General features: G+C 40.0%; 4 protein-coding genes across 25 annotated transcripts; 3 read left to right on the top strand and 1 right to left on the bottom strand.

Moving 5' to 3' along the window:
- Positions 1-26,666: 26,666 nt before the first annotated feature.
- On the top strand, positions 26,667-29,280 carry RIPPLY2 (ripply transcriptional repressor 2). 2 transcript variants are annotated; one of them, XM_015859004.3, is made up of 3 exons: positions 26,667-27,173; positions 27,496-27,560; positions 28,991-29,280. In XM_015859004.3, the coding sequence occupies exons 1-3, from the start codon at positions 27,087-27,089 to the stop codon at positions 29,154-29,156; spliced, it is 318 nt and encodes a 105-aa protein (XP_015714490.2). In that variant the 5' UTR covers positions 26,667-27,086; the 3' UTR covers positions 29,157-29,280. The 2 variants fall into 2 exon arrangements, with proteins under 2 accessions (XP_015714490.2, XP_015714489.2); XM_015859003.2 differs by having other exon boundaries at positions 26,670-27,409.
- A 315-nt stretch (positions 29,281-29,595) lies between these two features.
- On the top strand, positions 29,596-81,629 carry CYB5R4 (cytochrome b5 reductase 4). 12 transcript variants are annotated; one of them, XR_014944176.1, is made up of 25 exons: positions 29,596-29,729; positions 30,468-30,621; positions 31,879-31,979; positions 34,794-34,878; positions 37,785-37,826; positions 40,488-40,542; positions 42,066-42,123; positions 42,224-42,317; positions 42,852-42,884; positions 43,886-44,008; positions 46,361-46,501; positions 46,631-46,783; positions 47,248-47,398; positions 51,619-51,705; positions 53,078-53,242; positions 53,982-54,060; positions 54,665-54,818; positions 65,751-66,150; positions 66,435-66,584; positions 67,296-67,401; positions 68,287-68,369; positions 68,765-68,878; positions 73,842-74,939; positions 76,670-76,862; positions 81,032-81,629. XR_014944176.1 is itself a non-coding variant. In XM_085541941.1 (16 exons), the coding sequence occupies exons 1-16, from the start codon at positions 29,655-29,657 to the stop codon at positions 54,034-54,036; spliced, it is 1,572 nt and encodes a 523-aa protein (XP_085398067.1). In that variant the 5' UTR covers positions 29,596-29,654; the 3' UTR covers positions 54,037-54,606. The 12 variants fall into 12 exon arrangements, 3 of the variants coding, with proteins under 3 accessions (XP_085398067.1, XP_085398068.1, XP_085398069.1); XR_014944177.1 differs by lacking the exon at positions 66,435-66,584 and having other exon boundaries at positions 65,751-65,939; XR_014944180.1 differs by lacking the exon at positions 66,435-66,584 and having other exon boundaries at positions 65,751-65,939; positions 68,182-68,369.
- Positions 77,129-109,967, top strand: MRAP2 (melanocortin 2 receptor accessory protein 2). Of its 4 annotated transcripts, none has more exons than XM_085541945.1 (7): positions 77,129-77,230; positions 81,032-81,931; positions 84,194-84,296; positions 85,099-85,248; positions 89,793-89,892; positions 94,378-94,783; positions 102,523-109,967. In XM_085541945.1, the coding sequence occupies exons 4-6, from the start codon at positions 85,122-85,124 to the stop codon at positions 94,769-94,771; spliced, it is 621 nt and encodes a 206-aa protein (XP_085398071.1). In that variant the 5' UTR covers positions 77,129-77,230; positions 81,032-81,931; positions 84,194-84,296; positions 85,099-85,121; the 3' UTR covers positions 94,772-94,783; positions 102,523-109,967. The 4 variants fall into 4 exon arrangements, with proteins under 4 accessions (XP_085398071.1, XP_015714433.2, XP_085398070.1 ...); XM_015858947.3 differs by lacking the exon at positions 102,523-109,967 and having other exon boundaries at positions 81,032-81,135; positions 81,763-81,931; positions 85,115-85,248; positions 94,378-94,946; XM_085541944.1 differs by lacking the exon at positions 102,523-109,967 and having other exon boundaries at positions 81,032-81,135; positions 81,763-81,931; positions 94,378-94,946.
- CEP162 (centrosomal protein 162) lies at positions 97,401-138,078 on the bottom strand. Of its 7 annotated transcripts, XM_015858936.3 has the most exons (29): positions 137,952-138,078; positions 137,571-137,656; positions 136,524-136,627; positions 131,791-131,929; positions 129,102-129,212; positions 123,344-123,490; positions 122,949-123,135; positions 122,159-122,205; positions 121,159-121,226; positions 120,454-120,481; positions 119,967-120,089; positions 119,074-119,268; positions 118,836-118,917; positions 117,688-117,952; positions 116,318-116,585; positions 114,446-114,588; positions 113,430-113,657; positions 112,595-112,732; positions 111,727-111,839; positions 110,713-110,818; positions 109,556-109,682; positions 108,781-108,944; positions 108,157-108,264; positions 106,840-107,064; positions 104,814-105,484; positions 104,507-104,648; positions 103,219-103,317; positions 100,439-100,573; positions 97,401-99,260 (listed from the first exon to the last, which is right to left on the bottom strand). In XM_015858936.3, exons 3-29 carry the CDS (start codon positions 136,581-136,583, stop codon positions 99,042-99,044), a joined length of 4,338 nt encoding a protein of 1,445 aa, XP_015714422.2. In that variant the 5' UTR covers positions 136,584-136,627; positions 137,571-137,656; positions 137,952-138,078; the 3' UTR covers positions 97,401-99,041. The 7 variants fall into 7 exon arrangements, with proteins under 7 accessions (XP_015714422.2, XP_015714424.2, XP_015714423.2 ...); XM_015858938.3 differs by lacking the exon at positions 129,102-129,212; XM_015858937.3 differs by lacking the exon at positions 137,571-137,656.
- Between the last annotated feature and the right edge of the window lie 6,101 nt (positions 138,079-144,179).

Genomic DNA, 144,179 nt, shown 5'->3' with positions numbered 1-144,179 from the left:
TTCAGTGTGCAAAAAGAGTTGTCTTCATAAAAATATCATATTACATGGAAACATTCATTCTAGTGTTTCCTTCTATCTTCTTCAATCTGTCTCCTACTGCATGCTGCCTGAGCCCCCTCTAGTGCATTTATGCCCTATGACCCTGGGATCAACTCCATGCACAATATTGAATATTTCTTAATAAAGTCTGTGATCTTAATTTTTTTCCAAAGTTATGCTCTAGAGAAGAACAGTGTTCTGGTGAGAGCCCAAGGCAAAGAAATAGGAATTTATTTTTCTAGAATTGGTTCTGCCATAGACCTTCTTAGTGACCTCGGGCACTCTCTACCCTTTCTGTCATTCCTTTTCATCATCTCAAGTTTGGGACTAGTACAACATCTGCTTCAGGGCATCTTTGCGGAACTTGACTCATTGAGCTCAGTAGGGCATCAGAACCTCAGGTAGAGTGCGGTATGAAAGTGTGAAGTATTATGCAGTCCTTTGTCTCAGCAAGGGAGGTATGTTCAGGGGAGGAGAAAAGAACTGCAGAAACTAAACATGAAAAACATAACCACACGTGTTATGCTTGGATGGGGCTGTAACAAGTGTGGGGAGAGAAGGCTGAAGGTGAACCCAATGACATGGATATTAAAATACCACTCATAGACCCTTGTAAAGAGTTCTAGATGACATAAGAAAAGGAAAAAATAAAAATAAAAAATAAAGCAGCATTTTAAAGACAGAAATGATAATTTATGGCAAAAGGACAAAAATTGTAGTTGTTTCTTGGGACAGATACTGGAATTTTTAAAAGAAATTTAATTGGAGTGAATCAACATCTTCCTGGAGAAATATGGTAGGTGGGATAAGTCTCTTCAATATGGGAGAAGGGAAAAATTATATGGGGAAGGAAGAATTGTAACTAAAATCGGAGCCTGGAATTTCAAACTGGGCAAGATTAATAGGACAAAATACAGGAATTATTTTTAGTGGGATGGTAACTGATCATGGGAACACATTGCTGCCAAGGATATTGGTGGATTTTGTGTCCCTTTGTATTCACAGCCATCTGGAGGAGAGGCAGTAGTCTAACACAACATCAATGTCAGCGATACACAGGATGATCTAATGATCCCTTTGGGCTTGATACTCAAGAAACTGAAGTTCGGGGGTGTTTTGCCATTGATTTCAATGAAGGCAGGATTTTATTTTCCGCTCCCAAGGCTTTAATAATGGAAAAGGTATTAATTACCTATGCTCGAAGGAATGGAAGCTGAGTGATATGCAATCCATGAGGTAAAGCTGCCAACAGAAAGCAGCAATGAAGTAAATTGAAAACATTTCTCTTTTTAATATGAGTGCTCTCTGCATTTCAGCTGCACAGTCTCTTGAAGCACATCTGCGTGGTCAGTTCTAATAATAGAGCACTTCTGGGATGTAACCTCGGGTACAGCATGAACCAGGGATGCACTGCAGGCTTTGGAAAGCAGCAGATGAGAGGGGAGATCCTAATGATCCACATTTTGCTGAAATAAATGATGCAACTGTGGTAACTGAAGGTGGGTGAAGTTGTCAGAGATGGGGCAAATTAAAGGTCATCTGAGTTCCCAGTGAAGGGAAGCACGATTAGCAGCAGTGGATAATTCTGGGCTTCAGAGATGACTGCATCTCTGTCAATGAGCCAAGTGAAAAGATAGATTCTTCTGCTTCAGCGGGGTTGTCTATTGCTTCAACTTCAGAAACTGGCTTGTTTGTAAAGCTGCATTTAGATGCCTTGCCAGAAGTGAAGCTGCTGGCTGTGTGCTAGCTTCTTTTAATAAAAACATATTCAAATGTACAAATCTGCGAATGTTCCTTTCCTACTGTATGCTCTGCACACAAAAGACTGATCAGTTATTTATCTCATCTGTGGTAAAGATAAGCTAAAACATTTGCTATGATAGTGAATATTCTGGGATTAAAAGTCAAGTGCAGTAAATCCTCCGATTAAACTACAGTTACTGAAAGAATACTTCTAATTTTCCTGTTTTCATTTAAGTCGGCATTATGAGGCACCTGATCATGAAATGTGAGCAGACCAGCCAAGGCATAAAGGTGGTGGGAAAAAAAACAAACTGAAATCAGTGTGCACCCACAGGCAAAACCACAAATGTACAACGGATCAGAAAATCCATGAAGTAAAGCATTCTCCGGTGGTATTTCAACATCAAATATTTCAAATGCTTTTGATAGCAAATGTGTGCAATAATGCCATTAGAATAATAACAACAGCAATTTTATGTTTTGGTTTTATGAAAACACCAAGTCCTCCTGTAAGCATGGAGATAAAAAAAAAATATATGCATGAATGGGGTCCAGATTACTCAGCTCTGTGCAGCATATGCTATTCTTAGACCCCTTATATTCCTTATATATAAATCTCTTCCATCCCCAAAGTGAGTTTTTAACACCCAGATCCCAAAACAAACATGAATACCCCTCTATCTTAACACAGAGATTTGTTCCAATGATCTTTATAGGGAGACAGAAGGCTTTAAGGGATGGTCCACATCATTTAAGTTTGGCTTCTGTTCAGGGGTCTATCTAATGCAGCTGAGCAGAGTGAGAGCTTAAGGAGACAAGACAGATATTTGAAAAGCCTTCTTTCCTCCTGTTGTAACTCTCTTATGTGAAAAAGGCCAAAATAAGTGTAGGCTTAATTAAAAGCAATACTGTGAAAATGCTGAAGTTATACCACTGTACAGCCTACTGAGTTTATACTGGGGGTACAAATCCCAATTGGACATCTTCATTCAAAATAGACACATTTTTAACTCTTTTAGACTTCTTCTGTCATGAATTCTGATCTAAAGGATTCACTTAGTCTCAGTGTCTCTTTATAACCTTATTTAGGACAAAAACAGTTTTCCATCCCATTGAAAGAACTGTACTTTTCAGTGCACACAGTTAGAGTCCTGACATCTGGAGAAGACAAAACCCATCGTCGTTTCAGGATCCAAGTGTATGAGGTTGACTGTGATGTTTACTGCCCTTCAAGTAATTGTGGTTGTGTAGCTTCAAACATTACTCCTTTGAGTATCACTGATTAGCTTGACTTTCTAAAACCAGTGCACTCTTTAACTTTTTTTATAGACCATAACAAAACCCAAGACAATGCCAGTTACATCATACCAACACAAACTCTTTAGGAAAAACATACATGCACTTCTGATGTCTTTTTCTCTTTCTTTTTTTCCCCTCTTCCCCCTCCTTTTTGTATTATTATTTTTATATTCTGTCAGGTAGGAGGAAAATAAGAGTATAATAGAGAGATCTGTCTAATGTCTGTCTAGCCCACCTTTACATCTGCCTCCAGCTTAGACTGGAAAACAAGAGGATACTTCAGTAAAAGCTCTCTTCAGAAATTGCTGTTATTATTGAGGTAATAGGGGATAGTTTTACTTCCACTGACAAAAGTCTGACAGACTTGACAGTGCCATATTCAGCCCTGTTCCCTGTGCTTTCTGTATTACTAACTATACCGAAATTCTGAATTATTGTAGCATTTCATCTACTCACCCTGAGAAGAAAAGTTCCCAGTAGCACAATATTTTTGCCATTTGACACCTTAATCACATTAAACTCTCTTTTTTTGTGATCTTGCCCTCGTTTTTAATATATTCACAGCCAGCTTTAATGTCCTGTTTAATATTCTTTCAAATTTTATATGCCAAGGATACAAATCTCTTTTTTTTTTTTTTTCGTTACTCCTCATCTTCATACATTGCTTTCTATTATTTATGTGTCTTAAATAGCTTAGACAGTTGGCACTGATCTCTTACATTTGATTCCTACAGGTACTGGAATTCTTCGTAGCAGTATATCTTTCTAGATGTTATTCTTATTTTCTAGACTTCAACAAAGTAATTTATGGCCAACTACTTAAGTAAATATCACAAATAATGAATGGATCCTAATTCTGAGCCTTCAAATTTCTATCATTAAAATTCTGACTCTTGTATAGTCTGTGGCAATGCTATTGTCAATATGAGACATCTTATCCTAGTCAGATTATGGGAATGCACTTATGCACAGCTTCATCATTCTAGTATTGCACAAGATTCTACAACTCTAGTATTTGCTCTCTATAACTTCCTGAAGGGAGGTTGTAGTGAACTGGGGGTTGGCCTCTTCTCTCATGTCATTAGTGATAGGACTAGAGGGAATGGTTTCAAGCTACAGCAAATGAGATTCAGGCTGGATATTAGAAAGTATTACTTTTCAGAAAGGGTGGTCAGGCACTGGAATGGACTGACCAGGGAGGTAGTGGAGTCACCAACCCTGGGGGTGTTCAAGGAAAGACTGGATGTTGTGTTGAGGGACATGGTTTAGTGGGAGCTATTGGAAATAGGTGAACGGTTGGACTGGATGATCTTTTAGGTCTTTTCCAACCTTGGTTATTCTATGATTCTAAGAAATCTCACAGCATGAGTAAACACCAGATGTCTGGGACTAAAGATCTCTAGGCAATAAACAATATTTTTATTGTCACTTGACTGTTCAGATATCCACTGAGAATATCTTTAAAATATTCCTTTAAACTTAAAAAACACAACTTAAACTGACTAACTGGCATTGAAGCTGATAATAATGTCAGCAGAAATTATTGGCAGAGTATTATGACTATTTGGAGGAAATTCTGAAGTCTGTTTTACAGAGATCATGCCAGATGGCCTCATGTTGTCAGTAGCTTTGAAAAGATAACAATGCAGTCGGTGGGATTCAGTTCCAGATCAGCACAAGGGAGTGCAAGAGTCTACCACTGGCCATGTGATGGCATATAAGGCCTTTTGAACGTCTATAGTATTCAAATATCTGAAGTGCAGATGTCAAGAGGACAGAGCCAGGTTCTTTTAAGTGTGGCCCAGTGACAGAACAAAGGGCAGCAGGCACAAACTGGAACACAGGATGTACCCTCTAAACACAAGGAATACCTTCTTTACTGTGAGGGTGAAAGGAACAGTTGAACAGGCTGCTCAGAGAGGGTGTGGAGTCTCCTTTGGAAATATCTAAAACCCACGTGAATGCCTACCTGTGTAACTTGATGTTGAAAACCTGTTTTTGTAGGGGGTTGGACTAATTGATCCCCAGAGGTCCTTACAGCTCCTATGATTTTCAGTGACATTCTGTATGTCCTGTCAAGCCTCCAGCTCCTGCTGCAATAAGGTTTGGGTCTCCTGCAAATCCTTTATGTGAGGGTGTGTTGGATACAGGAGGATGTCTCTTAACAGTACAGAGTGCCTACTGGTGGGCTCTGCATCCTGCTTCTGCTGTCTCTCAGTGGATGCTCAAATGTAGACTTAGACATGCAGACACCTACGTGCAGGTGTTTGCATCTTTCCCCATATGTCATCTAGGAGACTTTCATCTCAAGAGGCTCAATATGCTTACCCCAAATTGGTCCTTGACCTGGCGTGCCCTAAGTTTCTTCAGCAATATTTTGTGAAGCCTCAGAGGCAGGGTCTGATGGTGGGACTAAGTTGGAAAGGGGGGGAGAAGAGACATAAAGCTCTACCTCACAGAGCTCTACCTCAGGATCAGAGGTTCTCCAGGCAGAGATGAGTTTGTGTGTTTGCCCATGCCACCTTTTACAGATGAGAATCTATATCATTCATGTAGAAAGCAAATGATGTATTTTCACATGTCATCACCACATTTCCTTTTCTCTGTTAAAGTTCCCTGATTCATACCCCAAATTAATTTACTGTGCTTTGGTTATGAATGCAAATTTGAAAAATATTCAGTAATTTCAGAAAATACTCTTACCCCCTCAGAGCTCACTATAGGTGTCCAACTGCTTGAGTAGTTATAGGTGATTACCACAGATACAGAAATTATGGATAGGTAGATAGACATAGACATAGATAGCGATACAGAGATAAGTGATCACTACAGATATATTTATAAATATATTGAATTACAGTCTAGTTGCTGATTCCCTTAAATCACGCTGCATATTTGCCTTCCTCAAATGATGTGTGAATGAGTTTCAGTGTCTGGCCATAGATGGCACCAAACAACCACGAGCAGAGCTTCCTGCTACTGGAGCTGTCTGCCTGAGGATGCTGACGTGCAGCTTCAACAAACCTGCCAAAAAGTGCTAGAAATGTTACAGACCCTTCCAAGACATGATTCTACACATCCCCAAAAAATCAGTCTTTCTGAGCTTCACAACCATTTTCTAACTCCTCGCAATCAATAATTACTGATTATTTCTATTATTACCACTAATGTAATGATAATGCTAGCAATACTAATAATAATATAGTTATGAAAATAAGAATCATACAGAAGAACAAAGAAAAGCCCTGCTGTAGTCACAAATGTACTATGCTGATACTTTGAAAGAGCACAGGAAGGGATCATTGCTGCTCTGAAGACCTGGTGCTCTAAATAGGCTGTTGCACAGAACTGATTTTGAATATTAGAGTCCTGAAGCCTAATTTTTGCTTTTGCAAGCCATTAAGTAAAGCCATGCCAGTAAACCGAAGAAGCTCCATCTTTTCGTGCTTAGATATTTCAGATCTTGACATCAGTTTCCATTTACTATGCAGTCGTGGCAACACAAATGTAGTCCCAGGCCTTCTCACTAACACTTGCATTTATTTAGCATATGCATAAGTTATATCTAAGATAGATAAACCAATATGCAAGGTTAGATATCACCTTTTCTTCTTTCACCTACACAAAGTAAAAAGTCTGGGCATCACCCTTTGAGTGCATTTGCTACTGTTGAAAATGGTTACAGCAATATGTCCAAATGTCAGCACTTATATACTACTATTTTCTTCCTAAAAGTACATTTCTCCATTACTGTTGGTTACTTTCAATTAACCACAGGAAAACAGAGAGGAGAGGCATGATAAATCATCTGATCTCTACTCTTACCCGCATTTGTTGGAATTAAGTAGCCTTTTAATAGCTACCTGATATTAGGAAGAAATTCTTTATTGTGAGGGTGGAAGCATTCAAAGCCAGGCTGGATGGGGCTTTGAGCAACCTGGTCTAGAGGGAGATGCCCCTGCCTATAGCAGGGGAATTGGCACTACATGATCAGCACAAGGTTGTTCTTGGAATTTATTTTCTACCTTTTCCTTCAGACAAATTAAGCTCAAAGCAGAGAACAGACAAATTCATCTGCCTTCCTGCAGATCTCCGTACATCTAATATCAATCTGACACTTTCTAGATAACACAAATTGTACCAGTTTTCCAATACAGCAACACTGGGGGTGGGCTTATATGACTACATACATAACCAAGTAGAAAATTCCCAAGGTCCCCAGCTGCCTGGGCTCATGGAAGATGAACCCATTCAGTACTGGAGGGATTTGGAGCGTGTGCTGTTGGTGGCATGAAGGGTGTTATATTTTTCCTGACCTTTAAGCCTTCAAGCATGAGATTTGATTATAATCATTGTCCTATTGCAGAGCTGCATAATTTATGAGCATTAAGAACACAGCAGTGAGTTTCCTTTTCTGTATAGGAGGCTCCAGTGTATGTGTAGGGTGAGCCCCAGATTTCAAACATGCACATGCACATATGCATGCACACTGAGATTTTCCTGCTGTTTCCATAGGTGAGATGGAGACATAACTCACATGAACAGCCTCTATTCCTTTCCTGAGTAAAGGATCACCTTCTTCCTCTTGCTTCCCTTTCTCATTTCCTTCTTTTCTTCCTTTCCAGCATTTTTTGGTCACTCTGAAAATGTACAGAAATAACCCTTTCCCCTTCTCAGTAACTGTATGTTTCATTTGCAGGTGGTAGAACCATTCCTTTATTCCAACACTGTGACCATGTATATAACTGACCCAGAGCATACCAATTCCTTATATGTTTTATTGATGCAGTCTTCTGAGATTCAAAATTTTTCTGACAAAGACTCTGTGAATCATTCTGTGAATCATGCACATAAACAGTGAATAGCCTGGGACTAGAAAAGTGTGCTGAAGCAGAAGCAGCCCAACTGGGAAAGCCTACCCAATCGAGCACCCCACTACAGACTTCTGTCCTTATCTACACCAGGAGTCGTTGGTTAGTACTCGCATGTCCCATTCACCTTCTTAATTTTACCGGGTAAAAGGTTTCAGATATCAATAGCACGCATACACATTCTCTGTGGAAACCTTAGTAGATTTCATTGATGCATTTTTTCCATTGCCCAAATCATCACTGAGTCAAAGACAATGAAATGAGACCTTGTAAGACCTTACTTGCACGGAACCAATAGTGCAAAGAAATGTCAAGAGGAGGGTCAGGTTATGATTGAGAAAATCTTCTTCACCAGAGGGCAGTGGGCATGGAACAGGCTTTTCAGATCAATGGGCATGGTCCCAAGCTGCCAGAGTTCAAGAAGTGTCTGGACAACACTCTTAGATAGAGGGTCTCGTTTTCAGGTAGTCATTTTTTTAGCCAGGGGTTGGATTCAATCCTTGTGGGTCCCCACATGGGAGATTCTATGAACTGTGACATTTATCAACTATTTTTTAACCTCTACCTCTTTGCTGTTAAGGTCTTATAGAAACCACTCCAATGTTTTGCCTATTGGGCTACCTTTCATATGTATCATTGAACCATAGAATCACCAAGGATCCAACCAGTCCAACCATCCACCTACTACCACTGTTTCCCACTAAACTATATGCCTTAACACCAAGTCTAAACATTTCTTGAACTCCTCCAGGGCTGGTGATTCCACCACCTCCCTGGGCAGCCCATCCCAGTGCCTGACCACTCTTTCAGAGAAATAATGTTTCCTAATGTCCAACCTGAACTTCCCCTGGTGCAACTTCAGACCATTTCCTGTTGTTCTGTCACTAGTTACACAAGAATTTATGTACATTATATCTATCTATACATTTATAGATATGTATGTATGTAAGTATTCTCCTCTTAACATTAATTTGGATTATTTTAATGTACTGAAGTAGTAATGTAAGTAATTACAAGGTCATTTGGCATATTTCATTTCTACCCTTTATTGTGAAACCTCCAGACTCTCATATTTGACACAGTCTAATTAGATACTACTAAAAGAAAAGAAAAACTAAAATGAAGCTTTATGCCAGATGAAAATTTGTTGTCGTTTGTTTTTACATGTCTTTCATTTTACCTTGTGGAACCTGTGCTTCTATATTTCCTAAGTTTTTTGCTTTGCATCCTGATCAGATGCAATGTGATTCACCTGCCTCCTGACAGATGCAGGTGGTTTTCTAAGCACCAAGAGCTGCAGAGGAAGCAGCTCTGCTATTTTAATGCTGTAGCCGCTGTTTAACAACATGCTGTGCCTTTCTTCCTTCTCTTTTCTGCAGCATTCTGCTCCCCAGTGCTTCATTCTGGTCATCAGGGTGTATTTAAACCCTACAAAATTTAGAAGATTGCAGAATATTTACTGTGTGTCTGAGCAGTAATTACATTACTGGCCTTGCTTTCTCCCACAGCTATTACTTATGATACCTACATCAGGCCATCCCCCAGAGAGCCTAATTGGTATCAGCGATATTAATGGCTGTGGTTGGAAACTGCCTCTTTATTGTGGTGAAGTGTTCTGCTCACAGACTGCACCAAATACTAATAATCATTTTTAATGTATTGAATCTTAAATTGCATAATTGAGAAAGGATTATTTAAATGTTTTGCCTTCAGCATGTAGCAGACCTCTTACAGCTAGCTTCGGTGCATTCAGCACTGGAGTGGATTTGAGGGAGAAATCTCCCATGCCTACATAGCCAGGGTGTTGCCCTGCACTGCTCACTGTTGATGTTCACTTTGGTGAAGGCAGTGTCAGTCCATTCGTAGGTACCATGTGCAGAAACCTCAGCAACAGCTGCTTTAGCTGAAATATTAAATTCTAAGAGCTTTCTGCTGTCAGCTGGTTTTGTAAAACACATCTGATGCTTTAACCAAGCTGACTCCAGAATCTAAGCAGGAAAATAAAATTGTGCTCAGCCAAAAGAAAGTGATACATTTGCAGATATTTAGATACTACGTTATATTATTTTGGATTTAAATTACTTTTTAACTTAACGTGCTTTTGTGTGAGTTTACTTCGTATTTTACTGTGTTACAGTATTCACTTGTAATATTTCCATCCTGCTAAGTGATCTCACATTCTGAAGGAAGTTAGATAATGCTAATAGGAAATACTAAACATGAACCCCTCCCACTTTTATAATAGCAGATGAAGAGCAGTATAATCATGAGCACATAATATGGGTGAATTCTTTTTCCTAAGGCACCATCTCAGCTCTTCAAGGAACTGCCAGAACTAAGAGTAGCTCCTGCTTCTCCCTGCCCAGATCATCAAGATGCCCGGGATGGGGTGTCAGCAACATCTGGAATGGAAAGCTGCTGATTTCTTTGGGCTGATGTGAGCATGGCACGACTGATATATTTTTTAATGTTTTTTTTTTTTTTTTCCCCAGGGGATAACCATGTAGGAATCATAGCTCCAATGTGGTACAGCTAATTTAAAAAGAGAGGGCTTTTACTTAAAAGATATGAGACTATAACTCAGAAGTTACATCTTCTGATGGTTGGTTCTGAATGAATGATTTGGTGGTAGTAATTAAAAAAGAAAAAGAAGAAGAAGAAGAAATAAATCTCTAAGGTATCTAAGATAGTAAAGCAGGAAAAGAGAAGCATTAAGACACAGGGCATGCTAAACTGAAATATTATTCCTGTAAAACTTTTTTAATCAAGTGCCATCTACATGAGAACATGCCGTGGAAGCATTTTGGTGGTTTTCTGCATGACTGAGGAGTTAAAAGGAGGACTCTGATTTGAGATATTACAGAGCCACAGCTCTTGTTTTGTTGGACCCTGAGAGTTATGGCTCTCACCAGTGTTAAATGAGGGAGATTTCACCAAAGCTCTAAGACCTACATTCTTTTCTTTCACCATAGTGTCAGTTAGAGGGTTTTGATTTTTCAGATTCCTTATGTCTCCTTCTTCATATCATAGTATAGATACATAAAGTATCCAGTTGTACAGCCAGCAAAAAAGAACACTGATACTTTAGTGCCTGTGACAAAAAATAAGGTGATTGAACACCTTGGGATAAGTGCCTGTCAGGGACACCCCAAACTGAATTTCTCAGGGTATTGCTTTATTTTGTCCTCTTAGATCTAGTTGAAAGAAAACAGTCTTTGTTTCTTAAGACTTTGTTTCCTTCCACTATTTCTTTCCCCTGCTAAGCCACAGATCGTAATCCTGTTTGTCATCACAAGCTGTGTGGGAATTATGATATGATGCCGTTCTCACTGATGGCCAAAGTCTTTCTGACGTAGGAACACAGGCAACCACATTGTGTAATCTCTTTCCTCAGTTTATATGATATAGAGTTGACCCTAAGATATCAAATGGGAGAGAGTAAAACACTCAGTTCTCAAATACAGAAAAGAAAGAAAACACTGTTCCAGATGTAAGAAATATAATCTTAAATTGGTCTGCTTCTATCAGAGAGTTTCAGAAAGTGTCAGCATCCATTGCTTACTGAAAAACCCTTTATTCACCGGGCTCGGAATGTTTGAATATTTTCTGCAAGGCTCTCCAGACTTGGGGAAAGTCAGAGATTGCAAATCACAATTTGGTCCAGGGATGCTTCCTGCATAAAACCTGTGTACATTGTCCTGTGGAAGGATGTGGTCCAAGGTGGGGTGTGAGATGTCCTGGCACAGCTCATCCCAGCATTGCTCATGGCACTGCAAGGGAACCTGGGAACTCAGTGGGTGCCCAGGAGTAGCCTTCATATAATCTGCTCTCATGTCAAGGTGTAACCCTGGTGTTGATATCCCTTCAGAATCCCTGAAGAATTCTTGATCATATTCAGTCCCAACCACTGTTTCTTTCTACTGCTCTTTTGTCTGATCAGTGTTAGCAAAGGCAGTGAAGTGGCTCCTGAACATTTGTATCTAATCTTGATCCATTAAAGACTTGGAAAGAAAGTGCCATGGTTTTGTGGTCTGTCACCAGTATTCCACAGCATTATATAGCTACCAAATTTTTCTTACAGATACAGAACATCTCTATCATAAAGAAGAGGTTTTAGGGGGAAAAAAAAGTGTACAGGGTGCCATCAGGTGCGGTAAAGTGATCTGCAGATTTCCTGCTATGTTTTTATGCACCTGGAACAAGGGATTTACTTTCAATCTATTTTTATTTTACATTATGGAAATACACAGCCTAAGAATAATGCTATACAAAATCTCCATGTGTTATGAGGGAGCATGAAGCTCATCCTCTAGAAGGCCCTCACCTTAGGGCTCCCCATAGGTGCTGCCTAATAAAAAGGCTGGCAATCACTGTACCAGCAAGTAATCCCACCTGAAAATTTGCTTACTTCCGTGCAGATAAAGGTACAGCCAGCTCTGCTCAGAGAATTGCAGAGGTTATCAAAAACTTTGAGAGATTTATAATGAGGAACAGAAAATGAAAGATTTCATGTTAGTAAGAGATATCTGGGGGAAAGATGTAGGCAGCACTCTCTCAGCTTCTTTTCCATCCTGATCTCTGGAGAAAAGTCAGGTCATCTTGTTATTAGATAAATACCATCAGTCAGAGCTTGAAATTGGAGTTCAGAAATTGGGCAGAAAGAAATAGAATACGTGGAAGGTGAGAGAGCAGGAAAAACAGATAGAATCACTGCTGAGAGTCACCTCATGGCAGGGCCAGCAAGGGAAGTTCTCAAGGAAGAAAAAGGAAAGCATTGGAAATGCTCCTGTAGAAGGAAAGCTTTGAGACAAAAAGAAAAGAGGAACATGTATGAGCTACAAAGTATATTTTAACCAAATTTGTGGATGAAGATCTTGAGAACAGCATGCCTTTCCTCCTCTGAGAACAGTCACACCAGTCGATGTAAATCACACTCACATGTTTGACAACAACCTTCTGACAAGGACAGCAGGCAGAGGTCCTGTGTGGGCAGGCAGCGGATGCCTTGTGACTGTGTCCTCTCCTGCCAGCCCTTCAGCTCTACTCCCTCTCTGGCCACACCTCACCAGGTTTTTCTGCGTGTCCTTTTCCTTACAACCTTTTCCCCACAACCTTTTCCCCATCTGGTGTAGCTGATGCTGTTCAGAGGGTCTGCAGTCCCACCATGTTCTTGTCTACCTCTGCAGACTTGGAAGATGGGGAGATGCTTTTCTTTACCTTACGGTGAGTCTTGGAATGCTTTCCTGGACAGCAGAAGGTATGTTCTTGGTTAGAGACCTTTCTTCTCCTCCTCCCCAGTAGAATGGCCTGATGCTTCCCAATTAGTCTATATTCTGTGGAGACTAATGGAGTAAGTTTCTATTCTTCTAGCCCAAGAGAACAGCCAGATAGATAATTCCTAGGCCAGAGTTCTGCTGAGATCTCCCAGCTGCTTTCCGTGCAGCCCCTTCTAGCTGACAAAAAAAATATGCAGACAAACGGGACAGGTCCCATGGCAGTATGTGGCCCACTGTACAAAATCCCTAAAGTTAGCCCTCCAAACAAAGTGCTTTGTTTTGTGCTCAGCTTAATGCACACAACTCTACAAACATGAGTAGGAAGTTCCTGTGCATATTACATCTGAAGCATTTCAGACTGTAATATAGTTTTGGCTTTTAGAAAGGCTGGTAGGGCATGCAAATGAGAAAGGAACTGAACCTGATTATAGTGATAAGGACAACCAAGTAACAAAGGCATGCTTGGTGTTTAGCTCATGTTCCCTGAGACAACAGCCTGACAATGGAAGGGAACAAAAGAAAAATGATGGATGAGAGTAGATCTCATAAGAGGAAACAAAACATAGCTGCAAACAAAGAAATGAAGCAATGGCAAGCCTATAAAGCATGCAGTGCCTTCCTGAAGTACCTACATGTCATACTGTTCACATAGATCAAGAAGGCTTGTTGGTGTACATAGGCATATTTGTAAATGAGGTGCAGTCTGCAATCAGTGAAAGGGTAAGGACTAAATGAACTTGACTAAAAGAAACATTAATTGGGTCAGCCAATCTCTGAACACACATAGAACTTCAAAGATTTACTTAAACAATATCCCTATGCTTTATTTCAAAGGGTAAATAATTGTGAGTGCAAGCATTTCCCTCTTTTCAGATTTTGCAACACAAAAGATGACTTAATGTTAGGAAAACTACCAACAAGCATGAAAACTCAATGATTGGACCTATCTTTGTTCCTGTTGCATTCAGTTAGAATGAAATAGAAATAGTAAAGAGTATTAGGGCAAGTAGCCAGGTTTAGGCTTCATGTTTTTCAGTGCAAATGAATAAAGATGCTTTTGTTTCCTTTTACCAATGATTTAGAAACCCCTTCAGCTTTCTCTTTCTATACCATAATAAAAGGCTATTAATAAATAAGTAAATATAGTCATAAAACAAATATGTGTGTGTGTGTGTATTATTTTTTATTTCATTATGTTCTTTCTCTGCCAATTTTAACAATGGTTTAATTCAAAAGTGAAATGAGACTAAAATGACAGAACTACTGCTTGCCCCAAAAGCAGATAATCATATAGCACGTCTACACTGTCAGGGACACTTCATGATAGTTCTTCTGTGCTCCCACCTGCCAACATCAAACAACATTCAGCAAAGAAAAACAAACCAAACAAACAATAAAATGATAACAAGAAGTAGAAAATGAATTCTGAGTAGAGTGTTATGTGGCCCCTTGGGTAGGTAGAAAGGTCTATAGGGAGAAAGTAACAAAGAAATTTGCCTGGTACAGAGATGTGCCCTTACAGACAGCTGAAACTTCTGGGAAACACCAGAATGCCACTGTTGGCTCTGTGTTTAAAAGATTATTTCTAAACTATATAGTTCTAAAACCATTCCTAGTTACTTTTTTTTTGGGGGGGGGGGGGGGGGGGAAGAATTCTAACGTGATGATTTAGAGGCTTCCCAGCACGTTTCCTTCCCTTCCTCATACCAAATAAATCACTTCACTTATCCATGCGAAAGACTTCACTGGTAGGATGCAGAAAAGCAGAGGAAAATTACTTTCCCAAGTGAGAAGTGTGATTAACACTTGTTAGAAAACCTTTCAGGACCATTTGCAGAAATAGCTTAGGTTGTGCTGTTTGTGTTAGTGCTCTGAACGGTTCCCAGCCTGAGACCAGATCTTCATGTTTGCTCAAGCGTGAGGGGAAGTGTTAATGTTTACTGAGCCAGAATGCTGTTGCTTAAGGAGCTTAATTAAGTTTATCATTCCTGGCTTATGGTGCCTCAGGACAAGGCACAGAATGCACTGAGCCACCCACCGGAAGAAGGCAGAGCCACGATTTCTGAGTAATGACTGTGAAAAGAGAAAGCATTTGTCAAACAACTTTTGCTGTTGATGTTTTTCTTACCAAATTTTTACTGTATCAGAAGAACATGCAAGTGGAAATAATTGACTTGTGCACTGAAAGGCATACATTGCATCTGAGTTAAAGACAGGGAACTGCTGTTCTTCATGCAATTAAGAATCACTTGTTATTCATGTCTTCCGCTTACAAATCAATGCCCCCAGGATATGATAGCTTAGCTGGAACTGTTCATCCTGAAATTAACACTTGGAATCCAGCTCGATAATCAAAGGTTAGTAACTGATAGGTAGCGCTACAGAAAATCACCGTCCGGTTTTCCTTTCAGCTCCTTGGTGCCTTTGGTCAGAACACAAGGGCAGAGCCAAGCAGGCCAAGGAACTGGACCAGCCCTCTGTGGGCTCAGAGAAGGGCTCCTGGGAGCAGAGAAAGCACCACTCCTCGCTCTGATTTCCCCGGTCAGACGGATCCCCAGATGATCCTTTTTAATACTCTCTGACATATCTGCCTTATCTCTGTCTGATCCTTTCAAACGTCTCTATGCTTTTGGTCTCTGTGGCACCCTGTGGCAGTGGATTTCTCAGTTTAATTATATCTTGTGTGGAAAAGCATCTTCTGTTAATTTCAAACCTGCCTCATGGCAATTTTATATGATGTTCCTAGAGATCAGATTATGAGAAATAGTTGTTTGTTCTCTCTGTATCACTAACAATTTGCAGATACCTAGTAGAATTATAGAATCTAGACGCTGTTTCCATACTCTTAGCATAAACGATGCCTTCCTATGCCTTTTCTAATTACACTGCATCCACTTTCATGACAACGGAACAATCTTCCATACAATGCTCAACACAGTTTCACCATAAGTTCACAAGGCTTTTGTTGAATTTTGATTTCTGCACTTTAATAAGTGGTTGACACCTTAAACAAGCCCCGTACTTTGACAAAGTGTCCCTTCTACCTGTATAAGCCATGCATACTTTCTCAAATCTAAATTATTTGCCTTTACTTCATTCTTTTATGATTCCTGCAATTTGATTTTGATTTGCTTCCTCATCTGTAAGCAGCTTCCTTTTTGAACTCAGATGTGCTCTAGTTATTTTCTGCAAGTGTTTGAGTGTGGTTGTGTGTTGGTGTCTTTTCCATCTTTGCAGACATGCTGGATGTGAATACCATAGGCTCTCCACCTCAGTTTTTCTCCAGAGTCATATGTGGAAAGAGCTCCTGCAAACTGCTCAGGACCACATCTGGAGTGGCTTTGCCTCTTGCTGTAAATCTGACTGGTTTCTGCAAAGAAATAGTCATTTATAGATGCCTGTTCCCTGGAGAAGCTAAAGGCAGGACTGAATGATGCTCCAGGCAGCCTGGGCTGGTTGGGGGCAGCCTTGCCAGCAGCAGGGTGTGGAACTGGGTAGGCTTTAAGGTCCCTTCCAACCTAAGCCATTCTATGATTTGAATCCATTCTCATATGCCCAGTTTTATTTGGAATGTATACACTGATATTTGTTGACTCCTGTCTTGATTTTGTTGTTTTCTCTCACATATGCAGAGCGTTTCTATTGTTATCCTGTAGATGATGAGTCACCCCAGCTTGTGTGCTCTCCAGCACCTGTCATCTTTTCCTCAATCCTTCCTTTAAAACCTCTCCTATGCTCTTTTTTTAACCTCAAGTGCTAGCAGACTCATCCTGCTCTACATTTAAAGTGGGTTTTTTTATCAATTCTGTGTTTATCTTTGTTTGCAGGAATACTGGATTATGGAAACAAAGACTCTTAAGCTCAATACTGGAGATGTTCAGGGAAAATTAATCTTAAGTGATGAATATGAATGTATGCAGTGTCTTCATGGGAAGATCAGTCATAGAAGTCCACCTTGGGAAGAGAACAGAGATGTTCACTGAGTCTGTCCACCTCACAGACACAGTGAGAGTTCAGTCAGGAGGAAGTACGAAAACTTTGTGCATGATTTATGAGAAATAGAGACATGATTTTAAGCAAGCAAACAAAAAAATCAGCTATTTCTCAGGCTATGGGTCTATTGCCAAAAGAAGGAAACATGCATGTGCATGCACAGAAATGAATCTTTTTAAGTAAATAACTTACTGAAAAATCTGTGCCTGGCTCCACTGTTCAGTGGGTTGTGCTATTAAGTGGAGCTAATTTCTTATGTCTGTGCAATGAAGCCATTCTTCTCACCGTCAAAGGGTGTGCATATGCAGCAAAGGATCACAAGGGATGCAGGAGCAAACCATGCATCCTCATCCTCCTGGGCCCTTGTCTAGAAAGCTCACACCACCATTGCTTTCAGTTCTGATAGCCATACAGGTTTACATTGCTACTTGTGAGAATTTCACATCTATATAAAGCTCTTGACAGCAACAAGGCTGGTCCTCCTCTGCTCTTTCTCCATCATCAACCACTATGCATGCACATAGAGAGGAAATGGAGGCTCTAGCCATTTTCTGCACCACAGAATCATAGAATCACATGATGGCTTAGCTTGGGAGGGACCTCAAAGACCACCCAATTCCAACCCCTGTTATGGGCAGGGCGGCACCCCACCAGCTCAGGCTGCCCAAGGCCCCACCCAGCCTGGCCTTGAGTGCCGCCAGGGATGGGGCATCCACAGCTCCCTGAGCAGCTGTGCCAGCACCTCACTGCCCTCTGAGTAAAGAATTTCTTCCTCACACCTAACCTAAACTTCACTTTTTTTTTTTGTTTAAAACCATTCCCTCCTGTCCTATCACAGTCTAATAACTGTAAACAGTTCATCCTCCTTCTTACTTAAAAGCTCCCTTTAAGTAATAAGAACTCAGTGAGGTCTCCCTGGAGTTTTCTCTTCTCCATGCTAGTGCTGAGGTAAATCAGAGCAGCTGTTTTGGCAGAATGTTCCTGGAGTTCTCATTGCACTGCACCACAGGCACCTTGTATGAGAAGGAGGATGAAGGCTGGTCAAGCAAATAGTCCCCAGGATTATTACTTCCCCCAAAATACATTTGGAATTCTCCAGAATATTAAAACTGTTAGTATTCTGATAGTATTTGTGACACACTGAGTGAGAGCAAGGAATCAAAGACTGTGTGGAACTTGCTATACGCGGATCCAGAACTCCCTGGGTATTTTACATATAAATGTTGATTACAATTATACTGCTAGAACATCGTTATCTGCCAAAGTGTCTGCCTTGCACCTGATCTCCTACCATGGGAAGAGAGCAGTGAGTGAGAACAGAGACAGCAGCAGAAAAGCAAAAAGAAATAACAGCCAACACTTCAGAAAATGCTCAATGAGTTTTCTTCAAATAAATTATTTCTTGGCCTCAGTGTAGGGAAAAGCAAGCACGACTCCTCTCTGTTTCTCTCCCCATGGATACAAGCACTGTTGTGAAATGCATCTCAGCTCCTTGGCTCTCTGAAGAAGTTCAGGGGGAGGATGTGACCCCAGAAGCCGATGTCTTCTCTGCACATATTGGGCAGTGCCAACATGATCTCTATCCCTCCTTCTTATGGGAATGCATTTATTGGTGGTGGGGCAGCAGCTGGAAGCTGACATGATTCCTGTGGAGCTCAAAAGTAAAATCACCACAGGGTTTCAGAGGGAGACAAGGCAGGCTTTAATACTGCATTTCCTTTTGAGGTCACAAAATCCCTTATAAATCGGCAGCATGGTGTCAATCAGCATGAGATTTTTTTTTCTGATAATAGCAGAAAAAGCAAAATGAAGTGAATCCACCTACACTGCAGTCATTACATAGCCACAGTTGTCAGTCGCGGCTAATATAGGTTAAAACATCAAAGAAAACAACTGTTTCAGTTGTGAGCTTGACAACATATGTGTAAGAGTTGTATTAACCCAGTCCACTTAATATTTGCGCAAATTAGTGCGGCTCTTCCTATTTGTGTCATCTGAATCCTCTCTTATGAAACCAGTGAATATATAAAACAAATGTCAAATATACTTGCTTACATGTATTTAAACTATGTCAGATAAACAGCTGTTTAATTGGTAGGCATTTCAAACCATATATTATTTCAGAGTATTCACCTGATGCCAATGTCATATACAATATGAGTGATTTCTTTGCCACGTTGAGATAATGAATGCCCAAGGTAATCATTTCAATGAAGAGATTCACATTTTGGCTGGAAAATATTCTGAAAATCTTATGCATTTTATTATATTTTATTTCTTCTGAATAAGAGCATCACTTAAAATATCTACATATATGCTAGTCAGAAACGTAGGTACTCAGATATATCTGGCAAAGTTTGTATTTTTAATGAGTCAGTTTCTAACTAGGTCATATTTATTCAGGTAGAAGTGCACTTAAAATATATTGTATATATATGCATGTATGGGTATGTGTGCATATTTACTGTTTGAGGTTAAGTAGAAGTAACTGGCAAGACTTTACAAAGTCTAGTACAGATGTGAAGTATTTCAACAAGAAAAAATAGAGATATAAGCTGTTATTTGGGGTAAAGTACAAGGCTAAGAAGACAGCAGGTAGACGTAAAGGAAAAAAAAATCAGACATCTTTTTCTTATGCTGCAGTGAGGGTTGGAGGCCAGAGAGACACTTGGCTGACAAACAGAATGATAATTGTTGGGAGTCTTCTGCTTCACAGAGCAAAGCCACCCCAGGAACTTGGCAAGAGGGATCTGCAGAATTCTTACAGGGTACTCATGAAAAACGTCTGAAAGGAGAAAATTTAAAAGGCGAGACAAGAAAATGTGCAATAATGAGATATCACACTGATTTGCAATTCTGTATTTTGTATTATGAATGCTGGAATGTACAAGAATGCAATGTGTGATAACAGACCATGACTACATCTCAGAGAGAAGAGGAGACTGATAAAAACATGGAGCATGCAGCTTTAAAAGTTCTTCCATAATGATCTTCAGGTTTTGTAAAGATGACAAGTTTATACCTACCAGAGAATATTTGCTATCACCTACATTGCAGCAATCAGAATGTATGTGTTCCTATCAACACCAAATGAAGCACTGCACCTCATAGTTTACCACTGGATATCAAGTATATTGAATATTGCGATATATTTTATCTTGAATATGTTAATATCTTGAATATTAAGTCGGGGTCATATAAACACATGTTCGGAAGCATTTAAGAGGAAAAGGAGATCTTACACAAAATCTCCAGATGGGATGAAACACAGACACATGTTCACACTTTCTAGCAATTATGTGCCAAAAAAGCATTTTTAAGACTGACAAAATGCACCAGAAAGTTAGAAAAATACCAGAATCATGGGTGCCTGTACAACTTAATTTCAGTTCACACGTGTAGTGTATATGCATCATGGCAATTTCAATGACATCAACATATTCTGTTCCTCACAAGTCCCCTTCCTCTCAGTGCCCAGAGGAGGTGATGACAGTTTGTTGAATTACTGTTCCATATATCGTTTGCTCTCTGTTCAGTCTGCACACTCAGACATTTTTCTTGCACAGGAAAAGCTTACAGACAGGATTTCAGAATGCTGCTCCGATGAATTTTCCTACGAGTTTTCTGCATGCCAGTAACTGTCATGGCTGTATGAAATAATGAACAGGCCTCCCAGAGCTTTCAGACTGTGCAGTGTATTCCTAGCATTCCCCTTTTTATACACAGGCAACCAAGGACACACAGTGGTGTTAGAAAGGCTCTTTAAGTCTTCCTGGCCAGTTTGAGATAGCTATGATCTCGTTTTTACACAGCTTTGCATAGCACTGCATTTCAGGCATGATTCTTATTCAGTTCAGCAGCAGTCTTGAGCCTCACACCCACTGTGTCCAAGCTATTTAGGACACAAAAATTACAAGAAGGAATTTGCACTTACAAACCCTGGGGGATCTGCACTGAAACATTTCTACAAATAGCAACTCAGACACAGAAATATATCATTAGGATTTATATTACCTAGTCTGAGGCATCTAAAAGATATTTTCAAGCTCATGTAGTCACTTCCAATCTGAACTAATCATTTTTTTAAAAGAATCAGTAGAGAGACAGAAACTGTGCCAGACAGCTCATCAGCTTGCCTGCCCTGTACACTCTAAGCACCCTAGACATCTCCTCTCAGGATGAAATACATTTAACACCAAAGGCAGCCTAAATAAATCATCACCTTAGGCTCAGGTGACCAGCCCTTGAACACTGAACTTAGATGAGACATGATTAAGAAGTGAACCGCTAATAACTTCTTCTCACTGAAAGTTTCAGGATTTTTGAATAATTGACTTTGCATCAGATAATGCTATGCAAGCACCTGGGTTGGAGCACACTGGATGCAAAAAGCGCGTGGTACTCATGTTAGTAACTGTTAGTGGTACCGACCTGTAGCCTACCTAGAAGGTGAGCACATGTTGCCCACAGGATTCACAGGCTTTGCCAGGGTAGGGACCACTCCAGCCCCTTTCCTCCTTTTTTTTTTTTTTCCATTTGTGCCCATCTGGGACTTGGATTCAGCCTCCCCACTCAAACATAATCTATCCCCAAGCTACTCTTTTCAACATCTACTGGAGCTGATTCCTCCAGGTTGCCTTCCCAGGACTTCAGCTGCTTGGTCATCCAACTGCAATGTCCCTCATGAACTCAAGTCTATCAAGCCTATTGCTCCAGGATGTGATTGTCCATCTGCAGGTGGGACTGAGGAGGAGAAGTGAGATGGCCTTAGAGTGAAGCCAGAAGCTCTTTCCAAAACTTGTCTCTGAACTGGTTCTCCTATTCAGTAGTGCTATCATGAGGGAGGCTGTGACGTGAGAAACACTGTAGGAAGAGTCAGACAGTCAGTAGGGCCATCATCACAAGAATGGCTGTGTTCTTCTGTGCAGGGCAGGTCTGCCATAAAACCCACAGGTGTGAGCTGCCATAGCAGGTGTAGAGGGAATGAGCACATCGAGCCTTTAGTGTTAGCACAGATTTCACAGGCTGAAACGTATTCAGCTACATCTGCCCACATTGTGGGCCACCAGTCTGTCCCAGTGATCAGTCCTCCTGCTTCTCCCGTGCCTAGCTGGGGCTGTGATGGTTGGGGCCCAGTCTCTGTGATGGCCTCCAGGCTTCTCTCTCCAGTAGAAATTCAGGCAAAATTCAGAATGCAAGGGCAACCTTCATAATCCAAAGTAACAGCTCTTTAACTAACACCTCCAAAAAAAGGCAGTAAATGTTTTTAATGTTGGAAGATGCTTCTACCATTTCTCCTTCATTCTTGGGAGTGGCTCAATGGTTTGAGCTCTTATTTTGATTGCAGTTTTCCCTCAGACTAAGCCTGAATAAACCTCATGTGTAAAAACGTAGTCCAAATAGGACTTGAAAAGCTGTAAGGAATGGAAAATGTGATTTTTAAGGGATCTGACAGACAGTCTTAAAAGTGATATCAATATTTATTCTTCAGATCTTCTGCTGTTTATGTGCATCTTAACTGGAATGGGCAGGCTACTGCCAGCCCACACAGAGAGCTCTATATTCCCTGTGTTCAGTTATGACTGTGAGGAAGCAATTAAGAAATACAGGATTCTGCCATGATGGGATTTGGAGCCACATGACACCCTTGCAAGAAGCCACCCATCCTGGTGGGGAAGAGCCATGGGTCTATGTCAGGGATCATCTCCAGGCACCTGCATGAAGACTCTGTCACCCACAAAGTAGCACAGCACACTGCATATACTCCTCAGGGCTGGCACTTCTGTCTTTAGGACTCATGTTGCCTGTCTCAGGTGTTTGTTTCTCCAAGGCCTGGCTGTTTCATTCACTCCTCCCTGCCAGAGGTTAAACTCTGACTTATTTCCATCCAAAATTTAGTGGCATGTATCCAGTTTGAGGGCTGATGTTGTGCTGATGCCTTAGAGCTGCAGAGGAAATTGAAAAACAACCTCTCTGTTTCCATGAATATCTTCATAGCCAGGGAGGCAACAAATCTGAAGAAACACTAAATTGAAGGGTGCATTGAGAGAAGAGAGATGACACTGCTAGGGACTGTATTACCAGCCAAAGGAGTCAAACCAGGACATGCAATGACTATCTGATTTCTTCTTCTTTTCTGTCAATAGCTGTTGAGCTAGAGTGACTGCATTTCATTTGGCTGCTTCTCATTTCCCTTTAGAGGTGAGAGGACAGTCCTGCTGCTGCCACACTGCAGCACGGAGAGCTCCAACTGCAGCAAGCACTGTGGCACTGTGCTGCATTGTGCTGAGTGTGCCAGACACTTCTGCAGAGCCACAGCATTAGCAACACATCAGTGTCTCATTAACTCACATTATATTAAAAGAAATGGCAAGACTGGTGCTCAGCACTGAGACCTTCATTTCTTATCTGCATGGCATGTGAAGTGCTCAGAACTTGATAGTAAATGATAGACATCCTTTAAAAAAGATCCCCGCACTCAATAGCCGAACTCATTACACATTCTTAACCCCTTAGCGTGTCACTTTCCCACATGGATACATTATCCTTTACCATTTGCTAGCATGGGCATGGGAGTGGAGCGCAAAATGTGGGAGGGAAAGGAGGGAACCAACATGCTGTGTGGGTCACACCTTGCCACATGTGTGTGGGGGGCCTCCAGTAGATGCACGTGTGCTACAAACACAAACACGTTTCCTTTTCCCCAACAGATACCAATGACCACCCCATCATTCTCGCATGTGCACACTCCCACAGGCAAACCTTTCAGTCCAGCCACACAGAGGAAGGGGAAGAACCATTTTCTCCATGAAATGAAATAAAGGCTCTTTATTCTTTTGCATCTCAGTCCAAACCCATAGAGACAGGAAGAAGAGGGATGGATGTCTCCCCGAGCAATGCTGTCTCCTTGAAACAGGAGTTCATGTTGGTTGCCTCCAACTAATAATGGTGAGAACAGAAAGGCTGGTAAAACCTTCTGTTCTTTATAAACTAATGCTTTATTTTCAAGTTACAGTAGAAAAAAATCTATCAGTTAATAGACCAAATGTAAATAAATGGTATATACATGTATGGTATGTATCTATGTGCAAACAATAAGCATACATTTTGTTTTCAAAATCCAGTTCTGAAGTATTTCCAGAGTGGGAAATATGAAGAAGCCAGGTTATCGAACACACAGGATCAAATGCTGTCTGCTCATCACAGTTCCCTCAGCCCAGTCTCAGTAAGCAGGGGTTTGATCTCTCCTTTCCCACTATGTGAATTTCTAAGCAGATCAAGCTCATTTTCTCTATATATGAGTTCAAGCAATGCATATCCACTGTTTACTAATAAATGAGAGCCCTCTCTGCCTTCAGAGAGGCTGACACAAAGCCAGCTGAGTGTTCTCTGTCCAGATATTCCCATGTCCAAGTGTGATTAGCACCGTCTTGTCAAATGTAGCTCTAAGCCATTTGTGAACACCTCCTTTGTTTGTAGTAGCACGCTCAAACCTGCACGGGCCTCTGTGTTTGCTCTCCCATCTATCCTATTAACAGCAAATCACATTTCAAGATGTCATAATGCAGAGAACCACCAAAGCACTTTTAGTCAATTTAAAGCAAACCAAGGTAATTACTTTTGCTGTGGATATGCACTCCTTGGTATACCAACCACAACATACACAATCTGAGAAAGCTAAAGTGTATACTGAGTTCTTCTGCTGTAAATCCAGAATTACTGTGCAAGATTTCTATATACCACATTTGAAGTTGTTCAGCTGTAATTATGCCATAATAGCTGTAATAATTAAACTGTGGCTAAGCACACTTGAACCCTGTGAGTTGTCCTACTTGGAAAGCATTAATTAAAAAACATCCATGATCTTGAGAGGTATTTTCAAGAAGCTGAGAACTGATGAGGTGCCTGGCTGTTTTTATTACTGTATTTGAGAGCAAACACATTCATACAACATCATTTTTTCCTGCTTGATTCCACTATAATATTTACAGCACAATGTATCATTTCTCTACTGCCAGGTTTGCTTTACTACAGTCAATTTAGTTATACATGTATAATCAAGAAACACCCTCAGTTCAGCACTTGTGCTTCTTTGAAATACAATAAAGTAAGAAGTAAGACACAGGAATGAGAACACTGTTTTAATTGGAAGAAGAATGCATGGCAGAACTGCCTGTAGCAGACTGAATGTTGAATTCACAGCTATGCTTTCTGATGCTATATAATATATATATGTCAAGGCCCATATTTCAAGGTCAATTGGAATTTGACAAAGCTTTATGGTCTCTTTTTTCATGGTGTTGGCGATAATAAGTTATTATTGAAAATATAAATGTTTGTATTTCTGTCAATAAACAGGACTGCATTACTAACCTGTAAGGCCAAGGAGTCATGTAGTGTGAAAACACGCAGGGAGCAACAGCTGTTTGCCATTATTTTCTCCTTATCCTCTCAACACCTCCGTGTCAGTTTGTTTTTAATGGGTAAATCACACTTTCTTCATGGGACATTTTCTCATTTGGGGCAGATAACTCAAGAGAATTCGGTGACAATTAAGGGCCATTGGCCAAAGATATTTGCTCTTAGTTTATCTTTCTGTACACGTTGATACTTACTTTTATGCTATGTCAAACAAATAATGCTGATGTGAATTTGTTAGTCCTTTGTTGGTACTAATATGACAATGCTTCTGCATCTCTTCCTTAACAATGAACTCTGCCTCTATTCTTCTTGTACAAGATGTGTTATATTTCCCAAGAGAGAAATACCAACTACAGAAATGACTCTCACTTAATTTAAGCAAGGGAAGAATCTGCCATCAGACAGCTTTTAAACATCTGTTCTACACTTAACCGCACTTGACAAAGTTTCACAGAAGCCGTTTGGAAACTGAAAAAATAAATAAATAGATGCAATCTTGCTTATGATCAAACTCACCTTACTGTGCCGGTTGCTTTGCTGCCATCTCAATTGCTGCGAATGGTAAAGTGAATATTTACCAGCAATCTGAGCCTTTTGCTCACTTTGGTTTTAATTGTTTCAATTCTAGGCCACAGTGAAAATGAGATCATAGAATCATTGGTTTGGATTGGAAGCGACCTTTAAGATCATGTAGTTCCAAGTCTCCTGCAGGGACAACAACCCCTCTAGACCAGGTTGCTCTAAGCCCCATCCAGCCTGGCCTGGAATGCTTCCAGGGAGGAGGCATCCACAGCCTCACCGGGCAACCTGTTCTGGTGTCATAATCATTGCCATGGATCTTCCATGGGCCAGTAAATGAACTAGGTCTGGAGCTCTCCTTCCAAATCTAGTGTAGACTGATCCACCCACTCTGCCCAGCTTTCCAGGGCGGTTACTGCTTACTGCCTTGATATGCAACCCCTACTGCTGCTCACACGCATCAGTGATTACAGTCTCAGAAAGAAAGAAAAAAAGAGAGAAAATAAAAATAGAAAGGAGGTCCCTCTGTGCTGAGGCACGCGGTATGAGTTTGGCATAAAACCATGCACACGGAGCAGCTGATGCTGGCGGTGGGATAAAGCACCAGGAGCACATGAAAAAGAGGAAAAGAAGGCACCTTTCCTTGGAAAGGAGACCCTACCAAAAATCCGCTTTGCTAGTGAAGAGGGGCAAAACGTTATGTGGAGTGTCAGGAATGTAGCAGGGAAATAAGGACCCCTGCCAGCATCACCGGCTCCACCACCCAGGGGCGGAATTCCTCTCTCCGTGCTCGAGCTCCGAACACAGGAGCTGCCCGGGGACCTACGGCAGGGTCTCGACAGCAAAAGGCCGGAGTCGCTGCCGGGGCTGCCCGGTGTCCCCCACCCCACTGCCACCGCATCTCCCCCCCGAGGCCATTTGGGCCATGCACGCGTTCACGCTCCGTGTTGACACAGCGGCGCATTCCCGCGGAGCCTTTTTGTTGACGGCGCTGGCAAATGAGCCGGGGGAGGTGGGTTCCGCCGCCTTCAGCACTGCAGGGTATAAAAGCCGCCGGGCTCGGGGTGCGATGAGGTGGGGTTGTGCTGTAGGATGGAGGCTGGAGGGCTGTGCTGTGCTTGTCCGCTCTCATCAGCGCTGTCCCCGCGGAGCTGCTCCCGCATCCCTCACTGCTCCGCGCCCTTCGCCTCTCCCTCCTCTTCTTCCTCCGTGCCCTTCTGGAGGCCTTGGGCTCCCGGCCCCGCCGCGGTGAGTGGGTTGGTGTGGGGTGGAGGGGCTGGGAGCTGCGGGGCTCCGTGCTGGCCGCGGGGTGACTTCTGCTCTCTCGTCCCCAGGCTCGCAACCCCCGCAGGGTGGTGGAAGCCTCCGGAAAGCTGGCGCAGTACGCGCACCCCGTGAGGTAAGTGGGGAGGGGGGCTCGGGTAGTTCACGCGTTGACTTTTTATTTACTAATTGTGGTGGCAGCAGGGTTGGTTGAAGCAGCCCGAGGTTCGCTGCAGCACCCAGGGTTAAAGCAGGGAGCAGAGGGTTGGTCCCTGCGGTGTCCTCCCAGTGCATCGCAGCCATGGGAGCAAGTGGCAGAGAGGGGTATGAGTGCTGCCAGCTCGTGTAACCACCGCTGGAATTAATGGTGAGGGCAGCAATGCTGTTTGCATTGTCAGATCTGAGAGAGAAATGAAACAGCTCCTGTTGAATCTGTGGGAAAAGCTGTATTTTGGCTAGTTGCAAGGTGCCAAATCTTATTGCACGAGGTGTGCCGCCAAGTAAGATGCACCTTTTTCCCTATCCCAGGCTCTGCTCTGACAAATGCAGGTCAAACAATGTAAGCCATTGCACTGGCTCACTGCCCTGACGTTGTGCCCGTGCATAAGTGAGTGCTGCAGGAAGCACTGGGAATTAAATGTTACAGAACAGGCGTGCTTTGTACTGTAAAAGAGACAGTGTTCTATTAAACCTCTGCCTAGAAAGCATTTTTGTACTTGCTAAAAACCCTCTGATTCTGTTCCTTAATGCAATTGTATTACGAGCAGTCTATAGCAAGCACTTCATTTGCATTGTGCTTGTCTCTTAGCACCTCAGATTTCCATTGTTTCTTGAAGCTACTTCCAAATGGTAAGCAAGAGGATGTTAGCTGAAAAGGAGCAGAAACAGTTGTTTATATTATACACATTGCAATAACATCACTAGCTGATAGCTCTTGCTACACCATAGTGTCAGCAGTTTTCATCCTGATTCCTAGTTAAAGCAAAGACTACTTTGAAATTTAGACCAAGGTAGCATCTGCTGTAAGAAGTCAGTGGAGGATTCTGTATAGATAGATAAAACTTTGGGATATCAAAGCCTGATCCTCTGGGGCTGTTATCATTCCTTTCACCAAGAGACTTGACTCAGACCATAGTAACATCACCCCAAATATACCCATCTGTAATAAATCTACTGATCTAACCTGGGTACTCTGAGAATGCTATCTCATACTCCTTGTATTCCCAAGGAACTGTTTCACTTAAAGCAGTGTTATTTGGGTTAGCTCCAAAGGAACGCTGATAATGGAGTACCAGAGAGATAAAATTCCATCATGGATCCTGGACTCTAGAGCAGTTTTGCTGCAGCACTGCATGTAAAGCACTATTTTTTTCTCTCTCTCTTCAGGTGGAAATATAGAATCCAGAGAATATATTTTTACTTGGATGTGGAGGTTAGTTTAGACATTGGCCATGTGAGGGGGATGCTGTAGGAAGCTTGTCTAACAGAACAGACAGTTCCTTAAATGTCAGCCTCCAAGTAGCATGTAAGTTTCCTGATTGTTATGACACACTGTGCTTGTTTCAGGCTATTTTGGCCCAGATCAAGGTGCTATGATTACCTGTATCAGGAAGCTGAAGCACTTCTGAAAAACTTTCCCGTTCAAGCTACGATTTCTTTTTATGAAGACTCAGACAGTGAGGAGGATGAAGGTGAACTGGAGCAAGATACAAGCACAGAATCACATTGCTGATGGCAAGAAAGGACAATCGAGACTACTTCTATTAAGCTTAATATAAAAAAAAGTATTATAGTATTTTTAAAGATAATATATATGTAAGTTATTCTTAATAAAGCTGGAATGTTTTGTAATTTTATCTGAGCCTTTGTTGTAGTCCTGTATTCTTCACTAGGAGAGTGGTGAGGCCCTGGCACAGGCTGCCCAGGGAGGTTGTGGATGCCCCGTCCTTGGAGGTGTTCAAGGCCAGGTTGGACGGGGCCCTGGGCAACCTGATCTAGTAAAGGTGTATGTTTGGTGGCCCTGCCAGGCAGGGGGGTTGGAACTACATGATCCTTGAGGTCCCTTCCAACCCGGGTCATTCTGTGATTCTGTATTGACAAATTGGAACATGCCGGCACCCTGTGGGAGGCACCCGCCGCTTATGACGAGCCGATCCCGCCCATTAGGCCGCGTCTGCGCTCTGTGCTGTAGCGCTCTGCCTGCCCGCCGGGTGCAGGCCAGGCCGGCAGGATGCTGAACGTGCCTCCTCAGGCCTTCCCGGCGTCCGGCTCTCAGCAGCGGGTGGCCGCGGGCGGCCGCACCAAGGTAGGGCCTGCGCAGCCTCCTCGGGGTCGGGGCTCTCCCTCAGCCGGCCCTGGGGCCGTCACGGCGCGGCCCTGCCGGCCGGGTTTGGGGCTGGGCCGGAGCTGCGTCGTTACCGTATAAGCGCACTTCTCCTTTTCGTGGGGCTCACAACGCTCCTTGTGCGGCCTTTCTGCATCGTCTTGGTTTTCTTACGCAGCCTTTACAGCTGTGTGCAACTCGTGTTTGCGTTTGGAGTGTCCCTCCACGGAATGCGCTTGTGGGCCTCGCTTAGTTGGTTTGGGACCCAAACTGCCAGAGCGAAGCAGCACCCGTTGACTTGTGTTTGTGTGCTCTGTCTGCAGTGTTCAGAGACCACAGTTCTCACACTCTATTCTCCACTGTAGTGTTTGGATAAAGAGGCTCCTGATCTGTCATGCCGGTCTCAACTGTGAGACCTTGTTCTGCCCTTACCCTGTGAGCCAGTAGGTCACGCCCCCAGCTTTCCCTGGGTGAGACCTCATGTTGCCAAGAGGTTTACAAAGTCTTTATGATAAATGTTTGAGAATCCTTTTGGTTGGGTTACAAAATAGGAAGCCTCTGTAAGCAGCTTTACTTCTGGGTAGGGCTCCCAAGTGATCGTGAAGAGTATGGGTTATTTCTTGTTTTGTCCCAGTTTTCCTTGGGAGCTTAGAAGAACATTTTGAATGGCTCTTTCTCCCCTTAGAGTTTAATGATATTTGTACAATTGTTACTTTCCAGGTTCCTTTAAAACCAGGGAGGAGTCTTATGGATTGGATTCGATTAACTAAAAGTGGAAAGGACCTGACTGGTTTGAAAGGGAGGCTAATAGAAGTGACCGAGGATGAGCTTGCTAAGCACAACAAAAAGGAGGACTGCTGGATATGTATAAGAGGTTGGTTACTATGTTGTTTCTTCTGCATTATAAATGCTTCTTTCTAATCTCTTACTCCTCCCAGACTTCCTTTCTGTAGTTTCTTTTTACAAGAGCTTTGTCATATTGTTTCTGTATCAGTCTTTTTTTCACGTCTCTGCCTGTTTGTTGTTCTGGAAGTACTAAAAGAAAAAAACAAATGTTATTGACAGTGCTATGCAGAAGGGTAGTAAAATAAGTTAGCTTTTCCAGAAAGCTATTAAGTATTTGTGTTAGCGTAGTTAGACTGTGCCTCTGCAGTAAAAAGCAAAAATTGAAAGGAATGTGAAGGAGAAGGGAATCGAGAGCTAACTTTTCAAAAGCCAGTAGGGTGATCATCAAACAGACTTCCACATAGGACAGAAGGATATCGAATGGAGCGGCAGGGGGTTAAATAATTTCCCTCCTGCATTTTCTGAGGTGCAGTAACCAATCCTGTACACAAGATGGCGCAGCGGTTACATCCCTCAGAACATCAGCTCAGTAAAACGTGCAAAAAAACCTTTTCAGTCCAGGAGGATTGTTCTTATCAATTAGGATTGTCCCAGGGATCAGTCCTGCAGTGCCACAAAAGGGATCTCTTGGAAAGAGTCCAGCGGAGGGCCACTAAGATGGTGAAGGGCCTGGAGCATCTCCCATATGAGGAGAGACTTAGGGAACTGGGTCTGTTTAGCCTTGAGAAAAGAAGGCTGAGAGGGGACTTGATCCAGGTTTATAAATACCTGAGGTGTGGGGGCCATAGTGGTGAGGCTGGTCTCTTTTCAGTAGTGCATGGGGGTAGGACTAGGGGTAATGGGATGAAACTACAGCATAGGAAGTTCTGCATGAATGTGCACAAGAACTTCTTTACAGTGAGGGTGACGGGGCACTGGAACAGGCTGCCCAGGGAGGTGGTGGAGTCTCCTTCTCTGAAGATATTCAAGACCTGACTGGATGACTACCTGTGTGACGTGGTGTAGGGAGCCTGCTTTGGCAGGGGGGTTGGACTCGATGATCTCTAGAGGTCCCTTCCAACCCCTACAATTCTGTGATTCTGTGAAAACTTGTCCTACTGACCAACTCTGTGTGATTTGTTTTGGGTTCCATATGGTTGTGTGACTTCTGTTTCTGGAAAACCATATTGTTTGCTATTACACTGTGTAATAGATACTAATCTTTCCACTGTTTCTAGAGATAATTGAATTGTTGCCGTGGTTGTAAAAAAAGATCTTACATGATCTTACATTCCATTTCCTGCAGGACTAGTGTATAACGTCACACCATACATGGAATATCATCCTGGTGGTGAGGATGAACTAATGAAAGCAGCTGGAACTGATGGTACGGATCTTTTTGACCAGGTGAGAACAACTGGCAGTGAATGACACTTCTTCACTAAAAGGTATCTCAGAAAATATAAAAATTTTTTTAAAAATGGCATGTTTTCTGATTATTTTAGGTCATCCCAGTGGAAATGACTTAAACCATTTGAGCTGTAAGCAAAGACAATGTTTTACTGTTCAGAATTGCACTAATGTGCTGAAAGAGAATCATCATTTAAATTTTGCGTCAAAAATCAATAATGAAAGTGTTCTTTTATGTTGAGGTTTTACTTCAGTTTGACCATTTTAACCAATTGATTGGTTTTTAGCAGAAATAGTGATTAAACTTCAGATTCCTACCTCCTCAATGCAGTAATGTATTGACTAATTGCTCTCGGTTGAAAGCCATTTTCTTCTCAGAGAAGAGCATGAATTTTTTGACATATAGTTGTAGCATTTTTCTATTAACTTGGTTACCACATTATCAGTGAACAAAGTACTAAGGAAGAGGCACTGAGACTGCTATTAACTCATTGTGAGCAAGTCAGATGGCAGCTGGTCTCTTCTTTGTTCACCTTTTCTTTAAGGCTGAAAATAAAGTCTACAGTGTTCCTATAAGACCTGATTTCGTAGGGGGTGATTCACTGAGTTGGTCTTTTTGAAAACAGACTTTCTTCCCATCTTCTTGGCTCACAGGGTTCTCCTGGGAAACGGGATGAGCAGAAAGGGAACTTCCTCTGTTAAAGACTTCTGTCATTTCTTTACAGTTCTGACATCATAGTGTGTCACCTCTTAACTTGCAAAACGTATTTAAGAATGAACGTAAATAAAGGAGAGATGCGATGATCATAGAATCATAGGATTACCCAGGTTGGAAAAGACCTTGGAGATCATCAAGTCCGACCGCAGCCTAACCATAGTACCCTAACTCTAAAAACCCTTCACTAAATCATATCCCTGAGCATCACATCCAAACGGCTCTTAAACACATCCAGGGATGGCGATTCATCCACCTCCCTGGGGAGCCTATTCCAGTACTTAACTACCCTTTCTATAAAGTTCTTCCTAATATCCAACCTAAACTTGCCCTGGCGCAACTTGAGGCCACTTCCTCTCATCCTGTCACTTGTCACTAGTGAGAAGAGACCTGCCCCACTCTCACTGTAAGAACCTTTCAGGTACTGGAAGATCCTTTCAGGTACTGGAAATGATGTTTTAGCTTTGTCTTATTGTCTTTGGTTAATCTCTTGACAAATTAAGTGTCTGAGCACAGGATTTCAGTATATTTTCCTGTTGGTCACAAAGCTGCTCAGGTTTAAATTAACTTTCATTTTCACTCCTGGGAATTTATGCTGTATCAACTTGCGGCCTGAAAGTCTGTAGCAAAATCACTGTCACTGGTGGGATGTACTTAGAAATGGGAATGGAGGCAGCAAAGATGTTTCCAGATGCCCAACAAAATGTATCTGAACTTTGTAACATGGATGTTTTTGTTAGTTTGTTTTGTCTCAGGAATGGAAAACCGCTTCCAAGTTTTCATTTCTGGCTGATGTCTTTCCAGTTCTGGAGGCATTTCTTTTGCCTGTGCATTCTGTATCTATTACATACTGATGTATTTAAGAGTTTGGTAGGCTGCTGGTGTTTCTTAAATGCCTGGAAAACGTAACTATCACTCAAAATTTTTCATTTCTTTCTACTACCTACGTAAAATGCAACTGCAACTTGTGGATGGGACTTCCTTATCTTGTTTGCTTAGCTGGTCCAGTTGAAGGTTTTTGTTTTTAAATCTCTTTGTACCATTCAAATTTGTCATGCTGTGCTCCGTTACCTTTTCTCTTCCCCGAGGTGTTATCCTTGATACCCCCATCAGAGCTGGCTTTTCTGCCATCTATTTCCTATGGAAGTTCTTCACTTCTGGTCTGTAAACTACTGCTCTTTCATCACTTCATTTGACTTTCTAAAATAGATTATTTCCCAACAATTCAATGATCGTTAGACAGAAACAAACAGAAACGCTCCAACTTCATAGGAGATACTGATGTGTCTAAACTACCATGCTGTACGTTATGTTTCCATCATCAGTCACAGAATCACAGAATGACCCGGGTTGGAAGGGACCTCAAGGATCATGTAGTTCCAACCCCCCTGCCTGGCAGCGCCAGCAAACATACACCTTTACTAGATCAGGTTGCCCAGGGCCCCGTCCAACCTGGTCTTGAACACCTCCAAGGACGGGGCATCCACAACCTCCCTGGGCAGCCTGTTCCAGGGCCTAACCACTCTCCTAGTGAAGAACTTCCCCCTAACATCCAACCTAAATCTTCCCTCCTTCAACTTGGATCCATTTCCCTTAGTCCTGCTATTGTCAGCCCTTTTGAAGAGTTTACTCCCCTCCTGGGTGTAGGTTCCCTTCCGGTATTGAAAGGCTGTAATGAGGTCACCCCACAGCCTTCTCTTCTTCAGTCCCCTTCCCCATATTCATATCTAAGCAAGATTAATTTCCTTTGTGGTAAGGACAAATTCTGTTATGCTGTGAACATCATAAAAACACTATTCTGAAATTTTTTCTGTTGTTAAAGGTTGTGATATTCAGGTACTGCAACACATAAAACAGATAAATTAAGCTGTTGTCAGATACTCAAGGTCTTTTTGTGTGTGTTTAAATTCTTGTTGTCTGTGAAAGAAATAAAAATACTGAAAAAACTGAACAATTGATGTCTGGGTTAAAAACAAAACACTAAGAAATGAATTAAATCAGCTGATATGCAACAATGGTGTTTGTATCTTAGTGCATAGAGTGACAACACTGTTAAAAAATTACAAAAGTTGTGAAAACCAATTTTGTTAATATAGGTTCATCGTTGGGTCAATTATGAATCGATGCTGAAGGAATGTCTTGTTGGGAGAATGGCTTTCAAGCCTGTTGCTGCTCCAAAAGGTGAGGGCTTTTAGAATGAAATAATTTCTCATAATGCTTTATTCCAAAGGTGTCTGGAAGTTGCAAGAAATCATCGTATTTATGAGGAGTGTCTGTGTTTTGATACAGAAGTGAAGGCTGTTGCATGTACGTAGTCTTGGTATTAGAATTTTATTTTATCTATTAGATTATTTATTAGAATTTTATTTTATTTATTAGAATATTATTTTTCGTCAGAAAAGGGCTATATGTTTGTAGAAATAGGTGTGTGTGTGTGTATATATATATATACACACACATTATATATATATGTATACACACACACACACATATTTTATACATACATATACATATATACATACACACACACACACATATATGCACATTATATATATATATACACACACACATTATATATATATGTATACACACACACACACACATATTTTATACATACATATACATATATACATACACACACACACACATATATGTAATATACATTATATATAATAGGTCCCAGTAGGCAGGTTTTCCTAACAACCCTCTGGTGTGATTTAGAGCGTCTTCAAATAAGTCAGTTTTTTCACTTTGATGATTCCAGCCCCAGACGTAGATCTTGAAAGTTGCATTTGAAATGAGATCTATGAACAGAGTTTCTGGACGGTTATTGTTTTTAGAAAACTCCTTACTGAGTCTGTTAAAGTTTGGATTTATTTGGAGAAAATGTTGCTGATTCAGCAGGCTCATCAGAGCCAGGACAGAGAAAGAAAGTAGAGTATTGTCTTAAATCGCTGGCAGTGGTTTCTAAAGACTTTATCTTCAGTATTTGTTTTGGTTTACAGGCCACAGTGAAAAATGTCAGTATCTTGCAACCAGAATCTATTACTGCATAGTGACCCTTAGCAAAACTGCTGTGAAAGCATGACAGAATTGATATTTGTAACTATTTTTCTCACCTTCTGTGGTATCCTGTAGGTCACAATTTCAACTTCTGACGAGGGAACATGGAATACTTGCTTAGCACTTAGATCACTTTGTCATTAGGTTGACATTGTTCCGTAGACAGAGGGAGATAGGATTTTACATCTCTGCATTGCTAGGTCGCTAATTCCATTGTAGTGTTTTTTGAAGCTGAGTGCTGCAATGCAAGGAGATACCTTGACAGCAGGGCTGCTTCATGGATCTGACATGTTATAGATACGTTAGTGCCACTTTGTCATCTGAATCACAAACATAAAAAGTAAATCTGACTTTTACTGATTTCGTTAGTGTAACTTTTCTGCAACTGGAGGAATTCTCATGACAATAAATAAGTGATAAAAAGAAACGTATCTTCGCTCCTGACAGCTATGATGGTCCATTTTCTGGTGTTTATTTTTTCTCTGCTTTCTTCTGTAGTAGGGCTGCTTCTTATCCTTCTTCCTGCAATCTCTCTCAACAAACCTCTACAGCATTAAGCTGTTTTGCCATTGTTTTGCTTGATTTGCCTTCAAGATACTTGACTGTAATATCTGTGCTAATTGTATACTTGGTTGGCTGTACCTGTCACTACTGATGATGTTTCTCATGGACACATTAGTGTCTGTTACCACTGATGTTATGTACAGATGGAACTTAGGAGTTGGAATGCATGCATTTATTTATGCTGAAAGAGGTGTAGTATGATCCAAGAGGTGTGTCTTGGAAATGCTTCTAAACAAGTGTCCTTGAATCTACAGTGCCAGTTTCAGTGCTGTGTGTTAAAGTGAACAGAGTATATTCTTGAACTGAAACAATTACCTTTTAATGACAAATGAGACTTCGTGACTGACTTGCCTATTCTAGCAGATGGCTTGAAGTAATGTGTAGCAGAATATACAGAGAAACACAAAGTTTGAGAGGAACTGTGCCATTCATTCTGTGGAGTATTTTTACCTCAGTGTGGAAGTCTCTGATAAGGACAATTCTTGTTCAGCTTGGAAGTCCTTTTACAATACTGTGTGCTTGATAAATTGCCAGAAACCTTTCTTTCATTTGCTATCATACTGACATTTTTCTTCTATTCCTGACGGAGAGAGCAGAGGGAGGGGTTCAGAAGCCCATAATAAGAGGAAAAACACTCATCTTTTTGCTTTCATGAAAGGGAGCAGGAAGAACAAATTGGATTCTCCTGCTTCCCCCTGACCTGTCTCTTAATATAGTTGAATGCAGAAGGGGTCTTTGCACCAGTGTTTTTTGTGATATGTGTGTAAAGGTGGAAAGGATTTGAGTACTTCCAGAGGACTAGAAGAAATGTATGTGACCAAGAAGCACTATGACTTTGTCATTGAGTGCTATGTGTATGAATTGGCACTATGCACTCATCTACTTTAGGTTTTCTTTTTCTGCTGGTTTTGTTTTGTCGTTGTTTGGAATTAGGTGCAGTGTACTGGAGATTTAATGATAAGTTCAGATGATAACTTGTCCAATAAAACTACTTGAGAGAAGAAACTTAAAGGAAAGTTTTCTTTTTCCTGTGTTTCTGCCAGACAGTTTTGGTGGTGGTAGGTCAGATTTGGTGTTTACTGTATGTTATCTTCAAGCAGTGTCTTTCCAAGTCTGACACACTGAGCTTCTTGGCTATGAAGCTTATTGTTGCACAAGGAAATCTGTACTTTCTGTTTTTAAAAGTCAGATAAGTTCTCATTTCCTACCATTCAGTGCTGTGCAACTCCTTGCATTTTTTATTATACGTTTTTTATTATTGTTATTACACATAATCTTTTGGATTATTATCAGTGCTACTACATATAATTATGACTGCTTGCACCCAGAGCATCCTGGCCAATCTGTTATTGGTGTGGTTTATTTGGAGAACTTTACTTTGGCACATTTTTTAATATGATGTATGCAAGTACTGTACTGCAAGCTCTCACTGTCATGCTTGTTTTTCTTAATGCTTGTAGACATTTCTTCTACCCTGCCTGAAGAGAAGAAACAGCTTAATGGTAAGTATTCTTCTGGGTCAAGGTGGGAAGTGAATCTTAAACTTACCTGAATATTCTTTAATGAACGATACTTACCCAGTTTCTGTCTTTACATATGAATGGGATTTTGAGATAGTAGTGATCTTGTGGAAGTCCAAAAGGCAAAATCATAGTCAGGCACTGCAGATTCAGTGATTAAAGCATTAGAAGGTGGAAGCACAGTAGTGCAGAAAAAGTAAGTATAAGATGGACAGGCTTTCTACTAGAGAAGGTAGATCAGAAATGTGCTCTTGAAATCTGCCATTACAGAAGTGCCAGGTAAATTTGGATTGAGCTTGTTCTGGGCCTTCAGAGAACAAAGGCAATAACAGAAAGTTTTCACAGAATCTTAAAATAGTTTAGGTTGGAACAAACATCTGGAGCTTGTTTTGTCCAGTTCTCTGCATGTGTCAGGATGAGCTTGGATGTTAGGTCAGACACCTATGAGCAACACTGCCATCATAGAAAGAGTTTCTGGTGGTTGTGTGTGTTTGTTTTTATTAAAATAAGGAGATTTCTTTTCTCTGTGCTATTGTCTGTTGCCTTCAGCTGTACCCCCTTAAGAAGAGCCCTGCTGTCTTTTCCATACTTCCTTCCTCCCCCAGCCCCCTTTTTGTTAGGTAGTTGAAGGTTGCATTGAAGCTTCTCCCATAGTCATTTCTTCTGCAGATGGAGCAGGCCCAGTTCCCTCAGCCTTCTTTCAAGCATTCTTTGTTCCAGCTGCTGACTGACTTGGTGGCCCTTTACTGGACTAGCTCACATCAATGTTTGCCCTGCACTGGAGGGCTAGAACAAAGCACAGTACTGCAGATGTAGTCTTACAAATGCTAAACAGAGGGAAAGAATTGCTTCCCGCAAGCTGATAAGCTATGTTTTTGCTCAGGTTGCATTTGGCTTCTGTCACCACAGTGTTGTAATGTAGTATGTCCTCTAGCTTGATCAGGCTTGTTTACTATGTCCCAAAGAAATTTTCTGCAAAACTGCTTTCTATCCAGACAGGCTCCTCAGCCTGTTATGTTATGAAATCATGCATTTACTTTTGAGTTTAGTGCAGTTTTTGTCAGCCTGTTTCTTTAGTCTGTCAGGTCCCTTTGAATGGTATCCATAACTTTTGATGTTTCAGCTGCTTCCCTTCATTTGTCTGTTCCCTTCATTCCTGTCTGCAGCAGGAATGCCAGCTGTAATTAGCCAGCAGTTGTACTTTGTAGTGTTGATCACACCTTTTGCACCTGGCAGTCCTGCTAATTTTCTGTCCAGATTTTAACTTGTCAGACTGTTGTGGCTGTGAGGATAGCACAAGAGACTATCAGTCAGCAGTCTTGCTATCTGATCTCCCATGAAATTTTGCCAACCAGTTCCCTGAACAAGCTGAAGCTGTAGTTCTGCTCACCACCTTGCTCGTTTCAGTAACTTAAACTCCTTCACTTCATAGCTGCTATCAGCCTTTGGATTCTTTATGTTCTTTATGACCATCATGCACAGCAGAGCACTAACCTTAACTGAGTCATTTAAGTAATTCACTTGAATAATTTTCTTTTTTATTGCAGCATGACTTCTTATTTTCAAATAACATTTTACAGTACTTCAGAGTAATTAACAAATAACTTAGTTTGCTAGAATATTCTTGCACTGGCAGTTGTCTATTTCTGTTGCCTCACAAAAGCAAGCAGTGTGTATGATCACAAATTGCCCTTATCCACAGAGAGCAGCCCAAACATATGTTATATGTCTGTGTTATGATTTAATACCAGTAAGCCCCACTCCTCATGTCGTTGATCTGTAGTTTTGGCAGACTGATTTATACTAGAATGGTACTCTTAGTTTTATTTACTTTTTACATTGTGAAGTCATGTAATTCCCACATATATCTTCCATTCAAACTACCAAAATGAATTGGCATAGAGAAGATAATTAACATGTGAATTCTCACCAACTTAAATAGTTGCTGTACATATATCCATTTCTAGTTTGCAAGGTTTGGCTTTGAATGGACTTGGAATCCTTTTCACTTGTCCAGCATTTACTAGCTGTTAGCTTAGACCACTGCCTAACCATTGTCTGGTGAAATTGCTGCTATCATGCAATGTTACAAATTGTGTTATATCTCAGTCAGTGCAGTTTCTTCCATCATGCTTCCACACAGCTTCCTTCTACTGAAATTGATAAAGGATTGCAATTGCTTTGATCTATTATATCTGTTCAATATTTTCCAGATTCCTAGCAAAGCACAAAGTAGAGAGAGGCCAGCTGAAATCATAGCTGAACAAATAGTTCCATTGAATTCATTAAGATGTTTTATCCCTACTTCACCATCACGAAGTATGAAAGGACAGGTTAATAGCTGATGAAACAGTGAGCAGCTTAGAAATACCAGGAAACTCATATGCAGGGTTCTGTGGGATATGGAACTCTTAATTTCTGAAACTGAGTGTCATGTTCTAGGAACCTGCTCTCCTAGAGGGAATGCTGAATAAAACCAAAATAAAGTACATGGATACTTTCCTGTGAAATGAAAACCACCATATATTCAGAAGGGATATTTAGCATATGAAATTGGACAAAGAAAAAAAAAAAAAAGTTTCACATGATTTCTATTAAATGAACATCACAGCACATGCTTTAATAACTCTCTGTCCTTTGTAGGTATGCTCTCTGAGAGGAAAGTACTGGGTGCTTCTGCTAGAGATACAACTCCAAGGTAAACTTTTGGCTTTCATTCTGTTGAACGTTCTATTTAATAACTCTGTGCAGTACTTAGTAAATACAGACAACTTTTTCCATATTCAGATCTTGGTATTTCAGCGGAATGAGTATCTCATTACCATCACTTTATAAGTAGGAAAGCTGAGGTTCAGACCCTACAGGCAAAAGATGAAGCATATTTCTTGGTTTGGTCTGTTGGTCTGTTGATTTCTAACACTTTTACTGCCCTGCATTATTTTACAACTGTATGGTTTATTTTCACTGGCTCCTCAGCCTTTTACTTCTTGAGAAAACTCCTGGGAAGTGATTTCAAGTGGGCTGATTTATTTATTTATTTTACTTGACTCATTTGTTGGTAATAATTAGTGTGCCTCGGAAAGGTACCTCATTTCAAGCTGGAATGTTTTAAGATGTGATGAGCTATTCAGGTTTCTGCAGTCTGAAAATGTAAAACAAAGCAGACCTTAAAAACACAATGAAATACCTGCTGTTGTCACTAAGGTATCTTTTTTTTTTCCTGATTCCTTGAATCTCTGAGGTTTATTTTCTGATTTTTGCATAATGTGACTACATGAACTCTGGGCTAGTTATGTGCAACCACATTCATAAGCCCCATTTTGCAACTGGAACATGGTTTATCTTCTGGGGTTTTTCACCAGTACTTGTTTCCTTTTCCTCATGTGTATCTGGCATGACCAAGTACCTGATGGGAAGGTGCTGGCTACCAGAAGTGTGTCTTGTAGGGGGCATCCTGTCTTTCTTCTCCAAGAGTTCATACACTATACAGAGGTAGTTAGGACTTGGGGACAAGAGAAGACAGTAGTAATGTACACACGAGGAGTGTGTGGAGTTATGCAGTTAGAGTTGACTTTCACTTACTGGGACTGCAGCCTTCATGATGCTGGGGTTACTTCAGAATGTTAGATTTGATCAGATGTATGGCTTTTCTGGATTTAGATAGGTATGCTACCATGCTGAATAGGTCTTGAAAATCCTGGCAAATATATGGTAATGGAAGCAATAAGATATATACAGTATGTCCTACCTTACCCTGTAGTTATTACAAGGTTTGGGTAGCTTGGGAATCATGAGAATGCAAAGCCTAGATTTGGGCAAATGAAGGAAACTGGTTTTGTGGTTTGAAGGTAGAACCTGGAACTGTTGGAAACTGCTCTGACAATTCAATAACTTTGCTTGGAGCCAGGGACTTTGACCAGCTTTCCTGTAAGGTTCATGTACTGCAAAGAGGATGCATATGCTTTGTAGCTAAGACTTCTGCCTATAACTATATAGTTCTGTATAACATAACATTTAACTGCTGTGCACTATTAGGACAGATAATTAGACTGCTTTTATTTTAATCTCTGGGCTTACCTCTTGAAAATATATGTATTTGAAAATGTTGTATTTGGCTGGTATCTTTGTGAAAGAAGTTCTACTTGAAAACTGCTGCTTAAATGTATTTTGGTATGCTGAACAAAAGTATATATATTTTCTTCCTGTACTTCTATTTTACAGTTATGACTGGTTTCAAACAGATGATATGATCACAGTTGTCATATATACTAAACAGAAGGTAAATGTATTTTAAGAGAGAGATAATTACAGGATCTTATGATCCAGCTTGAATTCTTGGAGAACTTCATTAAAGTGCTCTTTTTCCTTGTCTGTGAAAGGGTATGAATGCAGAGTTGGTGATAGTGGACTGTCAAGACAAAAGATTACGGGGAGAGATCATCCTGGATGACCATTCATATCTTGTAGAAGTTGGTGGGTACTGTAATTTTATGGTTGAAAATACTGAATTTTTATTTTACTTTATTAATACCTTCACATCAGCCCACGTATGTTTTGCTTATACCGCTTAAATGTTATTCCTCTGTATTGAAAATGATTACATTATCAAATCCTCTTTTCATCTGGTTAGTATGTATGTATTTTTTTTTTTGTTCTGTTTCTTGCTTGATGTCCTAAGCCACGTGGAATTATGTGTAGCAAGAAACTGATGTAAAAGTTATGCAGGTTTCTCTATTTCAGGTGTATGTTATTGATCACTTACTAAAATGACCTTATTCAAAAAGACCTAGTGGAATGATTTAGATGAATATGAGTTGATAGTTATATCATGAGTCACTGTTTAAGTGACCGATAGGAAGCAAGAGTGAAATTTCAGGGCCAAGTAAAGATGCATACGGTTGTAAGCACATTACTTCACATAATATTTCTTGGTTTAAACTGTACAAATATATAAAGACTAGAATGTAATTCTATTTTTGCTTAAACTAGATTATTTCTCTATTTCAGACTTGGATCATGAAGTTGAAGATGACTTTGCTGGTAAGTTGTTTATTGTAACTTTTCTATATTACTTCAAACATGGGAGTGTAGAACTTTTATTTATTTTTCTGATCCATCAGGTACTTTACAGCTATTTGTACCATCAGGTTCTGGCACAGTCAACCAAATCAAACCACACAACTGACATTCTGACTCTTGAGCTTGTAAAAAAAATGACATGTTGATGGTGCTCTGATCCTTTGGAGTATCTCTAAAATAATTAGAATTGAGCTGTGTTGTGTACATGTAAGCCATTCTATGCTTTGAATGGGATTTTCATAAACTTGTTTATTCATTCGTTCATTCATTGCTCTCTATAATTTCCTGAAGGAAGGTTGTAGTGAGCTGAGGGTTGGCCTCTTCTCTCGTGTAATTGATGATAGAACTAGAGGGAATGGTTTTAAGCTGCACCAGGGGAGATTCAGGCTGGACATTAGGAAGTATTACTTCTCGGAAAGGGTAGTCAGAATGCACTGCCCAGGGAGGTGGTGGAGTCACCGACCATGGGAGTGTTCAAGAAACGTTTGGATGTTGTGTTGATGAATATGATTTAGCCGGGAAGTATTGGTGATGGTTGGACTTGATGATCTTCTAGGTCTTTTCCAACCTTGATAATTCTGTGATTCAAATGGCCATTTGGAAAAAAAAAAAAAAAAAAGGGGGGGGGTGGGAGGTGGGGGGGAGTATGTGGTAGCAATTAACTATTTCCAGTAAACAAGGACTTGGACTTTGTTATTTCTGAACAGATGGACTGTGGATCTTTTCACAATGTATTTATTGCATTTATTAAATATAGTACATTATACATATTAGGTTAGTGCTTGTTCTTCTAACTACAATATAAAACATTAAAGGTAACTGGAAGTATTTTAATGTCATGCATTAATTTTGTGCTTGTTCAAAAAATGAGTAGTCCTTCTAAAGTTTAGTAAAGGAGTAAAATTATATTGTTGTATGAAGTGTAACTTCAAGTAACAGCGGGAAACAATTTTCTTTTGTAGTAAATATTGCTGAAAAAATCGGGAAGGTAGAGATCATTTTAAAGAAGAAGGATCATGTTCAATGGAAAGTGCTGGGATTGCCTTTGGAGGGTCATAATACGCTCATCAGGCGCAAGGAAAGAGGTAAACGTGGCCACATTAGCAGTTCTTTTAAGACTTTTTAGGGCATGTTAAACGTGTTTTCTCCCAGGATTTTTCTTTTCTGTGACCGTACTTCATTTTTTTAGGAACATTTTCTTGTTGTTGCATCTAATGACTGCCTGTGTATTTGATATCCCTTTTGTCTGTATGAAAACTTCATTAGACCCTTGTCTTGTGGCAAAGGCTGTAGGAGTAACTAGTGAAGAAACAAAAAACCTCCACATCCTACTATTCCTACAGGTGCATCCCTTTTCTATGCTGTAACATTGTTCCAGCACTGTGTACCTTTGTAACTTAAGCTATGCATAAAGGAAGTACTCAAATCCAGCTCTAAATAAGCTGCTGCATCTGCAGGAAGTGGTAGAGGTTACATATAAATTCATTTTTTGGTGAGGGAGTAGTATGAACTTGTGGCAGCACTCAAGTGCATTACCTTGATGACTGTGATTGTTTTTTTTTTCCAGCTAAATTAGAAATTTCTATACAGTAACATAATCTATTATAAAGATGTTTCTGATGTTATTGTGACTGTCCTGTTTCTCAGAAGCATTCTTGACCCTCTGCCTATTTGTGTCCAAAAGCTGACTAAATTTAGACTGCCTTATGTATGTATGAGAGCAAAACTGAGAACTGATTAAACATTGTTCACTCTTACTGGCTTATAGTTACGGTAATTAGACCATGAAAGTTGACAGATTATTGTGCTCCAGAAAGGAAGAATATGTGTATAAAACACGTCTCTTTAGCTAAATTTAGGTTGTATAGAATGTAGCTTTGCTATTCAAGTTTTAGAACCCATTGAGTCAGAGCTTGCTGAGCTGAGTTTCTTCGGTTCCTCAATTACTAAGGTGAGGAAATATAATAAATATATTGATATATCTGGTTTTTAAACCATAGTCCAGAATTTTTTATTCAGGAATTTATTAATTAAGAAATAAAATTGAACACACTAGAAGGGTTATGAAAGAGGAATGTTCAGTGCTAAATGTCTTGCCTTTATTCTATCTCTCAGCTTTCACTGTGGCAATAATATCTGCACATTGGAGGCTTCTGTTTGCATAGTGTAGACTTAATTAGCCTCACTCTGTTTTGCTTAGAATTGTGCCTCCTGCCTCTAAATTGCCTAGGTTTCTATTTTGCTCCCTTAGAGCAAATGCTGTTAAGTGTGAGAAACCCCCATCTCTTATACTAAGAGCATGGAAATAGTAATTAACAACTCAGTTGTTTTTCTTATCATTGCTGGATGTGAAATTGGTTTGGTGTGCAAAACAGCCTTTTATGAAGTATAATAAGTATATTCTAGAAGTAAAATAATCATGACTTCCAGCCTCGTAAAGTAAGACTGACCTCGTAAGTGAATTGATGCATTTTTATATGTGAGGTTAAGCAGTTCTTTGAAGAAAATATTACATTTTCTTCAAAACCAGTAATGTGAAGTGTGTTGCAAACACAGCAACTCTCCTTAACACTATTTACAGTTAAGCATAGATGAAGTAACTGTGAAGTAGATAAAGTAACTTTAGCCCTGTTTCGTTGAGAAGCAAAGTTCCTCAAATTTTACCATGGCTGAGAAGAGCAGCCAGGACAGCTGATACAAGGTGTATTGGGACTTGTGTACCTGCACCAAGCACCTGGGGATCAGTGCCTCTTCCAGACAGGCAGGCAACAATAGGAGCAGTGCTAGTGCTGATGGAGAGCCTCGATAGCTGCTTTGCTTCCAAGACCTGAGGTGTCTAGTTAAAGCTGTTTTATAGCTTTACATCTGGCATTTTTATGCTGCATAATATATAGGCTACCACAGATGCATTGCCTTGAATTCTCTATTTATTTGTCACTCATTGTTAGTTTTATGTCAGGTGTAAGCATTCAAATGTTGATGTTGTGTCCCTAAAAGAATGTGCAAAGCTCTTTGCTGTTGAATGCTGATAGGCCATTATACGTGCCTTTCTAAGGTGAAGAAACTCCACATAAATGTGGAAATTTCCTTTATTAAACTGTTGTCAATAGAAATTCCTGCTGTAATTTGTTTGGCACTTTGAACAATGGGGTAGAAATTCCTGTGAGCACATACGAGGTGTTCTGGTATAGTGTAGCAGTAACAATGCTGTAAGTAGCATAGGTACTGTAGGTAGACTGTGCTAGGGGTAGTAGTTGATTAAAGGGTGCCAGAGAATGGCTTCTTTCTGCAAGCGCTGTATCATTCCCTGTGGACAACCCTATTAGAAACATTTGCATCTATTCATATTTTGAAGTATTTTTTATGTTGCAATATATTATGTTTATTTTTCTTTCTTATTAAAAGATCTGTAAGTAACAGACAATTGATGCTTTTAGGATTGTTCTACAGGAAATGCAAGTTGGTTTCTAAGACAGAAGTTACCCATGACACCAGGCTCTTCTGCTTTATGCTGCCTAAGAGCACTCATCTCCAGGTTCCCATTGGACAACATGTTTACCTCAAACAAATCATTGCAGGTAGGAAAAATTGAGAATATGACCATAGATATTTGAAGATATTTCTCTATTTTGAGCCTCTGCTGCTTGCAGATAACTTACTGTATACATTTTTCCTGTTCTTTCAGCTACCTTTTGTCTTTTTTTTAGGGACGGAAGTAGTAAAACCGTACACACCTTTATTGCCTTTTTTGCCACTGGATTTCAAAGAACCATTTTGCCAGGATGGTGCACATATATATTTAATGATCAAAATTTATTCCTGTGGATTGTTCACGCAGGCACTCGACCACCTACAAATAGGTAAATATGTGCTTTGGGGTGTTTTGTGTTTAGTTCCACAGTGGTTGGCTTTATCTTTGCACATGTCAGCTGTATCAGGCAGTTAATTACTTGTATTTGTTTGTGTATATATTCATATTTGTTACTTGTTTTGTATTTGACTGTATATACTCTAAAATAAAACTGACTGTAGTATTTTGCAAACTTTTTATTAGCCTCAAGATATACTTCCTTTTATGTTTCAGATATAAAGCAGAATTTTAATAGAGCTTCACAAATCTGTATAGTCATAGCATAAAGGCCACGCATTTTGATTGAACACCTTTTCTTTTAGCATAAATGATCCATGAGTGATTTATATTGTACCATTCAGAAATGAATCCCAGCACTACAAAGAAGAAGGGAGTATAAAAGAACCTTTTAAAAATCAGATTATTCATTTGTTTTCATCTCATTAAGGATTACCATTTATTTTGATTTTAAAGGTGATGATATTTCTGTCAGCAATCCTGAAGGTAACTTTGAGAAGTCACAAGTTGAAGCTCTAGAAGACCTCTTTTTATTGGCGGCAGGCACAGGCTTCACACCAATGGTTAAGCTGTTGAATTTTGCTCTGACTAAGGTTGATTGTCTCCGGTACGTACACTAATTATGATTTAACCTCAAGCTAAAGTGATTCATAGGAAGCATAAGATGAAGTGTGATGAGCTGTCCTCAGTATTAATAAAATGATTTCAAAACCAAAGGGCATGAAAGCATTTTTCTTCAGTTTATTTTGAGATACTGATGCAGAGCACCATTTCCTCTTGTAGTGTCTGTGCTCAGGTTTTCTCAGACTTTTTTACCATTTAGTTTTCTACAAGCCGCTTGATTACATTTTGCTAATGTAATTTTACATGTTATAATCTTCCTCCTATTTTCAGCAGGCAACTGGTTTTATTTGCCTTAAACTGTGTCACTGCAGACATATAAATAACAAATCAATTTTTGAGTAGCTATGGCATTTGTTTTACTGTTTGTAACCGTGGCTTTTCAAGTCCCTGGGCATAGTTATCTCAATCCACTCCACAGTAAAGAGTAAGTTGTGGTTTGATGTGAGACACAAGTGCTTTTCATTAGAGTTCCACTGTTTCTTTAGTATCTCTTAGAAAAATCTTCTCTTGTTGAGAGGAGAAGAATGTGACTAGGAGCTCAAATTAAAATTACTCCAGATCTGATCCATTGTCTTTATTATTTTGTTGTTTTGCTTTTGAGCTTGACCGTGCTGTTGTCTTAAAATAGAGATTTCAGCTGCATTCAGGCAGATCATGTGAGGGATTCTTGCTCGTCTTGGGTCTGTTCTCTTGTAAAAGACTGAGTGATGTGGATCCGTAAATGTTTTGTCATGTGTATCTTTGATTTAATCTGTAATGTAAACTAGAACTGTAAAAAGTCTCGAGAGAGTTCAAGTAAACTTAATAACTTGGTAGCTCAGCTTCAAAAGGAAATGCAAAGGATGTCTGGGGCGCATCTTCTGAAAGAGATATGAGGTATTTTTGTATTCCTTTTAGCAACAGTTTGCTTAGTGGAATTTCTTAATAGATTGGTTTTGTCCATGTGAACTGTTGTAATTTGTGTGAGCACACAAATAGAAAACACTCCCGACTCTTATTTTCCGAAAAGCTGTTGCAGAGGATAGTTTTACAAATTTGACACTCCTTTCCTGTGTCTTTGAGTTCAGACTTTTGTAAGGGTTATTAATTCGTGTTACTGGGTTTTATTGAATATAAGCACAGGATGTTTTGGCTCATTATGTCTTCATAAAGCATATTTTGAAAGAGGATAAAGGATTTAAATTAAAGGCTAGTCTTCATAATAAAGCTACAAAGGATTATATGTGTACTGCAGTAATCTGTTTCTAGAAGAGAATCTAAGAGCGTATGTTGTTCCGGTAGTGTGTATTGTCTGGCACAAAAGATGCTGTATTGTGAGAACACAGTGTATGTACTGTTTGAGGGTATGGCTCTTCTGAAGGATCTTGCATTGTCAGATGCAAATAGCACAGGGCAGTCTGTCACTGTGAAATAAATCTATCATCTGGCAAAATACTTGGGAAACACTACTAAGTGAATTTGTATTTTTTTCCTCCTCCTTAAGTGGAAAACTTATGCATGAGGTGAATATAATATGAAAGCAAAAGCAAGGAAAGTAAAACCAGTAGTGAAAGATGCAAGTCTTAACATGTTGTCCGTAAACAGAGTAAACCCTCAATTTTTTTTTCCCCAACTTGTTTCTTTTTATTTATAAGCAAATGTCATAGAAGTGTCTTTCACACGTGTATGCATGCACTTAATATTTATATGCATTATGTGTATATAATACATATAAATATATGAATGTTATTTTCTTCATTTTACTGTGAAAAATAACAGTTGCTGTAGATGTGGTTCACGTACACTAGAACACAAATTGCAAAGAGAATGCTGAGGAGGGATCTAAATGACTTTATGATCACATCACCTACTGAAGCAGCTTCTGTCTAGTTGTAGGCAAGTGCTGACTGAACCTCTGAGGTAGTACTGATAACACTGGAGAACCCGCAGCTTCCCTGCGTGGTGTTTTCCTTGACACTGATGTCTTGGATTGCTGGATTTCCAATCATTCTGCCTAGCTTGTCTCCTTAGTTTATTTTATTTTAAGTCTGTTATTTCCTATCTACAGTGAATGTGGAATGCAATTTATTCTCTTCCTGTCTGCACTATCCTTTTGTTAATAAAGCCATGATGATTTTAGTTCAGTCTTGTTTCGTCTCTTGCTGGCTGGATTGTATTAGGACATAGTATTTCTTCTTTCCTTTTTACTTGTGGTGTATTGCTCCAATCAGCTAGATGCATTTCATAAAGCAGGCTGAGGCACAGAGGCACTAAGCATTAGGCAGAGGGCTAATACTTCCCTGGAACAGTCTGTTCTTCATTCTGTTTGATAGCTGTCTTGTTTTGCTTCTAGGTTTTCATTCCTAAACAATTGCATCAATTTAATATTCATTCTTAATACACTGTTCCACTTTCGTTAGCATTCTTTTCTGTTTTAGAAGCTGTTTTTACAACATTCTCTACTTCTTCTTCCTCTGTGTTCATGTAAGGATCGTTTTTGTTCCTCTGTCTGTGCATCCTTTAAGACCTTTCATAGCAATTTTCAGAGCTTATTGAAATCTGCATCCCTGGAAGTTTGTGGTATATTTGAGCCTCCCATCTCCTTTCAAAAAACTGACAATTCCTCATTCTTTTTCTGAGCTAAAGTTCCATTATTGTTCTCTCAAATATCTCTTTACTAGCATTAGGGATCATATCTAAATCTCTATATCTTCCTTTTAGCTTCTCCCTCTTTTGTAGCAGCACTCTTACCACTTCATTCCAAGTTTGGAGGCTATTTATTTTCTTTGTGACATGTTATGAGCAGCACTGCACCAGATAAATATATATACAGTGAGTGCAGACTATCAGTAAATGTATGCAGACTTATTTCTTGCACATCCCAGTTCCTACCTTTGTTCCCAAGGAATAAATTTTCTGGCTTTCCCATGTGTGTTTTTGTTGACCTTTTTCCTCATCTGAGCGGTGCTTGATGCTGTGGAGCATCATCCCAGTTCTGACAGCATTACTTTCTTGAAGCTTTACTTTCTTATTTTCAAGGCAGTGGGCCCTGGGAAGCACGTAAGGGCCCTGATCTTTGGCACAAGCTTTTGACTAAGTTAATTTTAAGATCTAAAGATGCATCATTTGGGAAGGCTTTCCAGAGCTCATATATTGCAAGTTATTTTGAGTTGTACTGCATCTGAAACTTCTCTTGGTAACACCATTGATGATTGGTATTACACATAATTGTCATATCTCTGCACAGTAGTTTTGACAGCTGAAAATGAATGTCTTCTCTTAACTGGAAGATGATTTCTTTGGTATCTACTGTAGCTTTTAGGAGATTTGCTGATATCTTGAAGTGTGATCAGACTGCAGAAGAGGAAAAAGGTTAGAAGACAGAAAAACAGTATGTCTTCAGGGAGAATACAGGCTTTTAAATTGCAGTTAAGGAGTAGCTGGAGCCCATGAACTCCTCTCCACAGAAGTCCTAGCATATGTGGCATGATTGGAAGGATGCTCTGCAAGCTACACAGGTGGAGGAGAGGGGAACTAATAGCTTCAACACAGCTTCACGTAAACATAATGCGTCTGTTGCTGGTCTCTTAGAAGCAAAGTTGTCTCTGTATTAGGAGAGTGTTGGGCGCTGAACCAATGAATAAAGCATGAATAAGATAACCAGGTCACAGCTGTAGTTTTGCCTCCAAGTTGATGAATTAGGTTTCTTTTACTCCTATGTGCTTGGATTCTATCTTCAGGAATTTAGTATTGACATGAGCTTCTTGAAATTCCACTTACATATACCAGCTTGTAGAGATGCAACACAGAAAAGATTGACAGAGTTCACTAGTGATGTATTAACTGCAGCAGTAGTGCTCAAACAATATAGAGAAACCACTAGATAAATCTTGACAAGCAAGTATACTATATTCTCAGTCAGGCCTTAGTAACTATAAGAGACTTTAATTTTCTAAAATCAGTGATTCCTGATGGATAGGTTGCAACCATAGGCACAAAGTTATGGCATTTATAAGAGGGGTTCACAACTCCAAGAGATTTGAAGTACAGCCACAAGGATTTAGTGGATTAGAAGCAAAAAGATTTAAGAAGAGAATGGAAGAGTATGGGTTTTTGTTTGTTTTAATGTAAAGAGCTTCTGTATAGTCCACTAAGTTCTGATTCATTAATGTGTTTCAAATACAGAAACAACCTGCGGTTAAATTCTGTTTACTTCTTTTTAAGGACAGTGAAGCTTATTTTCTTCAACAAAAAAGAAGATGACATACTTTGGAGAAACCAGCTAGAGCAATTAGCTCTTAGAGATGAAAGGTATTTATAACTCTTATGAAGAACAATTTGTATCATCTCAGTGTATAGCAGAACATACCTGGAGGCATACAGCAACTGTACAGCTAAGGCACAAAGGCAGATCCTACTTCTGGAAACTTCTATCTAGAATTTAATGAGGTATAGGAGGTGGAAGGTGATTTGATTATATAGGGCACAAATGCATATTAGCAGGGTATAGCCAAGAGTTTGGTGTGACAGTGTTTGAGATGTTTGTTGGAGATGGATTATTAGATGTAATTATATCTAAGACTGTCAGAGAAGCTTTTTGAATGAATAGAAAATTAGCCTTAATGTTAGGACATGTAGATATGCAAAAAGAAGGAAATAATAGACTAAGATAGCATACCCATTGAACAACACTCCGAATGTACTGAAGAGTCATGAAAAGTCTCTTTAGTGTGGCCAAAATTCTTAGCTTGAAATTCAGAGCTCAAATTAGCCCCTACTTCAATTTTTACTTACTGTTTATTCACCATTATTTTTCTCAGTTACAATCTAATTATGGATTAAAACACTGTAGTTCACGTGTAATGTTAACTTCATTTAGCAGGTCATGTTTATGCCAAGAGATGTATGTAGGAATGTCGAGTTGCCATTTAATTTGAATACCCTTTTAGTACTAGTTAAATTAATAGTGCTTGGATTTTTGGTGAAACAAGTATGTGTCATTTCTGCCTATGTAATTCTTAGTTTAAATTGTATTAAATTGAAATTGAACAAATTAATTTCAGCTGTTCCTTCATAACATTGATGTGAAAAATCAATATTATTTCATAACATAGTGATGTCTGGCACCTTCAAGGCTTTGTAGTCTAGACATTGTGCAAATTTACAGCAAAATCCCTTTCTCCCTTCCAGTAGCAACCTAAGATACACAAGTCTTTGTTTTTCACTCAGTAACTACTGTTAGTGGGTTTTAGAAACAAGTTAGAACACTTTCTCGTTAATTAAACTGTGCTGATATTTTCGAAGGTTTGGCTAAACAATCTTATTTCCCCGCTAGTGAGTTGAGCTACACCAACATTTGGATAAGTCAGTAATGGAAAAATAAAATCCATACTTTAATATCTTGATTGGTGCCTGCTGGGTTTTATTTCTTTATTGTAAGGTGAAATACACAGCTACCATTCTTAACATTTAAAGATTGCATTAAATAATTAAACATCCAGCTTTGGAGGCTGTTTGATTGACTTGGTGCTAGGAACAGCTAAATGTCTGTAGGAATTAAACTTGCACAGTAGGAACAGAGTAGAACAACAAAGTAATCATAACAAATGGCAATGTCTCAGTATTTTCTATTGCAGTTTTCTAATCAAAGACAATATTTCTGGAATATTCTTCTGCTTTCCAGGTTTGAGGTTCAATTCATTCTTTCAGAGCCAAAAGAAGACTGGATGGATAAACGGGGGAAGATTTCTTCAGCTCTTCTCTCTGAGTGTATGAAAAGAAGTAAAAAAGACTCCAAAGTGCTTATCTGCATCTGCGGTCCAGCACCTTTTACAGAGCAGGGACTACAGTGAGTATTTTAAGTAATGAGTTGGGGAATGAGGAATCTGCAATGTTTGGTCACCCTTGCCAGCTATATTGTTTCTGACTTGAAAGTCTTTCAAAAATGACTCTGTTTTGTGCTTTGCAGCAAAGCTTTAATTAAAAGAGTAAATGCAGTATGTGAGTTCCATGAGCTGTAATAACTTGTCAAAACTCTCTAAGCGCATCTCTCTAACATTTTTTTCCCAAGTCCTGCTTTAAATTCATTACTCAGAGAAAAAATGATATCATAGGAAATAAGCTTACTGTGTAGGTGTTAGCTGGATAAATTAAGTTAGTAAAAGTAAGAATCAAAGCTGTTGTTCTATTACAAGCAATTCTCTGGATTATTATTAATGTACTTATTTACATCTGTACCAAATACTTTCATTATATGGCTTATATTTAAAGGGCTCTCTTTTCTGTGGCACCACTGTGGACAGCTACACAGATCTAATGGAAGGTGTGGAGCTGACCAATAACTGTTGTCTTTTAATAAAGCAGAGATGCATCAAATGGTAGCTCTACTTATTTTTAGGAATTGTATTGTTAACCTAAAATTGCATATATGGTCATAAAGTGTTGTCCTTCATGTACATTAGTAAATGCATTTAGAAAACTTTGCTGTGCATGTCTTAATAAAATCAAGACAGAGGTGCTGAAGTTGTATCTGTGCTGAATTTTGGATTCCAAATATTGATGTTACAAATTTGATTTCTGACTTTCAGATATCTGAAGGATCTTGGATACTCTCAAGAAGAGATACATGCTTTTACTGCATAAAGCTGTATGAAGATATCAGTATCTGTTAGTTCAATACAATCTTATTTATTTACCTCCATAAATTTAAATAAGTGAGAAGTGATTTTTTAAGACTTGAAATTTCACACTTGGTACCAAACTGTTTCTTGAAAGAAATACATCTTTGGAAGAAAAAATTTTATACTGTGTTTTATCTTGTTTTTGTAAATATTTATTTTCTAATACTTAAGTCATCATATGTATTAATTTATTGTAGAAGGAAGCAGAAGTGTATGATATGTGTTATGTAAGGTATCTCTCGGTTTTGGTTCATGAAAGCTCTTTTTATTGCAAGCACTGATGTAGGTTTTGAACTGAAAGTCTTATTTCTTACTGCAATATGTCTGAAGAGCAATACTGTCTGAATCTAAATCTTGCACTGTAACTCAGGTAACCAGTCACTGAAAAAATGTTCTTTTTCATCTGAAGTCTCTGCTTGACTTGCAAGCAATCCAATTATGACTTTTGGCTTTGTAAAGAAAGAATAAAAGTATAAAAAATATATAAAAAATTACCTCAGATAATAATAATAAAAGATTTTATGTTACTGAATATATTTTTGTAGGGTTTTTTTTTTTTGTTTGTTTGTTTGTTTGTTTTGTATTTTCAGTTTATAACATGATGTTACAGAAGGGGCTTCCAGAAGCTTAGGATGCCAACTGAAACTCATAACAAAGGCAGTGTCTTAGTCTTGGACATCCCTTCTCATTAGCTGCTCTGTGTGTAAAAGCATGACAGTCTGCAGATACCGTGGTAAGGACCATGTAAGTACCTAAAAATATATGACAAATTGTAGTATTATAAATGTATTCAAATAGGTGGGCTTTTTTTTCCCTATTACGAAAAGTATGTCATTATGAGGCTGTAACTTGCTGTCAGATAGTTTGGAGGGAAAGGAAACAACAACAAAAAACAAAGTAAAATAGCTTTCACCATTCTAGATATAACAGTAATATCTATTTTCAGATTAAATATCAGGAAGAATTTCTTCTCAGAAGGAGTGGTGGGGCAGTGGCACGCGCTGCCCAGGGAGGTGTCGCCGTCCCTGGAGGTGTTCAAGAGCTGTGTGGATGTGGAACTGAGAGGCACGATTAGTAGCATGGCATGGTGGGGGTGGGCTGATGATTGGACTAGGTGACCTTGGAGGTCTTTCCCAACCTTAACAGTCCTGTGATTCTGCAAACATTGTTTAATATTTTAATAATGTCCATTATAAAGGTTAAGTTGCCATCCGACCATGACTGGTTATCCTAAAATGAGCTGCCATGTCTTCAGTGTCCTCTCATCTGTGGACTTGAAGTTGGAAAACAGTGTGATTGGCAATCATTGCCCATACCTTATTTAAGTGGTACTGTTACTGTTTTGTCACCTAGGACCTGAGTGCTTTCAGTTTTAATTTTGCATTGTCATTTATGAAGGGATCCACTGCAATACCCAGTTGCTCTGAACAAGTTTCTTTTCCTGTGAACAGAAACATCAGTGCTGTGTTGGAAAAACAAAATTCTTATCACATCAAATTTAATAGCGTTTTCTCTTACAAACCCAAGATTACTGTGTCGACTTTAGAAATTACTGGTTGCTTTCCCAGTGATGTGCCTTTTCTGCTCTAATTGTCCTCATCTGCATTAATCCGGAAGGACAAAAGATGCTGTTTTGGATAAGCAGCTTTTGTGTTACTTTACTTCAGTGATTTTTGTCATTTGAACTTAAGATCTAAGCTATATCTGTCAACAGGCTGTGACTTCCCAAAGGCTTTGTGCAGTCCTTCTCATGCTCATAGACTTGGAACCATTTCAGAGCAGGTGACGTACAATTACTGTGGATGGTTTCTACTCTGGGGTACTGGAGGTGGTTGCTGTTTACAGTTGCTCCTGTAGATTTCAGGACTGTCAGGAAGATGAGGAGGCAGACCCTGACAAAATCAGTTATACTCAGAAGGCAAACACCAGAAAGTGTCAGCCATGCTGGAATGCAGGTATGCTAGAATATTTTTGGGGAGCTTGTACAGTGTTGGAATTCAGAAGTGTTCATAATCAGAAAGGAATATGGAGTTGTCGGGTTGAATCAGGCCCTGGGCAACCTGATCTATCTTTGCGTGTCCCTGTTCATGGTAGGGGATTTGGGCTAGGTGACCTTTAAATGTCCCTTCCAACTGTAAGGACTGAGTTTTGTTGTGGTGGTATCGAGTTCTCAAAAAGTACCTCAAGTCACCTTGAAACATCGATGGGTTTACTCCATGATTGATAGAAAGGAAGAGATGAATACTTAAGTTTAAAATATATATAGAATAAATATAAAATGAAAACCTAGAATTAGTAACTGATATTCCCTAGTTGGATGGTCAGCTTACAGCATAGTTTTATATGCCTGTATTTTATGCACATCTCTGGGACATCAACATGTTAATTACCCAAAACATGGGTTTTTATTATTTTCAGTACTTTGACACTATTTTGATGACTGTGCTCCAGAAAATAACAGTATCCAGCTGCAGTTGAAGCTGGCTTGCAGATTCAGAATTATTGACTAGGAAGAGGAGAGGAGGAGTGAGTAGGCTCTCATATCCTATGCAGAAATTGACTGTAAGAGCTCAATTTTCTTAAGAAACAAGGCTTGAAATGGAAGATGACATCAGATAGAGTATTCTCCTATTCTCCTCTGCTGCTTTTTATCAATTACCTGGTTAATGTCTAGTAGACTGTGTCTGAAATTGATGCTGCTCTGTGCCATCTTCAAATGGTAGTTTGCCAAGAAGCAAACCTGCATTTGTTTACCAAAGGGGACTTTGAAACATTGATCAGAACATACGGACTTAATTACTGCGTTGTCAGTCTCAGATGGGGAAAATTATGTAGAAAATCTTTTATGAGGAGCAAAGGACATCTGCAACCTCTCCTTCTTGGGAATATGATCTCGGATAGACCTGTCATTAAATTCTTGTTGTGTTTACAGCTGCATATATATGTTGTGTGATTAGAACAGGAGCCTGAAGAGATAAATGCTTTAATGCCATGTATTAATAATGAGTCTGCCAAGAGACTGTTCATAAAATACCTTCATGTCCACACAAGGAATGGAAAATGCAGTAGTTAATATTATACAATATATATAAGGTCTATATCATACTTTATTGTCAAAGATATTCAGATTGAAATCCTAATTATGCATTGTAATCCGTTACAGAATCACAGAATCACAGAATCACAGAATTACCCGGGTTGGAAGGGACCTCAAGGATCATGTAGTTCCAACCCCCCTGCCTAGCAGGGCCACCAAACATACACATTTACTAGATCAGGTTGCCCAGGGCCCTGTCCAACCTGGTCTTGAACACCTCCAAGGACGGGGCATCCACAACCTCACTGGGCAGCCTGTTCCAGGACCTAACCACCCTTCTAGTAAAGAACTTTCCCCTAACATCCAACCTAAATCTTCCCTCCTTCAACTTAAAACCATTTCCCCTAGTCCTGCTATTATCAGCCCTTTCGAAGAGTTTACTCCCCTCCTGGGAGTAAGTTCCCTTCAGGTATTGAAAGGCTGCAATGAGGTCACCTCGCAACCTTCTCTTCTCCAGGCTGAACAAACCCAACTCCCTCAGCCTGTCCTCATAGGGGAGGTGCTCCAGCCCCCTGATCATCTTTGTGGCCCTCCTCTGGACCCTTTCCAAAATCTCCATATCTTTTTTGTACTGAGGGCTCCACACCTGGACACAGTACTCCAGATGGGGCCTCACAAGAGCAGAGTAGAGAGGGACGATCACCTCCCTATCCCTGCTGACCACCCCTCTCCTGATGGAGCCCAGGATCCCATTTGCTTTCCGGGCTGCCAGAGCGCACTGCTGGCTCATGTTAAGTTTCTCATCTATCAGGACCCCTAGGTCTTTTTCAGCCGAGCTGCTCTCAAGGACAACTCCTCCCAGCCTGTACAGGTGCCTGGGGTTCTTCCGGCCCAAGTGCAAAACCTTGCACTTTGCCGTGTTGAACCTCATTAGGTTCACCCGAGCCCAGCTTTCCAGCCTGTCAAGGTCCCTCTGAATGGCATCTGTTCCCTCCACCGTATCGACTGCACCACTCAGCTTGGTGTCATCAGCAAACTTGCTGAGGGTGCACTCCATTCCCTCATCGATGTCATTAATAAAGATGTTAAAGAGCACCGGTCCCAAGACAGACCCTTGAGGGACGCCGCTCGTTACCGGCCTCCACCTGGACATAGAGCCATTGACCACCACCCTCTGTCTGCGGCCTTTCAACCAATTGCTTATCCATCTAGTTGTCCACCCATCAAATCCACCTCCCTCCAATTTGGAGATGAGGATGTGATGGGGGACCATGTCAAAGGCCTTGCTCAGGTCCAGGTAAATGACATCGGTCGCCTTCCCTTCATCCACCAACGCCGTCACTCCATCATAGAAGGCCACAAGATTAGTTAAGCATGACCTTCCCCTGGTGAAGCCATGCTGGCTGTCTCGGATCACATGCTTGTTCTTTATGTGATCAAGCATGTTGTCCAGGAGGATCTGTTCCATAATCTTCCCAGGCACAGAGGTGAGACTCACCGGCCTGTAGTTACCCGGGTCATCCCTGCTCCCCTTCTTGTAAATGGGAGTGACGTGACCCTTCCTCCAATCATCCGGGACCTCACCTGACAGCCACGACTTCTCAAATATGATGGAGAGCGGCTCAGCAACCACCTCAGCCAGCTCCTTCAGGACCCTGGGATGCACGCCATCTGGCCCCATAGACTTATACTCATTCAGTCTAAGGAGGCACTCTCGGACTTGCTCTATCCTTACAGTGGGGAGGGATTTACCTCCTTGGTCCCCACATGGAGGTATGGGGGTGCAAGACTTAGGGACGTGAAAAAGACTAGAATCCTGGCCACCAGTGAAGACCGAGGTGAAGAACTCATTCAGCACCTCAGCTTTCTCTTCATCTGTTGAAGCCATTTCTCCTTTTAAATTTACCAGAGTAGGCACGCCCATTTTGGCCTGTCTCTTCTGGCCAATGTACCTGTAGAAGGTTTTCTTGTTGTTTTTCACATCCCTCGCCAAGTTCAGTTCTGCCTGCGCCTTGGCTTTCCTGATCCCACATCTGCAAGTTCGGACGGCATCCCTGTATTCTTCCCGGGTGACACAGCCTTGTTTCCAGAGCTTGTACACCCCCTTCTTCACCCTCAGTTCTCTTAGCAGGTCCTTGCTGAGCCATGCCGGTTTTCTACCTCTCCTGCCCACTTTCTTAATCAGGGGAATGGAGACCTCTTGTGCTGCCAGGAGGGCATCCTTGAACATCCTGAGGGGATGAACATTGCTCTGAATATCTAAAGCTGAGATTGATTTGTATCAACAATTGAAAGCAGCAATGCTTGTGGTTTCCCTGTTTGTACCTAAGTGGTGATGCAGGTTTTTTTTGCCTGTTCAAATGGTGCTACTGACAGGCTGGTTTCCTTCTTTATTTTTACCTTCTTTATTGCTGATTATGTGGTTAAACAGCCACATTCCTGTAAACATTCCACTTTATTGTGTCAGCTCATGTTCAGAAATATTTAGTATTTCTTTTTAATTGTTTGGAATTCAGATCATTTTCTCTGTGTTGAAAGTAATACAATGTAGGTACTGGTTATATATGCATGAAAACTACAAAATACTTCTGACAGAATCTTACAAAAGGAAATCCTAATAGACCAGAACGGAATGATGAGAGATTATAGAGAAAAGCTTCAGAGACAGTAGTAAACAAACAGAATGGCTGGAAAGAAATGCACTGCTTTATGTGAAATCATACTCATGTCTTACAAATAAGGGGAGAAAGCCTTATTAGCGAATTCACTGGCCTCAACTGAATGATTTTTTACAAAGAAGTGGAGAGCAAATGGTGCATATATCTAATGAGAGGTCAAAAACAAGGTGGCCATTAGTGGGAACCACCCATGGCAATTTGCTGCAGCAGCTGAGCACCTGCGTTTGGTGCAGGGGTTGAGCTGGGAGCTGGACGGGGTGCTGCTGCCCATCTGTATGCTGGTCAGTTGCTGGCTGGGTGCTCTCAGAAGTCTTTGTGTTAATGGATCCTGGAACTTGGTTTCGCTCACCTCTTGTAGTCCAGCTGGCCTGTGGTCCCATGCGAGTGCTTTACAGCATGGTACACTGCCGCTGATTATTTTCAGTACGTACAGAACATCTCTTACATACAAACGTGCAGAGAATATTGTTCCTTGGTCTAACATTGCTATTTCTGCAGGAACAGTTTCTATTAACTGTTGACAAATGTCTCACCTATGTACAATTCAATCGATTCTGCAACAAGGACCACCCTGGACGTTAATCAATGCCTTTCAGAGCAAAAACCCATGTACAGCTTTTATACCCTGCTCTGCCACAGGTGAGCAAAAAGTGAATTTGATGTTCATGCTTATAACACAGAACTGAAGTGCTATTGCCACCCTTTGTTCCCATTGCACCTTCCCACTTGCCAGCGGCTGATATTTAGGCAGATGCTCTCCTTATCTGAGGCTTTCCCAGCCGCTGGGCTCTGTAGCTAAATTCTGTCTGATCTGTCCATGAGTTCCAGTAGTGTTTAATTCCAGAGGCAGCACAAAAACGACAGGGAAACAAGTGCAATGCATGGTGTGCTCTCTTTTAGGATGAGAGGTGATGGCCTCAGGTTGTGCCGGTCGGGGGATGGTTATTAGGAACAGTTTCTTGTGTCTGCAGCTGAGATACTAGACTCCCTCTGTAGTCAGACCTCCAGTCTGTGCAGCCCTGCATTGTGACTCAGCTGAGTGCCTTCTGGCTGCTGTGACCCAGACCTATACATAGGATGGGCAAATACATCACAAGGAGTGGCTGCTGGAGGCCAGGAAGGCATTTTGGCTGCCCACCAAGGCACTGAGCCACTGTACCTGCTGCTGTGTGCACAGAATGAACTGGGTTGCTCTGTGGGTGACAGTGGGAGTGCAGACACCTGAACTTCAGTGACTTGTGCTGGAGCTGACTCAGTGTGCCGCCAGGCTCTGAGTTAATCCAATACAGGATATTCTTGCTGGAGGTGTGGAAGCTTTGTGATCTTTTTTCTTTTTTCTTCAGCACATGCTCACCGGGCAGTGTTTTCTACACATCTGAAGCACAGTTGTCTATCTTGGAGCTTTTTATTTTCCTCTGAATGTACATAAAAGCCCTTCTGTAAGGAGAATGCAGTTTTCAGAGGTTGACCAGTGATACAGATCTTGTGAATTACTTTGATTGCTGGATCCGAGCTACACATATTTGAGAGCGAACCAACCAACACTTAATTCCACAGATTTTTGGGCTAACGTGGGCAGTCCTGGGCTGTGGGTTGCCTTGAGTTTGATTTGGGTTTTGTCTTGATTAGAGTTGAACACCAATGAGGGAAGGATGTGTTTGAGATAGAGTGAGCTATCAGCTTCTCCCATATTTAGCTGTCTTTGACAGAAGAACTTTTCAAAGCTATCCATAACCTGGTGCTGAACCTCTAAACAAGCAGGCAAATGGCCATCCCCCATGTATGCATGTGGAGGTTCCAGTGTGTGTCATTAAAAAACCCTGTCTCCTTATTCAGATCTTTTTGAAGCAGAAGTTATTGTAGCTGTAGTCTGGATTCATCCCAAGGCTTTTATTTTTTTTTTTTTCTGTATAATTTTTATGTGAAGAAATATTCTACTAAATGATGGACACTTGTGTAATGTTCTTGGTCTTATGGGATCTTATTAACGTAACTTTTTACAAATTCAAAAGCAAGAATAATCTTGCTTCATTTTATTCCTTTCTGAGGTATTTAAATGTTCTTTGGGGCAATGTGATTTTCCTACGTTGGTTGGAGAAATTCAGATTTAAAAAGAAAAATCTCTCTTTAGCCCAGACTTACATCTTGGCTGCTCAGACATTGCATCTATTTAATTTGTTGGTAACTGGGAAGGGAAAGAAAAAAATCTCAGTTCAGGTTTTAATAGAGCTGCTTTAGTGCTGTGGTAAATGACTTACCATTCTCATTTGTCCAAATTCACTCAGTCCTGGGCCAGAGTAAATGTTCCTGTGTTGTCAATACAACAGTAGTATTGTATACATTTGTAATACAGATTCTCTTCTCTGTTATCAGTCAGCCTTTCTGATTTTCCTTTTATTGGCAAAATTTTGTGTTTTAACAAGCAGAAGTTTTGAGGCAGGCCTGGCTGCTTTGTTCCTATGGAAACAGAAGACTGTCTTCAAACAAACTGAGTTGCTGTGGCAACATAGGTGCATACAGAGGTGTGCTGAGGCAGTGTGGGGTCATCCTCTTGCACTGTGGAAGCCAGTGCCGGATGCCCCAGGAGGGAGAAAAGGTATCTATTCTGTTATGTTGTGTCACTTCTCAGTAGATTTATTGAATCTGTTACTGATGAGTAGCCTTGAAGAAGTTAAAATTTGTTCTTATTTTTAAGTCAGCTCGCAAATATTTGTAATCAAAACACAAATGATGGCAGTTTTAGTATGAGATGCTGGAGAGCAGCACCGTTGAAAGAGATCTGAGGATTCTGATTGACAGCGAGTTGAACATGAGCCAGCTACACAGCTGCCCTGGCAGCCTGAAGGGCCAACCATGCCCTGCAGTGCACCAGGTCCAGCACTGCCACCAGGTGAGAGGAGGCATTGTCCTGTTGTGCTCTGCACTGTGTGACCTCACATCCAACTCTGGGTACAAATTGGGTGCCACAGTGCAAAAAGGACATAAAACCATTAGAGGGCATCCAAAGGAGAGCTCCAAAGATGGAGAAGGGTCTAAGGACAAGGTGTATGAGAAGCATCAGGTTGTGGATTAGAAAAAGGCTCTTCACCAAAGACAGTGGTCAGGCAATTGGCACAGTCCAGTCCAAAGCTTCTGGAATTCAAGAAGCATCTGAACAATGCTCTCAGACATAGGGTCTGAATGTTGGACAATCCTGTATGGAGCCAGGAGTTGGATTCAAGCAGCTGATCCTTTTAGCTGCTTTCCAATGGGATGATCTGTGGCAGTCCAGCATGTATTTGTAGGCATAAAACAAAGTCCTGTTGGAAATATTTTCTCCTCTTTAAAGTAAAAAAATAATCCATGTAAAATATGTAGAGATGATGTGGGTAAGACGTAATCATAGCACAGTATAGCAAGTAAAAGGAAAAGTCTGACTCATTTGTTGAAAGCTGTATATACCCACCTGGAACGAAGTGTCAGGGAGGGCTGTAGCAAAGCGGCAACTGCATGCTGTGCAACCTGGCTGGGCTGTTAGTCATGCCAGAGGAGCTTTTTGTCATGCATATTTAAAACCAGATAGGTTTGTTGAAGCACTGCATGATAAAAGTGTTCTCCTTGTGGAGTCAGAAGAAATGCCTGCCTCCTTCCCTCTGAAGATACAAAAGCTGGTAGATGACTGAGCAGCTGTGGGCTGGCAGAGGGAGTGGGCATCCTGCTTCCCCTTCCCACCTCACTGGCCTCTACTTTTAGCCCTGTTCTCCTTGACCAAGTCTTGAGTGGCACTGGCACAGACAAACACAAAATTTGGGATATCAACTCTAACAAGGATAAAGCAGCATAAAACCACTTTAGAAAGGAGTTATCTGCTTCAGTTTACGTTGTGATAAGTGCACTGTGAATTACTGCAAGCAAATGTGGGCAGGAAAAGCAACAGTGCTGCCAGGTGCATGCTCTGGAGTGCCATAAGGGATGTAGGAGTTACAGGTCTAGATGTGAGGCGTTTAGGAGATGAAAGGAAGCAAATTGTGACCAGGAAGTTTGTAATTTAGGGATTTAGGTTAACTTCAAAATGGGAAAAGCCTTTACCATATTGAATGGTTTATGCTGTAAAGTGATTAAAGGCACAGATACCCTTACACCACTGGGAGGAGAAAGTGAAAATAGTATATCAAATATAACTGTGCTTTAAATTTTTGCAACAAGGCTTCTGAAAAACAGGAACCTTTAAGTAGCAGGTGCCTGAGTGTGGAGGGTGTAAGCCAACTCTAAGAGGTACAAGTGGCAGCTGAGTGCCACAGTGCCCATCGGATGAGTAATTTCAATTGTACCTAAAGGAGCAGCCATATCCTATATCTGTTAAGGGCTGAGCTGATACAGAAGTGTATCCAGTGCCTCTGGTAGCTCAGATTGGAGGAGGGGGTTTGCCCTTACCATATCATAGCCACTGGGAGTTTTATGTAAGGCAGTCTTTCCCTACACCCCAGCCTAGGTCTTTCAGCAAGATGGATGAGTAAAAGCAGAGCAGGTTCTATGTGGTATCATGCTTAAATCCAAACAAAGTGTTTGAATAGCTATTTTCAATCCATTTATAGTCCTGTCAAGATTCCTGTGCCATTCCAATTACAATTCTGTGATTCTGTGATTCCTCCTGCAGCAAATGTGTCTATTAATGGGGCTTCTCTCATACACTTGTTAAATAGACCGTGTTTTTCTTTGCTGTGAAATTATTTTCCTGTACAGAATATCAAAAACAGAAGTCTTGAATAATAGATATCCTGAGTGGAAGGGTTTCTATGCAGACATTGTGCTACGTGTTCTTAAAGCAGATAAATAAGCTTAATAATTTAATGTCTTCCTTATTTTTCTCCTCACGAACTGCACAAAACTTGCCATTAGCGCTCCAGTTTACATGACAAGCTACTGCAGGGCCCCCCTTTTGCAGGACACCAGTGCTAAATTGGAAGCAAGATTTTCATTGAGTTTTAGCTTGGATTGAAATAATTTCTTACATTTGATACGTCTCTAAAAACTCTGCTTTGCAGGGTGTTTGGTCAGGCAGTCACAGCTGTGTCCTGCAGAACCACCCATGGTCAATGAACAGGGAAATGCTGTATCCAATAACATACCTTTACATGCCAAAGCAGCAATTTGGTGAATTATTTTTTGGACTTACGAGACTGATTACTGGTTTAGCTTACCTCATCAGTGCTGTTGTCCCTGTTTCTCCACCCACCCTGTCCAGTTTAAAGACTCCAGCCACCTGCTGTGCACAGACATAGCTTAGTGCTCCATGGCGCTATGTGTTCATGTGTGTCTGTCTGTGCCATTACTGCTATCACCACCCCCCTTGGTAGCATCTTCTCTGTGCCACTCAGCTCTCCTTCCTTCTCTCAAACAGAGCGACTGATGGCTGTAATCAGCTAAGATTGATCCCATTTCTATTTCAGTTGTAAAGTTGGTGTGCCCTCAGTTTTTCCTATTTCTGTTTGTCTAATAGGAAAAACAGCATCTCCCAGCAAACCATGTCTTAAGTAAGAATTAAAAAATAAGCCAACCCTTTATCGCATACTGAGAACATGGTGTCTTGTCTGTGTAAGGAAGAGATTTGCCATTCTCTCTTGATAATGAAAGTGTAACTTGTCTTGGTAAGCACCTGAATTGTTCCCTTGCATTCTGACAGAAAAATAAGAGTAAGAATAGTAATGAAATGTCAGTATGTACCTATGGCTACAGGAGAGCTTTTCCCAGCACTACGCTATTGCTTTAGAAAATGATTTCTTAAACTTTCGTGACTAATGGGGATCTGATAGGAAAGCCAATGGGTAGAGATCAAAGTTTTATGTAGTCTATTTCTGATTATCTTTATGACTACTTCAGAGTAACAGCAAAGAAGAATTGAGCGTGTCTCCTTTCCCTTTTTATTGTCAGAAGTGAGGAGTGCCCATGACTCCTGCGTATAACTGCTTCTTTTTCAATTAGGAAACCCTTCTGCTGTGAAGATGTCTTGGGGCACCTTAGGAGAGAATACAGCTGGGACATGACACAGGTGGTCTGCTCATCACCTAAGATGACACTTGTTTTAGCTGCTCCTCGCTGGGGTTATCAAGTCAACAGAAAAATGTTGCTCTGCGTGAAACAGGACACTGACAAGCCTGGAGTATGTCTCAGGTGGGTGAACCCCTACAGAAAGAACACATAATGCAATTTTTGTCTGTATTCTGTGCACAGTTGTACCGCTAATGACACACAGAGGTGTTCTTGGCACTCCAGGCAACTTCCGAAGTACAAGTGTGTTTGCTTTCATTTCCTCTTCTGCTGACGGCTGTTGTGGCAGAGTTGGCAAATAAATTCTGTTTACCCAAGGGAGTAGGAGGGCAAGGTGAGTTCAGAATTTGTATTCGTCTAATCTGAGCTGTGTGCAGTGAAACCTGAAGAGTGAAATTTTAATCAATAAATAATGATTGCATACTTCTTTTTAATTTGGTGGAATCTCTTCTTTGCAAAGCCAGTAAGAACTAATCTAATTGGAAGCAGGGTGACAATACTTAGGAATTGTGCAGAGGGATGTGCACACAACCTGAATGCTAGAAGAGGAGCTTACAGAACTAAATCCATAAAATAAGGGTTACCTGGGGATGTCTCCTAGCATGTGCTGCTTGATAGGTGAGCGTATGCCTCATGAGGGATGAATCCATCACTCAGGACAGAAGTGTCTCTACAGCAACACATTGGAGGTGCCCGATCTGCAGCTGTAGAATGTCCCCTCCTGATTCAGATCGAGCTCTGTATATGCACAGCTCAACGTGTACTGAGGTAGGAGAATAGTGCTTACCTTGCTCTGCTGGGGCTGTTCAACCCCACTGTTCTGTAAGGGCACAAACATCTTCCTCTGTGGCCCTATCTACATGCTTGCCTTGTCAATCCAGCTACTGTTTCCTCACAAAGTGGAAAATTACACATTAGATCCTGGTGCACCTTACTGGAAGGTCAACAATTTGACAGAATAGGACCCACTATCCTGTCAGTGAACTTGCACCAGCACTTTTGGGAGTGGGCCCCATGCAAAAATAGTAGGAAGAGAGTAGGAAGGAAAAAGGTTGGTCTCTTGGGAAGACAGTCCTAGGGCTTTCTCTGATGCTTCCTAAGATTGCTTCTGTTGGCCCAAAGAAGACTCTGGATGCTGTTGCTCAGCAAAGTTGACAGTTCGGTTTGTGCTTGAAATGAGAGCTAAATGAGACTTCTCTAGGGCAGCTGAGAAGGAATTGCTCAATATGAAGAAAGATGAGACTGGCCCACACTTGGTAGTGTTTTTTCAGTGTTTTCAGATCCTGGTCACACATGGTTTCAGCCTGTGTTTCTTGTACCTCAACAGAAACTTTGTTCTTGTGCTCTTGGAAAAGCAAATTGAGAATAATTGGCTTAGTTCTATGTCCACTAGTCATCCATCTCTCTGGAACTAAAAATGATGCTTTTGTCTGTAAGGTTCGGTAAGTAAGCACACTAATTTTGGTGGATCTTTTTCAGAGAAACACTGTTGACTCTGTATGTTTGTGCTGGCACTGAATGTACTTCCCAGCCTGTCTGGCAGATAGCCTGATGCAACAAGGATTGCTGCAGTGCACTTAGCTAAGTATGACATAGGTTCTTCCGTATCAGTCACAAAAATACAGCCCGTTGTCATGTTACTGCTTTGGGGTAATTTCATGTGTCGGACGGGGGCAAAAAATGCTGCATTTCTTCTCCTCCATCTCAACCTTCACTGGAGTGAATGAATGACAGCATAACAGGGAATAAAGATACTGAGGAAGCATGAACTTGACACAAATGGCAATTGCAGAGTGCCTCTGAGAATTTATTGAAGAAATGCCAAGCTCAAAAACCAGAGAAAAGAGCTGAGAAAAACGTAAATACTTTGACCAGTGGATGTTAGTCCACAAGGGTGTTTAAAGACAGGAATCTGACACCCTAAGAAGTGTTTTTAAAATACAATGAAATTGGCTTGTAATTCTGTAATGCGCCTGCGTGGATCAAGGGGTGATGTTGAATGTTAGCTTCTTTGCTTCTTCAGTTTCCATAAGCCTGGGTTCAGCCTCAAAGGCATAATCTCTTGCTGTTGTCTGGGCTTGCAAAGGACTGATTTGATGAACGTATAAACATATGTCGTCTCCCTCATCTCTTCCCACTGGGGAAAATCATTTTTTGGTCTGGCAGAACTTATTTAAATGTCAGATTTGTTTGAAAACTTCCTTGTTTCTTTTTTAAGCCTGGCATTTTTTCTTGTCTAGATTGTTCTTGAAAACAAATATTAAAGTGGATTTGTAATAAAAAAATCATCTATGGAAAGTCATCTGTTCTGCGTAATTACTGCAGGTGCTGTCAGAATGGTATAATTTCAGTCTTTTTTTTTTAGTGGAAGAAATGGAGCTAATAATTATAAGCACTCCCATTGTTTAGGAAGTACGCTACTCAAAATGATTTCAGTTTTTTAATGACAAGTGATTTCTCTCACCCCAAGGAGCATTTTGGAACATCCACACAACCACCTGCATAAACCCCAGGAGGAAAAGGTGTAGGACGTTCTTTTCAGCTGTGGTGCAGGTAGGTGCAAGGATCTGAGTGCTGTATGCAGTATTTGTAGCAAACAGTCCTTATAGAATGGTTTAGGATGGAAGGGATCTTAAAGGTCATCTATCATCTTCTAAAAGAGAGTCTCTGAGTGCACTGAGATCATAGTCAACTCTGTTCAGCTGGAGAAGAGGCAGTCAGCAGCTACAGCCCTGGTAAGGTGTGGCTAAGCAGAGAGATGGGAGATTTCTTCCTCTAGAATGTTCTACTTTACCTTTAAACCGGTTCTCCAACATTCTATTTTATTGCTTCTGCTTAGAAAAAAAACCCTATTTATTAAAAGTTCTGGAAGTCAAGTTAAGTACTTCGTGTCCCCTTTCTGCCTACACTGTTTTTTGTCTTGCTTAATTGCATCTGTGTTTCTGCAGGAGGCGAGATTCCAAGTGTCTTTACTCTGCAGTGCAGTCACAGCTCCCAGAAAGCTGTCTTATGTTTATTCCCACTACTCTGCATGACTGACTGTGCTACAGTCCTTTCTCTCAGTAAGTACTTAACAGCTCAAATCTGTTAAGACTTCAGTAATGTTGCTCTTTGCTTCTATAGCCCACTTCCACAGCTTTATTGCTGGTACCATGCACCTCCCACTGTCTAATAACAGGTTTCACTCTTAGGTATGTAAGAGACTTTATGAAACATCTGGTAAATAAGAGTATTTGGCTGGTATCAGGATGTTTTCTGTTGAAAGACCAGCTTGATATTTGTATTTAAATGGCTATATTCAACAAGCAGATGAGGGGACAACTGCTGGTTGTTAAATTCAACAGATCTTTGTGAATGAAGCTAGTAGCTCGAAAGCCAATAACGTAAAAATTAAGTATCTGGGTTAGACTTGTCTCTGGTGGGGTAGGCAAATAGGATGGTTTGCTCTTAAAACAGCAAAAGTTTAACAGAACAGCAGCAGCTTTTTGTTTATAACTCAAGTTAAGAAAAATTTTCCCTCACACTGGGAAGGGGAAATTGTAAACCATTGACAAAATGGCACCTGGCATGGACATGCGTATGAAGCTGCATGGTGACAACGGCCAGGAAAGATGGATAAAAGTTTGCTGAAGCTGGGAAGTGCAATGTGTGCTAAGCACTAAATACCTGGAGAGTGATGAGAGAAAGCAAGTCAGAAAATACACAATAGGTGGAGCCATAAATAAATTTAATCAGACAGACAGTAAAACCCATAACAAATTTAAAAGAAGATAGACATGGATGAGATGAAAGTGCTGAGAGGCTTGAAATGGAGTACAGAGAAACTGATAATAAAATTACCTTCATGTAAAAATGATGCCACAGGGGAAAGACATTATCATTGTATTTGAGGGTAGGAAAAAAAAACGGAGAGATCTCTCTGTACTCCCTCATTCAGCATGCTGTTTGGGCAAGTTTTCTTCAAGGCACAGAGGAAAATGATCTGTAGCTACAATGTGTATGGTTATTTGAGCAGCATGTTAAACTTTTCTGTGGAACTCTCCCACTGCTGTGGCAGTGGAGCAGATAGGGTACCGAGGAACAGATTTGATGTGTCTTGCTTAAGATTTCAGTGGCTGAGCCAGAAATCAAAACCAAATGCTACAGAGATCATTGGCTGTTAGGTGTGAAGTGAGTTACCTCTGGGACAGGAAAGTGTTGCAGCCATATTGGTGTGGCTCTGTGTCAGGAATAATGAGCCTTGAAGAGATGTGGCTAATGAATGAGCTTAATGCCACTCATACACAACTCTGGGGAGATTAACTAGCACTACATGTAATTACCATCATAAGAGGTGCTGGCTGAAATATGCTCACAATAGGCACGGCAAACAATGATAGAGAGCTCATAGCTCAGGATCAACACTGTTAGCTTCTCTGTTCTTTCTAGTTATTTCAATTATCAGTCATGTACAACCAGAGCTTAAAACTTACACAGCTTGACTTGAAGAGGAAGCTGCCATTTCAATACAGCCATCTTGATGGTGAAAGTTCAAGTGAGGATTTGACAGACTCACTTGAGTACTCATAGTCCATAAATATTCTTAAGGGAGTTTGAGGCAACACTTCAGTTGTGAGAATAAATGTCTGTGACCTCAAACCTAAGCTATCTAGATTTCTTGAAACATCAGGCTTGGCCGGCAGAAAGGGCAGCTATGGATGCCAGCATTTGGATGAGAGAGAATGAAAGGATAGTTTGTCTGCCTTATAAGTCTCCAAGGTTTTCTTAATCATAAGACAGTGTTAGTGTATCTTTAGTTTTATGTCAAGCTTTTGTGCTCTTGAGTCAAGTTTTACGTTAAAAACAAAGCAACCAAGGAAACAAAGAACAGAATCTCATCAACTTAATTTGGCGTTACTTAACTCTGTTCTTGGATGTCAGGGTTTTCACTCGATGTTGTACTCTACAAGCTCAGAGAACACAGCCCCTTTTCATTATCATTGTAGCAGACTTATTAAAAGATAATTACTTATTCATCGGGAACTTGAATAGTAAGAACAATTTAAGGATTTTATCTGTTTCATTTTCAGTCCCTCTCATGTAATCCAAAGACTATTCTTCCTCAGAGACGTATGAAAGGTGGAAGAATTTAATAATTAGTTCTTGTTGGAGAGAAGCACCTCAACAGTAATTGTGTCTTTCAGGAGGAGACTTCAGGCATATAGTTTCCACCCACTCTGATCATTAAACCAGCACTGTGAATAGTTTCACAGTTGTATCCCCATCAGGTTGATGCCAATTTATGACTGTTATGTTCTTTTAAGTACTAAAATCTCATTTTCTTTTCATGAATACAGATAAGGTCTGTTAGTTTTATTATGAGGTGTGTAGTATGATTCTGTAAATCTTCCTGTTGTTTATATTATTTCAGCTGTTTGAACTTCAATCCCTTCTCACAAACCAGCTCAACATGAGAATTAGCCTATTACGCATATCACTGAAGAATTTTTCATGTTTGACAGCCTATATGTATTTGCATTCTATTTGTATCTTAGTCTTCTAAACCTTGCACTTGGCTATTGTGTGCTCTTGTGGTCCTGGATGTTATTTTACACCTCCTTGGGAATAGCTGTGGATGTGTTTGTCTGGAATACAGAGGGCTAAATTGTTCTTGAACCTTGTAGCATCACCCTCTATCCATTCTTTTCCATTCTGTTAAGTTCCAGTTTAGAACAAGTTGCCTTTGAGCACCTCAGAAACATTATTGACTTAGAAACACAGAAATGGTGCTTTTATTTGCTCTGGCAAAACCCATGAACTGTTTTTGACCTAAATGACCTGAACAGAAGTGGTTTACCACTATCAAAGAAAGATCTCGGATAGACACAAAATCTTCCTGTTGGACTAACAGATTTCATACTTGCATAGTCTCTTACAAAAAAAACCCCAAAAAACAAAAAACAAACAAAAAAGCAAACAAACAAACAAACAAAAACAACAACAAAAAACCCCCTAAACCAATGATACTTCAACTGAAATAGGTTTGCTTGCTACCTGTTGCACAGGAACGTTTTCAGACCTTTAGGGCAAACTTTTCTAAACTGAAATAATACTTATACAGTTGGATGACTGCAGTGCTAAATCATCAGAGGAGAAAGGCCTGCAGGTTAGCAAGTTAGGTCTATGATGGGAGCCGCCTTTTTCAAAGGAGCAGGAACAAATACTGCCCACTTAGTTACAGGTTAAAAGTTTTGACTTTCTGCCCTTGTACTAACTAGCAGGATCCTTACATTTTTCATCCCTGTTCTCCGTGCTCTCCTTTTGACAAAACTGCTTGGCCCTTCGTGCACTCTGGTTTCCATCACGCAAAAGACGAAACATTCTAGTCCTCTCTCTGGCACAGTAGGCAGCTTAAAAATACTCTGCTGAACTCAAGAGTCAGATCTGAGCCTGTCCAAAAATCTGAAGTCTTCAGACTTCAGCATGTACTTAAATATTAAAAGCTGTTTCGGAGAACTAGCCTTGTCCAAGCTGAAAGATTATTTCTTTGAAGAAATGTGACTCACAAGGATTAGAGGCTAAAACCCCTATCGCTGTGGAAGAACATCAGAAGTTTTACCAAAGAAAACTTCCAAAAGCTGGAAGTGGCTAAAAGTCAAGATGTTACATTCGGAATGCAGTGAGTTATGGTATTGTATCAGATGGGGATTTGAAATTATTATTATTATTATTATTTTTAACAGCGAAGCTGTTAGAAAGCAAAATTTCCATTGGCGGTGAAATGAGGTATTAGTTCTAAAGTTATGTTTGATATTTTAAATGCCAAAAATAAATGAAAACTGTTAGCATTATAGGAGTCCCTGTCAATCACCTTGAAGCAGGGAGGCAATTTCTTCCCCTCAAGGGCTGTTTCTTTCTTTGTAGATGCTGATTCACTTTTGGTCACATATATTTTTTTCATGCACCTGCCAGTAGAGTCCTAGATCACAACTGCACGTAAGCAGGGTTTGTTTTTGTAATACAGAAATGATATTTAAGGGACTCCCCCAAAATATTTTTCCTTCTTAAATGAATGTAATCTTTGCAGTGCCTGCTTGTAGTGTCTGTACTGCTTGTGTTGGCCAGTTGCTGTTATTGTAGAAGCGGTTGTGTGTGAATGTATATGAATTCTGAGGAAACTAAATTGCCACTGTGTAATCAGTACAGAACAAATACCTGCTTATTATCATACTGTCAAGTTTTTCACAGATTGCTCCTGTCAATTGTATTTACTACAATCAGATGAGGTTGGGAAGTGTAGTTCATAATTGTGCTGTATAATGAAAAACAGACTGAAAAGAACATTGGTTTTGTGGCATATTACTGTTTCTGCCTACTTCCCGCCCTGGTTTATCCCTTAGAGATCTACAAAAGATTAACCGCTACTTGCTTGTTTTTGTTTTAATTATTATTATTATTTATTTTTTGAGCTATGAAATGCACAGCCTCATCCCTCTATAATATCAATCCCTACGTCGCAGGTATCAGCCACCTTTTATTTCTTCCAAATCATTTAACAGATTAACATCAATCAAGGTAAAATTTTGCTCAGCTTGTGCTTAGCTTTGATGGTATAGCTTCAGAAGCAGTGCTTTGTGCCTGCTCTGATGGTATCTGCTTATCCAGCAAAAGTTGTTTTATCATGCACCTAATGATGCCTCACAGAAAGTATTGTGATGATTTTTATGGTGAATTATGTAGTGGGTTCAGCTTATTTCTGAGGATGCAATTTCTATGGCAGTGAACAATCAAACGCATTTCGGACAGCGAGGAAAACCTACTGTAGGTTACGTGCTCTCCTCTACTAAGGAGGAGTCAACAACAATAGCCAACAGGAAGGGAAACACTCCAGATTCTAGGCTTCACTGAAACTTCACACCCTGCCTCTATTAAGGGCTGATCAGAAGATGACAGCTTTTTTTTAGAGGACCAACAAATGAATGACTGAACATCATCTCTTTTGTGTCTAAGAGACTGAAGAAGCATTTTCATGTCTTGTCTTTGCAGTGATGCGCCTGTCTGAGCACATTCCCATCTATCCCCCAGGGAGAGAATGTAGCACACTCAAGCCTGCTTGAACTATGATTTCAGCTGCAACAGGCAGAGCAAGGACTGAACAGGGAACTGGGTGAAATAAAGTCAATCTAAACTTGTGGGTTAATACCTGCAAGACATGCCAATATTGATGTGCCGGACAGTCCCTTCCACCAAAGTGCAGAATGTGGATCTGTGAAAGGATTACAGAGAGCTGCAGAAAAAGCTGCACTCAGAAACCCGGTGATACTTTCAGTGGAAAGATTTCCTTCCTTCAGCTTCAGAACAGGCAGCTTCAGGGACACCTGAATATCAGTGGCAGGTTCTACGAGCACTTGTAAGCCTGAGCTGATGTCTGAAGGCAGAACTGAAATTAAGGTTCCTGATACCTTTCCAGTAGGGAATTCAGAATCTGAAAGATACAATGGCTTCAGATTCTATTGCAGAGCACCACAGCAGATTCAGTGCAAAGTGAATTACAACAATGCTTTTCTGATTCTCAGTCCTTAAAATAAAGCACAAATAACCTGGAAGAGCTATCGCTTAGGACAGTTAGCCATGTTTGTGACTTCTACCAGTTACCGTGGTGTATCAAATACAGAGGGTGAACATGACATTCTGATAAGGCTTTCAACTATGCTGTAGCTTATAAATTTAAGTGCCACGGAGCGTATTGCGGTGCTGTAGTGTATTGATGCAGTGCTGTGCAGGCATCACAGATTATTTTGCTAAAGTATAACAGAATCATAAGAACAAACTAGGGTATAATGCCTTTGATTCATGAATAGTCTTGCTGGAAGAAAGCTGCTTCATATCAAACACAATATTTAGAAAACAATACTTGGAATTTCTTGGAATGAAACCTTGTCATCTGTTCCCTCCCTGTTTTTTTTGGGTGAAACATGCCAGATGGAAAGATTTTATGCTGTGACCAATGCGCCAAAGAAGAGAGTTGTTGTGTTAAGAAGAGGTCTGGATGAGATAACATAGGCTAGATAGCTTGCCACAGCTGGGCAAATGACCATGAAGGCAGCCGCAGGACTAATCTGGCACGACATGAAAGCACAGGCTGTAAGTATTGTGGGCAACTTATTTTTACTTTTCAGAATTTAAAATTGACTGAGAGGTAACTGCAAGTGTTGGAGGTGAGAGAGCTGTTCAAGGGTTCGGTTATGGATGTTTGATGTCTGTCAAGAAGGGCTGTATGCTTCAACCACTGACACTAAAAAGAGACGTTGGTTTCTTCCAAGCTTAAGCCTCACTTTGTTTTTAAGGGAATTAGGGCAAATCAAACAGCTGTAAATAATTCATAAAATTGGATTGCAAATTTGGTGCTTAAATATAACTACAAATTACATGTAATATCTGCATTGTGTTCATGTAAGAAAATTAATCACATCAAGATGCCAATAATCATTTAGACAAGGTCAGAGCTGGTTCATATTTTAAACATCTACGAGTGGTAAACTGGGCATGACCTTACTTGATGATCATTTTAGTTATCAAAAGCTAGTTCAGAACATTCAGGTTGTAGAGAGAACACAGAATGAAGGCCACGCTAAGTCAAAAGGAATGAATGTTATAGGTTTGTAATTCCGAATAAATTGTGGAGCTTGAGGTACTTTCAGAGAAAAATGGAAACAATTTTTTGTTGACCTTGAAGCCTTGAATTTGCTGCTACGCTTGGCCATCAGCAACGCTGGAAAGGTCACTGAGGCAGCCTTTTCACAGGTCTGCAACTCTGAAAAGTTTCTTTGAATGCAGTACAGGAAAAAAAAAACAAAAGGTAAATATGTTCAAGTTTGCTTCTTTATAACTTTTTTTACAAACATAGAAATGCATCCAAATGCCTTTATTCTTGTAACATAATACTACTTGGAAGAGATCCTGGCAAGTCCCACTGTTGCCTTTCATTTAAATCACCTGAGATATGTAAGGACTGCAAGGCTCTTTTCCAAGACTGTTTTTGTTTGTTAGTTTCTTTTTGTTTTGTTTTGTTTTGTTTTGTTTTTTGAAGTGCTGGTATCAAGTCTGATTAAGTTCCAGTGTTTTTATTTGTTTGCTTGCTTTTTCGATGGCTGCTAAAATTCAGGCAGCTACTGACTACATGAATCTAAAAATCTGGTTGACAATCTATCTGCACTTTGTGCTTTAATTGTAAACACAGTCTTTAGCTGTATGCACTAAACTCTGGACTGATGCCATGGTTGCAAAGCCAGAAGGGAGCAGATGCTGCAGATAAAGCTCCATCCTCATTCTGGTCAGCCACAATCTGAATGCATGCAGCTCTCCACATTCTCTCAGCAGAATTCCTTTGCCTTTTAGAAAATTCCACTGATTTATCTTTACTCAAGAGTTTGTGCCTCTGGAGTTCCACATCTCATCTGGAAAGAGCACATATATTTTGTTGCTGTTACAAAAAAATACTGAATTCTGTATTTTTACCAATAGTAAGTGAAACTGACATTGAGAACATGAGAAAATACTACAAATCTGATTCATTAGTCTAGATGTGCTTTCGTGTTGTTTGGCATCTGCTGCATTTGGCACCAAAGATGCCTCTAATCTTTCCTTGAAGGAGCAGATCAAAGGAGATGAGGTGGAAGTGCAGTATTGGCTACATGGAGCTTCCTTCTTGGAGAAGGAATTGGAGTGCTGAGTTGTTTTTGAGCCTAAGAAATACAAACCAAATCCTGAGTCATGCTGCCTTTTAAATGTCAATGAAATTAGTAGAAGGGAGGTTCCATTGTGTTTATTCAATTCTGATAGTGATGCATAAGCACTGATTCTATATTTCTTAGACAAAGATGGCAGCACTGTCCGAGATCACAACTCTGCCTGGAGAGAACATGAGATGAAAACCTGTTTCACTGATGTTCTTACTTGTAGATGACCTGTAGTGAGTGCAAGAAGGCAAATGGATCTGAACCATAGAGGCTGGTGCTAAAGAATAAATACCTGAACGCTAGCAAGGACTCACCAGGAAGTTCAATGGTAAGTATCACAGCAGGGTGAGGGCTCTGCTGGGCTGCTGTGCAAGACCACTCTGTGGCTGTGAAGGAGGAATGAGCTCTACCGGCCTCCCCTCCATCCCTCCCCACCACACCTCCCTCCCCGCCGGCTGCCCGCCGCCTCCACCCACGCTCCGGCGTTGGCTCCGCGCCGCAGCCAGCACCTAGAACAGCTCCCGCCCGCGCCGCCCATTGGTCCGGGCTCATCACATGCCCGTGCCATGCCGCCGGGGGGCCGCGGCCGCTGCTGATTCATTGGCTGTAGCGGGTCCAGGATCGACTCGACTCGGCTCCACTCGGCTGGAGCGGCGCTGCAGCTACTGACACCAACGCGGGGCGGCGCCACAGCAGGTGAGCAGGCGGCGGGCGGCACTGACCGGTACTGACCGGCACTGACCGGCGCTGACCGGTGCTGACCGGCACCGACCGGCACTGACCGGGCGGGCGGCTCAAGGAGCCTTAAGGAGCCTCCGCGGTTGTTCTGTTGGTCTCTACGGAAAGCTCGAGGCGGTTTCGGCGCTGTAGGATGCGTTGGCTGCGGTAGCACTGCAGTTCGGCTTCCTCCCACCGGCTCCTCCCGAGCCCGCGTCTGTGCCCGCTGGAAACATAGCGCTTCCTTAGGAAGCTTTATCGCTTGGATGGGATAAGAAAGTTTTGTCCTTCGTGCGGCTGAGCGTGTGAATGAACTTTAAAATCTAACAGAGAAAGAAAGAGGGGGGGGGGGGGGGGAAGAAAGTTTTCTGGTCCAGCTGCGGTGATGCTGTCAGAGTGGCCGTCTGGCTCTGTGCCACAGCGCTTCCCAAACGGCTGCTCTGCTTTGCTCTGCTCTGCTGTGCTCGGGAGCGGCTCCCTTTGCCCTCCTCTGAGCCCTCAGAGATGGAGATTTACGTAACCACGACGGAAATCAATTGATGTTTTGCCCAGCGAGGTTGTGGGTGTCCCCTCCCTGGGAGCATTCAAAGTCAGGATGGATGGGGCTCTGAGCAACCTGATCTAGAGGGAGGTGTCCCTGCCTATAGCAGGGGGTTGGGACTACGTGATCTTAAAGGTCCCTTCCAACCCAAACCATTCTGTGATTCAGGTTCCTAATCAGGGCGTTAAGTCAGATTTCTGCCACAGGAGCCAACCCTCCAGGCAGGCAGCAGCCCCACAGGCTGAGGGTTTCCATCAGCCTCAAGGCAACACAGTGCATCAGCTGCAGACAAAATGATGTTAAATACATCAACCAAAAAAATCCAGTATGTGAGAAGAGCTGGGCTCTGTGCTTTTTCTATCACAGTTCATCCCCACACACGCTGTGGTAGAAGAGATTTTAAGGTTAAGCTGAGATGATACTTTTGCTAGTTTAAATTAAGTCTTCAGCCCCCAAGCCAGTGGTGTGAGCCGCTACCGGCAAGCTGTGAACACAAATAAATTAAAGCTCTGTTGGTGCATTCTCACTGCAGTGGGCCCTGGCTGTGCTGCTGTTCCCTTGGGCTCTCGTTGCTTGTTCATAGCCTGGTGTGTTGCTGGGATGAGATGGAGAGTAGGATGAGAATGTTGGGATGTCTGCTTGGGAGTATTTACTTGAAATGTGTATCTGAGGCACTGTAATACATTGTTTGCCTCTTCCATAGCACCAGAGTGAAGGGTTAGATCTAAAGGTAAAAGCAATTCTGGCTTGGAAAAACCCCAAGCCAGTCTGCCCTTTGGAATCATTCAATTTCAGTGGCTGCTGGAAATGTTTGCTGATTGAGCCTGGATGTGAACTGCAGGAGTTCAGAACATGTTCTACATCCCAGTGTGGAAGTTTACAAGGGAAGCTGTGTTATTTGTTTTATTTTGTTCTTGAAGAAACGTAATAGCACAGTGACTTTTCAAACCGAAAAGCTCAAGCACTGCTTTGCAGCCCAGGGATGATGGCTTTACAGACCCACTTTGCTTTCGGCTCCGGTGCTTCATTGATCTTTCTCATTGATGCACAACCAAGACAGAGCTCTGAGCTGGGGGCGAAAACAAGCATTTATTAGGAGAAAAATGAAGACGTCTTTGCCAAGTGAGCTTAGTTCTGAAAACAGTGCTGCCCAAAACCAATGCATTCAGGGCAGGTCCTTTGCAGCCTTCCTGCACAGCTCACTCTGACCTCCTTGTTGGACATGCTGGTGTTGTCTTGCTTGAGGCTCTTCAGTAACAGCTCAGCCTGGGGACTGTATCTGTGATGTTTACTGGAAGGTTAAAGCCAAACAAGTTGTAGTGCAGAAGGTTAAAAATGAGCAGAATTCTAAATAGCCAAGGGACTGGCAGGCCATCCTTTTGGGGTGATATTGAGTGCCTTTACCTTTCTGTCAGAATAAATCATAGAATCATAGAGTTACCCAGGTTGGAAAAGACCTTGAAGATCATCAAGTCCAACCGCAGCCTAACCATAGTGCCCTAACTCTAACAACCCTACACTAAATCATATCCCTGAGCACCACATCCAAACAGCTCTTAAACACAACCAGGGATGGTGATTCAACCACCTCCCTGGGGAGCCTATTCCACTAACTACCCTTTCTGTAAAGAAGAAAAATGTAGGAATGAAAAGATGTCAGCGGTTTCTGGCTCCCTGGGAGGGCTTTTCCTAGTGTTGAAGGAGCTCAGGTTGTGGAGCTGCCGTACTTGCAGGACTGAGAGGATGAGGACACAGGTGGACCGGGAGCTCTCCTCCAACCAAAGCTGTGCTGTATTTGGGAGCCTGCTGCTCCCCGTGCGTAAGGTCAGTGCTATGCAATGGTGGGGCATGGCTGGCAATGAATGGCTGAAATGATAACCCTTGCTGTTTACAGTGGCTTCGAAATTAGAACCTGTTCAGATATAGTTTTCCTTCTTTAGAAAAAGAAAAGCCTTTGCTTAGAAGGAAGATTTAGTCTTGTTCTACTGTGACTAAAACAGCTATCAAACACTGTATGTTTTTTGTGGAGATCCATTATTTTGGTGGAAGTGTGAACGCTTGTAATACTTCATTTTGACACTCAGGATGGCTAAATCTGATATGGTTTTTGAACTCAACTGAAGCTTGGCTTCGAAGCCTGAAGATAGATTGAATGGAAAATCCCATCCTGGCTGCAGGAAATACGGAGAATCATGGCTAATATCTCTTTATTGTTTGTAGATAATGCTGTCTTAGAATTGTCTATCCTGGCTGCAGGCTCTTGGTACCGCAGTTAAACTAAGCTGGCTGCTTCAGTGCGTGGCTCTCTGCTAACTCTGACGGTTCCCTGTGCCTTTATTGTCAGCTCAGGATTGAAACTTCTTGGGAACAGAAGGAATATATAGCTTTTATGGTGTCTCGTTAGGTACAATTTAGCTTTCTTCAAAGACAAGGCTTAAAAGTGAGCATGCACAGTATCAACTTCTTCTCCAATCCATTAGTTGCCTGTAAGTGCAGTGCAATATGATTTTGTATGTTTTTCTGCCCGTCTTCAGGTGGCCCCTACTGAGCTGAGCTGCTAAGTGGGCACTGGTGTTTATACGGTGCATGAATGTTTATGACCTCTCAGGAAAATGCTTAGCCAACTGTTTTTGTCTTTTATATGTTAAACTTTACTTTAAATTCATGCAGTAATTGCTTTTAAACCAGGCACAAACAGCAGCAATGCGATTTGCATGCAAATTGCACACAACGGTGTGGAGACCTCCTACACTGCAGCAGAGCTACACAATGCATGAAGTGTTCAAGGAAAACTAGACGTATTTGTTGGTAATTCATATGAATGTCATATGAGCACTTTGTTGTTGGAGTCTAGTTTACACTTGTCAGCCGTAAAGATATTAAAATGTATGCTATGTGAGGTATAATACCACAGTACTCACTACAGATGTCTGTACTTTTTCATTTCTTGTCCTTAGTTTCCTGGATAAGCAGTGACTAAAACAGTGATTTTCCTTACCATTGTTAGAAAGTCCTTCTGTGATGAGTCCAATACCATTCTTGCTGCTTTCGTGCAATAGCTCATGCAGATGATGCTTTTCATGAGCTATTAACATCAGTTCATTTCTTTCAAAGAAAAGTCCCAGGTGCTGTGCACTTGAAATTAGCATTGATTTCTGATTGTGCAGTTTTCAATTATCTTGTTATTTTCTCTTACTAAATTTTGCATTTGTATTGCTTGCTTTTCTCTCTTTTTTCAGGCAGGAAGGTTGGATGTTTCTCATACAAGACCTTGAGCTACATCTCAAGTCCTACACATTTAGGATCTTGTGAATTGGCAGAGGAGCACAGAGCGTTGGGCTAAGTATTTCCTGCAGACTCCTTTCTCATCTGTGCTTGGAAGTGGCACAGTTTGCTCAAAAACAATAGCCATAGGTTAGGGCTGTAGAAAGCTGGGATCTGTATGTTTTAGCCCAAGCAGAGAAGAGTAGTTAAGTTTGTGCTTCATTTCCTCATTGGCTTCTTTGTGATTTCATCTTTTAGCCCTTGGGCTGGAGTAAAAACCAGTGCAGTGGTGATGATAGCAGCCCCGTATTGCCGCTATCATGGGGACCTGGGGTATGGGAACAGCGTGAGTTGTTAACATGTAGCTAACAGCTTCTGGTTTAATTGCACTGCCTTGCCCACTGAGATGATGTATCAAGCTTACTTAGGCTTGGACTCCTCAGTTCAAAATGTTGCTGCTTTCTGTGCCTGTTTGTCTTCTGGGCTCTTCATAGTTTGCAAGAGGCCAGCAGTTTGTTTATTCTACGAAGTCTATCAGGTGTTCAGATTCCACAGCAGTAAGCAGAATAGAAACATGAAAAATTAATGTAGTTTTTGATTGAAAACGTGCCTCGTTGCTTGCATCTTCCTCATTGGTCGTTTATCTTGCTTCAGATATTAATAAGTAGGTTGACCGGTCTGCATAAATTTACTGTTGTGCGTGCAGGTCAGATTTGGAGGTGGTTGTTGCTGGTTGCATACAAGGCCAGTTCCAGATGTACACAAAACCAGATTTGCCTTGGTGGCCCCAGTGGCAGCTTAAACCACGACGCTGTGCTTCAGACATGGTGTGTGTCCAGTTTTTCCCTTAGAGAACCTTGGAGTCAGAGTGAAAGGTAAGTGATTGTGCAGGGAAGTTTTATTGATGATATCCACAGTGACGCAAATAGTCCTCCTGCCTGTTGACATCCTTTTGTCTACAGAGAGACCAAGCCAGTGGTCCAGAAGAAGGTCATGAGGGCTTGCCCTTTTTACCTGACAGGTTACTAACCTGTTTGGATCTCCTGGTTGGTGGCACTGAGCGTGGCTTCACTTTGGGTTTCATTGAGAGAGCAAATGAAACTTTTTGATGCTCACTTATTTGCTCCTCAAAGTAATGAGCCAGGGTGAGTGAAGGCTACCAGCATCCATACGTACTGATGGCAACAGAGGGAATTTGGCGTTTGCCATAACTGCTGTGTCCTCTGCAGAAAAACAAAACAAACTCAGCAGGGCCACTCAGAGGAGCTCCTGGTCATGTTTTAGAGCTGCAGGGTGTATCACTGCTGTCCAGCTGGGGGGAAAAAAGTATTTGACTGTTTCCTGGGGAAATTCCATCATTCCATCTTAGAATCCCTCATCTGGAACCCAGAGTCCTTCCCTGCCCTACTGCACACTGGCAGATGCACATAGCAGGCTGCTAGCTCTCTCTGCTTTGTTCTTCTTTGGGGCATTCATTGTCTTTGCATTGCCTTTTGTCATGCTTGTCCTCATTTTAAGTCAAATGAAGGGTTTGTTTTAATGTGTTCCAAGCCAAGATTTTGAACCATTTGGACAAAGCTCACAAGTGAGCTGCAAGTTAGGTTGAGACAGTGCTTATGCTTATAGACAATTTAAAACAGATAATTTAATAGGTCATTAAGATGTTTTATGTCCCACAAAGACTGAATAACAGGATAACTCTTCATATAACCTATGCTGAATCTTTCTGACTTCGGTTCAGCTTTTATTATAATACTAAAGGAGAGAAGGTAACAATGAATGAGCCATATGAGAAATATTTAAAGGAAAGACTTCTCTAAAATGCTGCTGAAGAGAAAAACAGGCTTAGAATGTATAATAAAATTTTGCAAGAGATGCATCATTGAGAAGAAGGGGAAGAAGATGATGGGAACCCCCAGGGGTCAGTCACCAAAATGAAATGCAAAATCCAGCAAGAGACAACTGTGCTGGGAACAAATTAGGACAAGAATCATAGTTTTCCCTTTGTGCCGTTTGCTTCTCCCAGAAAGAAGCAGCTAACTCAGCTGAATTTAAAAGCAAATCAAGACTGTCTAAAACTTGATTAGACACTATCTTTTGTTCCAGAAAATAGGGGAAGTTTTCCAAGTCACTGAGAAAGCAAGGGAGGAACTTCCTTATTAACACAAGCATACATAAGTATTCACTTTTTCCTGTCATCTTCCATCAGACATGAAGATGCTGAGCCGTGAACTGGATTGTCCATTACAAGCAGTAACCTTTGTTCATTTCTGGTCTTCTGTGTTTCATGCTATTTAGTCCAGCTGGGAGCTTTCTTATTTGCTGAAGGAGGGCAAGGATAATGTGAAGCACTTTGTCCTTATTCAAATAAATATTTTCTTCCCCTAAGGATGAATTGCCAGTGCTGAAAACTAAACTGGTTTGAGTCTGAAAACAAGACCTATTTATTGCTTTAAATGTTTTTCACTTAGCTATTACAGAAGAAGAACCCTTTTTTTGTTTCTTTTTAAACTGTTTGGAAGTCTGCTTGTATTTCTTGGGTGAATATATGTTCCTCGCTTTGTGATCCATTCCTGTTCTTTATACATGTCCCTTCCAGCATCTGAACAATGTCATTTACTCAATCTAATGGCAGGACTGAAGTCTCAGCTGTTTTGAGTGATACTTAGAGACCTCTATTTAGGTACTTAGGTACTTAGAGACCTCTATTTTCTTCTTTTTTGTATCCCCAAGAAGTTTTATCTGGATTTGATGTTGTATTCTGAGGCGTTTCCTTGTCCAGACAACAGCTGACTGCATTACGTTTACAGGCTGCATGAAGTCTTCAGTCTGCTGGGTTTTAACTGAATGCGAAATTACCCAGAGCTCCCTTTACTTTTAGAAGAGCACTGAACAGTTTCTTACAGAATGCTCAATTTAGATGCTGCAGCAGCTGGAAGCAGAACAAGTGTTGTGCAAAGATGTGCTCTCTTCTGATGTGTGTAGAATTGTCTAATATTCTGAGAAATGCAAATCCCTGGTGCAATATTGTAATGACAGAATGTCTATTAGGCTAATTTTAATGATGAGAACTGTTGGGTTGCAGTTTCTTCTTGATCTTTGGGGAAAATGACTTCCGTCTTATTTTCTTTCTCTAGTGGCATATTGAAACGCTTCTAACACAGAAAAATCTAGGTTGGAAGGGACCTCTGGTGGTCATCTGGTCTGTTCTCCTGCTCAAAGCATGTTCAATTAAATCAGGTAAATTTTTTCTCATATTGAACTGAAATATCCCACAACCCAACTTGCATCTGTTGCCTCTTGCTCTGTTGTTGTCCACCTGTGGCCCAGTCTACCCTCCGCCCTCTAACTTTGACAGTAGGCAGCCCTAAGCTCTCCCCTGAGTCTTCTCTTCTCTGGGCTGAGCAAACCCAGTTCCCTTGGCCTCTCATGCATCCTGTGCTGCAGCTCCCTTACCATCATGGTGACCCTCTGCTGGACTTCCTCTGGCATATGTCCATGTCTTCCTGTTAGTGAAGATATGGTACCCCAGGTGCAGTCTCACCAGAGCTGAATAGAGAATAAGAAATGCTTCTCTTGATGCGTTGACTGTGCTAGTGTTAATTCAGGTTACTGTCAGCTGAATTCTCCAGCTTGTCTAGGTCCCTTTAAAGAGCAGTCTGCCCTTCGGCCTTTTGTCTGTCCCCCAGGTAATCCATGAGCTTGCTGCCAATGTGCTTTGACTCATTGTCTAGCTCTTTAAGGAAGATGAAAGAGTATTAGCCCGGGGTGCCAGATGGACTTTGTATGAATAATATAACACTTTGAGCCTGGCATTCTAGTCAGTTCTCCATGCAGACTCTCATGGCAGCATTCATTGTCAGATGCCAAGGATGGTAGTTTTTGGGATTCAGTATTTTTTCAACTATAAAAGTTGTATTCTAAAAAGTTTGCTTTTGATACTTTGTATCCTTACAGGCATCTCTGCAAAGTCGTGATTCTCTCTAAAATCAAAGATGTGATTGAAATATGTATTCTTTACTAATGCATTTCATATCCATAGGTATCTATTTATTTAGGTGCGAGATGTCTGCCCTGAGGTTGATTTCTAACAGAACCTCCCAGCAGGCCTTGTCTAACTCTGATTACACCTGGGAATATGAGTACTATGAGTATGGACCGGTGTCATTTGAAGGCCTGAAGGCTCATAAATGTAAGTTCAGTTCAGATGCATTTTATTTCAGCTGTGTTTCCCTATCTTAAAGTTCCTGCTCTTCACTTAGAAGTGATTATTGTACTGAAATCTGTTTATTATTATTTTTTTTTCCAATGGATAACTTATTAGATTATTCTAATTTTCTCTTTTTCTGGCTTTTTGTTGACTGCTTTCCTTATGCATAGGAACACTATGAGTTTCTTGACTGTATTAGAAACTCATTATCACTGAGGACTATCACGCTTCTAGGAGCTGTTTATAGCAGGAAGTGTTACATCTTGTTACTGTTTGCTAGGATCCATGTTGTTCTGTTCTTGTTCCCATTAATGCAAAAAAGGCATTGGTGGGGGCAGTCAGGAGGAACTTGATGAAGTTCTTAACGTGTCCAGAAGGCAAGAACTGGAGCAAAAGTTGCTTTTTGTCCCAAATTGTGGTTTGCCTTTAAAATTTTGGTTTATATATACAAAAATCTGCTGATTACTCTCTGTGTTTTTACAAATGTTAGATACTTGGGAAATGTAGGTTAGCTTTTCTCATGTTTCTAATTTATATTCATTTCCTCTGCCTAATCAGAGGCCAAACCTGATTACAAAGATTTGCTGATTTGTGGAGAATCATAGAATCCTCAGAGTTGGAAGGGACCTCTGACGGCCATCTAGTCCAACTCCCCTGCAATGAACAGGGACATGAACAGATAGATCAGGTTGCCCAGGGCCTGATCCAGCCTCACCTTGAAAGTCTCAGGGCATCCACCACATCTCTGGGCAACTGTTCCAGTGCCTCACCACCCTCACTGTAAAAGATTTTTTCCTTCTATCTAACCTAAACGTGCCCTCTTTCAGCTTCAGAATGTAACTTCTTAGAGCCTGAAGGTGTACAATGTCTTCTTTTTAGCTTTGGGTGTCAGAATGGGATAGGATGAAAAGCACAGATTGGAGTTAATTCTGGCATGCTGAAGGTCTAGTGGCAAACCAAATCTTGCCATGCTGGACATGGTAGCTCAGCTTTACTGCCTGTCTGTGCTGTCTGTAGAGCAGGAGGGTTCTGGACCACACTTATTATGGGACAGAAGGAACAAGTGCTTTTCAGGTGGAGTGTGGAATATTTATGAGAAAGAGAGGCTCACAGCCATATTGAATCAGTGATCTTTTACTGGAGTTGTTTGCTCCTGGTTGGAGCTGTGTTACTGCGTGCATTCTCAAACAGGTTGATATTAATTTCTTAAAATTGTGTAAGTAAATATATTCTATGCTTGTGTTGACGATGACGTATCAATAGGTTTCTTGTTCTCTCAAGCTGTGTTGGGCCTGTTGAGGAATTTGGAGGCAACGTGGTCAGACATTTAATTTAATAGAAATTGAAACCTGTGGAGGAAGGAGGACAAGAGATTATGTTAAGATTGCATTGTCATGGAGACTTTGAATACTGACAGTGTTTTATTGGGGTTTTGTTTCAAACCATGTAAGAAACTTTAAGTCTCGTAGTATTTGGCATAGCTGTGTGCAAGGTGATTTTCAGCCTTTGCTGACAAATTAAGTTCTACTGAGACAGGCACCACAAATAGCAACGCTGGGGTTTTGTAGACATATTCCAACTAGGGAATACTTTGTCTTCATCGCCTGTGCTATTCTAAGTTCTGCTGTAATGATAGAATCAGAATCAGTGATTAAAAAAATGATGTGAAAGCAATGAGAGAGACTCTGCTTTGGTGATCTGGCTTTTACGGCATGAAGTTAAAAGGGTGCTGTTGGCTCATCTGTGTGTTATACAGTGAGTTGTAATGAAGGCAAGGGAATAAGAGGCCTGAGCAGGTGGTGGGGAGGTGTGCAGTGCAGGCAGAAAATGTCTGTGGTGCCATTCATACAGAAAACACCAATTCATCTGGTATGAAAATCAGAAGTGATTCTTATTCTTCTGCCCTGAGATCAGGAAGGACCTTCATGGTCGAATGGTCTTTGAATGCTGGTGGATGTATGAATATGAGTTCTACGAAGTCTAGAAAGAAGTCTACACGAAAGGATGCCACTCAAACTGGAAAAGGGATATTAATGTATGTCTGTAAGTTATGCTGGAAAATTGAAAGGGGTGTGGACTCCAGTGCAGATGATTCAGGCTGATGGTGACACATAGCTGGCTGTAAAACAAAAGACTGTTTACAAGGGTGGATAGTGATAGGACAAGGGGGAATGGTTTTAAACTGAGATGGGATGTTTAGGTTAGCAATTAGGAGGAAGTTTTTCACACAGAGGGTGGTGACACACTGGAACAGGTTGTCCAAGGAGGCTGTGGATGCCCCATCCCTGGAGGCATTCAAGGCCAGGCTGGATGTGGCTCTGGGCAGCCTGGTCTGGTGGTTGGTGACCCTGCACATAGCAGGGGGGTTGAAACTTGGATGCTCATTGTGGTCCTTTTCAACCCAGGTCATTCAATGATTCTGCATAAAAAGGAATTCAAAGCTTGTTTTTGGAAAGCAGAGAAAATCTTAGGTAAGGTGATCAGTGGAGATAAGTGTTCGCAAAACAACGCAATACACAGAAAACAATTTTTTTTTAGCAGTTCGTATTAAAAGAATGCATCTTGAAACACTGAATACAGACTAAACTTGCAAAATGATTCTGAAACCAACTCAGGGTTCCTGGTGCACAGAGCTGCAGAAATGGACTCTTTCTGTTATGCTTGAAGCTAAAAGGAGTAATCCAAACTTTTTTAAGCTGAGTGTCAGCGTGGGGTGATTTTTACCCCACTCCACTTTCTATTCATTGTGAAGACCTGCACTTGAATCACTGTTCAGTATCTTTATAAAGACATTGAGTGGGAAGGCTGTGGAAGGGTATGGATGAAAAAAAGCGTTTCAGTGAGAGACTTGAAACTAAACCTTCTTAGTGTACCAGAAAATGGGATTAAGGAGTGAATTGATTGTGATAAAGTACTTTCACAGGGAGACAATGTTGAGTCACAGCAGGCGCACTTTTACTCCACAGGGAAAGATCAAATGGTTTGAATTGATTTCCAGTTTTCAGATCTGCCTTTAATGTGCAAAATGTTTCACGGTGGGAGCATGGTTAACCACTGGGGCCAAGTGGCAGGCAGGATACCCAGTTCCTGTTTTCTGGAGTCTTTGGTTAGTCCTGAGAGGGAGACTGAGTGTTCAATGTTTTGGTTAATGTACACTCTACCTGCTACAATGGGGCAGGTGGATCTATGAGGTTCAGTAGTAGCTGTGCAAAGAGAGATTGTCCTGACTGAGACTTTCCTCTGACATGTCCATATGTTAATATCCTGAACTTTATGGTGACAGTTTGCATATTGGCATAAACTAAAAATACCCGACTGAAGGTCAGGTGTAAAAGCACCTGCAGGCTGTATGCCCTGGACCAGACCACATTTTGGCTTCATGCTCTGTAAATCTGGGCTATGCTTACCAGCTGATTGTTGTCTGGAAATGTTTGTTCCACTTGTACCGTCTCTTAATCAAGCTGCTAAATGTTTTAAGATCTGTTCAGAAGCAGCTCTGGGTCTACTTTGAAGTCATAAGTGGACCTAGATATGTTCTAGTTAGTGCTGCTAGTTTATGTACAGGTCCATTTGCTGTAAATGAGAACGTAAGTACATATGGAATTATGGATATGCATATGGACGAACGCCCCACATTCTAGGGAAGCTCAGGTAGAAGTTATAGCAAGCTAATTGATCTGTGTGTGGGACATAGGAAAGCAGTAATAATAGCATTTGGGTTAGATTGCTGGTCTGGAGCCTTTTTTCATGAAGGTTTTTTTAATGGGCTAGGCTGCTATTTCTTTAGAATGGATTAATTGTGTTTTATCTTGCCATGAAACAGGAAAGGATGTACTGGGTTTCTTCTAAGAGGCTTCCTTCCTGGATAACAGTCAAACTGCAGTTGCATCTGTATGAGGCTATTTTCATTGGTGTCTTCCTTTCAATTGATTTTTTTCACTTACTTTTTGTCCCAAATTCATTTGAATCCTTTGTTCTGTTTGAAAGTGGGAAACTCAAAAATTAGATGTTCATTGTTGACATTTGTTAAGGCAGCAAATAGCCAATCTGTGTTTCCATTTATTTTAGAAACCTGTATTTCACTTCTGAAAGGAAGCAAAATCTTCCTAGGCCTAAGTGATCCATCAAAAACTAGAAGCCTTGTGGTCTCAGAAGAGAAATCATTCAGAATAACAGTAGCTCAGTGCTACAGGGACAGAGGTTTTTGCTGAAAATCGAATAATCCTCTCATCTGTGCTAGTACTGAAATGGTTTCCAAAGCAATGCTTGGACATGGGCCAGACATAACAAAAGGGAGCTGCTCTTAGTTTAACAACCAAGAGAAGCCAGCCCCTTCCCTCTTTCAGCTTGTTTCTGCTTTGTCTACACATAAGTAAAATCCGGGCTACAAAGGAGGTCTTCAGCATCCTTCCCCTTTTTCCAGCCAGGAATAAGATGCAAAATCTTTTGGAATTTGCAGTCAGACTGCAGACTTTCTGCAAGTGCAGGTGAAATACTGATCATATTGTTTTATTTCTTCTTAACAGATTCCATCGTGATTGGATTTTGGGTTGGTCTCGCAGTTTTTGTCATCTTCATGTTCTTTGTCCTGACCCTGCTGACAAAGACAGGAGCACCACATCAAGAGTGAGTCTGAAAAGTTGAATATGGCACCTCTGGTGTTCAGCAGTCCATGAGCAACCAGTGGCAGTGCTGACGTTGCACTGGATCTGCACTGCCTTCTTCTGCTCCGCTCTTAGGAAAAGCTGCTGTGTGTCTTTGTTTAAGATGGTTTTTGTTCCAGGCGTCTGTAGGAGAACAATTCTGTAGAAGTACGTGTGAATACATTCTCTATTTAGCAAGTAATATATAGGCATGCAGCAAAGAGGTTGGAATTGCCACATGTGTGCACTTCAAGGCTGAAAGGAAGTCAGTGGGTAGGCTGCCAACCATGCATGGCTTTAGATGATCGCTCCCCAGATAATGGGGGTCATTCAAACTAAGGTCACCTTATGATGGAGTGGAGCAGAGAAATGTGGCTATTGGCAGAGAATACAAATAAAATGCCACGCAGACACTGACTAATTGAAGTCTCGAAGTTTTTATATGTTCAAGTCCAAAATGTAGTTATGAGTTGAGCTAGCAAGATGTTCCCTAACCGTGTAGCTCATCAAGCCCCCAAGTGTCTTAGTTTCTGCTGAAACTTTGCAGTAGATGCTGAATACCCGATCTAGCTCCATACTTCTTAACACCAGAGTCTTCTTAGTCACGTTCTAAGCCTTTCTCCTCTTCCTTCTGGCTGCTAAGTATGTGCAAACCATGTCCTGGCTCAGTCATTTATCTGTAAGTCTCATACCTAAAGCAGTTGCACAGCATGCAGCTGCCAGTATCCTAACTGAACTCACATCTCTTCCTCTCAGGCTCCCTTCTCATCAAGTAGAAATAAAAAGGCTGACTGGAGGGTGATGAGAGGGCCTTACAGGCAGGTAGCAATCATCAGAAGCTGATTGTGAGAGGCAATTGTCTGTAGTTATCACAGGAGTCGCCTGCCTTTCTCTGCCTACTGAGGACCCCATGTTATTTAGTTGTAGTGTAGGCTGTGCCTGAAAGCTTGTGATAGCACATCTCTAGAGGCAGGACCGTGTTAGGGAAGACCTGTAAGTATGATCTCCTGTGCATTGCTGCTTTTGTGAGGAAGAAGCAGAGACATAAGAATTCAGCTTTCCAGAACTGACTTGCTGAATTTTGTAGCTGGTATTTTAGCTTTTCTTATGCATTATTTCAAGTAAAAAAAAATAATAAAGCCACACCATGCTCCCAAATATATTTAATTAATGTAAATTCTGGTGTACTGCCTCTTTCCTCTGGAGATATTCTTCTTCACTAAACATCCAAGCCCATATCTCATATGCATAGTACTAATGGGGGTGGAAGTGATGAAGTCAGATACACAGTAATTTAGATTTTACACAGATATTTATTGAAATGATTGCTTTTGAAAGTGGACTCTGAAATAACAGAGGGCTGCTCGATATCTTCTGCATTTCTCCTTTCTTCATCAGAATTCTCAGAACAGATTGTCTAGAGAGTTTGAGAAACCTCCATCTCCAGCCAGCATCTTGGGCATGCCTTTCCTTCCTCAAGGCATTGGACTCAAGACCTCCAGAGTTCCCTTCCAGTCTAAAGCTTCATGCTTTTTTTCAGCCGTTGAACAGACCCCAGTTAATTCCTTTCTGTGTGTATTTCAAAACACCTTTGCAGCGTTGGGAGCTATATGCTTGAATATTTTTCCCACTTACTTCATATGCTAAATTGGCACTTCTAACAAATTTGAGCACTATTTCTATTTATTTATTTGTTTTTAGATTTGATATTGACAGCCTACTATGTACGGTACTGCAAGCAGAGCATCCAGAGATATGCTAAGAGTAGTGAATACCACCAATGCCTCTTGTTTTTAGCTACACATATATAAAGACTGGAAAGCATAAATACCTGCCTGTAAAAGCAGAGTAGACTGTGGGTTTGTTTTGCCTGCATCTTTCTGCCTTCAGGACTGGCTGGATTCTTCATGACTCATTGCTTCATTTGTGGGCTGCCTGGCAGCTGTCCTTAAGAAATAGATATTAATGGCATCCCTGGGACTCGGGAGGAAGCCATCCTGATTGATAGACATGTCTCTGACTTCAGTAAGTCAATTTGGCAGTTCTTTAAAGTAATATTAATGTGAGAGATAAATGTAACTAGATTCAGATGGATGGATCCAAAATAGAATACTCTGACTTTTCTAGTAATACGCTTTTCTTGGCTCAATATAAAGGAGTATGATAGCATACTTCTCTTAAAATTATACAAGATGTTCAAGTTTGAATACATCCTCAGCCCAGGGGAAAGGTTCAGGGCATGGATGAGGAAAGGCAGAAATGTAATTAGTGACAGGAACGACGCCTTTCGCACTCTTCTTTTGTTCACTTGCATTAGTAGGTGCACAATAGTAGCTTGTGCAAAAAATAAACAGCATTTTTTCTGTGTATCTGCTTAATACTGCATCTAGCAAGTGGAGACTGGCATCGCAGGCTGGAAAATTCCCAAAAGGGATCTTGCTTCCCTGTGTTGTTCATTGGCAACTTCTCATTTTGAGCTGTTTTCAGTACGTTTGACACTCAAGATGGCTGGCATTCACCATCCTGCTCTTGCTGACAACTTCTGGGACTCCTTTTGGCCCAAATGTTTAGTAGGGATTTGGTGCCCAAGTGGTTGTTCTCACTGCAGTGGTCCTCCAGATATAAACCTGGGATTTGAGACTGCTTTTCTTGTTTTATGAGCCTTCTGAATAGAACACACTGACGTATGTTTGAGTACTGTAATGGGAAAGGACTGTGTTTCTAGTCTAGTTAAAAATATATATATTCTCCACAATACAGAAGGGATAGCGTATGTGAATTTCAGAATCTCAAGAGATACCAATATACCAGACAGCGTGTTCCTTATGGGATTATGCTCTATAATAAGTTCTCAAAATTTTGGCCATTTTAAAATTTATCTGCATCTTCTATTCACCCACTGAGATCATGCTGCTGTTGCCAGCCCTGGGTGCCCTTCTGTGCGGTGAGCCTTTACTCCTTCACAGCTTTCAGGGTCATAAAGGAATTTCTCAAACGATGAACTTGCTTTCTTCATAACTTATTTGTTTGTAAGCTTATAATGTTTCTTCTTAATGTGCTTGCCAGCTCCGCTCTGTCACAAAACCACAGAAGCAATTCACATCCAGAGTGGTGCTTTATAAATACATAACTGCAGTCTTCTGTTCCAAAGGTTACTGCAGCATTATTCTGTCCAGTTTGATTCCTGCTGTGTCTACAGTAGATTTTTATCTACTCTGGTGTCTTATATTAGTTATGCTGCTTCTACATGCTTCACTTTGAAATGCAGAATGAACCAACACGGTTTCCACCAGCTATAGTGCTGTTTTGATTTGAAGTCTAGCATAACTGCTTTTGTTAGGCTCTAATTCTCACATCACGTAATGAAAGTAAATTAGCGCTTGGTGGGAGGGATCTCTGTAATTAACTCTGAGTGAAAGACTGACGGTGAACATCCTCTGAGCATGAAGGCTTTAGGGATAGATTTATGAACGTACCTGGTGAGGCTTTCAGAACACTGTAAGCATTTAACTCTTCCAGCAGACGCTAGAGTGTTCGGTTAGTGTTTCTCTGTAAGTGTTGCATGCATCTTTAGGAGTCCAAATAAATGGCTTCCATGGCATCTGCTACTTGTTCATAGAAATGGTGTAATTTAGCAGTGCTTACTTGGCAAAATAGTTATATCCTGAAAATGTTTAAATTTTTCACTACTCATCTCTGAAAGTCTTTACCGCCTTTCAGATGCAAATAACTTGCTTTTGGTGATGACAGCATATAAAGCCAGGCTGACAGAGAAAGCATTGCTGTCTGTAAATCTCCATCCTCTATCTCCAGCTTTCCTCAGCCGCAGCTGTTGATGGCTTCTCACAAACCTATGTAGACTGCAGCTGTTCTACACTAACACTTCCAGACAAGAGAGATGTCAAAACGTCTTTCCTGTGCTATGTTTCTGAACATTTAAGCCATCCAGTCCTTACAGCAGTCTTTTAATTTGGAAATCTGAATGTCAGTGGCTGAGATCAGTGTGAAAAATGGTTTGATATCTAGACAATCAACCACCCAGATTATGTCTTTAGTGACAGCAGTGTTGCCTATGTCTCTGAAAGGTTCTCGCTAACAAAGATGATTCTCACAGTATTCTATGAAACCTTTATTTTAAACTTCTACTGCTTGCCCTGAGAGGAAATTCTGTAGAGTAGTTCTGAGATCACTCAGTGGTGTGAGCTGATTATTGAATTAAACTGATGACTAGAAGTGCCATTAAACAGCGCTGGCACTGGTAACTTATTCCCATGGAAAATTACCACTCGAAATCGGGGCTGAAAGTAGCTTCAGTGGAAAATGATAAACAGCGCTGGCTTGTTATTCTCGTAGATGAGCTGAAGGGTCTTCTTTCTTCCTAGTCATAATGGCTGCTGAAACCAGACATGCTGCTAAGAATGCCAATGATTCTAAATCCATAGTCTCACTGTACTTTTATTTTCCCTAGAAATACAGAATCTTCTGAAAAAAGGTTTCGGATGAATAGCTTCGTGGCAGATTTTGGAAGACCTTTGGAGTCAGAAAGGGTCTTTTCTCGTCAAATAGCTGAAGAGTCTCGGTCGCTTTTCCATTTCTGCATTAACGAAGTGGAACACCTCGACAAAGCGCAACAGAATCAGAAAGGTCCAGATCTGGAGAGTAATATCCATTTCCAGGAAGTTTCCAGGAGCAGTGGAACGTTAGAGGAGGACCTAAATTGTCTTGCCAAATTTAATATTCCTAACTTCGTGAACACTGAGCAGAATCCTTCGCTAGGTGAGGACGATCTGCTCATCTCAGAGCCACCCAGAGTTTTAGAAAGCAAAATGGCCACGCAATCTTCTCATCGGATCCTTGACTGAAAATTCCTGAAGGTAAAAATTCCATGTTTTATTCAGTTGGAAGCCCTTCTCCACCTTCAGGCTATTTTGATAGAAGGCATTTCAGGCATGTACTTTTTTTTTTATGGTATGTAAGAATGGCTGTGCTGACAGGACAGTCCATGCGATAATTAAAACACTAAATGCTTAATTCCAATGCTTCCTGTGGTCTAAAACTTTTGTCCAGTGTTAGGTTTTCTTCTTGTTGGGTGGTTTGTTTTTTTGGTGTTGTTTTGGTTTTAAATGACTGCCTACTTCCATGTTCTGATGATGCCATAATCTGTGGGGACTGTGAAAGCCGGAGGCTGTTTTCAGGGATGACCAAGAAAACTGTAACCCAAAGTGAAGCTGAAGCAGCTGCTAAGTGGGCAGCCTTGGGGAGCAGCTTCTGCCAAAGCCAGAAGGACATCTGAAACAGAGCAGCAGAATGGACACCTGCATGGCATTAGCTCCTGCTTCTAAGTCCTACCTGCCTTTAGGTACTGGTGAGACCCAAGGTACAAGCTTCCAGAGGGTATACCTTATATCTTGAATGGATCAGTAATAGTGTTTACAAAATGATGCCACCACTTGCTGCCGCCTAGATAAAGCAAATTGAGGCCTGTAGTTACAGTACTTCAGTCTAACCTGTCAGTTGCTCAGTGATGCCTTGAAATCACTGTTCTACGCACCTTAATGTCATTTTTACTATTGATGTGAGATTTGAGTTTGGTTAAGTGCAGAATTCAATTGCTAAATCACAGGAAATGGGATGAAGAAAATTCATCCGAAGCCAGTAAGAGTTAACATGCCGCCACCACCACTTATTTGCGTGCAAGTTGCGCTTTGCTTATCAGCTGAGCCTTCACCTGCTTTTCTGCTCTAGGAACTTCCCTTTTTTTGGCTGGTCAGCCAGCGAATGTCTGCTCTGAGCTGGTTTGAGGCCAGCTTTAAAGCCTCGCTATACTTGTTTCCATCTTTCTGTAGCCAGCTGAGCTGTACTGCAACCACAGATGTATTCCCAGGTAAGGGTTTGTAAACAAAACGAATAGGTATAATTTCAATCCTTAAGTTTCTTTTTTAGAGAAGGAATGAGGTTCTAAACCTTAGGCATTACTAAATGTAATGTGATATTTGATATATTGCTTGTCTTTACCATGCTAGAAAACACAATTGCTGCTTAAGTAAGGAAAAACCTGTGCAAAAGGAATTATCCATCTCTTTGGCTACTGAGAAATGAAGCTACTTTGAAAGCATTTAAAACTACTTATCAGTCATGCAGGCTTTGCCCTGGTAGAAGCAAATCTTGCTCTTTGCTGTAGTCTGACAACTGAAGCCTTTCTTCTCCCACCTGAAAGCTTCAAATCCGAGGCGCAGAACTGCTGCTTCTGGAGAGAAAACTATCCATGTGACACAGTGCCTGGATGAAAGGTACTTAATCAAATGATCAAGGGCTGACACCAATTGAGCTTACTACATGTCTAAATTTCACTTCTGGTGTCCTTCTGAAGCACAGGTTAACTGTGCAGGGGTAATTAAGCATTCAGTTTCTGCTTTTGTTACTCTAGCTTTTCATCTTGTCCCTCTTCTGTCTTTGCCCTCACGCTCCTTTTTGCAACAGAACAGCCTGGCAGCCTGAGCTCTGCACAGCTCTTGTTTGACTTCAGAAGCACCGTGGCACCAATACAGCTCGGTTCAGCTTTTTGCCTCTACATCAGGGCAACAAAAAAGCCAACGCAGAAACTTCCTACAGTCCTCTGGAGTGATCATTCTGAAACCATTCTTACTTTCTTCTTCCTTCTTAATAACTAACAGACAAGATGTTTGTCAGACAGGGAAAGGCACTGGTAGAATAATCAACTTTGTGTGGGTGGTGTTTTATTTTTAAAGAAAAGAGCATCTTTTCCCAGCAAGTTGGCACCAGGCAAAGGAAATCATTTTGAGAAGGGTCATCATGCAGGAGTCATCACAACTTAATGATTCCGCTCAGACAGAGTTGTTTTTCTTCATAGTGTCTGGTATGATGCTATGCTTTGGTTTTAGCAGAAAAACAACGGTGACAATGTGCTGGTGTTTCTAGTTGTTGCTTTATCAGTGCTGGACAGAACCAAGCCTGTTTCGTTTTTCTCAGCTTCTTGTTTTGTACCAGGAAAGGAGCTTAGTGTGTATATGTTGGGGGGGAACAGAATCAGAACAGCTGATCTCAACTGGCTGAATGGCTATTTCACACTAAGGGACATGGTTTAGTGGGGAAATAGCGGTAGTAGGTGGATGGTTGCTTCCTTTTGCACAACAGGCACGTAGCTAACAGTATGAAAGGTTACATGTAGCTGTAGCACACCAGTAGCTGGTCACAAGGTGAAAATTTTGCACCAATACAGGCTGGGGGATGACCTGCCAGTTTTTTCCTGCATGGAGGGATTCAATGCCACGCCTTCATTTCATCCATGTGCACTTCCATGTCAGCTGCCATTGTGTCAGATTGACCCTCTGCCTCCATCCATTGCATGGCAACAACACGTACCAGCTTCAACCTCTACTGCCACTCCACCACCATCCACTTTGTGGGCTGACATAATAAACTAGAAGGCATTACAGAAAATATACGCTATAGTGAATATGTAATGCGGCATTTTAATTTTTAATATGTTTTATTAAAACATAAAACAAAGAGAGCCACAGAACCATAAAAATAGCTGGATAGCTGACCTTGTTTTCGCAAAACTAATGCAAAAGCCTGGTTTGATGGTAGTGGTTTCAATTCTTAGCAAGCTCTCAGGGCATCCCGCATTAATTTTGATGTTATTTTACTCCTCCTGTGCTTTGTCCTTGGAAACCCTTCTTCACAAACACGCTTATTGCCAAACAGCAATGACACGAGTAAGGCAGATTGTGAAGTGAGGGGTATTTGTATCTGGTAAGAGAAGAATGACTTAGAAATCTACTAGAGAGACACGATCAGATTTTTGGGCTGAATATCTGCTTGCAACTTTGTAGATTCCATTTGAAAATCTGCAGGTCATGAATCCATGTTGACTGAAACTGAGTCACAAAGATACCAAAAGAATGATAACTTTTTGGCAATCCTGAAACCTATTCTCTCAAATCCCTTTATCAGAATGGAGAATATGGCCGTGTATTTTTCACTGTTCACGGATCAACGTATCAAACTGCATAAACATATTTGCCATAACTTGAGCAGGCACAGCACTGCGCCCCATGCCCTGGTTTCAGCCCAGATGGGGTTAACAGTGCACCGTTGTTTGGTCATTCCTAGGCAATGGACAGGCCTGGGTGAACACTTCATCATCTGAGAAGAAAGTATCTATAGTTATTTTCACCCAGAATTAATATAGTAATACTTTGCCACCTTTATACATATATACCTATATATACAAACACATGCATATAGACATACGTAATTTGAATGTGTGCAGTCAAAAAAATCTTGCACTGTTAATTACTGCCTGTGCCTATCTGGCATAAGTGGTACTAATTGCGCTTTCTGCACGCTCATACACACACTTCTCTATGTCAAAAGGCATGGTTTATTGCTGGTCCCTAACAAAGTGCGCCATAAACACATACAACCCTGAACAGTTTCGCTTTTGACTTAAATCTTAGCTCCATAAAACAAAACCAATGACACAAAATACAGTGTAGAATGCACAGAATTACAGGTTAGGAGCTCAGAAGCACATCCCGGCCTTTAGTTTGTCTTTGGCCTAAATAAGTATAGTTGGTTGGGCTAAAATCTCAGTACATGTGCTATGTAATTTTTAAGGACTTGCAGTGCTGAGATGTCACACTTGTAATTTACTGATTTTATTGTTCAAAATCTTACCAGCCAACAAACAGAACAAACAGGATCTCATGCCCTACTGCATGAATAGTACTGGTAACACCACACACTAAAAATACAACTAAATGTATTACCCAAGTTGTTCAAGAAGGACCTGATGAAACACAAACCATGAACGATGGTTGAAAACGTTCAGGAGCGTTTGACAGGATCTGAAAAGCATCAGCTGGAATCATAACTCAGTTCACAGAACATCATCAAATCCTAAAATTTAAGTACGAATGATATCACTAACAAAGTAAGACAGTTTAACTGGGGTGTAGCTTAATGCTCTACTTTTGGACAAGTGAGATTTCAGACCAGAATGTAATTCAATTTATAAGCACTTCATTGATGATTTTCAGTAACGTTTTCTATCTATACATTGAAACATTCAACTCTTGCTCCCGTGACACCACTCATATCATCTAATCACGTCTTCCAACAGTTTTCTGTTACACTGAACCCGTTGGAATTAGGTGCTGGAATGACAACCCCCTGTTTCTGCAGTTCCCGTAAAACATCCAATATTGAATCCAATTCCACTCGAAATCTCTCCAGCTCTTCATTCTTCCGCTGTGCAAGTTTACGCCACCTCTCAGCTTCACGGCTTTGCCTTCCTTCAGTAATGTGCTGTGTTAGTTGTGCTGCCTGTGAATTACAAGCAAGTCATCATGGGGATTGGGCAGTCAAATACTGTCAGGCCTGCCCCTCTGCAAAAATAACCCACTTAATTATATTTGGTGCTTCGGCTCAAAGCACAGTGCTGATGCTAAATGGGAACAATTTGTTCTAAATATTACAAAAATTGTCCTCATATCAATAAATGGCTTTGAATATCTGCACTGATGACAGAAGAGGAGAAGCCTTTATTGACTAATGATGCTCGGGAGAATTTGACTTCTGTCCTTTCCAATGCAGCAATTAAAAGTTTGAATACGTACGACAAAGCTGAGCACACAGCATAAAGCCTTTTGTAATCAAAATGACTTTGTAAATTGCCATTTAAATGTGTTAATTAAAAGAACACTGAGACAGAAAAACAAAAGCTGAATTATATGTATGTTTGCTGCTACTAAAGTGCTTTTAAAAGCCACCGGTTGTAGGAATTATCAGAAAATATCTGATACGAAGACCTGAGGCTGCTGCAGATCCAAGGTGCACATGAATCCATGGCAAAATCCTATGAGATTACTCAAAACAGTCACAGGAAATCAGAAACTGCCTCCCACTAGGAACTGTAATAGCTTGGTAAGGGAAGCTCAATCACTTAAAGGCCATTTGTAGTTTCCTAGTTCAGCAGTCTTTCTCTACTCTGCTCAGTTTGTTACTGTTCAGTTTGGGGACTTTTTGTTGCCCCACTGCTGATGAGTAAGACTATAGAATTAGAACAAACAAAACCTAAAGCTGAATGCACAGCAAGGCTGTAACAGCAGGACAGATGACACTACTTAGTGGAGATGGTATTATTTCTACTTCTTAAAAAAAACATTACGAAACATCTCAGTCAATATTGCGGGTCATGTAAGGATTTCAGTGGAGATGGATTGCAGACTAGGCAGCAGCTGGTAATTTCCTACCATTTCTGTCAATTATCACAATATACAAAACAAATGGATAGTGTAATAAAGGAACTGCATTACAAGTGCCTGGTGGGACAGAATGCAAACAAAAACAAAGTCATCAGCAACGGCAGATTCCCAATCTACAGGTTACTTATAGACACAAATCCTTTTTTGGAAGAAAATCAAGTAGAAATGTATGAAAGTTTTCTATCCTCAACAATTCTGTAAGTAAAAATGAATTTCTTGAGGGGTAGAAACTCCTACCTTTTGAAGTTCTTGTTCTCTTACTGCATGGCGGGTCTCAATATGCTTGATTTTCTTTTCCAGGCACAAGAAATGTTTCATTTCAGGACTCTGGCTTTCCTTGGCCTCTCTCAATTCTTCCAACAGTTTCGCCACCTGAAGTTTGAGATAATTGATGGAAATTGTTATCACAGTGTTAAAACAGTTGCCCTCCAAATTTTATTTGTGTTGTTCAATCACTCTATTCATAAGGTGCAGGAGGGAAGACTTGAAAGAGAAACCTCCCTTATTCAAAAGCTTAGAAAAGGCTCAAGGACTTAGATTAGGATCTTTCATTTGTACAAATACGCCTGAAGATAGGAAAGTCTGGTCCTCTTTGATAAATCCTATCCTGTTCATAATACATCATGAAGTGCTTATTCAGTCAATTTTGGTACTACTTAAACATACTCAAAAATTAATAGAAAATATGATGATTTAATGCTCTTACACTATCTCTTCTCCTCACACTCACTGGATGAAGATCAAATACAAAACACATCAGTGAAGTTCATTTCTACAGAATATACTGAGAAAAGACACATTGCTAACACGAGCATTATCAACCCCTTTGGTCTAATAACTGGTGGGTGAAACTCAGCAATGGCCTGTAACTGATTTCCTAAGCCTCCAGAAATCCGGGTGAGTTTTCTTATAAAGCTCCATTGCTTTATTCTAATACTTTTCCTGTTTTAAGGAACGTGGTATTTCTTCATTTAACATTCTAAGGCATTTTGGTGTGTTGTCACACTCCTACTGTGTGCAAGTAAACGGAAGTGAAAGCCTTGCTGTCTTCATCTTTTACCATTAAACTTCAGTTTCTTTTATCCAATATCTGAGCTCTAAACCCCCACCAAACATTATGCTATCCTTGGCTCTCTGCTGCTAAATCCAAGCAGAGATCCTGCAGGCCATTTTTACCCAAATTTGTCAGAGGAGCACAAGTCTCGATTTTTTCATAGGATCTCTGAAAATGAGTCACTGCTGCTTGTCTGCTCAGTTATTCTAGTGAAGGAAAGAGCTGAAGGGTGACTTCCAGCACATCACTCAACACAGAATTCACGGGGGAGATATGTGATTAGGGAAGAATGCCCCTCAAGAATAAATGGGCTCCATGCATTTTGCCAGCAGTCGAGCTATTTGTTAAACACAGAATTCTCCTATATGGAGGCTGTTAGGAGAAGGGTATAGTTATAGAAAACATCCCTGAGCAGCATTTCTGCAATTAGTATTCATGCAACAGTCTTGTAGCAAACCTCAGAACACAAGTGGGAGGGTTTCCTCCTCTCTTTGAGAAAGGAATCTCAGCTGCATTAGGCAGAATTGCTGGCATTTCTATTGTGACTTCCTACATCTCAAGTTTTAGTTGCTTTCATTTGCCAGCATAATTTACTGAACCATTTAATGCTTAGAATGTATTTTCAAAGCAGCATAAATAAAGCAGTCATGGGAGAAGGTGAAAGCAAGACTTAGCGTTGACATGACTTTTTGCATAGTCCTACGTTGATTTTCATAGCAAAGGCACTCCACTGTATATTCTTAAACATCAGCAGCTGAAACTCAATCTGAAAAATACAGCTCAGCTATGAGGATCACCCTCTTTTAACCAGCACCATCAATAATCCTTAAAGCAAGCAGGCAGAGAACATATCTACGGGCTAACATTTGTCTCACTGTACTCCCACTGTGTCCTTTAGTATTCTATATACACATTGAAATCAATGGCATGAAACAAGATTTGTAGCAAAAGAAAACATCTATCATTACATTCATAACACAATCATGAAGTCTGAGTCTATTTTGCAAGCACGGATTTTGTTTGCTGAAAGATCTTTACAAACGCTCACTTTTCTATAAAGGCTTCACCACAGAAGTGGAATTTTGCATGACTAAGACCAATACTGAATGAGTTTTTCGAGATAAAGATTAATGGTATCACAGATGTACTAAAAACATACTGGAATTTCTTTCCTTTATTCTAAGTTAGAACAGAAAACAACACGGAACACCTGAAGTTTTCTCAATCCTGTATTGAAAAGAATTCTCCTTTTCTGCAACTGCTGCAGGTTGACTGCTGCATTGTCAAAATGAGGTGAAAACCATCAGTGTTCATACATTAAACAAAGGAAAGGGAAGTTAAGAGTGGACACAGTGCTCAAGATGTCAACCTCCTTAAGAAGAGGTGAGAGAAGTAAATTTGTCAGCATTTCCAGAGCCAGACAATTGCGGCCAACAGGTAAAAAAAAAGGCTGAAAAAGACCTTCAAGATCATCCAGTCCAACCATCCACCTATGGCCAGTATTTCCCCTTATTCATCAATTTTCATGAAGATGTGCGATATTCCTAACTAATTTTAAGAAGGAGAGACTGAGTCATAGAATCACAGAATTACTCAGGTTGGAAAAGACCTTGAAGATCATCACGTCCAACCACAGCCTAACCATAGTACCCTAACTCTAACAACCCTACACTAAATCATATCCCTGAGCACCACATCCAAACGGCTTTTAAACACATCCAGGGATGGCGATTCAACCACCTCCCTGAAGTTCCAACCTCTGCACTCTGTGCTGTTTACTTGCTTATACTAAAAAAATACATGGAATTTTCAGATGATAATTGATGCAGGAGACACCGATGAAGATACTGTTACGAAGGCTTCTTTAACTATGTATAACTTGAGGCATCTTCATTACAAGAATGAAAATGAGAACAAAAATTATCATTGGCATCAGGTATTCTCAATCCAAATTTAAACATACCTCTTTTTGCAGGAATTCCTCTCGCATCTGTGAAACTAGTAGAGCTTCCTGATGTCTCTGGTGTTCGCTGATTTGTTCTTGCAGATGTTTTATTAAAATCTGTAAAAAAAGATTTAAAATTCTCGTGACAACATACGAAAACCTATACAAGAAAAACAGGACTCACAGGGGATATGAAGGTAAACACCAACAATGGCAGCAGTGATGGTGGAATACAGGATCCTCCAAGTCTAGTAGGGGACCAGTAAATACAGATAACCTGGGAGTTAATACTGGGTCCAATCCCACTCAACATCTTCAACAATGACTTGGACAATGAGGCAGAGAATTCTCCACAAGTTTGCTGATGTGATGCAAAACTGAGTGGTGGCTGATTGTGCTTTCACAAAGTGACCTGGTCAGGCTGGAGAAATGGGCCAAATGGGCACTTCTTGGAGGAACGCAAATAGTCCTGCCCATGGGACTGGAACAACCCCAGGCACCAGGACATGTTGGGGGCCGACCAGTTGGAAAGCAGCTATGCAGAAAATAACTTGGGATCCTGGCGGACAGCAAGTTAAACACAAGGTGACTAGTATATGCTGGGCTGCGTTAGCAGTAGTGTCACCAGCAGGTCAAAGGAAGTGATCCTTTCCCTCTGCTCAACACTGCTGAAGCGACACCTGGAGTATTAGGGTCCTGTTCAGGGCTCCCCAGCATGAGAAAGGTACCATAGACTAGAGAAATCCCTGCAAAAGACCACTAAAGATGATGAAGGCATTGCAACATCTTTGTTACAAGGAAAAGGTGACAGCAAGGACGGTTCAGGCTGGAGAAGAGGAGGCCTGGAGCAGAGGGAATCTCCTGGAAGTTTATAACTGAAGAAAGTGCATACAGAAGAGAGAGCTGGGCTCTGGCATAGTGGTGCCCCTTGGCAGGACAAGAGGCAAAAGGAACAAACTGAAATACAAGATATTCCCTTGCAACATTAGGAAACACTTCTGTGCTATGCATGTAACTAAGAACAGGCACAGATTGCCCAGAGGCTGTGGAGCCTCTTGCATGGAGCTCTTCAAAAGTCATCTGGACATAGTCCTGAGCAACCCGCTCTGAGTGTCCCTGCTTGAGCCAGATGGATATATGCCATATGATACGGATATCAGCCACACTGGGTGATTCTGTGAGTACTGAGATACAGGTCTGTTTTTGAAAAAATGCATCCTACTTAAAAAGAAAATAAAAGTTACAGCAATCTAGAAACAAACAATTTTAACAAATGTCTTTGTGCAATTAATATACTGTGCCTTACCTCTTGGGTTGAAATTCTGCCATTTAGTTCAGCTACTTTGGAAGCAGAATGCTCTTTTGTGTACTGAGAAAGAATCTTCTCTACTTCTCTTTGATGGGAAGCTTTCAGAGCTGCAACATATTCTGCTGTGTCTTCCTGTATCCTGGACAGAAGAAAATTAGATGCACAGAGCAACTACAGATATTTCTTCAAAAATGAGGTGAATTTTCTAACTTGAACACATAAAATATGAAGAAACATGCATAATGACTTATCAGCCATCAGCTAAACTAAGAAGTTTTTTTAAATAAACATGTTGAGCATTTACCTTCGTATATTATTTTCAGAATAAGCCAGTGTTGCCTGAGACTTCACCCTCTGCTGGTTCATTTCTAGAGACAATTTTTCCACCTCCTCCTTCAGCCGTGCATTTTCTTGCAGAACTTCCAAGACATTAGAATCAGAAAAGTTGTGTGGCTGGTATATTTTGTCATTGTTAAAAATGCCTATCAAGGGTTCGCTGTTGCAGGAATTCCTTTTTTCTGTTGCTACGGTATTGTTTTTCAAGCTCTCTTGACGGTTTTCCTTATTATCAGTCTTATTTCTCAAGTTATTATCAGACAACATTGCCATCCTTTCTTTTTGAAGTTTCTCTACAGTTTTTGTAAGGTCTTGAATTTCTCTGTTCTTGGTGATCAGTTCTTGATTTAGTTTCAGCAGTTTCTCTTTTGTGTTACCTTGTTTCATTTGCCAATCTGCTGACTGTAAGTCTTTATTATCCTTTTTACTTCCAAGTTTTAATTGGGAATTTTGACTCTTGAGGTTTTCAATTTCTGTCTGGAGGTTTTCAACAGTAATCTGATGAGTCTTCTTAAGATTCTGAAGCTGCAGTTCAAGTTCAATACAATTGGCTTTATCACCATTCAGTTTTGGTGATTCACTCTTCCATTTGTAAGCAAGAAGTTGCTCAAGCTCGGCAAGTCTTTGCTCATATTGCATCTGGAGAACAGATGGGGTAAGGGGATTGAAAAGGGGTGGGGGGGAAAAGCAGTTTCCTTAATTATACATTACTAGCTTCTTTTATTGTTCTTACCTTTGCTGCAAGTCTGAAACAAGATTTTGTAAGGATACAAATAAGTATTACTAATAACAGTACTCATCCAGTACAGAAATTAGTGAAGTTTAATGAGTTTAAAACAAAAAAACAAAAGCAACAAAACACGCACACATATGCAAAGCGAACCTAAGTCTGCTGTAGAACAGTATTACTCAAAACATTTACTATGAACTCATCCTCTACACACAACAAATACAGCTGCTACGGAAAAAAACAATTAAATTGGCAAGAAACTATTTCATTTTTAGGTAATTTTGTTCTGTTCAGACGATATTGACTCAGGCAAATTAGCATTCTATTTTTGTAGAGCAAGAAATCTCTATTTCTGTTAAAACTGCCATTACATTTGCCGTATTTGCAAACAGTCTTATTTCTCACAACTGCACCTCATGCTTTTAACATTATCTTCAATTCTAATAGGACAGATTTCTACTTTCACTTATTTATTTAAATCATATCAGTATTGATTCAGAGACACAGAGTTTTCCTCTGTAATAAGCTGAGAAAAATCTAACTCAGACTGGATAGCCTCTAAGGAAAACAGCATGTTACTCAGGTTGGATATTGGATCTTGGGACAAATTTATTCTCAGAGTGATGAGGCATTTGAACGGACTGTCTGGGGAGGTGGTAGAATCACTGTACATGGAAGAATTCAAAAAACATGTAGATGTGGCCCTTAAGGACATAGTTTAGTGGGTACAGTGGTAATGGGTCAATGGTTGGTCTAGGTGATCTCAGTGCACTGTCTTTTCCAACCCTTGTTATCCTATGATTCACATGAAGAAGAGGAGGAACAACTGATCATCAGCGCAGTACTTTCCTGCTCATTAAGAACCCATGCAGTTCACCTTGAAAATTGAAATACCAGATTTCAGTGCTTCCTAAAATAACTCTTAAAGAGTTGCTATCACACTGTTTCATGAGTTAAATATTTAGCATACTCAAATGTTCCCTGCAGAAATGCCCAGCGGGCAGGAAATCACACTACAGTGTGTACAGCAAGTAAAGCTACGCCCAGGAACTTCTCTCAGTTCTAATACTTGTTTGCACTATTTTAAATGCTCTTTATACCCTGCGTGCCAAAACCACTGAAATTCTGATGATAAATTCTTCAAATGCTTTTTCCTTCAGCATACTCTTTAATTTCTGTTCTCACCACTGGTTTTTGGTAGAGACCAGCTGCCTTACAAGCACTAATTGCAATGTAGACTACTCAACAAGCCTCCAGCTTTTACCTTTATCTTTTGAAACTGTTGTTCCATAGCACGGAGACTTGTTTTAGCTTCATCATCTTTACCCTCAAGTTCCGTTTCTAACTTTTTTATTCTTCTTTCCAAAAAATCAGTTGTGTTTGTTTTAGCTGAAAGATCATTGGTTTTCTCAGCAGCAGCAGCAGCATAAATCAAAGCAGGCAAAGAATTCGGGTAACGCCTTTTTAGAATGCCTTCCATTTCTTTGATCTATTAGAAGAAAATGGGCAGAAGTCAAAAAGAAGAAAGTTCGAATGAAAAGTGAACTGATATAAGTGACAGAGCATTAACAGTACGATCCATTAAGCTTGGTGAAGAATAACAAGTCAAGATGCATTTATCTGAGAGTTTTTACAGCTTATGTTATTGTTTACAGACAAGTCTCATCATCACTGACTGATGGACTTCTTATACAACATCACATATTTAAAAAGAATACTCCTCTGGTCTTTAGACTCAAACATCTTTTATTTACTTATTAAGCATTTAAGCAGTATAAAGCTTTTAATGCTGTTAAAATATTTGGTTTTCTTATGCATTTAACACTCACACTTCCACATTCCACTCTACTTTTCCAGCTGCTTCAGAGAAATTTCATCACAGGAAATTATTCTCCCAGCAACAGATTAAATGTCTTTTCTTCCCTGCATCATTATTTCACTGCAAACTCCAAAGCAGACTAACGCCTTGTGTGCAAAACTGATAAACGCCTCTTTTTAACCCACAGCTAAAAATGCTTTCTGCACTCTATGCAATAGAATGCTGCGGAGACTCTCTCTCTATTTGTTCTGCATCCCAGCCTCATTCCAAGCACAGCTGTTACCTACAAAAATTCAGGAAGGCACAGTTCCTCCTGACTTTTTCCTCAGTAGAAATATGGGATTTAAGATCTCTGCCATTTATCATGGCACTGTAGGAATTTCAACTCCTACTCTTGAAACAACGTGGCTGAAACTGGCCAGAACCTCAAGAACGTACTGAACAGAGACAGTGGGAATCCCAGAAGGTAAACAGGAAGCTTGCATGTGCTTTTGCCCTTTTGCTCCTTTCCTAGAAACTGAACAGTACTTTAATATTAACGGATCTTGAAAGGATATAAGTAAATAGCTTCTTAGAACACAGCAACAGGAGATCCCTTTGTAAATAAGCAATTACAGCTGTTTTATGTTAAGTATGACATAATACAAAAGTTCCTTTGTCACAGGGCTTCATTCAGTGCTTTATCCTTATAAAAGTACTATTAAGAACAAGTAACCTTATCTGAAATGAAATTGAGTAAATCACAGTTATATTATTACATACTTGTCGTTCAAGGTCCTGAATTCTTTTAGCATCTGCTGCTCTGTCTCTCAAACGCTTCTTCTGTTGCACACACTGATGATCTCCAGCTTCAGCTCTGAGCTTCTTGACCTATCCAATTTACGAGAAAAAACAAAATACACACCTTTAGAGATGTTTTACAGTAGTACAGAGGTAAACATTTCAAATTAACACAGTAACAGAAGTATTCTACAACTTAATAACTGGTAATATCCAGCCCAGGCTGGATATGGCTCTGGGCAGCCTGGTCTTATGGTTGGTGACCCTGCACATAGCAGGAGGGATTGAAACTAGATGATCCTTAAGGTCGTTTTCAGCCCAGGCCATTCTATGACTCTACGATTTCTACAAAAGCAAACTATGAATTATACTATTCTTTTTTCCAGAAGAATCATCAGTAAGTCCAATGCAAGCAGAATGGGTTTCAGCATTTTGCACTTGCAATTCTGACTGCATATGAAGTTGTATCTGTTTTGAATATAAAGACACCCACATTTGATTTATGTTTTTTCTCAAAAAAGGCATGAGCATTATGGAGACCAAAATTACACTGTATTCGTCACTAAAAGTCATTAAGTGCCAGTATTTTAAGTTAAATATTATCACCTCTTGCTTCAGTTTTTCAATTTCTTCCCTTGCCTCTTTAAGACGGGCTGCATCTTTATCCAGAAGATCCTGATTTTCTGCATACCAATGAAGCCGCCTTTTTAAATGAAGAATTTCCTGTTTGTATGTTTCTTCCATAATTTTAAATTCGTAAGACTTCTCGCCTACAAGAATAAAACTCTTATAATTACATGTTGAAAACATAATACAGAATTCGATATATGAATGTGTTGGAAAGTGAACACTATACTTCAGCACATTTCATACAAGAGCAAAATCAGGATTCTAAATGCAATAGTACTAAAAAAATCAAAATCAGAGAATTATAATTCTCATATACAGTAATAGTCAATAGTCCACAGTTTGCCTCAGGAAGTATTTAAAACAGAATCCCTGTGAGATCTATTCTTGAATAAGGTTGTAGTAAACAAATTTTCAGTAATAGGGATGAGAGAATATGGAATATATACTGTGATATGCATTGACCACAATCCTCCCTCTTAGCCATCAAGCAGCTCTTACAGCTCATAACAAGCATGATGCTTGATATGGGCAGTGAAAAAGGGCCAATTTCTGGACCTCTTGTTGGCAATCTGGAAAAAGTTTAGAAATGGAAAACTTCACAAGGCAAAAATTAGGGGTAAAAATAGAGCAAATAGATACATTAGATACATTCCACTAAGTTATACTATATGAAGCAGCAAGTTTTAGTTACATATTTTCCCAGTGAAGGAAAGAACAGGCACAAGTATTCAAGAAAATAAAGGTGGTTTACTTGATGTGGATGTAATCTGGACTTTTGCTAGATCTCTTTCTTTCTTTGCTTGCCCCAGGTCTAATTCAAGAGCTTGTTTATCTTGTTTAAGCCGTCTTATCTCTTCTCGTAATTTAGTTTCTTCCTTCTGAGTTTTAGAGGAAACAATAATATAAGAAAAAACACACGTGCACACATACGAAAAATGCTGATGGTGTTTTTTCACCACAGAATGATTAAATTATGTTTGTATTGAACCACATACTAGTTATGTATGACATTATTCTGAAGCCTTGATACAGCAGAACTTACGTTAAACACTACAAAATAAACATATACCTTTAATAAGTTTTGTTTTTAATAACTGTTGCAGAAGCAGAAAACTGTACAGACTGACTTTTTGGAGGCTCAATAAAGTAGATGGCTTTACTTATTTTGCAGCTTAAATGGATGGATGTATAGTTGACGTATACCGTCAACAGCTTATCTTACTACATGCTCTTTCTTGATGTTTTCTGTGTGTGTGCCCACTGTTCAGTTTGAGTATGTGTGATCACTAGCAAACTTCAAGACTGAGTAGCTGGTGAGTAGGACAAAAGGTTCCCAGAAAAGCCACTCTGTGGAGATTGAGGCCTTTAGTTATTCAGAGCAGCAACTGCGGTGAAGGAGTGTGTGCATCAGATTCTGGGCACAACCATTCTTGGGTCTATACAAAGTGCCCAGGGCTAGCTCTTAGTGGGATCCACATGTGTGTTACTACTACCAAACCCTCTCCTGACCTGCTGAGTTGGAGAAGGTCATCTGCACTGCTTGTGTTTCTGTGTTACAAGCAAAGGCAATGGTGTTAAAGTAATCCAGGCTAGACCTAAGGATAGGGAAGTGCAGCAGCAGCAAGTATGTTAAAACTAGGGCAGCCCCTGGAGTCTTAAGAGCTCAAAGTCAACTGTATCAAACCAGAAACAATGCTGCTGGTCCTGAAGCTCTCTATTTAAGCAGTTAAAAAAACAAAACAAACAAACAAACAAACAAACATACCCGCCACCACCAAAAAAAAAACAAACCCAAAACCCAACTAATTATTTTCATTTATATCTACAATTTGGAGGTTATATGTGTGTATATATATATATATATAAATCTGAATGTTTGCAATAGAGTTTTGGCACACACACACCTACCCGTGCTGCTCGAAGCTCTGAAATCAATTCTGTGAAACTTTGATTTCTGGCTGGTTCAGATTCCCGCACAATTTGTGACTGGATATTAATCCTTTCTACCTTTTCTCTAATAAAAAAAGGAGAAAAAAATAACGCAACATGGTGACTCACGTCACACAAGGGGGTAACAATGGCATACTAAAAAGCAAGCGCAATATGCTCAAGATGATACTATAAAGTTTATTTGTGGAGGTTCAAACCAAAGAAAGAAGCAACCACGTGACATCTCTATACAAAACAGGAAAGAAAAAAAAAAAACAAAAACATGAAAAACAAAATCAGCTGTAAGCTGGAACCTGCTCACTTTGTACAAATGTTTTTGTTGGAACTACATGAGAGAAGGAAAGAAAAACTTCTCTGCACCAATGAAATTCACCTCTCCTTGGCAAATAGATCCGAGTTGCTTACTTTTTCCTCTCATTATTAACACTGGACACAAATCTAACAGGATCTACAGTGCAGCAAATCTAAGGGTGTCATGGTTTTATGATTTTTGGTTATTGGTATTCCACATCATAACATCATGTAGCACACTGGGAGTCACGGGACTGGGCCAAACCGGCCCGTAAACCATTGACAAATGGTTCCTCCACTAACAAGATCTCCTGTGATTCCTGATCAGTGTTTGAATAGCAACGAAGCATTTTGACATTTGAGCAGACAAAATACCAGAGCAAGAGTAATACAGGTGTGGAACGTTCTGATATGAGCAACAGTATCTGAATTCTAATGTTGAAATACTTGCCATGTGGAAGGCTCTCACATTCTCATAGCTCTTCCAGATCAGCAAGAAGACAAAGAATTAAGTGTCCATAATCAACATCAATCTACTGTCAAAAGAGAAATTAAAACCACAAAACCAGGAACCACCAGAAAACATGCATCCAACAGATTCTTTGCTAATTCTTCATTAAAAAAATAATAAAAGTAGCTGAAAAATCAGACACTTTATATCAGATGTTTAATTAAGCCTACCTTAGGGCTATTAATTCAGACATTAAACACTGATTCTCCTTATACATTTGTTCCTCATTTTTTTTGTTTTGGATTTGCAGATCTTTCATTTGTTTGTATAACCTCTCATTTTCCTAAGATGAGATAGACAAAGTTAACATTCATAGACAAAGAAACGTCATAAATCACTGTTTTACCCAGTTCAATCTATGACTTGCACAGTCTGTCTTCTGAAACACTAAACATTTTATTATGAAAATTTCCAAAATGGATATCTTTACACTAAGGTAAAGCTATCCCAACTGTATTGCCAAAGTATACAGTGGATGAGTGCTGATAGATCAAAGTTCAACCCGCCCATGTCTGTCCTGGAAGCACAGTCAGCCACTTGTTTTGTGATGCCTACAGCCGCACCACCAATACATTGCATACAAACCTTACTAAGAAATGCTAAACAGCACCTGGAAAATGGTTAATCTCACATATTTTATTTTACAGTTGCAAGCATTCAAAATGATCATTAATTTTTCATTATCTATTTCTGCACTTGAATAAGTTTATAAATCAGGCATGCTAACAAGATTTCTTTGCAATCAGCTGCTCCAAATCTGTGACAAAAAAACACATCTTAAAACAGAACCCTCTGGACTTCCAATACTGCTTAAAACCACATGTTGTCTGCTAAATTTTGGGCAAACAGTTGAGCTCAAACTAGACGTATGCAAACACTTCAAAAATGTACAACATATCTGTACCCATCACACCTAAATTTCACTTGTGTTTTAGATACCAAGACAACTATTTTCAATAGAATGGAAGTAACTGCTTGACAGTTTTCTTTCTGAGATTTGCTGAGAAAACAGCATGGTATATATACTGTATGGTATACCTGTTGATAACCTTGAATAATGACTTCTTGATCTTCCATTTCTTTTTGTATTTGTGCCAGTTTTTCTTCAGGGACAGAAACTGTTCCTGTCTGATGGATCCATCTCTTCTCCTTAGACAGCTCTTCCACGCTTCTCAACTTTCAGAAAGAAACAGACAATATGACACACACTTCCTAGCAGTATGGAATTGCCTACAAGATTATGCTTTATATCATAAATAGGTCAGTACATGCTAAGAAGCAAACGCAAACCAATGAGCCAATCTTACTATTGGAGTTTACAGAAGCATTATGAAACAGAAGAAAAGTTTTAAAAGCCTGGTAAAGTTTTACAAAACCATATCCTCGCTTTTTTAATCTTATTTATCTTAACAGGAAGGTATAGTAAAATAGGCCTTTAAATATGCCATACAGATAAAAAACGACATTGAAAAGTGCATGAAATTAACAAACAGTATCTCAGCATGAAGTACTTTTCCAGTTTTCAACATGTGGTATCCATTACTCTTATTCATTTATTTTTTTAAACAGCTGTAAGAGCAAGTTAAACATTTAAATGCAAACATATAAACAAAGGAAAACCTGCTGAAGGACTCCTATAATTTAAAAGAAAAAAAAAAAAAAAAAGTGAACTCAGGATAATGTAAAAACATTACATCCTAATCATAGTAAATGTAGTAGTGGGTAAATATTTGTAAACACAAATGTAAATACACTATTAGTTTCTACATGTGGGTTTTCTCCTTATTGACAACTCATCTGAAGTAAGATGCATTTAAGTTTCAGAAGCAATCTTTTTCATTTTCTATACTTGGGACACAAAAGGATAAAATACCTTGCTCTGAAGAACATAGTTTTCTTGACCCAGCTGAGAAAGCTCTTTTTCATAGCGTGTTTTCAATTCTACTATCTTTGTCTCCATTTCTTTCTCCTTTTCTGAAACTGTGCTGGTTAGCTGTTGAATCACATCACGTGCTCTGCTCAGGTCCTCCTCAGCAACTTGTGCTCGTCTTAGCAAACGCAGTTCCCTTTCACAACTTTTGACAGGAGAAACTGGTAAATCCTAACAAAGAGAAATTCAGAGAACCATTACACCAAGTTGACTACAGAAAATTCATCAGTTTTACTTAACTGGCTTATCTGGCTCTTTGAAACTATATAAGACACCTGAAAAGAAAAATCCCATCGTTCTAGTATCAAAACACTCTACAGAGTTTTCCTTTAATGAATTACTTTCCAATTTCCTAAATATTAGCAGGGAAAATATAAGAAACTAGAAGCAAACACCACTCATATGAGGGCTACTGCACAACCACTGGAGTTATTCTATTAAACATTTTCTCAAAAAGCAGTAACAACTTGAACATTCAGTAATACATTTTTATACAATTATTAAGGAAGAAGGAAAATCCATCATGCACTGCAAATTCAGTCATCCTGGACAAGTGAAAATATTCTATTAAATCATCAGTGCAGCACAGGTAGAAAAACAAACAGAAGTTCCATTTCAGCTTCTTAACCGAGTAATTTTTAATAAAAATTTTACTTAGAAGTATGTCAATTTGTACAGCAAAATTTTGTTTTAGAAATCAATAAGCATTAAAAGTACATAGAACTTCCAAGGCAGCAGAACTACCCAAACAACTAAAACCCAGTCTTATTCTTACAAATTCTAAGAACAAAAACAAGTATTTGACTGAAGAAGCCTTATAAATATTATAATGTTTATATTATAATAAAAATATTTCAGCATTTGTCAATCCTGCTAATATTGCTAAAAGTTTTGATAGAACAGGTATGTAAACCAAATTGCATATACTATAATTGGGAACATCATTAGTTACTACTTACACTATGATGCTGTCTGAAAGAATCCACTACTTGATGTCCAAGATTTTGAACAACCGATTGGTCAGGCATAGCTCTGCTAATATCCTCCTTAGAAGCCTGTTGATTTGCTGCAGATCTTATCGTCCTTGTAGTAAATAAGGCTTCTTCATTTAGGCAGAAAGCAAAATATAACAAAATTAAGTATAGAATTCAGAGTCCTTGATAAAAATCTATTCATGTGATTCACCCACTAAGCATGTAATTCAAGTTTTTTACAACTTGTATTTCAAATTAAACATAGAAACTTCAGAGCAATTAAACAAAGAAAATGAAGTGGTCATCAGTTCTTTACATGCACATATGGAAACTTCAGAGTCACAGCCGGAACCACTGACTGAACACCTGGGGAAAGCACCCAGTCAGCCCTGGGAGCACAGGTGAAGGCAGTTCAGCTGTGTGACTCAAATGGGTGGAGCCTAGCTGCACCTCTCTTAGACCCCATTTAAAGGCTGACTGCCACTAGGGAAGAATCTCTTCCTAGAGATTCCTCCCTGGTGGAGCTTTTCCCCTGTGAACCTGGAATCTTCTGATATGGGTAAGCAATCTTTTTTTCTTTCCTTATAGCACCTTTCTATTGTGCCAGTCCTCCCATCATATTGATCTGCCCAATTGCTACAACATGCAAAAAAACCAAACCAACAACCAAATAATGCTACCACCAAAAATGCAGTATAAAATGAAGTAAAAATCAAGAGAACAACTGAGATAGGTAGCTGGACAATAAATCCTTCCTGAAACAACATTAATCTTCAGATAAATAGACATTAGCTGCAATTATCATTTAATTTTTGCCTATAAGAGTTTAATCTAAAAGCTCCTCTGCTAGGATGCCATACATAAAAACAAGCAAGTAACAAGCATTTTCAAGATGAAATAATTCTTACAACGCTTATACCTCTTGTATAGGTGCTTCCTTAGCACAGATAGTTAGGGAACATTATGCTTTAAAGCCATTTTCTTCCTAGCCTCTGGGGCCTCCTGTTGAGACTAACTTATGAATGAACTCAAAATTGCTTTGGATAATGGCTACAGATAACGGCTCTCTTCTACAGAGAGAAAAGCATGCCTGAGTGAGGCTTAGTGGCCTTATTTACTCAGGACTCATCTTTCTATTCCATCACCACTATCTCCCTGCACACCTTTCTCATCTCCAGTTCCACTGCAATGCTCTAAGGAACAAGGGTCCCTTGGTCTGATAGCTGCCATTGAAATATCTCCCTGAGATTGGCAACATAATCCTACGCTGGTTTTCCTAACACTACTTGAAGGGTTTACAAAAGCATAGCAAGATGCAAGCGTCCTAAAACCTGGGCATCCAGAAACTGTTTTCCCATGCCTCACAGACTGGAAATAAGACTTGGTGAAAGACGGTCAGTTTGCAATTTGACTTTCACAGGACTACCATTCCTTAATGCTACAACAAGAGACATGAACAGAAAAGAGGACCTTGTTTTTAAGAAATGCTTTCTTTGTATTAATGGAAAACAAAAAATAAGTGAAAGAAGCCGAGAATAGTAATTAATCCACCATCACATGCATAAGTGTGTCAGCAAATCTCTGCATTTACTGTAATAAAACATTAAATATATAGGTACTTAGTTTTGAACAGCATTATCTACTATTGTTTTTGGTCATATTGGTGAGCAATAGGTAAGCCTTAAATGTAGTGGTAGTTTATATGGAGAAAAAATTAAGAAGTACTCACATTTAGTTCTAGATTTCTTCTAAACCACTTCAAAATGGGAATATATATTTTTAAATGGGAAGCACGAGCAGCAAAGCTCTCTGGCTCTTATAAGTAAAATTCAGACCTCATAAGACAGAGTTAGTTACCTTTAGATCTTGCTTTATCTGCAGGACTTCTACATTTCATAATGCTTTTTTTCAAAGTTTCTTTTGGTATTTTCCTTTCGGTAGCTGGAATGGACTGTTTTGAGTATGAAGTGGATTTCCCATATCCAGAACTTCTAACCACCCCATGAGGACCGTATGAAGACTTCTTTTTATGTAAAGGTGTTGTACTTCTGATATTCTTGTACAACATTTGTTTAGTTGTTGTTGATTCTGATTTTTCATTCTTCAAGCAACAAGACTGCAGAACCTATAATAGAGCAGATCTGTTTAGAGCAGGTTTTAGGGCCTAGTGTGATCTGAAGTTAGCTTTCCCTGTTAGAAAAGCACATAATCAGTTTCCAGAATCATACAGTTGTAAGACTACTAAGTAGGTGCGGATAAAAATAAAACAACCATGGGAAGTAACTATTTTTAGCCAAATAAATAACTTGAAATTATGAATAAGTTATGCTTTCCTACAAGTATTTTTGCACTGGCTCTGTTGGATTTTTTTCTATGAAGTTGGATTTTTATTACCAAAATGGGTAATTTTTCAGGTTATCTGACTGAAAGCTAAATCACGGTGAACACAAACTCAGCAATGAAGAGAGGAACAGCAGCAGGCAGAAGAACACTCTGAAACTTCATCACTGAAAACTAGTTATATGACTTCTAAACCAGCAAGTGAGAGTTTAGCCTGTTGGTGTTGGTTTAAAAAAAAAAAAGAAATCACCAGGATGAACCAACCAACCAAAGCCCTTCCACAACACCTTGCAGGCTGAAGGGGTGATTGCCTAAAGAAATGTGGGCTTAATTTAGGGGATGCAGGGAGAAGAGAATTTGGAGACTGTGAAAATCTTGTACTGCAAATTAGGTAAAGGTGAGAATTAATATGGATTAGGTAGAAATAAGTGTAAAAAAAAAAAAAAAAATAGACAGAAAACAAGATTAGAGAAGCCAGCCATCTTGCTGGCTAGCATGTTAGCCTGACTAACAGCCTACATTTAATCAGTCTAATCCATGCTCTTATTGAGCTGTATTTCTAAGCACCTGTTCTGTAGGTATGGTCTCAGATCTGAACCTTGTGTGTGTTCCCTTCAGTAGGAAAACATGCTCATATTCATAACTATCTTGAGCTGGGGATGTAACTGAAGCAGCCCTGCAGGTTTAAGGCTGGGATTTCTCGTGTTGTTATGAACCCAAAGTCCAGTGTATGTGGATACCTCTAAAAATAGCAACATGAAAATTTCAAGAAAAACAACACTCTCACTTCCTGAATATTAGAGCATTACCAAATAACAGGCCACCTAAAGTCTTATACATTTTGAATGTATTTTCACATAAACTGTATCAAACAGATTTTTTGTTACCTGTTTAGTTTTGCTGCCTTGTGAAAGCAGACAGTCTTGTATTATCTCTTTACTTAGCACATCAGGTTGTACTTCACTGGTCTGAATTTCTTTCCCAGGCATCCTCAGAAAGCTATCTTCATTTGCAGCTGTCTGTAGAAAGATGCTGTCTTCTCTGTTAAATTTTTCAAGTAAGTTTGTCTCCCAAACTGATTCATTTTTGTGCTCTTTATAGGGCAAGTGATTGACGTGTTCATTTACTGTGCTGCCTATCACCTTCACAGGACTACAAGAGAAAGGAAATAAGGTTGTCTGTGTATATAAGATATATAAGATTTTTGCCCTTTGCCTTTCTGCCACTCTGGAAAAAACAGTCCATTTTCCCTTTAGGTAGCATCTATAAAGACTGCTCAAATATGAAAGAATCACTAGGCTTTTGTAATGAACAGCCATACATTTTTATTTTTTTTTTTTTATAAAACCAAAAAAGGACAAGGCTGAAGATTCACACTGTGAGAAAGATTGTCTCTTGTAGAACAAGAGTTATTTCCCAGCAGTAACTGTTTTTTGCAGAGGCACCAAACTGGACTATAAGATAAACACCTGCAGGTGTGCAGTCAGTGCCAATAATACAATGAATGGTAATTCCTGCAGAGTACACTGGCATGTTGAGTTCCCAGAATCAATCTGCTAAGCAAAACCTGTTTTTGATACCTCTATATTATTTTGCTACACACAAGTTGGTATAAAGCAAAAGGAATTATGGAGCACAGGTTAGTAGGAATTACAAGAATAAGCAAAACAAAATGATGTGATCTTTTCCCAGACTGTAGAAGCTGGAGAATTAGGATAGGAAAGGCTGATGAGTAGAGGTCCTTAAAAGCAGAGACTTTATTTGTCTCAGTTGTCAAGACTGAGAAAGACTCATCGAAAATGACTTGGTAGACATTGCTTCTTATTGTCTAAATGAAGTCTGGACATCTCCATAAGCAATTAACTGTATATTCATTTTATAGCTCACTGTAAAACACCATAATACCAGTGCAAAGCATAATGAAATTTCAGTCTTTAACTTGGGGGGAAAAAAAACCAAAAACAGGCAAGTTTTGTAAGCTGTTTTTCCACTAACAGTGAATGAGCTTAGGTTAATAAAAGTCTGAAATAAATACCTTTCAGGTTCCAAATCAAAACCTCTGGCATTATAGCAATCTCCTTTAATAGGTCTCATAAATTCTTCCACAGTAGGTAAATCTAATTAGTGCAAAACAACAAAATCATTTTTAAAAGTTTAGAAAATGCATTTGTAAAAAGCACATTTAAAAAATGTTTCATAAATTTAAGTATTAAAGATACTAATAGCTCACTTATATTACATTCTTGCAAAAAAAATGCTTTGGAGGTATTTACCTGATTCAGTAGTTGATGTGTTTTTTGAATAGAGATTGTGATTTTGTGAAGTAACTTGCACTAAGCATTGTGAGATGGCCATTGAAGAACTGTGTATTTTTTGCTCATCGGTGTCTCCCAAAGACTGATCAATGTGATGATGATACGCATGGTGTAAGGCTTCGGTGTCACTGGTAGTTTGTCCACACAAAGTGCCTGTGGAAAATGCAGTCTCATAACAGGTACTATAGGATTTTCTGCTTGGAAAATAACACACTACAATCTGTTTCAGTGATTGGCTTGGACTATTATTAAGTGAGAATTGTGCTTTCCATTTTGGGAAAAGAAAAAAAAAAATCTCATTTCTACTATGAAAATAAATTATCAAGTTAATTAGTACTTGATATTATTGACTATTAATACCAAATAGCCTTATCTGCAGTTTGAATGCCTTTCCTGCCCCAGCCCCTATATTTTTCCCCCCTGTATGGGAAACTGTTGATCACAGCCTGACCTCTGATTAACCACCTGAGGCAAGCAACAAGTCAGCTGTGGGAGCACAGGTGAAGGTAATTCAGCTGTGCTCCCAGAAGGGGTGGAGTTTGGCTCCATCTCTCCTAGATCTCATTTAAGGGCTGACCACCATTAAGGCAGGATCTCTTTCTGGAGATTGCTATTTTGTGGAGTTTACAGCAAGCCTCAACATTAGTGAGCATTTATCATTTACCTCTTTCTATTACATAACTTCTGTTTATCCATCGACTTTATAACTGTATAATTGTAACTGTACACCCCCTAAAATTGATAGTCTTTTCATATGTGTTATTTTAGTAGATAATATAGCAATGTCATGCTCTGACAAATGAAGATGTTAAGGAATTTTTTTGTTTTCTTTTTTCAAAAACAGCCTTTACCTGCTTCATTCATTTCAGTTCCACCAACTTCTTGAGGCAGATCGTGTTCACTTAGGGCTACACCAGATGTTTCAGCAGCTTTCTGAAATTCTGTAGTTGAATCTTGTGAATCAAGTAGTACAACTAAAACCAAGAAGATAAGGGTTAAAGGAAACACAGCTTTCCTATTTATAGTCTATCTATGCTATGGAACATTATCTTAATGCTTTAAGTGTGCAAAAAAAAAAAAAAAAGTGCCATATAGATAACTACAATGCCATTAATGCTGTAACTCTGAATACAAGCATGAAAAGTACTAATTAGAAAAATAAAACTTACATAGATTATCAATTTGAAGTGCTAATTGATTTATTTTTAATAATTTCAGTCCAACAGATTTCCAGTAGAACACAATATTATGCTTAAAGTATCAAAGTAATAAATTCAGATGGAAAAGTATCAAGAAGGTACATTTGTATTCTTTCACTGATGAAAGATTGTATTTTACCTTTAGCCAGCATGCCACTGTTTGGTTCCTATGAAAAATAAACAAAATAATAGTACTTTTTGAATTGCAGGAAAAACAATCCAGACAAACTTCAAAAGCTGATCCAAAATCTATGAACTAAAGCAGCTCCTGGTGCTTCAAGCATGTGTGCTTTCCTAAAGCTCTCCTCTCTCAACATCCTCTACTCTAAAAACCCTCTTACAAGTGACTGGAAGCTAAATGCTACTCTGCATAAATGAAACAGTATTTTTTACACTTTCCTGGTTTACTTTTATCAGTGTAGGTTTTTTACTCTGTCCAAACTGCTTCTCCATACAGATCTGAGGGGTCTGTGTCATCTGCTGGTGTAGACCACCCTAACAGCTCCAGGAGACAGATTCATTCACTCATAGTCATCCTGAGGCTTTAGCCAGAGCTCGTTATTTCTGGACTTTCAATAGAGTTAATTCAAAGGAGCAGTAATAAGGCAACTCTGAGGAAATTAATGCTTACAGTGTGATATGTATACACTGAAAGTATATATACTTAATAAAACAATATAGACCCCATGACCATTATATTCTTTTGGACAGTACATACATTATGAGTTTAAGATACTGATATTGCAGAAGTTTTACAATTCAGGATGTAATTGTAAACAATTGTAAACATTTCCTATGATACACTTTTCTTAAGCACTTAAACTCCTGACATATTTTGATTTACCTGACTTTCTTCAGTTTTAAAGGCAGGATTAGCATCAGTGTCCTCTTCAAAATCTTCGCTGTAGCTTTCTGAAGAGTAAAATAAACATCAATCAGATGAAATATCCAGGGAAGATAAAACAGTACAGGGAAAGCTATTTCTTTTCCCCGATCTTCAGGCTAAGAACATCTACTGCTGCTATTACTCTTTGTGAGAAATGTAAGTTTTGATACTGTGCATAGTACAAAGTCTACTGCAAGAAAGTCACACGTAACATCTCTGAATGAAAGCGTTTATGGAAGATGACAGCTAAAACACTGGAGTACCTCAAACATTAAGAACTATTTCAAAACCGGGCCAGGTGTTTTTGTAAGCATTTGATGGACAGATTTATTCTTTTATCTATTTCTCTTTATGGTATTGTTCATAATATATTAAAATCCATTTCAAAAATAAAAAAAAACATTTCTAAAAAAGTCAAAAGTAAAGCCCTAGATTCACTTAACTGCACACCAGCTGCACAGACGCACTGTGTATAGCTGATGAAAAAACTAGATAAATTCAGATAATTAATATGAAAATTACATTAACTTTCAGATCAACCTACGCTTTATCCACAGAAACAGGGAGATAAGGAAACAGAAGTCAGCTGGCTTACACATCACACTGAAGAAGGTTCACTGAGGATGCTGGCCTATGCTTTGAACCTAAAACCTAGCAAGTGCTAAGCTATTTTCTGCTTAGTAGGACAAGTCAACACAGAGAACAAAACAAGCTAAAAGCCTGTGGTATCATTTCCCTTTTCCAGACATTTAAATTATATCCTGCTATAATATGAAGAGTTGCTTTCCTCTGATGCCCTTCTAGAAGACTTTGCATTTGAATTGCAGTATTAATCCACAGATTGCGTTACTGCTACTGTTTAATGAACCTCTCATAATTAATAGCATAGACAGTAAAAAAGATAATAATAATTTTAAAAAAGCAAGATTTTTCAAGTGAACAGCTTAGAAACCATTACCGCATTTCTCTTCAGCTGTGGATTCCACTTCTTTTTCACTTTCATTTCTAAGAAACAAAATACAATTTTTACCATCTCTTCTTGGAGAACAAGTGTATATATACACATATACACACACATCTATTTTAACTTATATGCTATTATTGCTAATTCTAAGAAGTACCAGAAACTAGAATTTGTCCATCAGATTAAACATTGGTAAGCAAGGTAAATGTCAGCCATCATTAAAATAAATACTTTTATTTTTAAAACTCTCCACATTTGAAATTTTCAATCTAACCCCTTAAAATCATTTCCTTTCTGCATTCCCTCTGACATCTACACTAGATTCTCGGATAAAGGTTATTGGATTTGCTTCTTGCCCTGACATTGTAAATCTGCATTAACACACACACACACACACACACACACACACACAAACAAAAAAAACAGCCGAACAAAAAAACCCTGTCAATGAACAAAATACAGAACAAAAAACGTTCTCCTTTCCTTCTCCTTTCCAGAACTCTGACCTTCCAACTGCTAGAGTTCTTAACTTGTCTTTCAGTTAAACTTTATTACTGTGAAGGTTAAATCAGCTTGCAACTATTGAGCTGTACTGAAGATATATGCCTTCATCCATCACCACACCGTGTCTGTGTCCTTTTATTTAAAAACAAAAACCACTGCTCACACCAAAAGAAACCCATACAGGATCTTGATCCACAGAACCTCAAAGGTCATCGTACTCAGTTGCCCAGGTCACACAATCCCACAACATAGTCTACAACTTTTCTTCCCTCCAAATTACCTTACAAATGGTGCTAGTACTATAGAATCGCTCAAATTCAACTCTTTATTTAGTCTTGAATAATCAATAGGCGAGGAAGCTTCTTGTTCAAGTTTAGCAAAAAAGATCTCTTTTTCTTCTTGTTCTTCCAATGTATCCAATCCAAGTCCTGTATTACTTTGATTAGGACCAGAAGCTACAAAGGAATCTAAATGTGAGGACACAATAACAACAGTTAACTACAGACTCATAAAAGCTTACCAGTATCAAATTATCACAAACTAGTTTAAAGAGTCTTCGTAAGATGCTGTAGAGAGAAATGAAAGATTCCAACTTGTGATAAAACAAAGGAAATTGTAATAATAACTTGGCTTTAGACCTAATTAACATGAAATGGCTGCACTCTCTGTTCTCACCATTTGTTTCCAGGCTGTCTCTACTTAATGAGAAAGCGACTCCATTACTCTTCTGAAGCTGCATCTTTTCTGGATGCACATTCTCATCAGTTTCCTCTGTAAGCTGCAAAGCCTTCTTGACAATGCGTTCGCTGGTTTCAAGGATTTCTGAAAGAAAAGTTGCAAAGTTTCTTACTGTCATCTAAAAGCTGTTTGGATGACATTTCAGTCATCTTCCAGAACTGCTTTTATTTGTTATTCATTTTTACTTGGGATCTTGTTGCAGCTACAAAGATGCACACTCACAGATCATGTTCAGCTAACTTCAATTTCTATTACACATAAACCTTATTTAATTAGAGTTAATTACTCTATTGTATACACAGGATAAATACAACTGTAACAACTGACTAACACTCCTCATGGAGAACTATTAACATTTATTTGCTAAGAAAACCCAGAAGCTAACATTGCTCTGTTAAAAGCCTATTAATTTTCTTTCATCAACCATCCCAGAGGAAATGTCAGACTTTGAAAAATTGCAGCCACTGCTTTAGCAGATACGTTTGTTGCAAATCAGATGTTCTTTCCTTACTGTAACTTCGCTTCTGAGAGGGTTCGGCACCATCGTTACTGGCTTATGTGAAAATTCTGCTTTCAAACAGCTGATGTATTTCATAGAATGGCTTGGGTTGAAAAGGACCACAGTGGTAATCCAGTTTCAACCCCCCTGCTATGTGCAGGGTCACCAACCACTAAACCAACCTGCCCAGAGCCACATCCAGCCTGGCCTTGAATGCCTCCAGGGATGGGGCAACCACAGCCTCCTTGGGCAACCTGGTCCAGAGCATCACCACCCTCTGGGTGAAAAACTTCCTCCTAATATCCAACCTAAACCTCCCCTGTCTCAGTCTAAACCATTCCCCCTTGTCCTATCACTATCCATCCTCATAAACAGCCATTCCCTTTCCTGTTTATATACTCCCTTCAAGTACTGGAAGGCCACAATGAGGTCTCCCTAGATCCTTCTCTTTGCTAAGCTAAACAAGCCCAGTTCCCTCATCCTTTCTTCACAGGAGAAAGTTTTGAAGTATCTACTTCTTTACAGAAAACAAAATGCTAAATATTGCAGTAAATTTCTAGTTGATAAATAGTTAAATAATATCTAGTTTAATAATATCAAGTCCCTTCTGCTTGACCCTAAAATACCCTTCTAGGCTTATATTCTTAAAGAGATTCTCTTAGGATGTAGGAAGAAAAGTTGCTCATGTATTTTATTCAATGACATGAGATGATTTCACAGCTCTCACAGAAAGGAGCAGAAACCATATCTGTGTTTTCCAACATGAATTCCCAGTCAGTAAAATAAAAAGGAGATACAAACATCAGTGACTTCAGATCAAGAGCACTAAACAAGTCTTGCACATGCTGATCAAGCGCTTCAGTTCTAGGTTATCACTCTGCTCTTTTACAACTAAGTTATTCAAAGAAATACCATATTCATGTATATGAAAGTCATTTTGCTACTACAGTGAAGATGATAAAATGGAAAATTCAAGGTGTTGTACAGAAGATCAAAGCACAAACAGTCCATCTCTGATAGCCACATGCAGTAATTTAATGTACAAGGGCTACTCTGAAAGATATGCCTCCTATTTTATGATGTTGGCGGTATGGCAATAAAGGCTGAACCTTCCCACCAATACTCTGCTACATTTTGTCGCTGTCTGATAGATGGCAGCAGAGGGGCAGTCTCATATAATGGTGTCCGGCATCAAAATGCATATGTAGTAAAGGTGTGTCACTGAATTCCCCCACGTGGATAAAACAGGACCACTGATATTCATCGAAACTTGATGCGTGTTTATGGAGAGAGAGTCCAAACAGTAACTGTGAGCACAGTGAAGCGGTTGGTGGTGTGTTTCAGCAGCAGCAACAGTGGGTCACCTCCACAGGTGCAGATTTTGATGAGTGGAACATGCAGGCTCTTGTTCATTGCTGGTAAAAACTCATAGCAAACAGTAGTGACCATATTGAAAAATAGTGTTTTGTAGCTGAGAATTTGCTCTATCAAATATGATAGAATCATAGAATTGCTCAGGTTGGAAAAGACCTTAAAGATCAAGTCCAACCACAACCTAAACATACTACCCTATCTCTACCATTGTGCTCTTCATCGTATTTTTCATGGAGATAAATAGGAAGCAATACTTATGGACCAACCTATGCAAGTCACCCAGATTGTGCTTTACTCTAGTAATCAAGACAGCAAATGGGAGTCTGTTTTCAGCTGGCTCACAAGTTGTTTTACACAGCTTCGCAATAGCTGCAATGTCACCAGACCTCCAAGACCCTATTTTTCAATGAGAGTACGTTAGCGGAGGCTGTCACAGCTCTTCTACATAAGATTTACATGAAAAGAGATAAGAATATTCTTCAGTTACACAGACAAAAATAACTTACAATGGAACAAAATGTTAAAGAAAAGCACTTTCCTTAGTTTTTTATTAGCTATCTTAACCTCCGTGAACCAACAGACTTGCACCACTCTTAAGTTTTCATGGGTTTTCAGTAAGTGACCACAATGAAGTATTTTTCTAGTTCAAACCAGATCAGAACTTTTTGGTGGAAAAGCACTTTCCACTATCATTTGAAAATGAAATGCTGTTTTACAGACACTGAATTCTATAACTCAATCACAGAATCACAGAATGACCCGGGTTGGAAGGGACCTCAAGGATCATGTAGTTCCAACCCCCTGCCTGGCAGGGCCACCAAACTTCCACATTTATGAGATCAGGTTGCTCAGGGCCCCGTCCAACCTGGCCTTGAACACCTCCAAGGACGGGGCATCCACAACCTCCCTGGGCAGCCTGTTCCAGGACCTCACCACTCTCTTAGTGAGTGGTGAGTTAAACTCAACCAACTTCCAACTCCCAACCACACATACCACATTACATAGGGATACATACTACTGTTGCTACTGAAGACAAGCACATCTTTTACTAGCCCCATACTCTGAGAAACCTATGAAACATGGAAAAAAATATCAATTTGGTTGGATTTCAAAGTCTCTTTTTTCACTCACAGTCATTTTGGGCTGTTTGCATTTGTTAACCCTTGTGAAAATTACACGTTGGAGCAGCAGTTTCATATCACTATCCATATACTTGCACTCTCAGTTCTTGCACTATTTAGCAACGCTCATAATATGTGGTATTCTTTAAATTCCTGCTCCTTAGAATCAATTAAAATAAGAACCTAAGTTGCACTTAGTTTCTATTACAAGTTGCACTTGTTCCTATTACATTTGCAAAGGAAAATGTAAGAACACAAATACCAAGCACTCAAATCTACATATAACAGTAAATGTTCATTTAAAAATTAAATTTTAATTCTTAAGTTGAGCAGGACTTCTAACTTTCTAACTTTTTAATCACATAGAACACAATAAATTTGTTACCCTTAGGACTGTCAGAACCATCAGAAGTGAGGCTTCCTTCTTCTTTGTTTAAATATGAATCTTTCTTGTTCTTATGAAATTTTTCCAGCATTTTGAATTTAGACAAAGCCTTGCTCCGAGACACACTGGAAGAAGGTTTAGGGGCAACTACTTCTAAGCGTACACAAACATTTACGAGTTTTAATGCACAATGGGCAGGGAATACAGAAAAACAAAGTGTGAGAATTCAAATTGCCACGTGTGAAGAAGTAATACAACTCAGTTTTTTTAGACTGAATTATCTACAATTTCATAGCCATAATTAAAAATTAAAGAGTTGGTACTTATCAATTCCAAAACTACAAGTATCTTCTACTCTTTAAATAAAGAAAGCAAAAAAGAACAACAAATTGTTAATTAGTCCTTATTCTATATATACTTTGCATTCAAATAGACTGTTCTAGGAGTTCAATCTGTACATTACTTGGAAACAAAAAAACTGAACACAACTGTTGCAACAACACAAGCCATTTTGTACTACACATCTCAAAAGCAAGCATCTAGATCGGTTAAAAGAAAAGCAGAAAAACTTAGGTGGATAAGATGTGAATTCCTGTTCCCTTCACATCAGGCTGTTAAAAAGCTGCACTTGTCTGCTTAAACCCATTAGAGAACTTGCTTAGTGGTCGCTAAAATAAAATGTCTTCCACTCACATCAACAGTAATCAATTTTTTTTACCTACCAATACTGATGTTGAAAATTGTGCTTTCTTGTGAGACTTGATGACAGTCACATTCTATACTTCATACATCTTAGACTAGCTAGGGGCATAGTATGAGACTGACTTACCCAAAATTTCAAGTGTGTAGTTGGTGGGGAGTAGCTTATAAATTGGGCAATTCACAGAAAGTTCTTAGTTCCAGAATTAATGGAAATCACTCCTAGTACGGTTATCCTGACACAAGAGAGCAGAAGCTGCCTGGGGAATGTGGCCAAGTCCTTCTGTTGTCTAGAAACAGGACTGAGGAAAGATCTGAACCACACAGAGTGTCCTGGGTTGGAAGGGACCTCAAAGATCGCATTGTTTTTCTGACCAGGAGCTAGCACAAAACAGAAACTGGTAAGATGACTAAAGGAAGTTGATGAGCATCTGGTAGATATAAGGCAAAAGTCAAAATATTAAAAATATTTTAAAAAACAATACTTTCTGATATAATATCTAGGTTATTTATTCCCATGACTGATGTCTACTAATGAGGCATTGCTTCCCTAGATTCATATTCTCTCATATCTACTGAGAAACCAGAAGCGCTAACAGCACGTAGTCTGTGGGAAGCAATGCAAAAACCCAAGGTCTTTCAATACACTAATTTGAAGTAACTGCCAAGACCCTCCTCCTATGGTTCATATTTCAAATATTAAGCATAATTTAAGGCACAGAGTCAATTTTTGTGTTTCTCTCCCAGACCGAGATGCTTTATGCCTACTTTGTGCAAAGGAGGCTCAGGAAAACAGGACATACATTCTAGAAGGGTAACATAAGGAAAAGGTTCTATAAACTACACAGTCACAAACATCATCTAAAGATCAAGCACCAAATATTTCTTTGTCATGGTTCTCCAGAATATTATTGAATCTTCTTGAATTCAACAACAAAACAATATTTAACCTTATACATCATGCTGATTACTATCGTACTTTACACATAAGTATTTAATAAAGGAACAGTTATAATTCTTAATTGTTCCTTGGAGATTCTCTTCAGATAGCATAAAGACAGTTACTTAACAGGTTGAATGTGATATTACATTAACTAAAATAATCCCACAGATTAAAAAAATTGATTTTGTCATTAAGACACCAACTGTACTGTTTCCATTTCAGGGGCAGCAGGTACAGAGCAACCCACTGCTCAGCAGAGGGAAAATAATCATATCAATAGAAAGTGCATACAATACTTGTGCAGATTAGAGTCTTTCATCTTAAACAAACAGAACAGTGAATATTAATATTTTTTGAATATGAAATACAGAGAAGATATTATTTACTAACCATACTGATTTTAGTTAAGACTCCCAGTAATTTCCCTTCTTCATTTCCTTATGTTCAATATTGTCTGTCTGCCTACATCACTGCCGCCTGCGATGTATGATGCAGCAACATTTAAGCAAAGGTTCACACGCTTACTGGTTTATTCAGGAAATGACAAATCAATTAAGTGACAGCTTGCTATCATGAGAAAACTATGGCCAAAAATCCTGCAAAGGATTTTCTACAGGAAAAGCACTAGTAATTTAAGGCTATATTAACTGAACATAACATATTTAATAAAGTACCAGACTGGAAATCTGAATGAGGAATCTTTTGTTCACTGTTCTCCACTACTTCATCACGGCTCTCCATCCTTTCCTTCTTATTTCTCAGTTTAACAAATCTTGTTTGGAAATCTTGAAAAGTGAGACAAACAGCAAGAAGAGACAGGCAAGTGTTAAGACAGAACAGGAGTTCTGATTATCTAATTTATCTTTATCATTTACATGACAAAAGCAAATAGACATCATATTATCTAGAAGAAGGTCTTTAACTTGTCAAATACAGAAGACAGTACCCTGAATTATAATTTATACATTTCAGCCTAGAGCTCAAGAACAGACATCAAACATGTCTAGGATAGTAAGCAGAGTTAGTTGAAAATGTACTTTACTCCACTTAGCTAAGTGAACAGAAGTATTTTACTCAGGTTGCTATCAGACTACAAAACAAAGTGAAAACAGGTGATTAGTGTATACCTATTTTCCAGCATTTCTGCAATACAAGCCTTGGAAAAATCAGCCAGATAACAAATAAATGCACAGTATATTTAGTACTCCAGTCATTTGTATTACATCTTTCTAGAATGCACAATATAGAGACTGAAGCAGCAGAAAAAATGTAGCAGGAAGTAGGAGAAAATGAAAACCCCTAAAGAGAGACAACCTTGGTGCATCCTTCAAGCTACTTAGCCAGGCTTTGTACCTCATTAACGTCACAATCCCTCTCTATGTTGTAACCCAATGACATGAACTCATATGGAGCTAGCTCACGTGTTTGTAATGCTACACTGGGGTGAAGGAAAGATCCATACAATTACTTAAATTTGATTCAAGATAACAAAACACGTTCTCTTTCACCAAAGGAGCACCAAAAAGGTTTCTCAGGAAAACCTGAAGGCTTCTCTGTTTTAAAATTCTGATGTACCAGATGGCATATGGCTTAATGTACACAACCCACAAGTGCAGATATTAATACCCAGGAGGAGAACAGATGTGCAGACAAAATAAAGACTATCAGGCTGGCAAAGAGAGTGTTCAGAGAAGACTTCAGTGCAGGGATCTATCATACTTGCCTCACATTTTAAGTTATCTCATTATTATGATATCCAATTGCCAAGACACGCTGGGCATCTGAATCAAAACCCATTATACACAGGTTACTTATGACTCCCTCTGAAAAAATAACCTAGCCCCTCAAGAAAAACATATATATGAACATGCCAGCTTCTTCTGCAGGTACATGGATTCCATATTTAGAAAACTGGGTAGATTTCTATAAGTATTTTCATGTTAAAGGAGAAGCTTGTTCTAAAGAAACCTTAAAAAGTTTACCAAAACTTTGTGTTTTATACATTAACAAACTGCAGTTCAAACATGCTTCCATTCTAGTACCTCTAGTTAAATTACAGGGCCTTTATGATATCCTTGGCTTAAAAAAATAAGAGCAATTGAGTTGGTTTGGACAGGAACAACTTGACATTATCACTTAACTACTTATGCTATTTTGTAGCTGTACTTAAAACATACAGTAACTGCCTCCAAAACTTCTAATTACCCTGCCCTTAAAGTACCTATTCCAGTATTTCCAATTGAAGTAACAGGAAAAACAACAAAGTGTTTTATGGGCTGCCTCAAGGATCTCAGAAAACAAATGGAAGAATGCTAACTTCTAGATACCTCTGAAAATTTTCATTTATAAAAAGAAGAGAAATAAGGTCTTTCTAACTGTTTACTTCTCCTGCTCTGGTCAGCAAGAACATCCTGACCCTGCGTTTCTTTGAAAAGTGGTAAGAAAATTCTATCTCATAACCACCATAACTCTCTTGCACTGCCTGACAGGAGCTCTCTCATATCCACTGGAGTTCTCCAGCAGTATCTTAAAAGCCAGAGATACATAGAGTTCAGATAACGCCTATTAAGGTTATGCCTAAATGACACAATTTCTGACTAAGATTTGACTCTGAGTTACAGCAACACTAACAGGACACAGCCCTACTTAAAATTAGAAGACTACCAGCAAAACCTTAACCTCATCATATGAAAACGTGATTTCTGGGACTGTTAAGCTCCAGTTGCAAGTTATTCAAATCATGAAAATAAGAAGCCACTAATTATTACAAGAACAAGCTGCAATCACACTGTGGAAACTCTGTATTCACATAGTTTATTACCATAAAGAAAAGCAATGGTGGAATGGAAACCTAGGGATAGAAAGATTGCAAACAACATTTTCTTCTATAAGTGTGTGACTAAGTAAATACTGAACTAGCAGACACACTGTCACGGCCCTTTTCCCCTTGAGCTGTGGTTTATGGCAAGGGAAATGCTGAGAGTACTGCCTTGCTAAAAGTACTGATAGCAATATGTGTTTTAAACAGCTGGTGTTGTTATTCCAGTCTTTATGAGGAACAGGTCAGTTACAAAAGAAATCTCCAAGTATTTTAGTTGAAATCCTAAGCTACATTTTCTAATTACTACACTCTATTTACTCTTTACAAGTTTCAGTAACTTGAAAGCTACAAGAATTAAAAACACAGCAGAAAGCTTTCTTACAGCTTGAATATGATCTCTTTCTAAAAGAAAGATGTGATTACATTTGAGCTTTACCATTTGCAAATTTGCAATACAATGTTCCAAATAATAACTTTATTGTGAAAAGAAAGAACTAGCCCGACCCCCTGTGGCCAAGAAACTACAGAACTACGTTATTTACCACCATCGTCCAAATCTTCCTCACATAGCCACCACGGCACTGCATCCTTTTGCTTTGTTTCTTTTTTCCTGGGCTGTCCCAATGTATCAAGAACGCTGGACTTCTTTTCTGAATTTCCAGGTGAATCGTCTGAAAGAGACTGAGTCAATTGCATACAAGGTTAAAGACAGTTCTTACGTTTTCTCTTTGTTTAATTGTATTTCAGCCACACAGTCCTTCAACTTCTGAGTTTAGCTTTCTGTCTTTACTCCCTACTACCTGCTTTTTTTGTATGTGCCTAAAAAACTGACTAAAAAGACAATAATCACATTCACGTGTAGCAATACTGCATTTAATACAATAAGTTCACTGCCAGAATCTGGAAGTCTTAAAAGTTAACTGCTCAGTAGAGCACGTGTTCCAATGAACAGTGTGTTCGTTCAATAAACAACGAGCAGACAAAATCCTGCCCACATTCCTAAAAATTAAATAAAAAGCAAGGGAAAAAGAAAAAAAGTACAGTGGAGTAAAACCTATTTTGCTTAGCCATTAAAAGAGCATTATTCATATGCTGAAAGTGAACTTTTACAAGCAACTTCCTTGCTCCCTGCAAATCGAATTTCAGAAATACACTTTGTGCTTTCTCTACCTAGAAATTAATAGAAACACCAGGGCTATTCCTAACTGACTGCTATTAAGCATTTTTCAGTTATCTATATTGATTCCAAATGATGGCTGATTCCAGTGGAGAGGAAAAAAAAAAAAAAAAAGAACAATATCCTAAAAACTAAAATTATTGAAGAGTAACAAGAAGAAAATGGATAAGACAACACTTTTCTGACATGATACAAAATTAAAAATATTAATAAGAATAATAATAAAATCTCTGGTCCACTTGCTTAATAAAGCCTCAGGTTGGAAAAGACCTTGAAGATCATCAAGTCCAACTGCAGCCTAACCAGTACCCTAACTCTAACAACTCTCTGCTAAATCATATCCCTGAGCACCACATCCAAATGGCTCTTAAACACATCCAGGGATGGTGACTCAACCACCTTCCTGGGGAGCCTATTCCGGTACTTAACTACCCTTTCTGTAAAGAAATGTTTCCTAATATCCAACCTAAACTTACCTTGGCGCAACTTGAGGCCATTTCCCCTCATCCTGTCACTTGTCACCAGAGAGAAGAGACCTGCCCCACTCTCACTGTAAGCACCTTTCAGGTACTGGAAGAGGGCAATAAGGTCTCCCCTCAGCCTCCTTTTCCCCAGACTAAACAGCCCCAGCTTCCTCAGCCTAATAGTCAAAAGCAAGAAAATATGAGAGCACATACAGAATTCTAGAAGCAACAGGGCTGCGCATGCATAGCAAGTAAAGTTGAATACATTATTTTATTAAAGTAATTTTCTGTAGACCACTGCATGATTCCTATTTTATAAAAAGCATTACTGCTAAATTACTCTGTATCTAAGGGTTCAATGTATGTGCACCTCACAGGAATATCAATAAATCAATCAGCAATCCTCCAAAGGCATTGTGCAAGAGGAATAAGAACAAGAAATGAACAACCACAATCTGACTAATGTTTCTGAGCAAAAACATCTTCAGTTTCATTGTGAAAAACAAAATACCTGACCAAGCCTTAGAAAGAAATATCTTCATGCTCCAAGACTTGCAGTAATGAAACAGAATTTTTGTCAATTATGAAACTGCTGGAGAACAGGATGTACTGCAATTTCTTTATGTTGGCTCAGTGACACAGAACAAAAAAAAGTCTTCCATTTTTAATAAGTATCCTCTAAATAACAACTTCCTTATACTAGTCGCAATATAGGTAGTGGTGCTGTTGTCCCCAAAGGTTTGGCTGCCTCTTGCTGGCCGCAAGTACCAACAGGTGTTTGATGCAAGCTTTGTTGTCACCTGCTGTTTCTTTTATAACTAACGGTATCGTCTACTCTGCAGTCAGAACTTCGGTGATGCTGTGATCCTTGGAGTATTGTAACTAAAGAAACTGAAACTCCCAGCTGCTGCTCTCAAGTTCTGGAAACTTTCTGTGTCCAGCCATCATGTCAACTGCAGATAGTAAAGCTGCAGCAGCTGGGGAAAAAAAATGCTGACACAAACATGCTAGTGGTTTTTTCAGTATGTTAATAGACTTAACGGTGAAATGTACATATGTATTTATGTATTTTCCAAAAGGAAAATTGAAGCTAAAAAAAAATAATAATCAAATCTTCAGACCAGTAACTTCAGCATAGGAAGTTCCACACGAATGTGCGGAAGAACTTCTTTACGGTGAGGGTGACGGAGCACTGGAACAGGCTGCCAAGGGGGGTGGTGGAGTCTCCTTCTCTGGAGATATTCAAGACCCACCTGGACGCCTACCTGTGTGACGTGGTGTAGGGAACCTGCTTTGGCAGGGGGGTTGGACTCAATGATCTCTAGAGGTCCCTTCCAACCCCTACAATTCTGTGTGAGAATGGCTTTTCAGAATCAGTGCGAGGCATGGATAATTCTTATTTTCTCTCCCCTATAAATGAGCCTCTCAGCCTTTCAGGAACATAGTCAACAAGAAGAACACAATAAATCAGCTGTTTAATCTCAACTAAACTAAAAGCAGAATGAACTAGTTTCAAGTAGGGCAAAAAAAATAAAATAAAAATGGACCTTACCACCTCCTACAAACAAGAAGGAACTTAAGGAAGTGCAAGATTGGATACGGAACCAAAGACCAGTTTCCTAACTATTTCATGAAAAAGCCTTGTTTCAAGTCTACTCCAAATTATGGTATTTAATCTTTTAATAAAGAATTTAAAACATTTTTTCCAAACATGTTTAAATGTCAAATATTACTCTTCCGAGTATTATTCTACAATTTCCCAATTAAGGCAATACAGCCTTTCCCTCTGATAGCCTTCCATTTCAGCTGTTACCACATATTATGTGGGATAAAAGCCAACCTAGAAGTCTAGAAGCAGAAAATAGCCGTTTCTTTTTTCCCCTGTCTATGCATTGCTTGTGTCACTAATAGCTGTTTACAGGGGTAGACAGCAACAGGACAAGGGGGAATGGTTTTAAACTGAGACAGGGGAGGTTTAGGTTGGATATAAGGAGGAAATTTTTCACACAGAGGGTGGTGTTTAAAAATGGTGGCAGTTTAAAATGCTAAAAAATATATTACTATATGAAATGCTAAAAATGACTCGCTTTCCCTAAGTGGCTGGATGTCATTTAGGGGAAAAAAAGTTAAATCACAATAGCTGTACTGAATTATCCTAACTCAAGCATTCCCTATCTGAGCAATAACTAAAGAGCAAGAAGAGCATATCAAATCAGGAATGAATACAAGGAGTGATCAAATGCAGACTTCTGTCAGATGGGCAAAATAAATAAAACAAAACAATAAATCCCTTAACTTCACAGCAATAGTAAAGCATTTTAGATGAATATCCAAAGTCTACTTTCCTATTTTTCTTACAATAATAATTCCAGTGAATTCAATAATGTTCTGTCAATCATATTACAAAATTAAAGCCCAAAATATATCTTTTTTGTGAATCTTAATATCCAGATGACACATATACTCTCAATTTAGTATTGCTCAATTAAGTTACATCTATATTGTAATTAGAAAAGTACCTCACTAGTGGCACAGTCAAGGCAGAAAAAGTGATTTACATAGGAAAGCTAAAATATTCATGAAAACAAAGTCTACTGTTATTACAGTTCTCTACTGCACAGTACAAAGTGCTATTTTTATAGAATCACAGAATTACCCAGGTTGGAAAAGACCTTGAAGATCATCAAGTCCAACTGCAGCCTAACCAGTACCCTAACTCTAACAATCCTCTGCTAAATCATATCCCTGAGCACCACATCCAAACCGCTTTACCTGCATTTTTCCTAAGTAATTAAACTGTGGCATAGCCTCTGCATCAAAAAACTTCAAGCATTTATTACTTATAACAGAAATCTCAAGAGTAGTCGGCAAGAATGGCAACCATTAGCTATGTTTCCATGCTGTAACTGCATTCAGCAAAGGCCTTATGCATGTGGCATCTACACCTTAGGCTTACTGCACTGTGTACCTGATAGATCAGAGAGCAAACACTAAAATTACTATATCCAATTGCTATATCCAATGAAGAAATATACCAAGTTGTGAAATTCTGACCATGTCTGATAATCCTGAGCTTAAGTCATAACTCACAGACTTGCATGATTTTTCCTGTACACAGAGCACATTACAAAGGAACAATACAAAGGCCCAAATAAAAATTTCCCAATCACAACATATTTTCTTACTAGTGAAATAAGAGCTTTAAAATCCAATGAAGTCAGGAATTACACAGAAAAATAAGGACATTTATCTTAAAAAACACCTTGCAACTACGTACAGAAAAGTATTTTGATCTCATTATGTCTATATTCAGTCAAATATCAATTTGAAGCCTCTGCTACAAAATAAACACAACACAAAATAAAGCAGAACCAGGAACTAGGGGCTCTTTCTGAAGATTCAACCTTGCAGTGACAAAATGCTCGTATTTAACTACAAAACCACTGTCTAGATTTCAGCCTAAATTAGAATGAATTACATTTAACTACAGTGTTGCAAAAATTCACCCATTCAACAGCTATGTGAATTATATGATACAAGCATAGCCATGTATTCTATTTTATAGTCTTCCACATCCCATCTTTCTTCTGTGTTTTAATGAGGAAAGTAGATGTGGCTTTGTTCTGAAACAAACCTCTTTCAGAAACTCTTCAAACTGCTCATCTAATTCTTCTTTTGAACATCGATGAGCCATAATCTGCAGCTGGATGTTGTCTTCTAAGCAACCGCCTTTCAATACTAGGATTTAAAATAAGAAGAATGAAAAGCATTCTAAAATTAAAGGCATTTTGCTACTTTAACAGAACTGTAAGCAGAAAAACTTCCAGATATTTACCAAATTTCATCCCTCCCAATGCAAACACACAAGTTACCCCGACTCTCTATAAGCAAAAGACGAACTTCATAAACAATAGATTCAGCATGTAAATTTTGTGGGATAAAGAAAATATATCTTCACCATTGTTACATTATTCTTCAAAATTAGCTCTTTTAACTACTCACAGTTAAGAGTTTTAACAATGATCAAGCAAGAATACACTGCAATAATAATTCCTACCCATTTTTAAGGGCTTTTAATTTCTTATGATTTCTTTCAAAATTAGAGACAAGTGGCATTATAGGCTTTGTTTCCTTATCTCTGCCATTTCTAGGACTCAGTAATAGATGAAAATCCTCAAGCCTGGAAGATGGTATTTGGTTTGATGTGTCCTTACACAGGAAGCCCATAGCACTTGCCCACAGCACTTTGCCAAAAGTCTTTGTTGATTTCCCAGGTATAAAATACGCCCATTGCTCAACATGCCACGAAGCTTCTGCACATCGCGGTGCTCCACATACAGAGCTCCCTTCTAAACTGTGCATTCCTGGCAACATAAAATTACTTTAGCACCTCCAAGGCTGTGAAGTGCTATGCAAACCTAAAAGGGCTCAACTCCTGAAGAAATCACACAGAATCACAGAATGACCCGGGTTGGAAGGGACCTCAAGGATCATGTAGTTCCAACCCCCCTGCCTGGCAGGGCCACCAAACATACACATTTACTAGATCAGGTTGCCCAGGGCCCTGTCCAACCTGGTCTTGAACACCTCCAAGGACGGGGCATCCACAACCTCCCTGGGCAAATGATTTTACCATGAAACATTTTGTCTCCCGGCACTGGAGGGCTGGGCTGTTACTTACCTAGTAATGTTACTTTGACAGGCAACTGTGAGAACTGCTCTCTGCTTTCACTCCTCCTCCATCCCCAGACCACACACGCTTTGGCTCTGAGAGGTAAGAAAAAACACCCCCAAATAGTCTGAGCTAAACCAGTTAGAGCAGACTGCCCCTGCTTTGAGTTAAACCAGGTATCCTTATGTAAGCACTTGGAAACACCTCTGAAAACACGGTAAGGAGATTAAGGACATTATCTCTCAGGACACACATAATCTTTTACACCTTTCCATCAAAGGATGCTGCAGATACTGCTTTAGCAGTTTAGTGACTGGTTGCACCAACAAACGGGGAGTACTTAACTCCAGTCAGGCCAGAAAGATAAATTCATTCTGCAATTACATTTACCTTACAACTCCGGGCTCCGCGGCCTGACAGGCGCTCCAAATTCTGAGCTGTGGGACGGACAAACGGAGGCCTCACCTCAGGCCTCCAGCTTGGCCGCGGTCGCCATGGAAAACCTCCCGGCTACCGTAGCCGCTATAGCGACCGCTACTGTGGCGCACGTCGGCCTGTGTGCGCCCCCTGCTGGGCGGAGGGCGAGCAGCGCCGGCGGGACCCGGAGGAGGAGGGCGGGAGGCGGCGCTCAGCGCTACCTCCATGAGGGGTCACGGCAGGACGGCAGCGCTCACAGAGCGATTGGGCAATGCCTGCTATGAGTCGTGGGATCACAGAAGCGCTAAGAGTGGAAAAGATTGCTGTAGTCCGACTGTCAGTGCATTGCCACCGTGCACACTACACGGTGTCCCTCAGTGCCATATGGATGTGTTTTGTGGAATCCATTCTGATTCTGATTTGGTTAAACATGAAGGTATTAACTAATATAACATGTGGAGGTGTTAACTATTCCCTGCTTCGCTCCTGAGCTGCCTTACATGGAGCCAGGAGTTGGTCACCACTTGTTGGACCCATCCAGGGCAGGATATTCAGTGATCACATAGTCACAGAATCACAGAATGACCCAGGTTGGAAAGGACCTCAAGGATCATGTAGTTCCAACCCCCCTGCCTGGCAGGGCCACCAAACATACACATTTACTAGATCAGGTTGCCCAGGGCCCCGTCCAACCTGGTCTTGAACACCTCCAAGGACGGGGCATCCACAACCTCCCTGGGCAGCCTGTTCCAGGGTCTAACCACTCTCCTAGTGAAGAACTTCCCCCTAACATCCAACCTAAATCTTCCCTCTTTTAACTTAAAACCATTTCCCCTAGTCCTGCTATTGTCAGCCCTTTCAAAGAGTTTACTCCCCTCCTGGGAGTAAGTTCCCTTCAGGTATTGAAAGGCTGCAATGAGGTGATGCTATAGCGTTGCTGAGAGCTGTGCTACCAGAGAGAGCTGAAAGCGTGTTGCTTTCTCTTATAAAAGCCAAAACAGAACCGTCCCTTTTCACTCTTCCTCAGAAATCTCATGCTTCTGCGTGCCAGAGATGCGCTACGATGTATTAAAAGCACCACAGGAAAGCCATGCTTTTAATACATCTCAGCGCATCTCTGGCAACGCTTAAAATACGCAGAGAAATTAATGACCCCTGCTTCCCTGACCACTGTCTCTCAGGCACCGAAGAACAATTGCCGTCTGTGCTTCCATGTGCTGTCCAGTGCAAGGCTGCCAGCTCTGTTTGTTGTGAGAGTCACGTCGCTTCAGGAATTTGTACGCCAGCATTTAGTCAATGGCAAAATAAAGCCAGGAATACAAATGAATATTGTTCGTCCACACACATTTGGTTTCTCTGTTGAGCAGACTCGAAATGAAAAGACTCTGAAAGGAAGTTTTCTTCAGCCAGTCTCAGATACTCATCGCAAGTGAGAAAGCAGTTAAAATTTGATTACTGTCTCTCATTTCCTGTTAGTGCAAGAGATAAAGACTGTGCTTCCAATATGGCCTTTATTTATCCCAGATTGTTTTATGGAAGTATAAATTGCAGTTTAGATTCAAAGACACAAAGAAATATGGGCTCTGTATTTTGACACTGAAGTCTGTAGGAATTACTTTGCTGAAGGTGCTGCGGCACTTCTTTCAATCAGGCCTTTCGTCTGCAGATGGAGTATTGTATTCCCATTTGCAAACTATGGGTCATTTGTTTTGTCCTCGTGTGCAACTTCTCCTGCTGTCTATGGGAAACGTGGGAGCTGATCAAGGACAGGATGCCCATATAAACCAATATACTAGAACGATTTGTTAGGCATGACAGCCTGAATCTGGTGAAAACATCGGTTTCCAACATTTGCTCTTTTCTCTCGTCTCACAAAGCAGCATGGTGCAAGGCATGAGCAGCTGAAGAGAAATATGGAAATTAATTAAGAGATGTCAGTCTCATGCTGCACGCCTTGATCCTGTTCACATTTAAGCCAGTGCAAATTTTGCCATTAACTTCAAAGCGATAGCTGTGACATCACTCATTGATCATGAGAGTTATTTCATATATAATCAAATAATCACATCAAGGGCTCAGTCGTCCTGCAAGCTGCTAAAAAACTGTTGCAGATTGAAGCCTTTCTGTCTGCAGAAGTGTGTTCAAAGAGGCTCTTACAAAGTATAGAAAAATGTGCAGAGGGATCAATGCTGTTGGAAACCTCAGTGCCCAGATGGGAGGAAAAAACCCAAACCACTCTTGATGACTGTTGTGGAGAGGAGGCATTGCCTAGTGTTGAAATGTCATCCACTGCATTCAAGTGACATGCACAATAGCCACTTAAAAGATTTTTCATTTCCTTCTAATGCCAACCAGTTGTAGCTCTCAAGTGCTCTTAACAGCGAAGCTTAAAAAAACCAAGAGCAGGAATAGCCACGAATTTTAGCAAGGAATGTGGCCATTAATGAAACGTGGCAATCAAAACTGAAGCGTAGCTGCAGGTTCTGAAGTTGATCCTGCTGGGTAGAGCCCCATAATATAAGGTAAAATTCTGTCTCTGCTGACATCAGTGGGAGGCCTTTGTTGACCTGTGTAAAATTGGATTTTGCCACTGTACTCACTGGTTTCTCTTTTACATGTGGCTTGTGTACACTTAAATATTTTTACTTCAGATTGTTAAAATATAAGTATTTACGTATATGTATAATGATTTCAAGCTATTAATGGTAAAATTAAAAGGGATAAGATATCCATACTTTTGTTTGTGCATGTCTTATTTCTGATTCATATCATCCGTAAATGTCTGTGGGGAAAAAGACATCAAATAAAAAAGAAACAAAACGTCTGCCACATCCACTTTGGCTGAGGCACTGTGTTAGATAGTATTTCAGTACTGAACTTGCAAATATGTGAAATATGAGATTATGATAATAAATATTTAGCCATATTCTTGGTTGTGTTTTTTTAAAGGTTAACAGTTTCATACTGAATGAAAAGCAAACAAACAGTAGTGAATTAAGAAGGTTCTTTAAACTGCATTCTCTGTTCATGCCCACTGTGATAATACTTCCTTACACGACTATGCAATGAAAATCTTTCCCCTATATTCATCTGGTAAAAGAAGAGCCTTCCAAGTAGCTGAACTTGACTTAGCATCTCACCCACCAGGTCTTTTCCATCACACAGTTTCTCCACTAGATGAAGAGTAAACTCTGTTTAGTGTTTTAAATCTCTCCAGCAGCTTAAACCCATTGCTAATCTTACTTCTGTTTTGTACTTGTGTCTCTCAAGCTGAGCTGAGCTGCAAGATTGGAAGCTTTCACGTTGCTGGCCATTTCAAGGTTTGTGTACATTAGCAGACACAGTCTACAGCAGCGTGTCTCAGACTTTTTGAAAATGAATCCTCCCTTTTCCTTGTTTGTGTAAATGCTGAATTGCCTTAATGCTGTGCTCTGTGCTGCCGACATTTTGGTTGCTCTGGAACAGAGGGAGCACCAAGTTGCCGTAATTGCTAGCTGCAGGAGAGAAAGCTTCTACTGCCAGCAGATACAAGCAGTTAAAAGTTCCTTCTAGAGGATAAACGTCTGCAGTCAGTAATTACAGCTGCTTCTCACTCTCTCGACTTAAAGAAAGTGCATTTGCCAATATCTAACACTGCTTTTTCTACTGTTTTCCAATGCTTTCTAAACTCTATAGAAAAAGTTGCTCTGCTGTATAATTCAGTCCATCAAGCAAGATCCTATTAAGAGCTTTCACTTTTGATAAATCCTAGGAACATTATTGTGTGAAGATAGATGCATGCATGGTTGGTTTGACAAACCCTAGCATGTCTGAACAGCCCAACAACCTATGCCTTTCATACATCCTTCTTTGCCAATGAGAGTTCTCCATACTTGCCATACCTCAGACTTTCCACAGGACTGGAGAAACAACATGGTTTGCTTTCACCCCAAAGTTATTTGAACTGCAAACCCTCATCTGGCATGAATATTCTACTTTGCATAAGGAAAGCTAGAATCAGTCTTTCTCTTTGCATGAAGATACATTGCAGATCTTAATTCAGAGAAAATAAAAAGAGGTAAAAATTGATGTAAAGAATTCCCAGTGGCCTAGAAAAGATTAAGATCAGAAAACTGTGAGGAAAAAGTAAGTGTGCTTGTTTATTAAAATTACTCAGATCTGTAAAATCTCTGGTTAATTCTGCCAGCATATCTTCTTCACACTGGCAAGAATATTAGCTTTGCATTTCAGGTTTTCGCTTGGTTATTTTTAGTTCTTCTGAAGCCTGGGAAATAAGAAATATAACCGCTTTGAAAAGTCTGAAAGAGCCAACTCTAGCAGGGCCTCTGAATCTGATTAGATAAAACAACAAAGAGGTTCTGTTAGGGCAAAGGCAGGAAGGACTAAGGTGGGTGGCAATATCTGTCATAACTCAGGGGAAATGTAGCCTCAAAGCACTCAAAAGTGGGTGAAAAAAATAACATAAGCAACAGACAACTTTCCCACATCTTAGGTCACTCTACAAATGCAGTTTGAAGAATTTTCTTTGCACTCAACTTTTTTTGTGTATTTTTAAAGTACAATAAACAGCACATGCATGTGTGTTTATCTTTAAAAAAAGCTTATTAAGGGGAACATCATCTCTGCAGATAAGTGTTCGAAAAGGCTCAACATGGCAAGTGCAATTTCATTTGTCAGTACAGACACGGGATAAAATCTTAAGTGATGGGTTTGCAATTTAGACACTTCTCTTTGAAAGAAAGGTAGCCTTAGGATTACCGGAGTAGATTTCTCCCCGAAATACAGCTAGCAATAACACTGCATTTTGCCCTACTGATTGAAAAAGGATCAAACAGTTGTGTTTAATGCACCTGGGAGGTCTTCAAGTTTTGGGGGGGGGGAGGTTGATTTAAAAATGATCTGTTATTAGAGTGGTGGGAACTTGGAACACCCACTTTGCCAAAGAACTTATTTTCCTTCTTTCTGCACAGGATGGTTATTTTAGGTCAGAGTTTCTGCTGCAATGAACAGATAAAAAGAAAGATTTGTGCAGCTTCTCAGGAAGATCATCGAATGTTTTTGACATCATCGCGTATCCACAGTGTTGAGATTTGTCTCTGTCAGAACTGCGACTGTTTCTTATTTGAAACCAGCAGCTTACACATGCCCACACCAGTGATGCCTCCACTGAGGCACGTGCTGCTTCGTGAATGCTTTCTCCAGCTGATTCTTTACCTACCTGAAGTTTCTGGCATGTCTCCCATTACTACATGTTTGTAGAGCATAGCAGCAGGTGTGTACATACATGACAATTCATGCTAATCTGATACCAGCAGTTTTGCCCTGCCTGGGAACGTAGCTGGAAGAGCTGCCTCTATGCACAACTGTCCTCTGGCAGCCAGACCAAACCTGGCCACAAAAAAAGTAGGTGCCATGGCTGGATTGCCAGTGGGATCATAGAATTATAGAATCATAGGATATCCTTATTTGGAAGGAACCCACGAGGATCATCAAGCCCAACTCCTGGCTCCATACAGGACCACCCAAAATTCAAACCTGATGTCTGAGAGCACTGCCCAGAAGCTTCTTGAACTCCATCAGCTTGGGGCCATGCCCATTGCCCTGTGCAGCCCATTCCATGCCCACTGCCCTCTGGTGCAGACCCTGTCCCTGACCCCCAGCTACCCCTCCGCTGGTGGGTCCATGCTGTTCCCTCGGGCCCTGTTGCTGTCACACAGAGCAGAGCTCAGCGCTGCCCTCCGCTCCCTGTGAGGAGCTGCAGCCACCATGAGGCCTCCCCTCAGCTCCTCTGCTCTGGGCTGAGCAAGCCCAGGGACCTCAACTGCTCTTCTTACACCTTGCCCTCAAACCTTTCACCATCTCTGTAGCCCTCCTTTGGAAACTTTCTAATAGCTTTATGTCCTTCTTATAGCGATTTGTCTTTCTTATATTGTAGTGCCCAGAACTGCACACATTGTTCGAGGTGGGGTCATGCAGCACAGAGTAGATCAGCTTTGTGCTTTCCATAATTCCCATAATACTGCAAAGGAAACGTCTCACTTTAAGGGCTGAATTTCAAAGTAATTAGAGCTTGTGTTACTTAGCACCTTCCACAGCCCAAGGCCAGGCTAAGGATTCAGCACACTTGCATGGCTTTTAGTACTTCAAGCACTGATGCCATTTGCTATTGAATATTGCAGCTCTGGTGGATTCTTTGTGGTT

This window comes from Coturnix japonica, chromosome 3, assembly GCF_054131305.1.
Source record: "Coturnix japonica strain WE chromosome 3, WE-NBRP24, whole genome shotgun sequence".
Lineage (NCBI taxonomy): Eukaryota > Metazoa > Chordata > Aves > Galliformes > Phasianidae > Coturnix > Coturnix japonica.
This window is presented reverse-complemented; position numbering and strand designations above follow the sequence as displayed.

Excerpts from the sequence above, each read along its gene's own strand:
- RIPPLY2 (XM_015859003.2), top strand. The coding sequence starts at position 27,254 with ATGGAGGCTGGAGGGCTGTGCTGTGCTTGTCCGCTCTCATCAGCGCTG. Across the intron at positions 27,410-27,495 it reads GGGCTCCCGGCCCCGCCGCG|GCTCGCAACCCCCGCAGGGT; the intron begins GTGAGTGGGTTG and ends TCTCGTCCCCAG. Across the intron at positions 27,561-28,990 it reads CAGTACGCGCACCCCGTGAG|GCTATTTTGGCCCAGATCAA; the intron begins GTAAGTGGGGAG and ends TGCTTGTTTCAG.
- CYB5R4 (XM_085541941.1), top strand. The coding sequence starts at position 29,655 with ATGCTGAACGTGCCTCCTCAGGCCTTCCCGGCGTCCGGCTCTCAGCAG. Across the intron at positions 42,124-42,223 it reads TCATATATACTAAACAGAAG|GGTATGAATGCAGAGTTGGT; the intron begins GTAAATGTATTT and ends TGTCTGTGAAAG. Across the intron at positions 44,009-46,360 it reads CATCAGGCGCAAGGAAAGAG|GATTGTTCTACAGGAAATGC; the intron begins GTAAACGTGGCC and ends TGATGCTTTTAG.
- MRAP2 (XM_085541945.1), top strand. The coding sequence starts at position 85,122 with ATGTCTGCCCTGAGGTTGATTTCTAACAGAACCTCCCAGCAGGCCTTG. Across the intron at positions 85,249-89,792 it reads AGGCCTGAAGGCTCATAAAT|ATTCCATCGTGATTGGATTT; the intron begins GTAAGTTCAGTT and ends TCTTCTTAACAG. Across the intron at positions 89,893-94,377 it reads ACAGGAGCACCACATCAAGA|AAATACAGAATCTTCTGAAA; the intron begins GTGAGTCTGAAA and ends TATTTTCCCTAG.
- CEP162 (XM_015858936.3), bottom strand. The coding sequence starts at position 136,583 with ATGGCTCATCGATGTTCAAAAGAAGAATTAGATGAGCAGTTTGAAGAG. Across the intron at positions 112,733-113,429 it reads ACTATGTTCTTCAGAGCAAG|TTGAGAAGCGTGGAAGAGCT; the intron begins GTATTTTATCCT and ends TCTTTCTGAAAG. Across the intron at positions 104,649-104,813 it reads TCTGAAAATAATATACGAAG|GATACAGGAAGACACAGCAG; the intron begins GTAAATGCTCAA and ends TCTTCTGTCCAG.